The 141,956-nt window shown below is 49.6% G+C and overlaps 1 protein-coding gene across 3 annotated transcripts; it reads left to right on the top strand.

The window, feature by feature from the left end:
- The first annotated feature begins 27,508 nt into the window (after window positions 1-27,508).
- Window positions 27,509-107,367, top strand: CAPN8 (calpain 8). 3 transcript variants are annotated; one of them, XM_071207764.1, is made up of 22 exons: window positions 27,509-27,859; window positions 36,906-36,975; window positions 65,816-65,934; window positions 66,514-66,647; window positions 67,784-67,952; window positions 68,917-69,000; window positions 70,459-70,544; window positions 73,163-73,237; window positions 74,499-74,659; window positions 83,704-83,879; window positions 88,825-88,836; window positions 89,937-90,148; window positions 90,868-90,904; window positions 94,947-95,015; window positions 97,468-97,525; window positions 99,465-99,529; window positions 102,919-102,987; window positions 103,379-103,457; window positions 103,987-104,103; window positions 104,898-104,956; window positions 105,969-106,345; window positions 106,702-107,367. In XM_071207764.1, exons 1-21 carry the CDS (start codon window positions 27,623-27,625, stop codon window positions 105,990-105,992), a joined length of 2,112 nt encoding a protein of 703 aa, XP_071063865.1. In that variant the 5' UTR covers window positions 27,509-27,622; the 3' UTR covers window positions 105,993-106,345; window positions 106,702-107,367. The 3 variants fall into 3 exon arrangements, with proteins under 3 accessions (XP_071063865.1, XP_071063863.1, XP_071063864.1); XM_071207762.1 differs by lacking the exons at window positions 88,825-88,836; window positions 89,937-90,148; window positions 90,868-90,904; XM_071207763.1 differs by lacking the exons at window positions 88,825-88,836; window positions 89,937-90,148; window positions 90,868-90,904; window positions 106,702-107,367 and having other exon boundaries at window positions 105,969-106,397.
- Window positions 107,368-141,956: the final 34,589 nt, after the last annotated feature.

Raw genomic sequence — 141,956 nt, 5'->3', positions numbered from 1 at the left:
CTTCCCCCTTTCCATGTTTGTAATTCCCTTCTCCAACAAAAAGAAAATTGGTGTCCATCATTCTCACTCATTTACTTAATCCTGAAATACACAGAAAGTGGTTTCAGAATTGCCCTCCCATACTCCTGAGAAAATTAAATGTAGTAATCGTATTCGATGTGTGTTTACACACATCTTTTTGTCTTTACTGAGGGTATGTAGTCAAAATGCTATGGGCACTTTCTCTGGGACAAGTTCTTTTTTATCCTGCCCAGTAGATTCTTTCTGAGCCTGAATTCTGTTTGGAACAGGAGTGGTTCTGTTTATTCTACACCCCTCGCCTAGAGTTTTGCTAACTGTGAAGTTCCTTTCATATCAAATAGGTTCTAATTTATGCACAAAGTGGTGTCAAAGAAAATTGCACCAGACAATGTTAAGCAGGCAATGATGACTTAAGAGCTATTGCAATAGGGGAGTGAGACAAGAACCATGTCTGAACTCACCTCTGTTGAAACAAAAGAGCAGCAGGGTTTTTAAGGGCAAGGGCAGTGTGGTTGTTGGAAGCTGCATGTACTCCAGAAAAATATGTTCTTCGAGTTAATCCATTCTTGTGGGTGTGGCCTCATTGTAAGCAGGATATTTTGGTGGGTAGGCTCTTAACTTAAGATGTGGCCCTCATTCAGGGTAGGTCTTAATCCTCTTACTGGAGTCTTTTATGAGAGAGTGAAATTCAAACAAAAGAAGAGAAAGCTGTGGAAGCATGAAGCTGAAAGCAATGAAACCCAGAGGAGAAGGGGCCCCCCCCCCCCACCCCGCAGTCGCTGCCGTGTGCCTTGTCATGTGACAGACTCCAGGATCCCCAGCAGCCCGTCTTTGGGGAAAAAGCATTGCCTGAGGATGCCTTGAATTGGACATTTTTCTCAGCCTCAAAAACGGTAACTTTGTAAACTAGAAAATTCCCACTGCTAAAAGCCAACCCATTTTATGGTGTCTGCTTTCAGGGGCAAAGTAGGCTAAAACAGGTGTGCTAGTGGAAAAGTACTGGAGGATGTTAGAAGGCAAGGTCAATGGGATTTGTTGAGCTTGCAATTTAGGGCCATTTGGCTTTAAAAGCTTCTTTTTCCATTTTGCCTTTTTCCGTAATTAGGCTGCTTGGGTCACAAAAGGGCTGGGAGAAAGGGAGAGGGAGATAAGGATTGCCTTGAGTAGGAGTCTGAATAATTGTAAGGGTTTGGAGAGAAAGGGTGGTCAGGGAGATAAGGTAGGAAGAATTTGTTTAAAGTTAGTCAAGCTGGGGGAACATTAGAGCCAATTGGTCAGTGACTGTGTAAATAGACATACCAAGTGTACAGGTAACAGAATGTTAAAAAATGTGTTTCATCACCTCCCAGGCATTGTGCCTTTCAATTAACCAATTACTTACATTTTTACTACCCTTTTGATAATATCCTAACTACACATTAGTTCTTTCCACCCCACATGGAAAATGACAGTATTGGCACATTTTAATTAACTCCAAATTTTTCCTCTATTTAGAACTCTGAGAAATTGATATCCCACTAGAGGGTCTCAGATGATAAAAAGGAATGCCAGTTCTCTGGAGTTGGGCCTCTCCCATCCAGTTTTAAACAAGAGGTTGAATGCCATGCCTGTTTAGTTTTATGTATTGTGTTGAGAGTACTTCTGGTGATAAGGGAATTGTTTATGACTCGTATAAAGGACATCTTAATTTTTTTTCAGTTTTAATAGCTGGGCTGTGTGCTTTGTTCATGAGTGTCAGGAATAGGATTCTAATAGAGCCTGACACTGGGCAAAATTTGGAATTTGTCTTCAGGCCTTGGTCCCCATTTCATCATTCTTCCCCACGGTAATGGTATTCTCTCTGATTTCCATGCCATATAGTACACCAAGGACCTCTTCTCACACATTTAAAATCTCTTAGAAAGGGATCTGAGGTCCATCCATATTAAGGTATGAACAACAGAGAATAGGTTAATGTGTTGCTCCTCTCTTCTAGATGCCTGTGGGGACATCCAAGTTAGTGGAGCAATTATTGGTATCATAAGTATGATAAATATTAGTACTTTGCTAATATGACATCTTGACTGTTCCTTGTTTTTTTTCTGGCTTCTGCAATTCATTTATTTGGTCATCAAAATTTAGATTTTCAGGATGGTGACAGCAGAGTAGAATTCAAGCACAGGCTCTTCTGAGAGTGATGCTGTCCCGATAAAGATTTGGCCAATCCATGGGATGCTCTAGAACATATATGGCTCATCACGGCTGCTATTTTGAGCACAAATGTCTGGGTCCTTCTACTCCTGCCTCTGTCAGTCATTGGATATGGGCTGCCCCAATGGCAGAAAAAGTAACTAGCAGTTTCCAGCTCTTAGCTCCTTTCAGGTTTGTCTCAGCTGCGTACCACCTCACTCAAAGGCACAGCCTTCCCAGGGTCACGTCCATCTTGCTTTGTCTCCTGAACAACATATTAATCAACCAAATCCAGCTATATATATGCATCTATCTATCTATATATATATGGTAGATCCTTATTATTTGTGAATTCTGTATTTGCACATTTGTCTATTGACTAAAATTTTCTTGTAACCACAAAACAGTATTCACAGAACTTTCGTGATCATTCGTGGACATGCACAGAGCAGCAAGAAATTTGAGTTGCCTGATGCGCATGTTCCCAACTGAGATTGAACAAAGTGATACTCATCTTTTTCAGCTCTCATACTGAAAACAGGTGCCTTTTTGCAGTACATTTAGTGACACTTCTGTTGCATTTTTGTGTTCTTTAATTGGCGAGTTCACTGTTTAAAATGGTCCCCTGGTGTAGTGCTGAGGTGCTGTCTGTTGTTCTAAGCACAGGAAGGCTGTGATGTGCCTAATGGAGAAAATCTGTGTGTTGGATAAGCTTTGCTCAGGCATGAGTAATAGTGCTATTGGCTGTGAGTTCAGTGTTACTGAATCAACACCTTATTTAATGAGCTCCAATTTACCTGGCCCCCAATGCAATTTCTAATTAACTTGCTCAGATTTATGTTCAGAGCCTTTATTTAAATGTTGCTTTAAAATGTTCTGAAGGCAATGATACTGTTTCTAGATGGAGTTAAATGGGGACAATTTCTAAAAGGCTGATGAAACAAAAAACTTCCCAGAGAACCTTATACAAATTTAAGGCAGCAACGAAAGATATAAAGTGTCTTTTAACAGAAACACACATAAAACAAAGTTATGATTGGTTGTTTAACAACATGTTGTGAGCAGAGGGGAACAGATGTAGCTCAGTGGTGAGCACCTGCTTCTCATGTATGTGGACTGGGTTCAATCCATGATGCCGCCTTAAAAAAAAAAAAAAGGAAATGTCAGGAACCTAACTCTTTATTTGGCCTAGGGACAGCGGCTCAGCATGCACTTTTCAGTGTTTTCTGCAACTATGTAGAACATGATTATGTGTATGTGTGTGTGTATGTTTAGGATAGATAATACATTACAACTAGCAACTTGGGTCTGTTCCAAGAATAAAGTGTTGGTTTAACATTAGGGAATCAGAGAATCAATCATTGTAATTTATTACATTAACAGAAAAATATGTAAGGATACAGATATAGAAAGTTGGAAAATAAAATGATGGGAAAGACATACCAAAATAAACATTACCAGAAGGGAGCTGGTGTAGCTATGTTAACACTAGATGAAATAAACGGGAAGGCAAAAAGCATCATTAGAGAGAAAAGGGGGTGGTTTTGAGATGAAAAGGCTCCCATCATGAGGAACATTGAAAGGTGGGAAGATGGATGACCTTAAGGAAGGGGAGCAGCAGTATACTCCAGGAGGCTCAAAGCCTCTCCCAGAAACAGATGTGGCTCAAGGGATAAGGCTTCCGCCTACCATGTGGGAGGACCTGGGCTCGATCCCTGGGGCCTCCCAGTGAAAAAGAAAAGAAAGCGTGCCCGTGTGGTGAGCCAGTGCCCACGCATCGAGAGTGCCTGCATGGTGAGCAAGTGAGTCATGCAGCAAGATGATCAAGATGATGACACAACAAAAGAGACACGAAGGGAAGAGTCGAGATGAAGTGCAGCAGAAGCCAGGAACCAAGGTGGCGCAGCTAACAGGGACCCTCTCTCCACATCAGAGGTCCCAGGATCGAATCCCTGTGGATCCTAGAGGAGAAGACCAGAAAAAAAAAAAAAAGAGGAGTATATGCAGAAGATCACACAGCAAATGGATACAGACAGCAAAAACAGCAGGGCAGGAGAGCAGGTGGGGAAGGGGGTGGGCAGGGGTAGGGAATAAAATAATTAAATAAAACCTTAAAAAAAATAAGCCTCTTCAGACCTTTCCTGTCAGAAAGCAGAAGAAAAACATTTCATATGTTTAATTTCTTTAGGTAAGAGCTTTATTGTATGGTTAAAATAAAATGATCTAGGAGGCTGTGTGCAGAGATTCCTTTGTTGTAAGGACTAGAAACACAACTTAAACTAAGCACAAAACAAAAGTAAACACTTGAAAAGATCCTGGAATGTCATGAGAAAACCAAGGGTAAGAGTGTAGTTGTGGGGAAGTGGATGTGGCTTCCGTGGATGTGGCTCAAGTGACTGGGCATCCGTCTGCCATTGGGAGGGCCCCGTGTTGATCCCTGGGGCCTCCTGGTGAAGGTGTGCCCATGCGGTGAGCGATGCAGCAAGACGATGGGCAATAAAAGAGAGGCGAAGGGGAGAGTCAAGGTGAGACACGGCAGAAACTGCTAACTGAGGTGGCGCAAGCGACAGGGCACCTCTCTTCATATCAGAGGCCCCCAGGATCAAATCCCGGTGAATCCTAGAGGAGAAAGAGAAGACAAGACAAAAGGAGAAAGAGATACAGAAGATCACACAGAGAATGGACACAGACAGCAAAAACAGCCAGGTGGGTGCGTGTGTAGGTGGGAGGGGGAGAAAAAAAAAGAATATGGTTGTAGGGGAACCAGTGTAGCTCCGTAGTTGAGTACCTGCTTCCCATGTATAAGGTTCCAGGTTCAATCCCTGCTACCTCCTGAAAAGATAAAAAGGATACAGTTGTGCCTCAGAAACAATTGAAACAGGGACTCAAATTGCATTAGGATTCGCTCTCCCAACCTTGTTTTCTACTGAATGCTTGCTTCTTTTGCCTTGTGGCAGGAAATGCGGGAGGAAAAGTACCCAAGCTTTACCTCTCACAGCTTCACCATCAGATCCAAATCCAAGGTGTCTAAGGAAGGTACTCATTGGTACATCTTGAATCAGGAGTCTGCCCCTGAATGAACCAATTACAGTCAAAAAGGTGCCCACGGCACCAGGGCTATGGGACATGTGACATCAATTGTAGTAAATGGCCCATGTGCACTTGAATAGGAACTCTGCCGTCGGCAGGTGCTCTGTTCTATAAACACCAGTAAAGTCAAGCTCATCGATTGTGTTGGTCAAATCTTTTGTATCCCTATTGTTATTTTCATTTGCTTGTTCTATCAATTACTGAAAGGTTTGTATGAAAATCTCACAGTAAGATCACATATTTTCCCTTTCTGCACCACTGATTTTTACTTTATGTATTTTAAGTCTATTATTATAAGTACACAAATGTAAAATTATTATACATTCTGGATGAATTGATCTTTTTTTTTTTAAAAGATTTATTTTTATTTATTTCTTTCCTCTCCCCCCCTCCCCACCCCAGTTGTCTGTTCTCTGTGTCTATTCACTGCGTGTTCTTCTCTGTCCACTTCTGTTGTCAGCGGCACAGGAATCTGTATTTCTTTTTGTTGCGTCATCTTGCTGTGTCAGCTCTCTGTGTGTGTGGCACCATTCCTGGGCAGGCTGTACTTTCTTTCGCGCTGGACGGCTCTCCTTACGGGGCGCACTCCTTGCACGTGGGGCTCCCCTAGCGGGGAACACCCCTGTGTGGCAGGGCACTCCTTGCGTGCATCAGCACTGCACATGGGCCAGCTGCACACGGGTCAGGGAGGCCCGGGATTTGAACCACAGACCTCCCAGGTGGTAGGCGGATGCCCTAACCACTGGGCCAAGTCTGTTTCCCTGAATTGATCTTTTATTACTTTGAACTGTATCTCAGGCAATACTTTTTTTTTTTTTAAAGATTTATTTCATCATTTATTCCCCCCACCACCACCATTGTCTGCTCTCTGTTTCCATTCACTGTGTGTTCTTCTGTGTCCGCTTGCATTCTCGGCAGCATGGGGAATCTGTGTCTCTTTTTGCTACATCATCTTGCTGCATCAGCTCTCTGGGTGTGTGGTGCCACTCCTGGGCGGGCTGTGTTTTTTTTCATATGGGGTGGCTCAATGCAGGGCACACTCCTTGCGTGTGGGGCTCCCCTACATAGGGGACACCCCTGTGTAGCAAGCACTGCGTGTGGACCAGCCCACCACGTGGGTCAGGAGGCCCTGGGTTTGAACCCTGGACCTCCCATGTGGAAGGCGACACTCTATCCGTTGAGCCATATCCGCTTCCCCTCTAGCAATGCTTTTTGTCTCAACATGTTCTTCCCCCCACTCCCCGAGATGGCTCTCTTGTCTGTTTGCTCATTGTTTTTGGCTCATTGTTTTTTGCTTGTTGTTTGCACTCATTGTCTGCTTGTTGTTTTTGCTCATTGTCCGTTCTTGTTTCTGTTTTTCTTTAGGAGGCACAGAGAACCAAACTCAGGACCTCCCATTTGGGAGGCAGGCACTGAACTGCTTGAGCCACATCTGCTCCCAAAGTGTTCTTTTTGTGATATTAGCTTAGCTATACTAACTTCCTTGTGGTTGATGTTTATATGCATTTTTCTATTCGTTTACTTTTAACCTTTTTATATCCTTATATTTGAAGTTTATCATTTTGATTTTGGATTTTATTTTAAATAAAATTTTATTGAAGTATAGCATTCATACATGAATATACATAAATAATAGTGTATGGTAAAATTTGTGAATTTACAAAATAAACGTACATATCATCATACAAGGGTCCCATACATATCCCCACCACACCACCTTGCATTGTTTTGAAATACTTGTTACAAACTATGAAAGAACATCATCAAAATATTACTACTAATTATAGCCCAAATCTTACATTTGGTGTATTTTTCCCTCAACCCACCCAAGTAGGAACACTTTTTATTAGTAGTATATATTTGTTATCGTTCATGAGAAAACATTCTCATATTTATCCTGTTAACTACAGTCCGTCTTCCACCACTGGCTTCCCTGTGTTATACAGCCCATGTTTGGTACAGTCTATTCAAAGTGTACACTCAGTGGCTCTCATTTTCATCAGAGTTGTGCTGTCATCATCTTAGTCAATTTTCAGAACATTTTCATTACTCTAAAAGGAAATATCCTAAACCTCTTATACCCCCTTATTGTTCTCCCTTAGTATTTATATAATATCTCCTTGCCGTTGTGGCAAAATATTGCAATATTACTGTTAACGATCATCTGTAAGTTACCTTAAATGTAATTTTCCTGTGTATCTCTGTATTCTTAGCACTTAGTAAAAGAAGAGCATTCTTATATATTTATACTGTTAATCACAATATTAATCCACGACCAAAATTGCTGTTATACATTCCCTAGATTATTCTGTAGCTTCCTTTCAATTTACATTTATATCCACAGACTACCGCTTTCAGTCACTGTCACATTATAAATCAGCAGTGCTAGTTATTCACTATAATATGTTACTCTCAACTCTATTCATTTCCATACTTTTAAAATTAACCTTTTTAAAAAAAGATTTATTTATCTATCTATTTATTTATTTCTCCCCCTCCCTCCATTGTCTGCTCTCTGTGTCCATTCACTGTGTGTTCTTCTGTGTCTGCTTGTATTCTCATTAGGCAGCTCTGGGACCTTCCGGAGTGAGAGAGAGGTGATCATTTTCCTGTGCCACCTCTGCTCCCTGGTCTGCTGTGTCTCTTATTGTCTCTCCTCTGTGTCTCTTTGTTGCATCATCTTGCTGTGCCAGCTCTCTGTGTGAGCCAGCACTCCTGCGCAGGGCAGCACTCTGTGGGCCAGCTCGCCACAGAGGCCAACTTGCCTTCACCAGGAAACCCTGGGTATAGAACCCTGGACCTCCTATGTGGTAGATGGGAGTCCAATTGCTTGAGCCACATCTGCTTCTCTACAATTAACCTTAGTAATGCTGTGTACATTAAGCGTCAGCTCCCATTTTCAACCGACATTCTATTTCCTAGTAACCTATACTGTAGAGTTTACCTCCCTTAGTTTACTCATCGTATTTAGTTCATATTAGTGAGACCATACAATATTTGTCATTTTGTGTCTGGATGATTTCACTCAACATAATGTCCTCTAAGTTCATCCACATTGTCATATGCATTACATTTCTTCTTACAGCTGAATAGTATTCCATTGTATGTATACACCAGATTTGTTTATCCACTCATGGGTTGATGGACATGTAGGCTGGTTCCATATTTTAGCAATTGTGAATAATGCTGCTATGAACATTGGTGTGCAAAGGTCAGTTCACATCCTTGCTTTCAGGTTTTCTGAATATATTCCTAGAAATGAGATTGCTGGAGCATATGGCAGTTCTATGTTCAGCTTCTTGAAGTACTCTGTTTCTGAGTTCTCAGTTCAGTTCCATTGGTCAATCTGCCTTTATGCGAATACTGTGCTGTTTTTACCACTTGAGCTAAGTGATACGCTTAAAAGTCAGGAAGTGGGAGTCCTCCAAATTCATTCTTCTTTTAAAAGACATTTTTGGCTATTTGGGGCCCTTTACCTTTCCAAATAACTTTGATAATTGGCTTTTCTATTTCTATAAGAAAGGCTGTTAGAATTTTTATTGGGATTGCATTGAATCTCTAAATCAGTTTGAGTAGAATTGACATCTTAACAGTATTTAGTCTTCCAGTCCATGAACATGGAATGTCCTTGTATTTATTTAAGTCTTGTTCAGTGTCTTTTAGCATTGTTTTATAGTTTTCTGAATACAGGTCCTTTGTGTCCTTGGTTAAGTTTATTCCTAAATATTTGATTCTTTCAGTCTCTATGATAAATGGATTTTTTCCCTGATTTCCCCCTCAAATTGCTCATCAGTAGTGTATAGAAACACTACTGATTTCTGCATATTAATCTTGTATCCTATCACTTTGCTAAGCTCATTTATTCTAGTAGCTTTGCTGTGGATTTTTTAGGATTTTCTGGATATAGGATCATATCATCAACAAATAGTGAAAGTTTTACTTCTTTCTTTCCTATTTGGGTGACTTTAAAAAAAAAACATTTATTTATTTCTCTCACCTGTCCCCCACCCCCACCAGTTGTTTGCTCTCTGTGTCCATTTGCTGTGTGTTCTTCTGTGTCTGCTTGTATTTTTATCAGTGACACTGGGAAATTGTGTCTCTTTTGTTGTGTCATCTTGCTGTGTCAGCTCTGTGCGTGTGTGGTGCCACTCCTGGGCGGGCTGCACAGTTTTCGTGTGGGCGGCCTCCTTGTGCGTGGGGCTCCCCTACATGGGGACACTCCTGCGTGGCATGGCACTCCTTGTGCGCATCAGCCCTGCACATGGGCCAGTTCCACACAGGTCAGGAGGCCCTGGGTTTGAACCCTGGACCTCCCATGTGGTAGGCAGATGCTCTATCAGGTGAGCCAAATCTGCTTCCCTTAGGTGACTTTTATTTTTTATCTAGACTGATTGTATAATATTGCATAACAGTGGTCACAGTAGCCATCTTGTCTTGTTCTGATCTTAATGGGAAATTGTTCAGTCTTTCACCATTGAGTACAGTGCTAGCTGTAGGTTTTTCATATATGCTTTTTACCATGTTGAGAAATCTTCCTTTTATTCTTATCTTTTGGAGTATTTTTATCAAGAAAGGATGCTCTATTTTGTCAAATGCCTTTTCTGCATCAATTGAGAGGATTGTATGATTTTTCTTCTTCAATTTATTAATGTGGTTTATTACACTAATTGATTTTCTTGTGTTGAAAAACTATTGCATACCTAGAATAAAGCCCACTTAATCACGGTGTATAATTCTTTTAATGTGGCTTTGGACTTGGTTTGCACGTATTTTGTTTAGTATTTTTGCATCTGTATTCATTAGAGATTTGGTCTATGATTTTATTTTTTTGTAATATCTTTATCTGGTTTTGGTATTAGGTTGATGCTGGCTTCATAGATTGAGTTTAGTAGCATTCTTTCCTGTTCAGTATTTTGGCAGAGCTTGAGCAAGATTGGTATTAGATTGTCTTTGAATGATTGGTAGAATTTACCAGGGAGCCATCTGTTTCTGGACTTTTCATTTTGGGGAGGTTTTTATGACTGTTGCAATCTCTTTATTTGTAATTGGTTTGTTGAGGTCTTCTGTTTCTTTTACGCTCAGTGTAAGTTGTTCGTGTGCTTCCAGAAATTTGTCTGTTTCATCTACATTATCTATTTTTTTTTTTGTACAGTTGCTCATAGTATGCTGTTATGGTCACTCTTATTTCTGCAGGGCAAATGGTAATATACCCCCTCCCCCCCATTTCTGATTTTATTTGTGTCTTTTCTCTTGTTTTCTTTGTCAGTCTAGCTAAGAGTTTGCCGATTTTGTTCATCTTCTCAAAGAACCAACTTTTGGTTTTGTTGATTCTCTTTATTGTTCTTTTGTTCTCAGTTTCATTTATTTATGCACTGATCTTTTTTTTTTTTTTAAAGATTTATTTGTTTTTATTTAATTCCCCCCCCCCTCCCCCGGTTGTCTGTTCTTGGTGTCTATTTGCTGCGTCTTGTTTCTTTGTCTGCTTCTGTTGTCGTCAGCAGCACGGGAAGTGTGGGTGGCGCCATTCCTGGACAGGCTGCTCTTTCTTTTCACGCTGGGCGGCTTTCCTCACGGGCGCACTCCTTGCGCGTGGGGCTCCCCCACGCGGGGGACACCCTTGCGTGGCAGGGCACTCCTTGCGCGCATCAGCACTGCGCATGGCCATCTCCACACGGGTCAAGGAGGCCCGGGGTTTGAACCGCGGACCTCCCATGTGGTAGACGGACGCCCTAACCACTGGGCCAAAGTCCGTTTCCCTGCACTGATCTTTATTATTTCTTTCCTTTGGCTTGGTTTGGGATTAGTTTGCTGTTCTTTTTTTTAGTTCCTCCATATGTGCAATTAGGTTTTTGATTTTAGCTCTTTCTTCTTTTTTTTTTTTAATATTTATTTTATTTATTTCTCTCCCCTTCCCCTCCATTGTCTGTTCTCTGTGTCCATTCGCTGTGTGTTCTTCTGCATACTCTTGCATTATCAGGTGGCACTGGGAAACTGCATCTCTTTTTTGTTGTGTCATCTTGCTGTGTCAGCTCTCCATGTGTGCGTCAACACTCCTGGGGGGCTGCGCTTTTTTCACGTGGGGCGGCTCTCCTTGCAGGGTGCACTCCTTTCACACCCCCTACATGGGGATGCCCCTGCTTGCCACAGCACTCCTTGCACACAGCAGCCCTGCACGTGGGCCAGTTTACCACATGGGTCAGGAGGCCCTGGAGATCGAACCCTGGACCTTCCATATGGTAGATGGATACTCTATCAGTTGAGCCACTTTCGCTTCCCTCTTTCTTCTTTTTTAATCCACGCTTTGAGTACTATAAATTTCCCTATCAGCGCTGCCTTTGTTGTGTCTCATAGGTTTTGATATGCTATATTCTCATTTCCATTCATCCAAGATGCTTACTGCAATTTCTTCACTGATTCTCTGATTATTTAAGAATGTTTTGATTACTTTCCATGTATTTATGATTTCCCTTTTGATCTGTTGTTGATTTCCAGCTGCATTCTATTATGATCAGAGAAAATGTTTTATATGATTTCAGTCTTCTTAAATTTATTGAGACCTGTCTTGTGACCCAACATATGATCTATCCTGGAGAAGGATCCAAGAACACTTGAAAAGAAAGTATATCTTGTTGTTTTGGGGTGTAAGGCTCTATAAATTTCTGTTAGGACTAGTTCATTTAGCATATTATTCAAGCTCTCTGCTTATTTATCCTCTGTCCAGATGGTCTATCCAATGCTGAGAGTGTACTGGATCTCTACTTTTCCCTTCAGTTTTGCCAGTGTGTGCCTCATGTATCTTGGGGCACCCAGGTTAGGTGCATAAATGTTTATTATGGTTGTTTTTTCTTGGTGAATTGCTCCTTTTATTAATATATAATGACATTCTTCATCCCTTATAACAATTTTACATTTAAAATTGATTTTGTCCAATATAAGTATCACTACTACAGCTTTTTTTTTTTTTTTTTTTTTTTGGTATTTGCATGGAATATCTTTTTCCAACCTTTCACTATCAACCTGATTATGTTCTTTTGGTTCTTAGGTGAGTCTCTTTTGGACAGCATATAGATGGCTCATTTTTTTAATCCATTCTATCAGTCTATGTCTTTTGATTGGGGAATTCAACTCCTTAATATTCAATATTAATACTTTAAGTGCATTATTTATTTCGTCCGTTTTATCCTTTGGTTTTCCTTTGTCATATCTTTCTATTAGCTGTCTTTGTATCCTTTAATTTATCTTCCCTAATAATCTTCATTTCTGTACTCTTCTCTAAGTCTCTTGCCCTTATTTTTTCCTTCCAGGCTGCAGCACCTCTTAATTATCTCTTGTAATTTTGGTCTTTTGGTAACATATTCTGTCAGTTTTTGTTTGTCTGTGAAGACTTTGAACTCACCCTCATTTTAAAAAAAGATTTATTTATTTATTTTCCCCGTCCCTTTCTCCCATCCTGCTGTTTTTGCTGTCGTGTTGTCTTCTCTTCTCATTTTCTCTCCTCTAGAATTCACCAGGATTCAATCCTGGAGACCTCTGATGTGGAAAGAGGTTCCCTGTCAATTGTGCCACCTCAGTTCCTGGTTTCTGCTTGCTTCGCCTTGACTCTCCCCTTGTCTCTCTTTTGTTGCATCATCATCTTGCTACGTGACTCATTTGCGCAGGGCACTGGTTCACCATGTGGGCACTCGCACGGGCACTCAATGCGGGCACTGGCTCACCATGTGGGCACACTTTCTCTTTTTTTCACCAGGAGGTCCCAGAGATCGAACCCAGGTCCTCTCATAATGGTAGGCAGAAGCTCTATCACTTGAGCCACATCTGCTTCCCTCACCCTCATTTTTGAAGGACAACTTTGCTAGATACAGAATTCTTGACTGGCAGTTTCTCTTTCAGTACCTTAAATACATTTTACCACTTTCTTCTCGCCTCCATGGATTCTGATAAGAGGTTGATACTTAATCTTATTGTATGTGATGCTTTGCCTTTCTCTTCCTGCTTTCAGAATCCTCTCTCTCTGGTATTTGTCATTCTAAGTAGTAGGTGTCTTGGAGTGAGTCTCTTCAGATTTCTGTTTGGGATATGCTGTCCTTTTGGATATTGATACTTATGTCTTTCATAAGGGTTGGGAAGTTTTTAGTCATTATTTCCTCAAAAAAAATTTTTTTGCCCCTTTTCTGTTCTCTTCTCTTTCTGGGATACTGATAATGTGTATGTTTGCATATTTCATATTGCAATTCAGTTCCTTGAGACCCTGTTCCAGTTTTTCCATTCTTTTTCTTTCTGTTCTCCTGTCTTTCAAGGTCAGATATTCTGTCCTCGGTATCACTAATTCTGTCTTCAGTCAATTTAAATCTGCTGTTAAATGCCTGCAAAGTATTTTTTTTTTTAAATGAAATACCAGGGACTAAGGATTGAACCTGGGACCTTGTATGTGGGAAGCTGGCGTTCAACCACAGAACCACTTTGGCTTCCCTGAGTTTTTTTTTTCCCCCACTTATCTTTTTTGTTGTTGTTGTTTTCAAGAGGCACTGGGTACCAAACCCAGGACCTCCCATGTGGGAGGTGGGCACTCAACAGCTTGAGTTACATCCTTTTCTCTGTAATGTATTTTTAATCTCATCCATGTGTCTGTTATTCCCATAAGCTCTGTTACTTTTCTTTGCAGGCTTTCAAATTGTTCTTTATGCTCACCTATTGTCTTCTTAATATCCTGTATCTGTTTAGTCATATTGTCTTTTAACTCTTTGAATTGATTTAGGAGACTTGTGTGATTATCATTGATTAGTTGTCTTAAATCCTATATCTTGTCAGGATATTTGGTTTGTTCCTTTGGCTGGGCCATCTCTTCCTCTTTCCTAGTATGGCTTGTAATTCTTTGTTGATGTCTTGGCATCTGAATATGTTGGTGAATTTGCTCTGACAGCCAATTTCTCTCTCTTGTGTAGTGTTTATTTTTCATATCTCTTCTTTGATTTTTGGTTCAACTTATTCTGAGTCTTTAAAATTGCCTTAGGTTATCAAAGCCAGACCAGGGACTCACTAATGGGGTATGGTTTTCTCCCAGGGGTTCAGGTTAAGAGACACCTAAAAGCAGGTTTTCTCTTTGCAGTTTCCCAGTCAGCCAGCAGATGGCTCTCAGCAGAGAACTTTCCAAGGAGATGTTATTTCTTTGTCTTTTCTTTTTAAAAAAGATTTATTCATTTCCCTCCTTTCCCTTCCCCCCACCTTGCTGTTTTTGCTGTCTGTGTTGTCTACTCTTCTCATTTTCTCTCCTCTAGGATTCACAGGTATTCGATCCTGGAGACACCTGATGTAAAGAGAAGTTCCCTGTCAGTTGTGCCACATTCGTTTCTGGTTTCTGCTGTGCTCCACTTTGACTCTCCCCTTGTCTCTCTTTTGTGCCTCATCATCTTGCTGTGTGACTCACTCCCACAGGCACTGGCTCATCATGTGGGCACTTGCGCAGGCACTGGCTTGCTGTGCGGGCATGCTTTCTCTTTTCACCAGGAGGCCTCAGGGATTGAACCCAGGACCTCCCATATGCTGGTGGGAGCTCTATCACTTGAGCCACATCTGCTTCCCTAAGAAGGTGTCTTTTTCAACCCCAGTTTAACTGTGCTTCTGGTCTGGCCAGAGCCAAGATTCCTAGTGGCCTCTGCTAGCCAAATTCACTCTCTGCCCTCTACCACACCCTTCATCTACCCAGGGAGGAAGACATCTGTTCCCCTCTCACTTGGCTGCAGTGAGCCATGGGTTTAACAGGCTGCGTGCCTTGAGGGTGGAAGCTGGGTGCTGTCCCAACTGCCATGGGGCTCTCTCTCTCCCTCACCCTCGTGGGGCTTGTGCAGCACTGTCCTGGTCTGCTAGGACTGGTTTTTTGCCCTTCCTCCATTGTTTTTGTGAGCGAGCCCTGCCTGTCTGCCCTGACACCATCTTCCTGGAAGTCCTGGTTTTGGTTTTTTAAAATAGTCTGAGAATCTTATTTTTAATTGTTATTTAGATTTAATGTAATTACTGAAATGTCTGTATAAACTTATGGTCTTCTTTTTGCTCTCTTTTTCTCCCATTCTGTATTGTCTGTCCTCTTTTCTCTCCTTTTTTTCTTCCCTTTGAATGGAGTAAATGTTTTTTATTATTCCATTTTACCATTAGCTTCATTAGTTAAAACATTCTTTTACTGTTCCTTTAGTGGTTACCATAAAGATACAAAATATATATCTTTGTCTCATTAAAGTCTAATATAATTAATAGTTACACCACTTTCTGGACAATGCAAAGACCTTAGAGCACTTAAATTTCCTTTATCCCCTCCTAACTTATTTCATTGTAATTATGTATTGTCTCTACATTTAAAACTCCACACATTATTAGTGTTATTTTTTCCAATTTTCACTTAGACGTACATACATATTTACTACTTTCTTTGCTCTTTATTCCTTCTTACCTCTCTGACCTTTCATCTGGAATTGCTTTTCATTATTTGAAATATATGTTTTAGAGTTTCCTTTTCTGCTTGTGACAAACTCTCAGTTTTTGTTATCTGAAAATGTATTTAACTTGCTTCTTGAAGGGTATGTTTGCAGAGTATAGAATTCTAGGTGACGCTTATTTTTTCTCAGTGCATTGATGATTTCCTTCCACTGTTTTCTGGCTTTCTATTGTTGCTGTTGAAAAGGTCACTTGTCAATCTCTTATATTGTTGATGATGATATATTTTTTCATCTGGGACTTTTAAAAATTTTCATTTTGTCTCTATTTTTCTTCTTTTTATCAAGGTGTATTTTAATGTGGATTTCTTTTTATTTATCCTGATTGGACTTTATTGGGCTTCTTGAATCTGTGGTTTGATAACTTTCATTTACTCAGCCTTTGTTGCCTTCAGTATTCCCATTTTCTCTCTCCTCTTCTTCTGGGACTTCAATGATGCATTATTAGACTTTCTTAATGTACTCTTGATATCTCTTACTCTATCTTTTGTATTTTCTATTTTTTAAGATCTCTTTGTGCATCTGTCTGTTGCTTTATCTTCCAGTTCACTAAATTTTTCTTCTATTGAATCTAATCAGTCAAATGTGTCCAATGAGTTCTTAATTTAGATTATTAAAATTTTCTGTTTCAGAAGTTCTATTAGATTCTTTTTCAAATCAATGATAAAACTATTTGTAGTTTCCTTTTCATGCAGATATTTTCAAGTTTGCATTTTATTGGTTTAATCATAAGAATCATCAGTATTTTATGATCAGTAAATGAAAATTCCTAAAGCTTAAGCCCTTGTGGTCTGTTTTCTATTGTTACTTCTGGCTCTAGATAAATATTGCATTAAAAATTATTTATAGGAATAATGTGAGGCCTAGGATGATACCACCTTCCTCCAGAGAGGATTTTCAGTTGTTTCAGTCAGACTTCGGAATCTCGTCCTGGACTATCTCAATCCTCCTTCAGAGCTTGACATTCCCTGGACGGAGCACTGAGACCCCAGTTACAGTCTAGGTGATAATTGACTTCTGGTTTGTCTTTGCTTTGGGGAGGTGAATGTGCAGGTCCCTAATTTAATTTATTAATTTAATTTAATTTAATTTAATTTAATTTAATTGGGAGGGTGTCATTACCCTTGCCCAGGCCTTGAGCCACAATTATTTTTCCTTTCTTTTCACAAAGCTGCCAAAACTTCAGCTCAATTTCAAAACTACTTGTAGTCCTTCCTTCAGTGATAGCAAAAACAAATCCTCAAGGAAAAAGCAGCTTTGCATTTGGGACTTATCTCTTTGGGTTCTTGCCTTTCCTTAGATTTTTTTTTTTTTTTTAAAGATTTATTTTTATTTATTTCTGCCCCCCCCCCCCGTCTTGGTTGTCTGTTCTCTCTATTTGCTGCGTCGCCATCTTTGCCTGCTTCTGTTGTTGTCAGTGGCACAGGAATCTATGTTTCTTTTTGTTGCATCATCTTGTGTCAGCTCTCCTTGTGGGAGGCGCCATTCTTAGGCAGGCTGCACTTTCTTTCGCGCTGGGAGGCTCTCCTTATGGGGCGCACTCCTTGCGCATGGGGCTCCCCTGCTTGGGGGGACAGCCCTGCGTGGGGCGGCACTCCTTGCGCGCATTAGCGCTGCGCATGGGCCAGCTCCACACGGGTCAAGGAGGCCTGGGGTTTGAACCGCGGACCTCCCATGTGGTAGACGGACGCCCTAACCACTGGGCCAAGTCCGCTTCCCTTTTCCTTAGATTTTGATCTGGTTAGTCCTCAGTAACTTTTAAAGTTTTGAAGCTTTTAAAATTTAAAAACTTTCATTCAGAATTTTCCTTGCCTTTGGTGGGAGGGTTTTCCTGAGCTGTTGTTATTGCTGGAAGAGCTTTCTCACTTGTTTATTTTATTTCCTATCATCTTATTATGGAAAATTTAAAGCATACACAAAGAGAGGAGAAGAATTGCACTCATTCCTCAACTTTAAAAATCATCAACTTTCTCAAGTTCTTGTTTTATCTACTCACCTTGCATTTTTCCCTTGACTATTTTAAATGGAAGAGCAGACAAATATCATTTCATCTGAAAATACGACAGAGTTCGTATTTATCAGATAAGGATTAAAAATGTTTATGTAACTACAATAACTTTATGATACCCAACAAAATTAAAGAACAATTCTTTTTAATATATATGTTATTTTAAAGATTTATTTTATTTCTTTATTTCTCTTTACCCACTTGTTTCCTTAGGAGGTACTGGGAACTGAACTCAGGACCTCCGATGTGGGAGGGAGGCTTGAGCCACCTCTGCTCCCTGCTTTGTTGTAGCTCTCATTATATTTTCCTCCTGTCTCTTTTTGCATCACCTTGTTGCATCAGCTTGCCATGCCTGCCCATTGTATCAGCTCACTGTTGTCTTTAGGAGGCATTGGGAACTGAACTAGAGACCTCCCATCTGGTAGGTGGGAGCCCAATCACTTGCGCTACATCAGCTGCCCACAGTAATTTCTCAATAACAAATAATACCCAGTCTATGTTCAGTTTTTTCAGTTGTCTCCAGAATGACTTTTACAGTTTGTTCAAATTGGGTTCCAGAGAAGGCCCGTGCATTGCATTTGATCAACAGGTTTCTTCAATACCTTTAAATCCATATGACCCTTGTCCTCATCTCTTCTTTCTTCATGCCATTTATTTGTTGGAGAAAGTGGACCGTTTGTCTTGAGGATTTCCCACATTCTAGAGTTGGCTGGTTGTAGCCACAGTTGTCATTTTAATGTGAATCTCTGACTCCAGTGGTGCTTAACCAGGGGGGATTTTGCCACTTAGGGACATTTGGCAACATCTGGACCTTTTTTGTTGTTTCAACTAGAGAGATGCTACTGGCGTGTAGTACAGAGATGCCAGGGATGTTGCTGCACATCTCACAACACATCGCACAACCCAGCAACTGAGAATTACCTGGCTCAGACTGTCGGTAATGGGACGGAGGTAGCTCGAGTGGTTGGGCACCCACCTCCCACATGGGAGGTCCCGGGTTTGGTGCCCTGTGCCGCCTAAAGAATATGATCAGACACAAGGAGCAGACAACGAGAGGAAACAATTAGCAGACAGCTAATGCTAAAAAAATGTCAATAATGAAGGAGTTGAAAACCCCTGTTTGCCCTCACATTTTCTGTAAAATGGTAGTTAGCTTTAGGGGCTTGCTTAGATTCAGGTTCATTTTTGGGAAAGGGACAGATTTCTTCATAGATGGTGCTGTGCTGTGCCCCTATGTCATCATTTCAGAAGGCAGTACTATCCCATGTTTAGTGATGCTCAGACTGACAAGTGGGTTTAGGTATGTCAGCCTGACCCATTCATTATAAAGTTGCCCATTAGCCCTTTATCTAATGGTTTTAGAATCTATTGGTGATGTTGTCAGGATCCATTATTTCATTAAGGGTGTAAAACGGTGGTTCTTCTAATTCTATTACTGTTTCTCATATCTCCTGCAATTCCTCTGTAAAGAAAAACATCACTTCATCTACGATTTAATTACTTTAAGCACAGTTCACATAAAAAAGGCAGGATAAATGCATAATTCATTCCCTTTGTCAATTTTCAGAACATCCAAGTCATTTCAAAATAGGTTTAAAATGTTCTTTATTGTTGTTAAAAAGGTGCCCCCCCCCCAAACAGCTGGCCACCACTGAGGAGTGACACAGGAAAAGGGTGTTCCTACACAGTCAGTGTTTACCCAGCTCTTGGTGTTGAGCTTCACAGGGCCTCCTGGGATGAAACAGGGGTCTAGGGGGCAGCAGAGACCACCAGCTGCTGGGGCCAGGCCGCAGCAGCCGATCCCCCAGAGGACTGGTTACCCCAGCCAGCCCGGCTTGCGTTCTGACGGCCGCTGCCCAGGGTCTCGGCTGACCTGAAAACCACATCCCCTGATGGCTGCAGTGAGCACGGGGACGCTCCGGCACCCCTGCTGGGAAGAGAGGGAGGGTCTCACCTGTGCCTGGCAGCAGGGACCCCCAGCCCTGGGGGACTCTGCGACAGGAAAACAACCCCCAGCAGCTCAGCTCCGCGGGGTGCATTCTCTAGGCTTTAAAGTTTAAACATGGGGCTCTGGTATCTCGGAGAGAGCCACGGGCTTTCGGCTCAGACAAACCTGGGTTCCAGTCCCCGTTCTACTACTAGCTGTGTGATGAGGCTCAGTTTCCCCGCAGCAAAATGTGGTCAGTAACAGTGGCTGCCGCACAGGGCTACTGTCGCAGAGACGAGGCCCGAGGCCCGCCAGGGCACAGGGCAGGGAGGCGACAACCTGGGGGCCACACCTGTGTGTGCAGGCACCGTCCTGTGCACTCAGGAGCCCCTGGCCTTCCGAGGGGCGGGAGGCAGGGACAGGTGCCCCGGGGCAGAGCCCGCCTGCACCGCAGGTCCTCTGTGGATGAGGTGCAGAGCAGACCCCATAGCCAGGGCTCCTCCCCTGGACCCGGTCGGGCCCTGAGCGCCTTCCGGCCCTTCTGGCGGAGTTGCCTGCTCCCTAGAGAGCCCCAGCCCTTCCTGGGCCGCCTGGGCTGTCCTGGTTTAAGTCATCCCAGCAAACAAGGTTCCTGTCACTGGAGTCCCCACCGTCAGGCCCGCCTCGGGCTGCACCACGCCCTGTCCCTTGATGGTCCAGGAGTGTGGGGGACAAAGCTTGACCATGACGTGTGTACTTAGCTAGTTATAATTTTTTTAAAAATTTATTTTATTTCTCTAAACCCTCCCCTTTTTTTTTAGTTGTTATCAAATCAAACTTTATTGGTATAGATTTAAGATGGCAAATTTAACCCCATTTAAACACAAAACAAACATCTGAAAAATATACACAGAAATGAGAAGGGACAAAAATTGTTCACTAAAAACAAATCAATATGAAAGTAGGCAGTCATGGAAGAAGTGAGGGACATGAAAGATTTAAGACTCAAAAACTTAAATGGCACAGCTATACTTTATTTCGAAGAAACTTTTCAAAGTCATGCAGGGATGTCTGTTCCCTTGCATGAGGTGTCAGGGCTGTGTCCACCTCCCAGACACCACCACCGTGCTGAATGTGAGGGGCGCCGCGCACAGCGATGTTGGCTCTAAGAAAGTGTAGGAGACTTGGTTTCTTAATGCACAGCTTCAGTCTCTACATTTAAAGACAGAAAAAAAGAGTAGCGAGGTTTTTAGCTTTTGGAAGGCATAAACCTACTCCAAAGAAACTGAGCAATACTGTAAATAAATGAAAATATGAATAATCTTTCCTTCAGCATTTTAAATGCTAATATTCCTAATTATGCTTTAAGCAACAGAGCAGTCTTACATAGGACCATGATACCACTTTAGTTGTGACATCCTCTTGAGTCCAATCATACAGAGTTACAGAGAAAAGAATGGGATATTTTCAGTGTCGACCTTCTGAACTCTTTCAAAGCCATATATTATTACCAGTTTCAGATTAGAAAGATAGAAGCCACTAGAGCTTTCTAGATTTTAATTTCTGGTAAGGGAAACATAGCTATAACCCACATAAACACAAAGCTCTTTGGGATCTTCAATGTTTTTGGTAAAAGTGTAGTGTTTTGGAGACCAAGAAGTGAGGGTAAATCACAGAGGATGATCCACAACCTTGATTGGTCCATTTCTTTTTACAACCTCATGAGGAGCCATCCTCCCCCCCCTGCCCCCCCGCCAATGTTTGTGCTCCTGCTCTCTGTGTCTGCTTGCTGTGCGTTCATCTTTTTAGGAGACACTGGGAACTGAACCTGGGACCTCCCATGTGGTAGGTGGGTGCCCAGCTGCTTGTGCCACATCCTCTTCCTTTAGTTATTAATTATTAATTATCAAGTATAGATTGAGCATTGATGGTGTGACAGTTGCCAGCCCACAGGAGGGGGTTGAGATAAGAATGGGTAAAGACAGAGGGATGGGAAACACAGTCCCTACATTGAAAGAATTTTCAACTCTAATGGAGGGTGGGGAGAGGGGAAATGTACAACGACAGTAGTTGGTTGGGACACATGGGTTGGCCGTTACCTCTGGAAGAGCAGTGCCTGAACAGGAGTGCTGGCTAAGCGGGGAGAGAAGATGGCCATCATTCTACCGGTGGGAGCACGGAGGTGTGAAGAGGCATGGCGCGTTTGGGGGGTTTCTCACAGTTGTGTTTGGGGAGCACGGGGCAGATGGGGCTGTGACTGGCGATGGGCTGGGCAGGCCTAGAGGGTGAGGAGGGTCATGGGGATGAGCCAAGGCACAGGAACATCATCTTGAGGGCACTTGGCAGACGCTGAGGTGTTCTACGTGGACCTTAGCGTTCTGTTCTTTGTGCGTTTCTAAGGCACCCACATGTCCATTGGCGGGAGCTGGACTGCGCCCTGGGGGCCGCGCCAGCTCGCTTCCCAATGGGGCTCGGTGGGCCCGTCCCCACCAGGGACGAGGGTCTGGGGGCCGTGTGCCCCCAGGACGGGATGGAGCTGCCAGGAACGAGGGTCTGGGGGCCGTTGCCCCAGGACGGGATGGAGCTGCCAGGGACGAGGGTCTGGGGGCCGTTGCCCCAGGACGGGATGGAGCTGCCAGGGACGAGGGTCTGGGGGCCGTTGCCCCAGGACGGGATGGAGCTGCCGAGATGCAGAGAGGGTGCGGTCCACGCAGCCTGACCCACAAAGCCTGTGCTGCCTCGGGTCGGGTTCCAGGAGGCTCTGGCCCGAGCTCCGGAATCTCTGTGCACGTGTGGGGCATGCGGCATCTGGGGCCGAAGGGGTTCCATCTTCTCCGAGCGCCCACCGCGACCGTTCGGGTCCCAGCAGCCCTGCCCCTCTGACGCTCCTGACGTTGCCTTCTCCCCTGCCTGCCTCATGGGCGCCCCGGGAGAGGGCATTCTCCTGCCGCTTCCAGCGTCCTCTCCCAAGGCTGTGCTTACTCCAACAACAAGCTTTGCAGGCTGGACTTGTCTGCAAAGCATCTTGGACCTTAGGCCCAGCTAGGGCCCTTATCTTCCTTGCTCAGGGGTGATGTGCCCTGGCCGTTCCGGCCAAGGAGCCCCAGCTCGTGGCTAAGCTCAGCCGGCATGCAGAGAAGGGGCAGCGCTTGCTGGGCTGTCCGCGGAGAAGAGCTCCTGTTGGGTAGGTGCCACCTGGTGTGGGCCAGGCGCGTGTTTCTGGACAGCTTTGCCCGCCCCCACAGGGACCCTGAGGCTTCCCGGGAGGGACTGGCCTTGGCTCTAGGGCAGGAGGCAGGTGGACAGGGGCCGCCAGCACCACTGCTTCCTCCCGGGCCCGGCTGGAGAACCCGTGGATGGGGCGCTGTCAGCGCGGGGGGCCCAGCAGATGCTGCCCGACCCGGAGCCTCTCTCTGTGACGGGGCAGATGAGGGTGCTGGCCTGCCTGCCCTGGCCAGGAAGGTCTGTTTGTGCGGCCTCTGGGTGTGGACGAGTGAGGTGATTTAGGCAGGTGGGCCGGGAAGGCGATGTCTAGCCCTGCAGGAGTCCCGTGTGGAGGAAGAAAATGCCAGCCGCGCTTGCTCTGCACGTGGGTGGAGGAGGGGCTTGCTCACTTCACTCATCTGCAGCGGGTGTTTCGGGAGGAGTGGGAGGCGCACAGGGAAAGCGACCCCCTGAGCTGGGTCCTCTCAGTTAGCTCAGGGCCTGCCTGCAGGTATTGGCGCATTACAGATGGTGCAAATATCTAAAACCACTGTACTCTTTCTATCTGGTGGTTTGTATTAGTCAGCCAAAGGGGTGTTGATGCAAAACACCAGAAATTGGCTAGTTTTTATAAAGGGTGTTTATCTGGGGTAGGAGCTTTCAGATACCAGGCCATAAAGCATGTTACTTCCCTCACCAAAGTCTGTTTCCACATGTTGGAGCAAGATAGCTGCCGACGTCTGTGAGGGTTCAGGCTTCCTGGGCTCAGCTCCTGTTTTCTCCACAAGGTCAGCTGTAGACTTTGAGGCTCTCTAGGCTTTGCTTCTCTCCACAAGATCAGCTGGAGGCTATCAGGTGATCAGCTCTGTCCCCCTCCCTAGGGTTTCTGCCGTGTCTAAGGAGCCATCTCTATTCCTCCGTGTTCTTCTCCTGGCTCAGGTCCTTTCTTCCTGGGGCTTGCTTCTCTTTCCTCTGTGAGCTTACTTCCCAGGGCTCCAGCTTAAGGCTTCAGCATCAAGCTCCAACATCGACACTCCAACATCAAAAACCCCTAACACTGTCCTTTGCCATGCCTTTTATCTGTGAGTCCCCACCCACCAAGGGGCAGGGACTCAACACCCTAATGACGTGGCCCAATCAAAGCCCTAATCATAATCATGCCCAGGTACAGACCAGATTACAAACATAATCCAGTGCCTATTTTTGGAACTCATAACCATATCAAACTGCTACATGGCTGTTTATTCATTCAACAAGTATCCACTGAGTCCCTACTATGTGCCAGGAGCTTTCTATGCTCCAGGGATACAAAGATGAGCAAAAGAAACATGGAAAGTTGTCCGCGTGGACATCAGAGTCTGGTGCAGCAAGGGGCATCAATTAAATGGGCACAGAGACCAGCCTGGCAGGGCATCACAAGTTGCTACGAGAGCGTGTGAGAGGAAGTGGCTTAGCACGGCATCTGGAAAGCTGGGGCACCTGGGGTGTGAAGCAGGAGCTCACTGGGCCAGGGGCCGGGGCCTGGGGGCTGGGTGGGAACAGGGACAAGAACTAATTTCAGGCAGAGGGCACAGCAGTGCAATGCTTGGAGTGGGACAGAGCCTGATATTCCAGGAACTGAAAGAAAGCCAGGGAGCTGGAGAGCAGAGAGGGAGGGGAAGGCCGGGCGAGGCCAGCTGGAGAGGCCAGCCTGCACAGGCTCCTGTAGGCCTGGCAAAACCAAACCAAACAAGCAAAACCAAACCTCCCGATCTTATCTAAGAGCAGTGGCAGCCCCTGGAGGGTTTTAAGCTTGGGAGTGACACGGTCAGGCGTGCGGTTGAACTGTCAATGGACATTAGATAATTAGGCTGTGGCTTCAAAACCACAACTTCCTCTTCCCAGGCAGGGCTGCGGGACCCTCCTGCTGGGGGATTCTGTGTTCATGGAGGGAGGGTGGTGCAGGCCGGGGGGAGGACGGGGCCGTGCGCGCCAGGCCAGGGTCACCGTGTGGCTGTGAAGAGGTCGCTGGACGCTGGGTGAGCTTACCAGTGGATGAAGTTGAAGTGGGGGAATGGACTGCACGTGGCAATGAAGTGCCCTCTGAGGGCCGGGACGTATGTGGGCCAGTCCCGCTGCTGCCGGCCTGACTTTCTGGTGGATTCTGGGAAACCACACTTTATCCCACACCAGGTAAGCAGACCCTGGCTTGCCCGGACCTGCTCCCCTGCTGGTGTGTCCCGAGTGTGCTCTCCGCGCCTTCGGAGGTGGGAGCTGGAGGCCGCAGAGCTCAGCGGGCCTCAACCCCTCAGAGCTGGTCCTTGGCCCCCTGCATTGGCCTCATCTCTGGGATGATGGCTAAAGGCCCTCATCTGACCTCAGACCCCTGAATCAGCACTTGCTGGGGTGGGAGGAGGGGCCAGAGGAGGGTTGTGAGGGTCACAGCGTTTTAGGCAGCGCCAGGGACTCTTCACGCACTGGGTTAGTTTCCTGTGGCTTAGGGCAGCTCACCACGAACCTGGTAGCTTAAAACGAGAGCTTTATTCTCGGGCAGCTCTGGAGGCTGGAAGGCCGGCCAGTTCAGCTGGGCTGCGATCAGGAGGCCAGCGGGCCGGGCTCCCCCGGAGGCTTTAGGGGGCTTCTGCTCCTTGCTCCTCCACCTTTGGTGTCTGCTGGTGCTCCTTGGCTCGCAGCCGTGCCCCTCCACTGTCTGCTCCGTGGTTCCATCGCCCTTTCCTCTGCGTGGCTCCATCCTCCCTCTGTCTCCCACTTACAAAGACCCTTGTGACGGTATTTAGGGTCTACTGGGTTTATCCAGGATAATCTCTACCTTTCAAGAGCCTTCACTTTTTCATTTCATTTAATTATTTTACTTTAATTTTATATTTTATTTTATTATATTTTATTTCATATTTCATATTATATTTTATTTTAATATCACCAGGAAGTGGACCCAGGACCTTATAGATAGGAAGCAGGCACTCAACCACTGGACTAAATCTGCTCCCCGAGCCTTAACTTAATCACATTTGTGAAGACCCATTTTCCGAAGAAGGAATGTTTCTAGGTTCCAGGGATTAGGAGCTGATCTCTTTGGGGTGGGAGTGGGGTATTTTTCAGCCTACCGCACACACTCAAGTTTGGAAACACCGTTCCCTTACCATCCCGAGATGAGAGGTGACAGAGGAAATTGAAGCCCAGAGGGAAGTCACTAACCCAAGGCCACGGAGCCCGTAACGCCCTTGTTTTTATTTTTATTCTAACAGTGCTCTTTTTTATTTATTTATTTTTTGTCTTTATTTATTTTTTTAATGTTACGTTAAAAAAATATGAGGTCCCCATACACACCCCATCCCCCTCACCCCACTCCTCTCATAACAACAACCTCCTCCATCATCATGGGACATTCATTGCACTTGGTGAATACATCTCTGAGCACCGCTGCACCTTATGGTCAATGGTCCACATTATAGTTTACACTCTCCCCCAGTCCACCCATTGGGCCATGGCAGGACATACAGTGTCGAGTAACTGTCCCTGCAGTACCACCCAGGACAGCTCTAAGTCCTGAAAACACCCCCACATCACATTTCTTCGTCCCACTCCCCACCCTCAGCAGCTCCCATGGCCACTTTCTCCATCTCAGTGCTACATTTTCTTTGATTACTAAACACAATAGTTCATGAATAGAATATCAGCAAGTCCACTCTAATCCATACTCTGTTCCTCCATCTGTGGACCCTGGAATGGTTGTGTCCACTCCACATCTACATCAAGAGGGGGCTTAGATTCCACATGATACTGGGTGCAGTTCTGCTTGCAGCTGCAGGCACTCTTGGCTCCCTGGTGTGGTGGTTGACCTTCTTCACCTCCCTCTTAGCTGGCCTGGGTAAGTCCAATGAACCAGAGGGTAGGAGCTGCAGTTCTGTTGAGGCTCAGGGCCTGGCTATCACATGGACAGTCCAGAGATTGAGTCCCCTGGCTATTCTAAGATCGGAACCACGACTCCTGATTCCCAGGCCTTCTCTTCCTGGTTGTGGTTCTGAGGAATAGTGACGTCGACATGTGACACATATTCTGTGTCCTGTCTCATCACTCTTCCAAACCACCCCAGGAGGTAGGTCCTACTATTGTCTTCCATTTTACAGATGAGAAAATTATGGGGCAGTGACCTTAAATAACTTGCCCAAGGTGACAAGGCTAATTACTGGTGGCGTTGGATAGAAACCCAGGCGTTCAGATGCAGAGCCTCTGTGCCTAGGTTGAACAAACTGCAGGCAGCTCCGTGGGTCTGCTCCGTGAATCACCCCGCCGGTATTTTTGCCCTCCTAGCAAATATAGACGCAGGCTTCTCTGGAAGGAACGCAGACCCCTCCAGCCTCCTGCCCTCCTCCAGCTCGGAGCCAGTTCTCCATTTCCTTGTAAAAAATGTCCTGCAGGGCAGGCCGTCTGATCTCAGTCAGTGGGCAGGCTAGGAAGGAAGCCTCGTAAAGAGGAGGGCGAGGTCCTAATGGACCTCTTCCCCAAATGGCCCGGGATGGGCTCCTTAATGGTCTGCGGAAGGGTAGAAGGGAAAGGTGGGGTGGCTCCATTCGCACCTTGAGTACATATTTGTTTCGAGCTTGACTCACTTCCTTCTGGGGCAGGGCCTGGGCTGGGACGTTGCCCTGCTGCACCTGCCTTCCTGCTCCCCTCCCACAGGGCAGGTCTCGAGAGCTGGAAGCAGCTCTGCCCTCCATTCCACCCACGGGGGCCGCAGCCATGGCAGCACTGGCGGCCACGGTGTCCAAGCAGCGGGCAGCGGCGGGGGGCCTCGGCTCCAACCGGCAGGCTGTGAAATACTTGGGCCAGGACTTCGAGGCTCTGAGGCGACAGAGCCTGCACTCAGGGGTCCTTTTTAAGGACCCAGAGTTCCCAGCATGTCTGTCGGCCCTGGGCTATAAGGACCTTGGGCCGTACTCCCCCCAGACTCAGGGCGTCATCTGGAAACGGCCCACGGTAAGCCGGCGGCCGTGCTGTGGTGTGGCGTGGGGGCGAGCACCTGTGCTGGGCGGAAGGCACTGCTTGAGAAGCCCTGCGTCCTGAGCGCCGGAACCCGTATTTCAGAAAGCGTCCTCTCCACGCCTGCCTTTGAAAACTCCTTTCGCAGGTGGTATAGAGGGGAGAGGAGGCATGGGCTTGGGAATCCGGGTGCTGCCCTTTGCGCTGTGTGGCCACGGGCAGATCGTCTCTGGGAAGCTCAGTCTTCCTGTCTGTAGAAGGGTGCTGCAGGCACCTTATTTTCCAGGGTTGCTGTGAAGACTGGAGAAGCTGAGGGCGCAGTGCCCAGCACACAGAAGGCACAGCATGCTTGGTTAGTTATGAGGACCCGTCCCCTGGGCCAGCTGACGATGGAAGGAATCAGTGCTGGAGGCAATCAGTCCTGGAGCAAGTCACTACGATGCCATTGCTGCAGGGTACAGGGTCACTTGAGCCTCCTGAATTGTCCTTGTTCCGTCTGCGGCGGTGGGTGGAGAGGTTGGGGTGGTGGGTCTGTGAGTGCAGGTGGGGCTCCTGGAGGTTGAACTCAAGGGCGGGGGAGGGAGAACTGTGCCCTCCAAACCGGGTCCCTGAGCACAGCTCAGCTAATCTTGGGTCTGTCACCTACCACTGTGTGACCAGGTCGAACGACATGACCTCTGAGCTGCAGGGATCAGAATTCCCTCTGCACAGTGTGTGGTTGTGAGAACTGACCTACTCCGGCCAAGTCTTCCGTACAGGGTCTGGCACATGACAAAGTCTAAGTGGATACCCTCAGTTCCCTGGGCCAGAGCTCCTATTGTCTTTTAGGTCACAATGGGGAAATCAAGTCATGGGATTTGTTTTCTTGGTGGTAGTTGAAAAGGGAGAATAAGGAGAGAATAATTCTTTGGAAATGTTTAACATCCTCATTTAACTCCAGCTATCTCTACCTCTCTGTTTTCACCCTCTCCGTTTTGCCCAGAAGTTTCTACTGCTACAAAATAGCCCTTTTACCTGTGTCCATGCCCCATTTACCACCCCCTCAGAATCCCCGGGTGAGGCTGGGAATCACATGTTTGTCCTCTCAACCGCAGAGCTGATACCGCATTTCATTTCAGTAGCCTGAGCTGAGCCCGGTTTGGTGCTGGCCGTGGGCGGGGCACTGCTGGGAAGGTGGCTTGAGCGAAGCCGAGGTCTGGGCTCTCTGGGGACGGAGGTGTGACTAACGTGCCGGACAACTAGGGCGGATGAAGTAGGTGAAAAATGGGGTGTAGAGCAGGGCCGGGGAACCTGGGGTGCTACCATCGCTGGGTGGAGAGACGTGGTGGGGCAGGGAAGCTGGCAGGACTGAGGGGCTGAGGAAGAAATGGCTTCTCTTCGTGATCACAGTCAAGTCTCATTAACCGCTGCCTAGTTTTTGTCCTTCCTTTGAAATCCTTCAAGCTCTTCCCTACTCAACCACATTGGATTTTGAATCTGAACAAAATGTTATGGAGGTTCAGGGGAAGGAGCAAGTCCTTTTCCCCAGGTCTCAAAGTCCATGTAAATGTGGTAACGGCCCGATGTGCTGGTTCGTGCCAGCCAACAGCATGCCTGAGTAACGTGGAATGGAAAGACGCCACCTATTTGGAGTTTCTAGATGCTTGTTGAATAAATCGGTGTTTGTCAGTATTTAACCTCTCCATCCGCAATTCTCAGCCTAGGAAGAAGGCTCACCTGGCTCTTTCACACACCTGGCTCATATTCACACACTGCAAAGTACATTAGAGGGGAAGTGGATGTGGCTCAAGCACCTGGGCTCCCATCTACCATAAGGGAGGTCCAGGGTTCAATTCCCGGGGCCTCCTGGTGAAGGCACGCTGGCCCATGTGGTGAGCTGGCCAGTCAGGAGAGCTGGCACAGCAAGATGACACAACAAAAAGAGACTCAGAGGAAAGACAATAAGAGAAGTGGCAGACCAGGGAGCTGAGGTGGCACAAGAGATTGAGCGCCTCTGGAAGGTCCCAGGATCGGTTCCCAGTGCCACCTAAAGAGAAGACCAGCAGACACAGAAGAGCACACAGCAAATGGACACAGAGAGCAGACAACCGGGGGGTGGGATGGGATGGGATGTGGGGGTGGAGATAAACAAAAAGGAAAGGTACGTTAGAGGACACAGACTTATCCTCCAGGACCTTAGAGATTATTAAATAGGCTTCTTTGGTCAGTGAAGACACTGGTTTTATCTCTATCAGGGATATGCCTTGGAATCTGGAAACCAGCCTATTCCTAAATGCTTCATTTCTTTTCTCCAGAAGGCCCCCACGGGTGTGCAGGAAGGTTGGGGTGTCCAGAAATGTGCATTACAAGTGAGCTCGCTGCTGCAAGGGTGACTCCTCACTTGCTCAGGCTTCAGGGTACCTGCCCAGCTGTGGCTCCCACAATCCGGGTTTCCACAAAGGTGTTAATTTTTACGTGCCTTTGTGGGGAAAGGCAGATGAACAGATAGGTGTGTGTTTTTGCCCTTTGATAATAAAAAATCTTGGTGTTTTCCCAATCCAGCCTTTGGTTTCCTGTCCCTGCGGGGCATTTCTGCCGATCTTCAAACTGCTGAGTGAAAGGTTTGCTCGTGCCCTTGTCCAAAGCGTTGGAAGACAGGCTGGCCCAGGTGAAGCTCTCAGGTTCAAGGTGGGCTCTCCAGATGTGTTTTTGGCTCCTCGTTATGCTAGGGCCGTTTGTCCCACTGGTGTTGGGCAAAAACGACAACCCTATACACACAGAAAGGCTGAGCCGCGGGAGACGAGGGCGCGTCTCAGCAGCGGCTGCGCTGCCTCCTGCTTTCCCAGAGCCCGCGCCCAGCCCGGGCCCTGCAGCGGGGCATGCCGGGAGCGGCAGGCCCCACCGGGGCCAGTCAGTGACACTCTTCTCCAGAGGCCCCTTGTTTGGCAGTCGGGCAGGTTACTGATTTTAAGGAGCAATACAGAAATAGGAGGAGGTGGTGTCAGTGAACAGTAAGGACTGTGAAACGTCCAGCCCAAGTTAAGGGAAACCCGAGGGGTAGGACTGTGTGGAGAAAGTGGGGATAAGGATGATGGGGAGAGGCCTCAGTTTGGGGCTGCCATTTTTTCTGCTGCTACCTTTTGGATTAGTGAATTGGATATTTTTTGTTTGTTTGGTTTTTTATTTTTTTCACTTTATTTTCAAAGAAGCTTTAGGTTACAGAAAATTCACAGAAAATAGAGGAGATCCCCCTCCTCCCTGCTCACATTTTCCCCTATTAATAACATTTTCATGAGTATGGTACATTTGTAACAATTGATGAAAACATATTGAAGTAGTGCTGCTAACCATGGTTGATGGTTTACATTATGGATTACATTTTGGACCTTACACTTTCATAGGTTTGACAAAATGTCTAATGGCCTGTATCCATCACTGCAAGATCATGCAGAACAATTCCAGTGCCCTAAAAATGCCCTATGCTCCGTCTATTTTATTCTTCCTTCCCTTCCCCTGGAAACCCCTGGTAACCACTAAGGTTCAATTTTTGAAGAATAAGGTTCATAGATACATGCATTAATATTACAAGTGTGACATATTGGTCTGTTTTCTTTCATAAGGCACTGCCTATATTTTTGAGAGATCCTTGCCCCTCTAATTGAGAACATAGCAGGCCTCCCCAGGATGGGAGCTTAATGTTTTGTTTATTGTGTGGGTCTCCACCCAGTGTTGTAACACCCTGTGACAAGATCAGCACTTACATATTCCACAGAATCATGCCCCAGTGTGCCCTACCCCCATATCCCACCACCCCAACACCCAGCACCAGGAACCCTTCCCTGCCGTATTTGCCAAAAGAACATTCCCACCCTTGTAGTTTTAACCGCAGACCTGCACATCCCCAGATTCACCTGCTCCTTCCCCGACCCTCCCCACAGTTCCATAGACCCCACTACTCCCCTTCTAGCACCGTCAACCCCCCTCACATCCCTGCACCATTACCCCATCCACTGCCCGGCCACCCTCATGGGCTTTGCCTGTGTGGAACCTTGGCTCACCACCCTCTACTCCGTCTCCTGATAACCTAAATTCCAGACTCTCGTTCTGTGAGTCTGCTCAATTTGCTTAAGTCCTATCAGCAGGGTCATGTAATATTTGCCCTTCAGGGCCTGGCTTAGTTCATTTTAATTCAACAGTGATTTATTCAGTGCTAATCATGTGCAGGTGCTAGAGAGGAGGCTTTGGGGAGTTTCCGCCTAGCTGGGGAGAGACACAAGGGGACAGGTAGACAACTGACAGGCAGCGAGGCATTCAGAGCATGGGCTTGGCATCAAGCGTTTCAGGATTCTGGTCCCCTCCCTGCCATTTACTAGCCGAAGGACCCTGGGTAAGCTACTAACTGTTGTGGGAAACTGGCTTACCTGTTCCTTAGTGTAAATGTTACACCTGTTCTACTGTAGATGTTGCAGTTGTTAGATGTTGCAGTTGTTCCCTATTGTTGTAGATGATATTGCAGTTCTAATAGCAAACAGCTGCTTGGTAGTTTCCAATAAACACGAAGTGGAAACTAGGGTCGAGGCTCTCAGTTCCAGAAGCTGGGAGTCCCCTGGTCCCAGCTTTATCTCCTCTCTCGTGTCTCTCCTTCTGTTCTTCATTTCTGTAAGTTCTGCTTTGCCTTCCCTTTGAGCCGACCTATCGCTGAGTTGATCGCAGCCACTAACCTTCTGAGACTCAGTTTCCTCATCTATAAAATGGGAAGGGTACTATTCTTACCTCAGTGGATGCTTGGGAGGCTTGAATGAGAGGTGGCTGACCCGATGCCTGGCCTGTAATGGACGTCTACACCATGAGAGATTCAGTTATTTGCACAAGGCAGATTGTCCAGAGGGGAAACATGAGTCCGACCAAAATGCCTTGGAAATACAGGGGAAGGAACAGTTCAGTTTGATTGTGGAAGTGGAGCAGGCTAACTCCTGGACACACTAGAGCTGGGCTTGATGGAGGAAGGAGGAGAACTCGCCCCCCGACGGGGTTGGGTCGTGGATGTGTGTGCAGAGGATGGCAACGGTCTGTTGTAGGAGGAGAGGGAACATTGTGGAAACCTGGGAGAAGTGAAGCTGGAGACACCACCTGGGAGATCCCAGGGAGGCTTAGTGCTGGGCTAAGGGGGCACCGCTAATGACGAGGAGGATGACGGTGGCAGCACTACTGGGCTGCCTGAAGGTGCACGGGCAGGGCCCTGAAGCGCCGAGTCAAGACCGTCAGGTGTGGTCTGGTGACCTGGGAGAGTGGCGTTTCCAAGCGGTCATCACCCCTGAGAAGGTGAGGTTGTAATTCACTGCATGCCGTACTAGAACCTGTGTTTCCCTTATGTAGAGTCACCCGAGTTTGTCAAGAGGCTCGCAGTACAGGAATTTGTTTTTATGGAGTGATTAGAGATCCTTATCTGAGTAATAGTAAAACACTAATACTAAAAAGACGTGATTATTATTAAGGAAGAAAAACCAGAACCCAAGCCTGGGCAGGTGGGCGCCCTTGACTGCACAGGACCTGCCGCTTTTGAACCTCTTCTTCTTGGGCAACCAAGTTACTTTGTGTCTCTGATCTGAGTTCCAACAGAAAATTAGCAATGGAGAGAAGACTTTGGTCAAATTCTTCAGGCATAAGTCTAAGATGTAATCTCTTTGCAAAGTTGAAGACTTTCTGTTGACCCTGAAAGATTCATGTACCATATTACTACTGTGGGAAAATGCGGGAGATGTGGGGGGTGGGGCATCTGGGAATCCCCTATGTATATTCTCTGTAACATTTATGTAATCGAAGTATCTTTTTAAAAATAAAAAAGTGGAAAAAACACAAATATTGTTAGTCATGGCATGTCTTAGTTTTTTTGGGGGGATGGGTGAGGACTAGTTTTGAATTATACTAACAAATAGCATGAAGTGAAACGCGCGTTCCGCCTCCCTCTAAACCAGCCCGCACCATTCTGGACGCAGCGCTTCCTCTTTGAGGGGACCGCAGCTTTTGCCAGCCGCCCTGTCCAGAACTCTAGCAGAACTTGGTAAACCTATTAGATGTGAGTGGGCCATGGGTAGCTGGGTGTAGGGCACAGGGCAGTGATCTGGGGAGGGCCCGCTTATTCTGTAATTAGTAGCCGGGTGATGTCGCCAAGAGGCAGGGCTGGGCTTGTTACTGCTGTGTGAGGCTGGGTGAGCGGAGGTCGAGCCCCAGGCCTGGGGGAGCAGAGTGAGCACAGTGAGGGAGGCCGAGGCGGAGTGTTGAGAGCAGTGAGGAGACCACCAAGGGCAAGTGGGTCCCACAGCCAGGAAGGAGTTTGCAGGGGGTGGGGATAGCATTAGTATCCATTATCAAAGACCAGCAAGTAACAGAACAAGACAGACAAAACACTAAAAAGACTGAAATACAAAAACACACAAAAAAGATACAAAAACAAAAAAAGATAAATCAATTAACAAAACACGACAAAACAGTAAAAAAGATAAAAACCCAAAAAACACGAAAAAGGTAAAGATCAGTCAAGTAAAAAAAACAAAACACATAAAAAAGATTAAACCAAACACATAAAAAATAAAAAACCCAAAACACATAAGAGATAAAAAACAAAACATAAAAGATTAAAAAAGAATCAGTTAAGTAAAAAAAAAAAACATAAGATAAAAACCAAAAAGCACAAAAAAGATTAAAAAAAAACCCAAAAACAAAAAAGAAAAAAAAGATCAGCTAAGTTAGAGTGGAATAAAAAATACCTATCACTGTTAGCAAATTCAGAGAGCACTGGTGTGTTAGTTGAGAGCCGTTTTACTGGAGTTGTGGAGGCATGTGTCAGATTTCAGGGGACTGATGGATGAAGGGCAATGGGGAAGAGGAGAATATTTTAGGAGGGTTTTTAAAGGATGGAGACTCTTCCAAAGCCCTAAGCAATGTTTTCCTTTCCCTTCCTCCTCAAAGAAGCAATCTTTCCCTTATTTAAGAGTTTTTTAAATTAAAAAGTTTTTTCTTCTTTTTATTTATTAGTTTTTTAATCTCTGCACTTTTTATTAGCCAACACATGACTGTCTGGACACAGGGAGCTCCTGAGGATATTGGATTAGGAGTTGCAGCTGCCTGCTTGTAGCACTCCTACTTTGGTTAATGCCACACTTCTCTCTTTAAATTGTCATTAGATATGGCAAAAGGTTGAATCAAACAGAACTAAATGTCCATCACTATAACTTGTGGTTCTATCTATATGTGCTGATAGGAAAAGATGTACAAGACATGTGATTTAAAAAGGGATATATGTGTGTGTGTGTGTGTGTGTGTGTGCTTTTATATGCAAAGACGGTGTCTGGAAGGAGGAGAATACATAAGAAATGTTAATAGTGGGGAATTTGGTGGTGAAAGGGATTTTTTGGTCTTTTGCCCCATTATTTACTGTTGGAGTTGTTCCCATGTGCATGTATTTTCAGTAAAATTTTTATTTTATTTTTTACATTTTTATTTTCAGTAAAGAACAAGCTAAGGAAGAAATTTAAAACCTTTTTATTTTAGGAACATATACAAAACTCAAATTTTCCCTTTTAGCCTAACCACTTTCAAGTGTAAAACTCAGTTGTATTAATTACATTCACAATATTGCGCTACCATCAAAATTTTTATTTTAATACTTGAAAACAAACCCAGCCCAAAGGAGCTGTTTCTGCCCATGTAGGCAGGGGCCGGCAGCCTTAGACGGCATTATGGGGCTCCACTTGGGCGCCATCTCCTACAGCAGAATCCCAGAGCACAGTAGGTGCACTTGGTGCCTCTGTTCAGCCCCCTCCTTGCGGCCTGTTTTTTTTTTTTTCCTTTTAGGAGGTACTGGGGACTGAACCCAGGACCTCCCACATGAGAGGCAGGCACTCAGCCACTGAGCTACATCCACTGTCCCTGGTCCTTTTTGACCTACCATTCTTTCATCTCTCTGACGCGATATAGAAAACGGTTCTCGCTCTTTGTGAGTCCTTGACGTAGCCCAGTCCAGGATGCCTCTGATGAAGTACATGCTGACTTGCTTTTTTGTTCCTCGCGAGCCTTCCTCTTTCCCCTTAGTGTGTGCACGGTGGCCAGGCAGAGCCATCTGCCTCAGAGCCAGCCCGCAGACTGGCCTCCATTCTGCCCTTCTCATGGACACGGGCATCTCCTACTTCTGAGAAGCCTCTCAGCCACAATTCAGGACAGCTCTTACTTTTCTCACTTTGTGCGTGTAGTCTGCATTCCATTATTATGCCCTCGGCTTTCCTCTCTGATTTTCTTTTCATGAGTGTCATGGGCTCATGTGGAATGCAAACACCCTGAGGTGGAGAACCACGTGTTCTTTCTCCTCTATCATCATTTCATCATGCTTCTCCCTCCCCTGCCCACCGAGGTGCAAATAGTACCGCACATGGCACAGCTACTCAGTGAATCCTTGCTGGGTACACCTATGGGAGGGACGCCTGAAGAACGCCTCGTGTGTCCCCGTAGCTCTCGAGGGACTTAGACTGCTTGAGGCAGACGCCAGGGAGCAGTGGGTAAGAGGAGGAAGCTGAGTTCTCCTCTCCCAGTGTGGCGCTTCCTGCCACCTGGGTGTTTCCATCGGCAATGGGATCGATATCGTTGTCACGTATTTAATGACTGCCCGCAGGGTGAATTCACGGTGCTAGAGCTAAACCTTGTTCTCTTCTCGCTGTAAAGAGTGTTGTCTGTGTGGATGACATCACAGTGCAGCTTGTCATTACCCCAGCCTGTGCCTTCCTCTCCCCTGCCCCACCTTTCATACCCACGCACCTGCACTTAGGTATGGTAATCAAAACATGAGTGCCACCACCCCGGGCTCTAGCTGCTACTGCCCTGCCCCGTGGCTGGGTGGTGTGGGCAGGTCTCCCCACTTCCCTGCGCTCCAGAATCTCCCGCAGTAAAACGAGGCATGCGCAGGAGACGGTGTCCTTACTTCCCTCCAGGTCTGGAATTCTGCGACTCTAGTGTGTATTTACCTGTCACCATCGTGGGGCAGCTTGACTTGTCTGTTGCCTCTTACTTTCAGGAGCTGTGTCCCAGCCCTCAGTTTATCGTCGGCGGAGCTACGCGCACAGACATTTGTCAGGGTGGGCTAGGTGAGTAACGCCCGAGAGCCCTGTTTGTTTTGGGAGAGGGGGTGTGTGTGTGCGCAATGAGCAATAGCAGATTAAGCTGCTGGACTCGAGCAAATGAATTATGTACACGAGTATCTGCACGGGTTTGTGTTTTTGGAACTGCATACTTCCCCATGGGCCTCCAATGCTGGAACTCTCTTTTGCCTCCCTCAGTAAGTGGGTTTTCCGCAGGCACATTTAACCCCTCTAACATGGAGTAAGGAGCCAGGATTATGAGCACACAGTAGATAACCATGCTGGCCTTTTTAATGGTCATTACCTCCAGGCAGACGTAATGTACCCTGTGGAATGTCTGTGTCTGTATAATTATGGGCTGTCATAATAGATATTTCTATAATTAGTAAGAAACCAAGAGTCTTCTTTTTCTAGCCAGGCTTTCTTTCAGAGGCCCAGAATTCTGGAATCAAGAAACATCATTTCCCAACCTTGCATATTCCCTTCAAATCAGGTGGAGTTAAGTTTCAGAAATAATTCATTTTAGTTTGTTTGGCAAATTCTAGCTTCAATTGTCAGAAATTGAGCTTCTCCTAGATAGCAGATGTAGCTTGGTTGATCCCAGCAGCCCTCCTGATGCCAGGGCCGCACAGAGGGAATTTCTGCATCGAATTGGACGACACATTTTATGGGTCATCGTGGTCCTGAATTGAGTTTGCTGGGCTTCCAAACTGCTGCAAAACAGAGACCTGGATGGAGATGGAGGCAAAGAAGAAACAAATTCAACTTGGTGGAAAACAGCAAAACAAACCAAAAGCTCAGCCTCTGCACTGATCCAATGTTTTTTTTACATTTTTAGAGGAAGTCTCCCCTCTTTTCTTTGCTTGTTTTCCAGCCAGGAAAACCCTCTCTCCAGCTTGCTTGAAATCCTCAAGATTTTGAAAATCACATGGTACTTTAACTTACATGGCCCCAATTTTCTCTCCTTTAATGAATATAGCAAATATGCCGCAGCCAGAGCTCATGGGGTAAGGAGGATGGTTTGGGGTGTCGCAACCAGCCTGTGCCCTGTCAGCTGATGGCCTCGGCCTCCGTATCTTTGTGTGGGGCTCTGGGCATGGGGGCGCAATCTGGCCTTCTCTTTACCTGGATGAGCGAGTTGTGCCTTTTTACTTCAAGCTAGATGTTTAACCTAATTGCATGCATCTGTCGCTGCTCCTCGTTAGAGGTGTTTTAACTTTGGAAGAGGGATTTATTAAGTGCCTTTTAATTGATTGACTGGGGTGAATTTTCCTTTGAATGGTTTTAAGCAAGAAGAGAGTATTTCCACCAAGGGGACTGCGTGTTGCCATGGTGAGGGTGTGCTGCCCATTTAGACGAGGCCGGCGGGCAGGCAGTGAACCCAGCTCACTCAGAGTCCACCTGCCGGTGGCACAGGCGGGGCGGCTGCTGCGGGGACGCCTGCGCCCCCCGCCGGGCCTGCGGAGGAGGCCGAGCAGGGAGTGGAGAGCGGGTGGCTGTGGCCTGGGAGACGGGAGCCAAGCCTGGCCCTGAGAAGGGGGGAATCGTGTGGCTCAGAGGAGAGATTCCTCCCCAGCTTACAGGGTGGTGCTCAGAGAACAGGGCAGCGCTGCTGCAGCGCTTGCGCAATCCGGGTGTGGCCGGGATTCCTATTTGTTGCCTTTTTGGAGTCCTACAGAGCCCAGTGGGTCTGCCCTAGTTTTCTTCTCCTCCTCCTCCTTCTTCTAACAGTTGGTGCATTTGATGAAAATGATATTTTCTTCATGGAGTAATTGTTATTATTTATTATTATTATTACTTAAAATATTTATTTTATTATTTCTCCCCACCCCCTCGTTGTTGTAATTGCTGTGTCTGTTGTGTGCTGGTCTTCTTTCTAGGAGGCACCAGAAATTGAACCCAGGACCTCCCATGTGGGAGGGAGGCGCCTAATCACTTGAGCCACCACTGCTGCCTGCTTTGTTGTGTCTCTCATTATGTTTTTCTTCCTTGTGTCTCTTGTTGCATCATCTTGTTGCATCAGCTCACTGCACCAGCCTGTCATGACAGCTCGCTGTCCTGCTCTTCTTTAGGAGGCATTGGGAACTGAACCTGGGACCTCCCATGTGGTAAGCAGGAGCTCAATCGCTTGAGCCATACCTGCCTCCCTATTTTTTATTATTGTAACTGCACATGGTTAAAAAATTAAAATAACTAAGAAGTATACAGTGAACAGTCTCCTTTCCACCCCAACTCCATCTATACCATTGCTCACCACTCTGTAACCCCTTCATGTGCATGTGTGTATCCTTTCAGTGTTTCTTTTTGTCAATGCAAGCAAATCTACATTTTCCTATTTTTCCCCTTTCTCAAATGAAAGGTAGCCCACTGTAAACAGTGTTCAGCACCTTGCTTATTTCACTTAATATTATAAAATTCTTGAAGATCTTTCCATGTTAGTACACATAGAGTTTTGTCCTTTTCTTTTTCAAAATATCTTACTGTGGTGATACACACACACACGACATAAAATTTGCCATTCGAACCATTTTTAAATGTACTGTTCAGTGGCATTAATTCCATTCACAGCATTGTACAACCATCTTCATCCATTTCCAAAACGTTTTCATTGCCCCACACAGTTAACTCTATGCCCTCTAAGTAGTAACTTCCCATTACCCCAGCCCCAAGGCAGCCTCCAACCTACTTTGTGGCTCTCTGAATTTATCACAGCTGTTTCTCATAGGCTGAACCATCCACTAACACAAGCTCATCCAAGTTCATCCGTGTTGAAGCATGTGCCATAGCGCCATTCCTTTTTATGGCTGAACAGTATTCCATTGTATGGGTAGACCACAGTTGTTCTAGCCATTCATCTGCCAAAGGAACACTGGGCCCATTTCCCGAAGTTCTTCTGTGAACTTTGGTGTACAAATATCTGTTGAAGCCCCTGCTTTCAATTCTTTGAGACCTAGGAGTGGGATTGCTGGGTCATGTGGTAGTTCTATGTTTAACTTTTTTTTTTTAGGAGGTCCCGGAAATTGAGCCCAGGACCTTGTACGCAGGAAGCAGGTGCTCAACCACCGAGCTCCATCAGCTCCCCAATGTGAGTTGGCGTTTCTGTGGTTGTTTGCTTCAGGAGGTACTGGGGATCAATCCCAGGACCTCATACGTGGAAAGCAGGGACTCAACCATTTGAGCTACATTCGCTGTCCTCTGTGTATAACTTTTTGAGATACTGCAAACTGTTTTCCAAAACAGCTGCACCATTTTATGTTTCCTGTCCGCCCTGTGTCCCTGCCCCCCAGCAATGCCATCCTTTTTTAGCCACTGGAGAGTCCTGCAGTCCACCGTGTGGCTGTGCCACAGTTGACTTACCCAGTCTTCTGTAGATGAACACACATTATTTTCACTCTTTTGCTCTTATAGGAAACGTTGCCCTGAGTATCCTTGTCCTTGCATCCTATTAGCTGTGCGGCCTTACTAAGCCAACTGTGAGCCTCTTGGCTCCCGTTGGAATCTATGCTCATGTGCAGTCCTATTGGCTTTCTTTGGAGACAAAATTATTGGAAAATAAAGACTGGGGAACCTGTGTGCTAAGGACCCAGTGGCTCTAAACAATTCTTACTCCTTGGGTAGGTCAGTTTCTGTGGGAGGCAAGTATGGTTTGGCGTCTACACAAGTATTTAAATGGGGTATCTTTCAATGAAACTGCCCCCAAACAAAAGCCCTCCCCGTGTCCCCAGGCCAGGCTTCATTCATCCAGGCAGAGCAAGGAGGGGAGCTCCCCAGAGATCATGCCCCTTGCATTCCCAGCCTTTCTGTACCCCATCTTCTTGGGGAGCCTTTACTCACCAGGTCCAGCCAGGACCACACACGCTCAGTTTCCTACTACAGGGTGAGGAAACTCAGGGACACCTCATGTTGTGGTGCCTAAGAGGTAAGTGTGCACCTTCTGTTTGACCTCAGCTGGGAACGTGTGTGCTAGTTGGAAACTTGAATTTTTTACTGCTCTGTACGTGTCCATGAATGACTGCAAAAGTGCTGTGAGTATTGATTTGGGGGTGATAAGTACATTTTAGGGAGTGGGTAGGGAACTGCAGAAGCCTAGCTGGCCCTCTACTTGGTCCCGCACAATCTGTCTCTCCTGTACTGTGGCACATGCTCACCCCCCACCCCGGCCTGAGCCCTCTGTGGCCGCTGAAATGGAGCTTACCCTACACCGAAGCACCCATTTTTGGTTTTGTGTGCTCCACAAAGGGAGTCACACCTCTGCATCAACCAGGACTCCAACCCAACTAGCTTAAGGGAAAAAGGGGGCAATCTATTGGCTTATCTACTTAGTCCTTGAAAAGAGAGGATCAGTGTTGGCCTCCGGGAAGCCTGGTCCAGGGAGCTAACTGCTGCCGGGGCCTCCTGTTGGCTCATCTCTGCCGGTTGCTGTGGGTTGGCGTCCTTTTCCATCCCAGACAGGCTTCCTATGTTAGGAAGTATAACCACTTGTGGTTCCAGCCTTCATCCCCAGCATCGCACACCAGCTTTGATGTACAAATATCACAAGAGGACTCTGGTTCCTTGCTCACCCCCGAGCTAGTTGCTGCAGCCAGAGGGGTGAGGCCATGTGGGTGCGCCGTGTGGTTATACCGTGTGGGTACTCTGTGTGGGTGGGCTGTGTGCGTGGGCCATGTGGGTGTACCGTGTGTGTGGGCCCGTCCTGAGGCCATGTGGGTGGGCCATGTGGGTGGGCCACGTGGGTGCACCGTGTGGGCCCGTCCTGAGCCGTGGGTTTGTGGCGGCCTCCCCCCGCAACCACAGGGGACAGTCTCCTGCGCGCGGGGGCAGACAGAATAATAAATACAGCCCAACATGTAAAGGAAGGGGCCATCATTTCCGGGGCTGGCCCAGCCTGGCTGCGCCTTCCCCACTCTGTCTCAGCGGCTCTGGCCTTTCCCCTGCTCCTAACTTTAGCTGATTTTTCATTATTCACAGATTTCGTATTGTTGAATTCACCTACTTGCTAAAATTTATTTGTAACCCCAAAGTCAATACTTGCAGCACTTTCCTGGTCATCCGCTGACAGTGCAAAGCAGTGAACAATTTGAGTCGCCCCATATGCACGTTCCTAGATGAGGTCACACAAGGACGCTCTGTCTTCTTGTTTCAGCTCTCTTTCTGTAAACAAGTGTCCTTCTCATGGTATGTTTTTAAGATTTGTGTGCTTTTGTGTGTGTGTGATTTCACTGTTTAAAATGACCCCCGAGCATAGTGCTGAAGTGCTGTCTGGTGGTCCTTAAGTACAAGGAGGCTGTGAAGTGCCTTGCAGAGAAAATTCATGTGCTTGATGAGCTTTCTTCAGGCACGAGTTATAGTGCCGCTGGCCGTGAGTTCAATGTTAATGAGTCAAAAACGGATATTGGGAAATGGATGTGGCTCAAATGTTTGGACTCCTGTCTACCATATAGGAAGTCCAGGGTTCGATTCCTGGGGCCTCCTGGTGAGGGTAAGCTGACCCGGGCAGTGAGCTGGCTGGAGTGGAGACCTAGTGCAGCAAGATGGTGCAACAAAAAGAGATGCAGAGGAGAGACGATAAGAGACGCAGCAGACCAGGGAGCTGAGGTGGCGCAAGAGATTGAGCACCTCTCTCCCACTCTGGAAGGTCCCAGGATCGGTTCCCAGAGCCGCCTAAAGAGAAGACAAGCAGACACAGAAGAGCACACAGCGAATGGACAGAGAGCAGATGGTGAGCGCAAAACAATGACGGTAGGGGAGAAAGAAATAAAATCTAAAGAAAAAGAGCCCAACCCCTCCCGTGTATTGTCAGTTGTCTTTAAACAGGAACACACATAATACAAGGCTGTGTACTGATCTGTTGATGAAAATGTGGCCAGAGGCTCACTGGAACTTAAGCCTGTATTTCCTCTATGAGCAGTGGTTCAGTATTTGCTACTTTAGTGTTTGCGGCAACTTTATAGAATGTAATTACTGGAATACCAAGAATCCTCTTTCTGGGATCTCAGCAGTGTCTAACCCAGAATGTTGGCATGGAAAGAGCACATACAAGTAGACCTGGGTGTTCTCGGCCTGCCTGTGGACTCGGCACCTTAGTTTTCACACCTCTAAAGTGGGGGAATAATCAAACCCAGTGTGCAAGGCTGCTGCAGCGAGTAGAGAGTTGACACTTCTCCTTGTCATCGGGAAATTGGCACCACGAGGGCGGAAAAGGGCATTAATGACCCTGGGAGTCCCGGCTGCTCCCTGGGCTTCTGCATCTCCATGTGCCACGGGCCTGGTGCAGGGCAGGGCTCTGAGTGCTTGTGGGCCTTTCGGCCTGAGCCCCTGCCTGTGGCATTCGGAAATCACCTGAAATCAGCTGTGGTCTCAACCCGAGACTACGTTGTGTTTTCCTCTCTGCCTTGCTCTGTACCACTGTTGTCAATTAGGCACTGAGCATAAAAGTAGTCCCGTCCTGGAATTGTCTATGTGTCTTTTTTTTTTTTTTAAAGATGTTAAAAAAATTTATTTCTCTCCCCTTTTCCCCCCCGCTCCCCCGTCCCCCTTCCGAGGTGTCTGCTCTCTGTGTCCATTCACTGAGTGTTCTTCTGTGACTGCTTGTATTCTTGTCAGCAGCACCGGGAATCTGTGTCTCTTTTTGTTGTATAATCTTGCTGTGTCAGCTCTCCATGTGTGCGGCGCCATTCCTGGGCAGGCTGCACTTTATTTCATGCTGGGCGGCTCTCCTTGCGGGGCGCACTCCTTGCGCGTGGGGCTCCCCTACGCGGGGGACACCCCTGTGTGGCACGGCACTCCTTGTGCACATCAGCACTGCGCATGGGCCAGCTCCACACGGGTCAAGGAGGCCCGGGGTTTGAACCACGGACCTCCCATGTGGTAGGCGGATGCCCTGTCCATTGGGCCAAGTCCGCTTTCCTGTCTATGTGTCTTTATTCTCAGTGGATTTCAAAGTTTCACATAAGCCAGTCTACCCCCTTGTCCGTTGCTGGCTTGCTGACCTTGCGGGGTGGGAACTTGAAGGTGCTTGAAGGTGCTTGCTGCCCCTAGCAACAGACACACCATGGACAGAACTGGCCCAAGCCCCTGGTGGTGCCCTGGGTGACAGACAGGAGCACACAGAGAGCCACGTCTGATTGCTGGCTGGATCCCGTGGCCCCAGGGAGTCTCTGCTCCGAGGCCCCTCAGTGCCTGGCCCGGCTCTCACGGGTTTGGCGGGGCTGCCCCCTCTCCCTGCCGCGTAGGTGCCATTCAGGCCCAGCCTGGTTTCCTCCACAGGCAGGGAAACGCTGAGAAGTTGTATCATTTGTGCCTATGGTTGTGAAAATGCAACAGGACTTAAAATACCTTCAGATGCTTTAAAACAATAGATGACCTTGGTCTCTGGAAAATGAAATACGACACTCACTGTTTTCAGGAACAGGGAGCAGGAGACTTTCTTCTTTAATAGATGAAGAAAGGAGACTTCCAGAATTTAGACAGAAATTAGGAGGCATTGTAAATAACAAGTGTTACAATGTTTATCCATTTCTTTTAAACAATCTATTGTGATAACAAATACACTTTCTCCTTTTACCTGCTTTCAGGTAGACAACTCAAGGGTGTTACCTTCCCAGTGTTGCGCCACCAGCACCACAGTCCCTTGGTAAAACGTTTCCGTCACCCCAAACAGAAATTCTGGCCCATTATGTTTACCCCAAATTTTAACCTAAAATTTATTTTCTTATTTTATTTATGGTTTATTTTCCATAAGTGACAGGAGTAGCACGTGAGATGAGCTGTGCTCGCAGGCTTGGTAAGTGTTGGGCTGCCCTCTCTCTCCCCTGCCTTCTGGGTCTCACTCTCAGCCTCATCCTCTGTGTATGTGCTGGCTTGTCTCTTCCACCTCCCTTTCTCTACCGACCTGAGGTTTCAACCCACCTCTGTGGAGTCCATGTCTTTTTCATCTTTTTGTTGGATTTGTTGAATAGAGCGTTATATTCTGTATTCCTGATGTGAAAAGGGAATTACTGGGCTGTTTCCCCAGTCTCTAAAGACAAACAGAGAACAAACGGCAGTGCTCTACATTCATTTCTCCTGCATTTATGCGCCCCTCACATTGATTTTCCTCTGAGCCGGCGCCCCCCAGTGCGGGCCAGCAGGCGGGGGCTGTCAGCGTCCTTCAGAGGACTTTTCTAGACACCTTTTGATCTGTAGCCTCCTCCGAGGCTGGGCGAAGGGAATCAATTTACTAGGACAGAATGCTACCGTTAATGAGCGATCAGGGGAAGCCCGAGAGCTGAGGCCCAAGGCTGCTCGCTGACTCTGGGAGGGCAGGGTCAGACCTCCAGGAGACGGAAAACTGCACGGGGCTGTTCTGTTCGGCCCGCCATTGGGGGGGGGGTGCTTTGGCTGACGGGCCTTTTCCTGTCTGCGGGGTCCCCGCTCCCCCCTTGCCCCCCTTTCCCCCCTTTCCCGGTTGCTGTGCTCCGTGCCCTCCCGTTTGGTCTCACCATCACCACTGTCCTGAGGACCCTGTGGAAAGGGCCTGGGGCAGCCATTTACACTTTAATATGAGCTAGAGCTAACGGGTGACAGAGGATCTGCATCCTGACTACTATTTAGAGAATGTGAAAGCACTCATTCTGTTGCAGCTTTAGTTTCACTAACCCCTAACTGAAATGTATCATTTCCCTCTATTATGAATGCAGGCAATGAAGCACGGTAAGTAGAAATCACAAATTGCTTTCATATCATAGTACAGTGGTTGCAAACACCTTAAAATACCATTTCTATCACTACTTCAAAATCATGCTGTTTATGAAGCTCCTTTCTAAATCTTTTATGCAGGACATTAATAAAGAAGCACAATATTACAATTTCTAAAAATGCATTTTGATAATGGTTTAATACGGCTCCCTTTCTAATTCTCTTTTTCATTTTCTGCACTGAGAAACATTATGCTGAGAGCGGGTCCTAGGCTTCAGCATCCTGCTGAAGGGCCCACACACAGCGAAGGTCAAGGAGCCTGCGCTTCAGGCGCGTCAGCCTTGCTCTGGCGGGGGAGGGCTCTCTTTTTCGGCAAGGGAGCCTTGTCAGCGCTCTCCAGTGTGACCAACTCTGAGGAGTCCTGACTAAGAAGAGCAAAAGTACAGGCAACCTGAGACCCCAGGGAGGTGCCCCCTTACCCCGGAGGCTGTTGAACCTTAATTGGGGGGTGCTGGTGGTCCACGCCAGGGGGCACCCCTCGGGCGCCACCTTGGAGGAGCGGCCTGAGGTTTGGTCTGAAAACCGAGTCCCGGGGGCGGCTGATGCCTGCTCGGCTGCTGGAATACCTCTGTCACGCGTGCGTAGTACGAGTGGTTTTAACACACGCCATGGACCCCCAGGACCAAGGAGCTCGGGCCACACCGAGAGGCTGCTCCACCCACTGCCACCAGGCTTTTGCTCCCCCTTCGGAGACCCCAGCCCAGGGCTCAGAGACGATCTCTCCACCCAAGACTGGGTGCCTGGTTCTTGGGTCCCTGCCCCTCTCTGTGTTAGGACCCCGCCGCCCCTCGCTTGGCCGTCACGTTCAACTGGCGGCAGAGCAGGGGCGTAACCGAGACCCCGCGCTGGCTGCGGCCTGTGCGGTTCATCTACCCCCGGGGAGGAGCGTCCGGGTCCCGGGCTAAGGGGGGCCTGCATGTGCCGACTCCTGGGCCCCCGCTGAGGTGGAGGCAGGCTGGCTGGGCAGGGGGCTGACGGGCCGGCTGGGGCAGGCCTCTAGGTCCCAAGCAGCACCGTCGGGCCCTGGGCTGTGGCCCGGAGGCCCGGCCTCGGTTCTTCTGCCAGCGGACTCCCAATTCAAGGGACAGACGCATGGGCCCCCTTCCCCTCCCAGAAGGGCTGGGGCCAGGCAGACGCAGCCCCTCGTCGGGGAGCAGGCACAGGTGCTCCCCGTCCTGGGAGGCGTGCTGACCTGGGAGCTGAAGCACGCAGGGCTCCTGGCGCCCAGTGTCTGACGCCCCTCCCTCCCAGGGCTTCCCCTGGCCCCAGCCACTCCCACTGCCCTCCTGCCCCACCTTGCTTGCTCTCGCTGACCCTGGGCCGCACGACCTTCGCCAGCACGGAACCCGGCTGGGGCACCCTGTGCGAGGCTGCCTCTTCTCCTGCCGGCACCTCCTGAGAACTGCATTTGGGTTTTCAGGAATTGCATGAGGCCGCTCAGCCCACTACCCGTGCCTGCTGCCTGGGGCTGGGACCCGCTCCATTTGCACCTTGGTGTCCCTTCTCACTCCAGGGCCCCTCTGGAAGTCCCACAGGTGGCGGCGAGGCCCAGGGGTTTGCGCCCCGACCTCATGACCCAGCCTTGGTCCCGGCCCTCGACTCCGGCCTCTGGCACTCCCCCCCAGACCCTCTGGCCTTCAGCTTTGTAGAGGGCTACAGACCTGGGGACACCCCGTGCACCTTGGAATCTCTCCACATACCTGTTCAGGTCCAAGGCCTATTTCTCCATCACTCTCCAGAGCCAGGGTTCTCCCCTTTAGACGCGGGATCGGGCTGTCGGCCTCTCTCCTGGGCCCGGCCTCGCCTCATCTCCTCAAAGCCCATTCATCTAATTTGTTCTCTTCGTCCCCTTGGGCCCAGCACCTGCCTTCTCCCCTGGTAGCTGGAGTTGGAGAGATTAACTCCAGGGGTCCACAACTCAAATGCTTAAAGAAGCTGCATAAATGAGGGAAATTGGCCAGGGGTGTTCTGTAGAGAGTGGTGGGGACTGTGGCAAACGAAAGAGCATGGCCTGTGTGAGTGGGAAGCTGGATCAAGGTGACTTACCCTCACTGTCTTACAGTAAAATAGCTTGACCCGACTTCCTTTCTCACCCTTTACCCTACCTCAGGTTTCTTTATGGTGTTTACCACTTTCTGGCACATATATTTCCTTATTGTTTGTCTTTCCCATTAAACGCCATAAGAGTCAGGGTTTTTTTTTTGTACTTTTTTTTCCCACTGTTGTATCCTTATGGCCTAGAATAGTACTTGACACACAGTGTAAATACTCAATAAATATTTATAGCCTGAACGTGTATAGGAACTTTGGCCAGATTTTGCAGTTTTTAAGAGAAGCTTGAAATCTATTTTTATGTGAAACTTCTCACATCATATATATATAATTTAAATCACTATGCAGGTCAGCGTTGTACAAGCTGAACAAAACCGACTGGCAAGTCAGTTGTGATGGCTCGTCGCTGTTCGTCTACGCCGGGCCCTGCTGGGCTGAGCCCTGTCCCCGGCCCCGGGAACTCTCTGACATGCCAGGGGACTTCAGCCCTGCCGATTGTCCTCACTTTTGGCTTTGGAGACATGCTGGGTGTTTTTGTAGATGAGCCCCAGGCACATCTGCATTGGTTTCTGCTTAAATTTGCTCTCCCTGCAGTTGCCCCACTCACCATCGTGGCAGGGTCCCCTCCACCACGACCCCTGAGAGCTTTGCTTCCTCCCTGTCTCTTTTTTTAAAGATTTATTTTATATATCTCCCCCACTCTCCCCGTTGTCTGCTCTCTGTGCCCATTCGCTGTGCGTTCCTCTTTGTCCACTTGCATTCTTGTCGGCGGCACCGGGAAACCGCATCTCTTTTTGTTGCATCATCTTGCTGTGTCAGCTCTTTGTGTGTGGTGCCACTCTTGGGCAGGCTGTGCTTTTTTCGTGTGGGGCGGCTCTCCTTGCAGGACGCACTCCTTGTCTGTGGGGCTCCCCTGTGTGGGGACATCCGTGCATGGCTGGCACTCGTTGCATGCATCAGCACTGCCCATGGGCCAGCTCCACACTGGGTTTGAACCCTGGACCTCGCATGTGGTAGGTGGATGCTCTATCAGTTGAGCCACATCCGCTTCCCCTCCCTGTCTCTTTTGCTTCTTTGCTCTTAGGTACCACACACATTATTTCCCCAGCCTAAGGAACCCTGGTTTCCTGTCCCTAGCCCCCACCCGGGCTCTTGGGAGTGGACTCGCCTGAATGCCCCTTGTCTTCCTGGCATTCTGGAGGTGGAAGGGCCAGCCTTACCTTACCATGCAGATGCTCCATTGCCCTGGGCTTAGGCCTGGATCCCCTCTAAGGGCCCTCTCCTATATTTGGAGACCTCGGGACCCTACCAATAATCTGGGAACACCGAACAAGCTGCCGCCAGTTTTGGAAGGGGGTAATTTTAGCAAATTGTCCCAGGCAGCGGCTGGCACAAACAGCGACGTACCACTTGTTACTTCATGACGGGGTTTTCAGCTGGGACTGGAGCTAACTACTGACTCTTCAAGCTCATCTTTATTTCTTTCTTCAGTGGACCTGGGTTCCAGCATTTTGCCTCACTTTTCAGTCAAAAGGACATTATAATTAAACTCTGTAAGGGAGCTGCTTTCCCTCAAAACTCTGGTATTTACATTAAGCACCAAACATATTTACTTAGTGATTTTTCCCCCTTGGGTGAAACAATGCCATTTTTATAATCTACTAAGAAATTTTCCCTTCTTTAAATAGCATTAAAGGTCTGATTTAAACTGGGGGGAGAAAAGGCAGGAAGTTCAGAAGCAGTTTCACACCATTGAGCTTTATTCCTTCAACAATAGCAGAAATTAGATGAGAATTGGCCTGGCAGTCTTCATGAGCAGCCAGAGGAAACTCTGACATAATCTGAATGAGTTCTCTCGGCCGTGAAGAGATTTCTTTCTCTTTCCTTCCCCACTGATAGCTTAGAAGGGAAAGCAAGACGGCCTCTGATTCGAGGCCGACCCCTGACCTTTCCCCTCTTCCCTTCTCTTCAGCCTTTTTCTGAGGTACATTAACTCTCTGGGGTGCTCTGTAGTTCCTGGAAGCTGAAGGCCTCCTGGCCTGGCATTGCACTCAGCCAAACGTGGAGCTGAGGCGTAGCCTCCCTCCATGCCGAGCTGCCCACTCTGCTGGCACGCCTGAGAGGCGCCTTCGGTGTCGCCATGGGAACCAGGGAGTGGAGAGGCAAGCCAACCTGGGGGGGCCCAGGAGCGGATTGTGTAGTGAGCCTCATTATTTGTAGTCCAGCTGAAAGGAGTTATTTTGAGGATATAAAAATTATAGTTGCCTATAAATGAGTCACACTGCCATGGCTCAGAAAAGTACCAAGAAGGTTTGGGGTGAATCTTTGAGACTCTAGTGGTGATGCTCCCCCAGGGTGAGCCTGCACCCTGCTGGGGACACGGCATCTGGGCGCTCCAGAGCTTCTGGACATCTGTGATGCCAGGACCGATGTACTCTGGGATCTTGCTTCTAGAACAATGGTACCTTGCTGTAATGCAAACAAACGAGAAGGCTGTTCCCATTAAGGCGTGCTAAATTCTTAATTTACAAATACACCGGGAGGTGGGGTTCGTGGCATTGGATGGTGGTGGAGCAGCTAGGGTTGGTGGTGGGAAGCTTGTAAGAGTGAAGGGACAGAATCAGGAGGAACTCATTCATCCAACAGGTGTTCATTAAGTGTCTTCTTTTGCCAAGCATTGCAGACTTTGGGAAACATGAGAGAAAGCAGACGCTGCTTCTCCTCGACTGGTAAGGAGGAAAGGGAAATGCCTTCTAGGCAGAGGAAAAAAGAGGAGCAACTCTTCCATCTAAAAGAGCGGGGCGTTGGGGCCACCTGCTTTGGGGGACGGGGGAGTGCCAAAGGTGAGGGTGGAGAGGTGGCCGTGGTCGGATCGTGCAGGGTCTTGATGCTGTTTTAAGAATTTTGGACTTTATTCCTAGGGGTAGTGGGAAATCATGGAAGATTTTAAGCCGTGGTGCTCCATGATGTGGAGAATGGAAATACCAGGCAAGAGACAATTACAACCCAAGAAACTCTCATCCTTTGAAAATAACTGGTATAAGAAGAAGGCTGCCAAAAGTAAAATGGAGGTCCACTCTTGTTAGGAAACAGTTCTTTAAAAAGGTTTTAGTGTATTACTTTGAAAAACTAAAGAAAAATTTTGAACATTTCAAGGTTTCACAATATTTATGGAAGAATGCAGCTTTGAGCTAAATCTTGGAACCAGTAATGAATCCATTGTTGACTTTTTGAGGTGTGTGCGTTTACTGAAAACATTACAGGACAGCAGGATGCAGTACCCTCCACTTCTGTTTGACTTTCGAAACAGAATCGTGAAAACCTTCAAAGACTTCATCAGCTTTCCCGAGGGCTCTCTCACTCCTTTGATGCTCGCACTGCTCTCTTTTGAAGTGCCACTCTTGCCGCCATCCCGGTTAGCTTTCTCTTCCTCTACTGTAACTGCTTTAACTGCGCCAGGCTCGCCTTTGTCAATGGCTGGGAAGTAGCTGTTCAGTATCACTTTCATCAGCTTCATGAAATCCTGCGTGTTTAGCAAAATAGTGTCACTTCGCATTGTGTGCGCATGTGCGACTGGCATGCTTGGTAGGGGTAGAGTTTAGTGGTGAGGACCATTTGACTGCAAACACAGGTATTTTCATGTTGTAACAGTTTACTTCTTTCTGCGCCCTCCTTAGTTGCAGTTTCTGGACAATGAATATTTGGAGGAAGAGGGTCCCTTATAGCCCCAAGGGGGGAGAAGGCAACGGTAAGCTGTTAGAGAAGAGGTATTTGAGAGTTATTTAGAAATAAAATGAGAAGGATTTGGGAAGCAATCGGATATAGGGTGAGCAAGGGAAAAAGGAATCAAAATAACTCCCAGGTTTCTTGCTTGAGAAACTTAAAACTAACGGTGCTGCTGCCTGAGAGAGTAAAGTCTGGGCGAGAGGCAGGTGGTTGTAGGCAGGACGGCGAGTACTGCTTCCAGGAGTGAACACCTCCAGCTTCCGGGCATAAGCTTCAGTTCTGTTTTCTTAAAGGTGGTAGACTCTCAAATGTTTGCTTGTTTGGGCTCCCCTGTGTTTTGGGTTAATAGTGTAGGGTGACGAGAGCTGAGAGTAAGGAAGTAAAGTGAGGGTTTACTATGTGGCAGGCACTAAGCTCCGCACTTAACACGTACGATCTCACTTTTATCTTCCTAACAACCCCAGGAAGCCGCAACTATTTTGTATTATTGCAGTGTAGGTAGATGCTGTCACATGCGTTAGGGGGACGGTGAACCACGTGCTGGCTGGGGCGCCGAGGGCAAGCAGAAAGTAGGCTGAGGGAAGGCGGAAAAGCTATGCGTGATTTGAGGGAAAGCAGGACAGTTCCAGAAATTCCTTGTTCCTCTTGCCCAAAGGACTAGGCCTTATATTTCAAGTGGTGATAATGCTGCCTGTGTCAGCTCTGAGAGGCCGTGCAGAGTGTGGGAAAGGACAGGCTGTAAGCTTGCTGGGCTCGTCCTGCTCGGTCACTGGTTGTCTGACTTGGAAAATCATTTAACGGCTCAGAGCCTCAGCTTTCCTTGTCAGAAAAATGGGAATTAGATACTTGCTTTCGCTGATGCAAAGAGTTAACTCTAGAAAGGGACTTAAGCCCCTGGGCAGCACACTAGCAAGGCTTGGCTCCTGTGGTATGATTTCACAGGAACTCTCTTGGGGGTGAAGGGCTGAGCCCAGAAGGAACATTTCCCCCCGTTTTGTAGGAACTCACCCTGTTCCATTGGATTAACCTACTTCAGAATTTAGCAGGATTTATTGTGGGCAGTTCCCAGACGTGCAAGGTCCATTAATCTCCCGTACATTTACGAGCTCAAAGAAGGAACAGGGCCTGGGGCTTGAAATCTGCCCGAGCAGGTGGGTGGTGGAGGGGGCAGATTCAGGCGAGCTGGCGGTGCGGGGGCTTGGGTGGGCTCCTGTGCGTGCGCTGTGCCCCCTGAGGCCTTTCCTTGGCTCAGTGTTGTCAAGTGAGGGAGGGTGAGGAGACCACCTTCGCAGAGCATCAGGCGCCGGCAGAACCCCCACCTGATGTCCCAGAGGCCACTCAAGGTCCTGTTTTGCCCTGGGAAGACCACATGGAATTGTCTTTTGTCAGCACGGAAGTCGTTGCCCACTGGGGGAGTAAAATTTTTTCTGTTTTAAAACGTTTTTTGTCTTTTTTTGTGTGGGAGACTTTCAAAGCTCCTCCCCGGCGAGCTCCTCTAGCAGTCTCTGGATTTGGCACTTAGCACATTTCTGACATCAGAAACTACTACTTACAGCCTGATTGTGCAAAGGAAATGTGCCTTTTCCCTTTCAACAATGGCTTTGATCTTCCTCAAGCGCCTGGCTATGGAAGTGGGGAACTAAATTTAGTCCAGTTCAGTTTAAAGCTTTGTCTAATCCGGGGGTTCTTCACCTTTTTGTTCCATGGACCCCTTTGGCAGTCAGGTGAACCACGGACCCCTTCCTGAGTCCACACTAGCCTGCGTGTTATTTAATGAATCTGTCACACCTGCACCGTCACGTCCCCACAAGAACGATGTTTTCTTGAATTTCGATTCTCGTCGACGGACCCCTTGCTAAGAAACCCTGTGATCAATACTCTGAACAGTCCCCTGAGGCCCAGCTCCGTTCCCTTTGGACAGCACCCTGCTCTTGCAGGTCCTTCCCTCCCCCTCCCCTTTCCAAGATGGCGCAGGGTGCTTCGGGCGGGGATGGGCTGGCAGGCCCGGCCACGAAGGTCCTGGCGTGTATGTTGGCTGTGTGTGTCTGCTGAGGTGTGGTCGGCTTGGTCCCCACCCTGGGCTTTCTAAGGTCTGCTGACAGCATCCTGGTGACTTCTTTATTTTTTTAGGAGGTACCAGGGATTGAACTCAGGACCTTGTATATGGGAAGCAGGTGCTCAACCACTGAGCTACGTCTGCTTCCCAATTTGTTTTGTTTTTAGGAGGTACTGGGGGTCAAACCTGGGACCTTGTACATGGGAAGCAGGTGCTCAACCACTTGCGCTACATCCACTCCCTGATCCTGGTGGCTTTTTACCAATTTTGTTGAGGCCACAGGGCAAACAAGGGGGTTTCTGGAGAGCCAGCTAGGCATCTCTGTCCAGCCATACCTCACCACCTCCTTAACTCTGCTCAGGATGCCCCCTGTTGGCATAAGGCTGCTCTTACCAGTCGCTTTCTCTCAGAGGGCCGGGGGGGGAGCCAGCCAAGAGCCCTCCATCCCCTGTGCACAGCTCGACTCATACAAGGCGCCTCCTTCCTGCTCTGGGGTTCGCAAGCACACACCAACCTCCTTCCTTTCTCTCTCTTCTCTGAAGCTGTATTGGCAAGTGGAGTGTGGAGAAAGGTAAGCCGGCTTACCTCTAGGGAAACAAGGATCAAGAAGTACTCTAAAAATATTATGCCTGCTGTGACAATGCACCCAAGTGTATTTTTAAATCTTTTATGCTTTTCCATCTTGATATCCTATCTCCCCTATATGTGTGTATATATACGCCCATATATATATTCCCCCCCAAACTTTCCCGTTTAAAAATAAGTCCTTCTTGTTTAGTAGCAAATGATCCTGTACAAGAGACTGTGAGGTACAAAGCCAGTTTACAGATTAGAAAATTGAGGATCGGAGAAGTTATGGAATTATGGAATTGCTGACGGTCACTCAGCAGACAGTTGGGAACCTGAGGATTTGCACACAGGTCATCTGCCCCCAAACCTGTGCTGCCTCTTCCAAGCTCGCCGGCTCCTCGAGGGCAGAACGGTGTCTCCTGCATCCCTTGTCCCAGTGTCCAACGAACTGTCCTGCACCTGGCAATGCTTGGTGAGTGCTGGTGTGTGCTGGTGATGTAAGGAGCAATTTCCTAATCCTGCAGGGAAAGAACCTCCCAGGGTGTGTTTTTTGAGAGAAGGTGGTATGCGATGGGGGAGATTTCCTAAAGGATTCTAAGAGGACAGGAATTTAACCGCAGGTGTCCACTCAGGATGAAGGGGTGGGGGCCCAGGTGATTCATTTGCTCTGGGACGCGGCCCGCCCTCCAGGCCGGGTGTCACAGGTGCTGCTTGCTCTCTGCTGGGGACGGGGCTCGGAGGAGCAAGACCCCAGTGACCCGAGGAGAGCAGAAGCCCGTGGCAGAGCTAGCTCCAGGTGTCACCAGGGCTCCAGGCCCCTGTGCTCCAGGGCTGCACTGCAGGAGGGGGCAGAGGTGTGTCTATGGGGCCGTTGGGTGGTCACGGAGAAGGGCAGGGTGCAGGGTGGGCACCATTCCACCCTACATCTCCCAGGTTCAGAAATGCCTTGCTTTATCTCTGCTTGCAGGGGATGCAGGTTGACATCTGGAAGATTTGGAGGGAATCACGAATGGCGTGATTATATGGCTCGAAGGGCCTCAGAGGTCAATAGGTCACCTCCAAAATCTAGGCAGGCCTGAATCTGGTCATGTTCTATCAGGGGTGTTCAGAGCGGCCAGTGCTGGGAGCTGGGGTGAGAAAAGAGTGTACTTCCTGCTATGGGTGGCAGCCTTGAGGAGCAGGTCAGAGGCTTCCTCTGGATGTTATAATTTCCTTTAGTCAGATAAAGAAGGGGGAAGCAAAAAGTGGGTCCCAGAAAACTCCAGTAGTGACAGGCTAGAGCTATCATCGTCATCAGGATCAATGACATTTATAATGCTAAGCCACTGTCCAGAAATGGAGGCTCATGGGAGTCCATTTGGTCCAACCTCCCTCGGGGGCAGGAAGCCTTTTCTCAACCCCTGGTTTTACCAGGGTAAAGCTGGTTCTAACCGGGTGTTCTGACTCAGCAGCACTCACCGGGCCGGGTTTGACCCGTCTCTGGAGACACTTTGGGCTGTCATAGTGGGCAGCACTAGAGGGCAGGCCCAGGATTCTGGTAAACCTCCAGCACCCAGGCCAGCCCCACAGCAAGAGTTATCTGGCCCAAATGTCAATAGTTCTGAGGTTCAAAAACCCTGTGCTAGCTAGACATATTCTTTATTAAGGAGCTTTATAAGGAGCCCCATTAACCAAATAGCTCAACATTCTAAATCTGGTTCTACTCTTATAAAGCATTAATATGTGTCATTTTACCTCTCCTTATTTGAGATATCAACTGCAGAATGAGCTAAATCATAAGCCCTAGTTGGTAATCAAGGTATGAACTTTTCAAATAAGTTCTGACAAGATCGTGGGAAAGTGATTTCATTCAGTTAGCATTTTATGCTGGATTCTGTGAAAAGTGTGAGGCCCTGGGTTTGCTGTGAGGACTGTCAGTCTAGCCAGAGATAGGATTTGTCAGCAAAGCAGTTGTCAAAAGCATGTCTGTGTGTGTATGTGTGTGTTGCCTATTTAATGTAGTCAAACGGCAAGAGTGAAATGCTGAGGCCTTGGGAAGGCGGCTCCGCGTGAGGGAGGGAAGCAGGCGGCGGATGTTGAGGCGGTGCTGGGCAGAGTTAGAGTAACGGCGGGGCGTAAGAAACACGCGTATGGAAGAGCAGGCGCAGATGCCTCAGCCGCGATAGAATACTGAAGATGGGTGTTTCAAAACCAAGTGTGTATCAGAAGGGTCAAAATCCCTTACTGCATCCAGATGTGCAATCAGCCCAGCATTCTTTATTTTTCTCCTCTGTTCTCAGCTTGCTCAGGAGCTCCAGTGCCATCGGCAGTGAATGGGAGGTAAATGTAAACCAGTTCAGTTTCAGTCTCGGCCTAGTTCAGGTTCTCATCTCCTCTGGATAAAGAGACCTCGTTCTGGTACGCCTGTCCGGTGGTTTCTTCTGCAAGATTTTTTCCTTCCCGTTCCTGAAGAGGGAACCTGGATATGAGAAAGTCTGATAGGCCCCTCGGGAAATGTGGGAAGGGGCCCTCATCTTTTTGCTGGCTCCGTCTCCAGGGCCCTTCCCTGGCTGACTCAGCGCTGGCTGGCACTGCAGCTACGACACCTCGTATCTCCCACTCAGTTCCTGGTCCACACAGTCTACTCACGGCTTCTGAAACGGGACTGACCTGCCCTTTTCCTCCTGCCCTCGGTTCGGTCACCATGTGGTGGCTGAGGGAGACCTCGGGGTGCTCTTTTCCACCTCCTCTCATCTGCCTAAGTACTCCATGTTGCATTTTTATTCTGCTCCCAGAGCCCAAGGGACTTCCTCTTTAAACGATCTGGGTATTGTGGTGGCTCCAGCCATTTTTCAGCCTCGAGGTAGGGGCAGGGCAATTGTAGGGTGTTATGAGTTGGATTGTGTCCCCCCAAAAGATACGTCCAAGTCCCAACTCCTGGTATCTGTGCCTTTGAACTTATTTGGAACTAGGAGCATTGGAGCTAAGATGAGGTCACCCAGGCGCAGAGGGAAAATGCCATGTGAGGAAGGAGGCAGGGATGAGTTATGCTGCCGCAGGCCAAGGAATGCCTGGGACTACCAGCAGCCAGGAGAGAAAAGAAGAAAATCAGTTATTTTAATAAACATGCATTATATATATAACATGAATTAGGAGTCGGAAGAACAGCGCTCAGAACTTCCCATGAGGTCAGTGTCCAGTGACTCTAGCTCCCTGCTTGGTCCAAATTCTGCTCAATCTCAAGAGTCCATGAGGGAAGCGGTTGTGGCTCAACTGATAGAGCATCTACCTACCATATAGGAGGTCCAGGGTTCAAACCCAGGGCCTCCTGACCCGTGTGGTGAGCTGGCCCACATGCAAAGCTACTGCGCGCAAGGAGTGCTGTGCCACACAGGGGTGTCCCCCACTTCGGGGTGCCCCACATGCATGGAGTGCACCCCACAAGGAGAGCCACCCCATGTGAAAAAAGGCAACCTGCCCAGGAGTGGCGCCACATACATGGAGAGCTAACGCGGCAAGATGACGCAACAAAAAAAGTGACAGTTTCCTGGTGCCGCGTGACAATTATGCAAGCGGACACAGAACACACAGTGAATGAACACAGAGCAGACAACAGGGGAGATGAGGGGAGAAATAAATTTTTTAAAAATCTTAAAAAAAGAAAGACTCTGAGTGTTTTTATGTAATATTTATGTAATCTAAAGCTTCTTTAAAAATAAATAAAAATTATATTTAAAAAAAAGTTCATGAGTGGCCCCAGTGGAGTACCATCATTATCCCAAGGGGGAGAAAAGGTAACAGCTATAATTTATTTTTTAGTGACATAACCTAAAGGTTTATTTTATTTTTTTCATATAGTAAATAAACTTTATCTGTTCTTTTAAGATGATGATACTAACAGTCACAGTCTGCATACAATACAGTTTTGTTTTGGCTGTTTACAATTTACAGTTGTATTTTTTTCCTCTGAAAAATATAAGTACAAAAGCTAAATAAACAATTAGGTGCTACCATTTGAAGTTATCAGATGTCATGGCTTAAAGAATTAGTCTTTAGCAAATATCCAACAAGTCAATCTGGATAAAATAACCAATTAAATTCTCTAATTTATCAGAAAAGTCCACAAAGTTTCACCTCAAAATGTATTGCACTAGTCTTTTTAAAAATATCACCCTGAAAATAAATAGGAGAGGCAAACATTTCTTTAAGACGGACAAAGAATGGAAGATGGAAACATTAGTAAAGTCGATAAACCAGGTTAAGTTATTCAAAATATCTTTGAAACAACATAAAATCTTCCCAACAGAAAATTGAAGAAAAGAGAGAAAAAAAAAGGTCACCATTTCTCCACCAATATAATCTAATTTAAAGGCAGTCTGCAATATATCTAGGGGCCAGTGTCGAATTTTTCTTGGTCTTTTAGCTACATGAGGGCCCCTGAACAACAGTTTCATTCTCAAAGAATAATGGCTGTGGACAGTTTTCCAAGCAGCCGGCTCACCCAACATCACCTTCCCGTGTCTTCAAGATGAAGATCAAAGCCATGACACCAGGCGAGCATCTTCTCTTTCTAAAATCTTCTGAATCTGATCATCAGGGGACTTGAGTACAGTGGCTATAACCTTTGCCATGGTCTTAGTTTCACAACCCATCATATGCTCAAAAGCAATTTTCACAAATACTCAAACTCGGTAGGTTCTCCAAAGTGTGATGTAAGTTGCCACCTTTCTAAGGTGTCCCTACAGTTGTTGCATATACATTCTCATATTTCTTCAAATGGTCTTCTAAATTGTGAATCTCTTCTCTGAATTCTTGCTCTTTCAACTTTGAATCACTGATAAGAGTTGTCTTCTGTGCTAGTTGTGTCTGTAGCTCCTTAATTGTTATTTTATCATTGCTAGGGTTTTCCTCCTGTTGTAGTCTGCTGATATTCTTTTGCTGCTCCTCAAGTTGGGCCTGCAGGTCCATTACTTTTGCAGTCATTTCTTCTTCATAGCATCAAGGATTTATTCATATCTTTTGGCAATTCTTTTTAGATCATTTTCTTTCTCTGCCTTTTTTTAATGTAACTGATTTGTCTCTTCCTGATGGCTTCCCAGAATTTCAGACCCCACTTCCTCGGCTTTATTGATTTTTTTTTTATAGGATTTCTTGTTCCTAGTTATCTTCATTAAACCCAAAACTGTCAACTATCCATTTCCCTCCTGCCAAGAATCCACTTGACTTTTTTCAATAAATCCTTTTTAAGAAATGTCACAATGGTGGTGCAGGAGTCTCCTGTTTTGACCATGGGAACTTAATGTATTTGTCAGTAAAAAAGGGGTGTGATGCAAAGTACCAGAAATCTGTTGGCTTTAATAAAGGGTATTTATTTGAGGTAAAAACTTGCAGTTACAGGCCCTACATAATGAGTTCAACTGAAGGTTGGTATCTCACCCAAAGTCAATTACCATGTGTTGGAGCAAGATGGTGCGTGATGTCTGCAAGGGTTCAGACTTCCTCTTTCTTCTTAAGGCTCTGTGGCCTCAGCTCCTTTTGATCTCAGCTGTAGGCTGGCATAAGGCTCATCTCTCTTCCCAGTGCTCATTTCTTTCCAGGCTCAGCTGCTCTGATCTCTTCACAAGGTCAGCTGAAAGCCATCAGGCAAATGGCTCAACTCTCCCTGGGGCTCTAGCGTCAAAACCAAGTTCTCTCCTCTGCTGTGTCTTTTTCTGTGTCTTCTCTGTGTCTACTTATGTGTAAGAGTCTGTTTCTTCTACCCACAAAGGGGTGGAGACTCAACCTTGCATGCCCTAATGACATGGTCAAATCAAATCCTTAATCTTAACATAATTTAATCAAAGGCATCTCAGCTGAATCCAATACACTCAAAGGGTATCACACTTAGAGGATACCAGTTTGCAAACATAATCAAATATCTGTTTTGGAATTCATAAATAATATCAAACTGTCACACTCCATGCTCTGAATTCCAAAAAGATATTAAAATATTCCAAAAAACTTTAAATCAGTAACAATGCTAAGTACAAAACCTTATCACAATCAGTTTAAAGAAACGGTTTGTCTTGGGGCAAATTCCTGTCTGGCTGGTCTCCTGAAACTTACAAAGCAGTTTATCTGCTTCCAGTGTACAAAGGCACAAAGGATAAATGTTTGCATTACCATAAGAAAAATTTGGGAGGGGAACACAAATCACAAAACCTGCAGGGCATGCTTCATTAGATTTCAAAGTCTCAGAGTCATTCTCAAGATGATGGTTTCTCCTCCCTGGGACCTTATGGGGACCCATCCTTTCCACATGCTTGCCCGATGGCCATTTTCTCGGTTCCACCTTCATCCATACCTCACCCTCCATGAAGGTGATGGCCACACCTCCCCTGACCCTTGGGGAATATGCTCCATCCTCTCTGTAGCCTGAGGCAGCACAGCTCTCCCTGAACAGCAGGCTGGAGCATCCACCCTCTTCAATTGCCAGTGCAAACTCACCCTCTCTGTACATATGGGGGGTTCTTCTCTTGGCCCAAAGAGATATCTTAATTCCATATCTTAGCTTCTGTGGTGTTCCTCTTAAAGCCATTTTCCCTTCCATATCTCCTGTCAATGTCCCTTTTAGGCCAGTATGACAATGGTTTTGTTCCTACAGTGCTCTCAAAAAGCTTGTTGGTTTAGCATGCAAGAAGCAGGGATCCAAGCCATCAGACAGTAAGACTTTCCACAAGTCTTTCCTGGATAATTTGTAATCCTTATTTACAAGTTCCATATTCAGTCAATTCCTCATATGAAGCACTATCATCTGGGGGCTTGATTTCCAGAGGACAGGAATTTCTGGAATCAGTTTCTGTTTTCTTTGTGCCCAACAATTCAGTTATCAGCTTATCCCTTTCCTCCAACATTTTAATATAAGCTACAAGGAGAAGTCAGGCTGCGTTTCCCACGTAAAGCTGGAAATCTCCTTGGTTATGTATGTATTTCAACTATGCTCTTATTACTAACTTTTTCTTTTTTTTTTTAACTCCTTTTGTGGAATTTTTTTTAGAGCCAATTTATGGAACCGAACAAACCATTCTGTAGTCATTGTATCAGTTAGGAAAATATTTGACTGCCAGTAACAGAAAACCCAGATATGGCAGCCTAACCAACTAGGAGGCTAATTTTTCTTTTGTAATAGGAAGTCTGGAGGTAGGTAGTTCAGGGCTCATGCAGCTTTCAATAATGTCCTCAGAGACCCACAGTCACATTGTCTTTCTGCTTCACTCTCCTAAGTGTCTGCCTTTCACCTTGTGCTCATTGCCTTGGGCCTGCAAGATGATTCTGGACCTCCAGGCATGATGTGGACTTTCGAGGTGCACAGGGCAAAGGGCAGAAAAGATTCTTCCAGCCAAGGCCATCCCATTTTATCAGGGAATCAAAAAGTCTGCCTTCAGCCCCACCGGTCATAAAGCTCATACCTTAGAACCCCCATGAGCTTTAAGAGTTCTCCCCTAGCTGGGTGGTGGGTGGAGAGGAGGGACTTGTCTAACGAAGTATTTTCCCAACTCTTCCTCCCTCCTTATTCACCAAACTTGAATCCAAAATGTCTGGCTGCTTTTGGAAATTAAAATTATGCTCAAAGATCAAGTCTTTGTTCCCACATGAACATGCCACAGTCTTTGAGGTAAGTCCTAAAGACAAGTTCCTGAAATGTTTTGAGCAACAGAGTAAATGTCCAGCCTCCCAGGAGGACCCTTTGGAGGGGAAAACACTCACGTGGATATGTTTGATAGAAAAACACCTCGTTATTATAATCCATTTGCACCTTATATAGTAACTGGAGAGGATCCAAAAGTGTACATACCCCCCACATCTCCCCTTTGTGCTTGCTGCGAGAGATGGGTAGATCCTGTGAAATGTCAGGAGTGAGTAGATGAAGGGGAAATTAAACTCTTTTCCAGCTGGGCAGGCTCGTGTGATGACGGCCACTGAGGAACATTTTGTTGCCGTGCGTTGAATCATAATGACAGGGAAGTGTTCTGAGACTGGGAGCTGGGATCCGAGTCCTGAGATCTGCTGGGAGTAGCCCAGGCTGGGAGTCACGATCTTGTGTTTCAGTCCCTGGCGTGCTCCTGAACTGACGGTTACCCCTGCCCTGGGCTCCTCCTGCATCTCCTGACCCTGGTCTGTGTCTGCGGGGAGCCAGGGCCACACCCGGCCATGAGGGCCTTTGGCCGCACTGATCTCTTTGAGAAGCCACCTGCATCAGAGACCGTTGAGGGCCGTCAGCCTGTCCACTCCCCAGGGCCCTGACTCCCCCTCTGTCTGAGAACCTCGGACAGCCAAGGACCCTGAGGTTGGTGGAGGTGGACATCCAGGTTCAAGTGCATATCCCCGTTGGACTCCACTTCTCCAAAGACCCGTGAGGTCCAGGGGTGAATATATGCGAGGCGCTCTTGGGTATTTGCAGAAGAACGAAATAAGATTCGTTGATCCATTTAATGTTTTATTCATTTTTATTCAGACATTCACTGAGCCCCTACTATGTGTCAACCACGTGCAGGGGATACCGAGATGAATGAATCAAATCCTTCCTGTGCAGATCAGAGAGTAATGGGGGACAGAGACAAACAGGTGCGATCACGTGGTCCAGGAGAGTCTGTGGCACTCTGAGGAGGGAGGGTCTGGGGATGGTGATGCGGGTCAGAAGGAGGAGCAAGAAAAACCCGAGCAAGGAGTTGATGCGTGATTGGACGTTTGAGTCCACCCTGGGTGATAACTGCGATCTGAGGCAGCTTTTGATAAAGGCACAAGAAAAGTATCAGCAAGGTCTTTAGGAAACACAAAGAAAAAGGGGGTGGGTGTATCAGGGGAGGCCTCATGGAGAAGGGGTATGATTCACCAGGTGAGGCTGATGCAAGGACTTTGCAAGTGGAGGGAACAAATGAGCAAAAGCATGGAAGTCAAAAAAACCAGGGAAAGTGTCGTCCATAGCCGAGTTTAAGGAGAGTATTAGGTTCATGGTGAGGAGTACAATGGTGAAAAGACTGAAGAGGTGGAGTAGAGCTTTACTGTGAAGGGCCTGGGCCTCCACTGGAAATCTTTATTTTGTACTTAGGCAGTGGAGAGAGTTGAATGTTTTTGAGCAGAGGAATGGCACGGTCACAGGAGTTAACGGGAAGGAAGTGGACTGGGAGGCGCTGGGTGGGAGGAGGAAACAGGGTTCTTTTATCCACTCTTTGGAAGTTGACATACTGCGCACCGGGGTCTTCTCTGATGGGAAACAACATCGCCCAGAACTGTCCTTGCCGCCTCCATCTCCCTTGGCTACCCGATCCAGTGTCGCCTTTGAGTGCTGGTGCTGTGACGAGGGTTGGTCGGCAAGGTGCAGCCCGGGGAAAAAGAGAGGTGGGAAGCAGGGTGTGCATGTGCACACACCTGTGTGTGTTTGAGAGAGCCTGGGGAAAGGTTTGGGTAAGGAATTAATTTTGAACCAAATCATAAGCCTCTGTGCTGAGAAAGAAAAGGGCAGACAGAGCAAAAGGCTATCTGGGACCACCTGGTGCTAGAGCTGTTCTGAGTGATAATAGATCCCAAGATGAGGGTTAATAGGTCACAGTTTACTTACTGCTTTCAAGACTGATAAAACCAAGGCGTGTCCACACCATGCGATATGTATGCAACTTCGGCCATCGTGGTAAAAGAACAACAGAATTAGACAAGCTCCTCAGAAGAGTGTCTAAAACGTTGAAGGGGCTGCCATCTGAAGATACACTGAGAAGATTCAGATTTTTCATATGAGATGAAAGCTAAGCAGCACAGGCAGAACTTTAGAGCCATTTGAACTGAATGAATTGTAAGAACAGGGACTTTTCACCACGTCCTAGACTCCTAGTGCTAGGGCTTTGCAGTGAAGCTGGAAAGAGGTAGCTATGAACCAGCAAGAGGAAATATGCTTTCACAAACTGAGGAGCACACTTAGGCGTTTTGAGACCTCCGGGGCTGGTGTAGAATCAGCATATAAATAGATATGAGAAAAGTTTACATCAATTCACAGAAGATGGATCCAAAGTAGGTGTTAAGGTAAGCAAGGGGTGTTTGGGATCTGTGGTGGTTTGGGTCTCTATGTACCCCAGAGAAACATGTTTTTAAACTTAATCCAGGGAAGTGGTTGTGGCTCAATTGATAGAGCTTCTGTCTACCATATGGAGGGTCCAGGGTTCGATACCAAGGGCCTCCTGACCCATGTAGAGCTGGCCCACGCACAATGCTGCCTGCACACAAGGAGTGCCGTGCCACGCAGGGGTGCCCCCTGCATAGGGGTGTCCCATATGCAAGGAGTACATCCCGCAAGGAGAGCTGCCCCACATGAGAAAAAGGTGCAGCCCGCCCATGAGTGGCGCTGCACACACAGAGACCTGATGCAGCAAGCCGATGCAACAACAACAACAAAAAAGTGACACAGTTTCCCAGTGCTGCATGACAAGAAGGCAAGCGGACACAGAAGAAAACACAGCGAATGGACACAGAGGAAGGGGACAGAAATAAATAAAAATAAATCTTAAAAAAAAAAACTTAATTCACTCCTGTAGGAAGGACCTTTTGATGAGGTTACTTCATTTAAGGTGTGACCCACCTTATTCAGGATGGGTCTTAATCCTGTTACTGGAGTCTTTCATAAGAGGAATGAAATTCAGACAAAGAGAAAGCAGGAGGGAGGGGCCAGAAGCTGAACATCAGCGGAACCCGGGAGAGAAGGGAGAGGCCAGGCGGGCCATGTGCCTTGCCATGTGACAGCAGAGCCCAAGGCCAAGGACCCCTGGCAGCCAGCCCCAGAGTCTTTGGAAAGAAAGCATCACCTTGACGATGTTTTGACTTGGGCTTTCTCTTAACCTCAAAATCATGAGCAAATAAATTCCCATTGTTTAAGCCAAACCATCCCATGATACTCTCTTGAGCATCCAAGGAAACTGAAACAGGATCCATGTGTGACCTTTTGAGGTTGTCGTCAAGCCAGACAGGGATGCCTTCCAAGGAAGTTCCCCTCGTTGGCATGGTCTGGGAGGTCCCGACCCTCACAGAAATAATTTGTCTGTTTTCTTCTGCAGGTATTTGAATCTCCACAGTGACCATGACCAAATCCTAGGGTTCTTAACCTCTCTTGACTTTTGTTTCTTCTGCCCCCAAATCTGATGAGTAATGCTAATATCTCAAGAGTGCAGTAAGCAATGAGGTATCAAGGTTGGAATGGCAAACTCTGAGGCAGGAGAGGGCAGCCCTCTAAACAGACCCTGCAGAGCCAACTCTCCATTATCCACGGTCCCTGGGGACAAGGAACACACATGCGGGTGCACACACGTGACTTCCCCACATCCAGCCATCCTGTGGTGGCCAAAACACTCTAGTGTTTCCCCCAACTAAATGCTTACCAGAGCTGCTAATAAGGGACAAAGGGGACTGATTTTTGTTTCTTTTGCTTTTTTCCCATTTTCTGCTCCACGGGTTGAGTGCCTGGAGGATGTGATATGATTGGGTGGGGCGGGGGAGGCAAGGGAAGAGCTGAGAATTTCCTATCTGAGTAAACAACTCCCGGGAGGCCTCAGGAGCTAAGGCTCCATGCCCATTTCAGACACTGCCCTGACTTGTAAAGGAGTGGTGTGACATGGCTTCTGGACCCAGCGGGACACTGAGGGTCAGATGAAGATGGGAGCCTGCAGGCTGGCCTGACCAGCATGTGTCTCCCATGATGCCGCACAGGTGACTGCTGGCTGCTGGCGGCCATCGCCTCCCTCACTTTGAATGAAGAGCTGCTCTACCGGGTGGTTCCCAGGGACCAGAGCTTCCAGAAGAACTACGCGGGCATCTTTCACTTTCAGGTATCGTGCCTTGCTCATGACCCCTGACACTTCTTCCAACTTAAAGCAGCAGTTCTCCAATGTAGTCCTATACCGACAGCTTCAGCATCACCCGGGAACTTGTTAAAAGGTTTGGTCCCACCGCAGACCAAAATAGAAACTTTGCTGGTGAGGCCAAGTAACCTATGTTTTTCCAGTCCACCCAGATGACTCTGAGGCACACTTCAGTCTGAGAGCCACTGAGCTATCGCTGTAATGGATCCATCCAATCATATCCACATCCACCTGCTTCCCCATCTACCTCCAGGCCACGTGGCCTTGAGGAAAACCCTTGGGCTGAGGATCAGGAGGTGTGGGTCCCAGTGACCACGCTGCTGCTTCTGCATGAAGCTGGCCACGTTTACTTACTTGGACTAGATGTTCCCTCCTTATCTGGTATCTTCTGTGTGCCTGACTCCTCTTCTAACGCAGCGTGGCGTTTGTGGAAGGCCCCAGACATCAGCGTAGATAACCACGGAGTCCTTCCGAAGGCCCCTGAAGAGACTCACTCTGCCCATCAGCTTGTTCCCATGAACAGGCGCTGTCTTTTCATGTCCCCAGTTCTGGCAGTATGGAGAGTGGGTGGAGGTGGTCATTGATGACAGGCTGCCCACCAAGAATGGGAGGCTGCTCTTCCTCCACTCTGAAGAGGGCACTGAGTTCTGGAGCGCGCTGCTGGAGAAAGCCTACGCCAAGTAAGTGGGGGTAGTTATGAGCTCAGAAAACCCTGGAGTCTCCCGGAAGGATCTCAGTCCCCTGCGCATGTCCCATACTTAGGGTGTTATGCCTAAGCCTTTCCAGCACCTGGGACCCCCATGTGATGGAGAGAAAGCATCCCTCCGTAATTAAAGTAATTAAAGAAATGAAAATTTGGGCCAGGAGTTAAAAACCTTAGCTCCGTCCCATGATAATTGTGAATCAGGGGCAAGCCACTGAGCCTCTGTGTTAGCTTTTTCCTCTTTCATACCTCAAGGTAAGTTCTTTGGTCAGCGTTAAGATTTAGAAAAATGATGAACGATAATAAAACAAATGTGCTGAGATACAATAATCGTTTCCCAGCTGATAAAACAAATGCTGTGCAATGGGTTGGCTTAATGACAGTAATTTATTGGCTCAGGTACTCAGAGCCCAGAAGGCTTGCTTCTCCTGCTTTGGTGTCTTCTGGCCGGCCATCTTGCGGTTCCAGACTTTTCTGTCCCACGGCAACGCCCTCTGCAGAGGCTCTTCCTTCCTCTCTGGCTTCTCTTGACTCCCAGCTCCTGGCCGCTCCTTGTGGCTCCTCTTCTTCAATTTCCCTTGCTCGTAAGGACTTCAGCCCACCCTCGTTCCATGTGGGCACACTTAACTAATCACATCTTCAAGGGTCCTGTTCACAAGCGGGCTCACACCCACAGGACCTCGGGGGTTGGGGCCTGAACGTGCCTTCTTTGGGGACACAATTCAGTCCCAGCAGACAGCAAACGCAGCAGTCTCCACTTCCTTCAGGAGCGCTTCCCCTTCTCACTTACTGCTGCTCTTCTGCCACCCCGTCCAGCTCTACTCCCAAAGCCCGCCCCAGCTGGGTACCTTGCGGGAGGTCCCCTGGACCCCTACCCACATCCCAACCCCTAGAAACCAAGCACCCTTGGTCAGCTCTGCAGAGCTGTGCTGTGCTCTTGGAAGGAGTGGGTGGCTGGGTGGGAGGCAGGCTGAGATCTGCCCTTCCTACAGTTCTGAACTGGCAGGGGACCCCCTTTACCCTCCAGCCCAACACTGTCCTGGGCACTGCGCTGTCCCCACTCTTGAGGGCTTGCTCATGGCTGTGGGTGGTACATGACTTCTTTTCCATCAGGCTCAATGGTTCTTACGAAGCCCTCACTGGAGGCTCCACGATGGAGGGCTTTGAAGATTTCACGGGTGGCATCTCTGAGTTTTATGACTTGAAGAAGCCCCCGGCCGGCCTGTACCAGATCACCCAGAAGGCCCTCCGCGCGGGCTCCCTGCTGGGCTGCTCCATCGATGTGAGCCACGGGCCAAAGGGGCGGGAAGGGCCAGGAGAGGGGTCGGGAGGCTCTGAGGCTTCGAAGCGTCCCCACACCTAGGAGCTCGTTAGGACCTACGAGGTGGGCTAACATCATCTGCGGAGCTCCAATCCCCCCAGCTGTTATAGCCCCTCTTAGTTCCACTGCTATTACCCTAAGAACGAAGCCCTTGATCCCCGGGTCCTAAGACCCTACCTCTCTGCACCCTTTTTGCTAAGAGATCCTGGGATTTTGGACAGCAGAAGTGCTGCTTGACAGTACTTGATGGCCTTTGCGCTCCGGGAAGAAAAGGGGGCTGGTTCTGAAAGCAGAGCTCATGACCTGCCGGCGGGCTGGCCCCAGGAGTCTGAGCGTGGGCCGGAGACCAGAGCCTGGAGGCTGCCAGCCCGGCCGGGCGTGGGCAGTCCCTCCTGCTGCTCTCCCTTCCTTTCCTCTTCTTGGTGATCTTGGCCATGAGCACAATGCAGGGAGAGCCTCCCCTTTTCCACTGTATAAAGATCCCAGCAGGCTGTGTGTGTGATGGAGAGGCGATGGGCATGGGGGGGGGGGGGGTCCGGGTGCTCAGGAAGGGCGTTTGGAGGGCGTTTTAGTGAAAACGCTGGAGAACCCGGGTGCGCCCAGAGCAGTCATCACAGATACCTAGCCTTCTTCAGACAGCGGGGGACGGGGGCACTCGTGGAGAATAAATGACTTCAGCTATCCTGGTGGCACGGTCCAGGCTGCTAAGTCATCTTCCGGGCTGGGCAGCCACAGCACTGGGCTCAGAGCTACAGGCCTGATTAGAGAAGGGCCGAACAGCAGCGGCTGTTTCCCTGCAGCCGTTGCCGCACTTGCACCCCCCGCCCCAGCCCTGCCCTGGTGCTGCCCTGTGGTGGCTTATAATGTCCTAGAAGGCATTCAGGGCAGGGCCTAACGAGGTCAGGGGACTTTATTCTCAATCCAGGTCTCCAGGGCAGCTGAAACAGAAGCGGTCACCAGCTGGAAGCTGGTTAAGGGCCACGCGTACTCTGTCACTGGGGTTGAAGAGGTAAGAGCGGATGGGAGGAGGCAGTGTGTCCTAACAGCGCCGTAAGGCCACGGTGTCCCGGAGGGGTGGTTGCGGCCGGGAGGCTCGGCGCTGGCTGGTCAGCTGCCCTGCCCTCTGCTGGTACCCCTGATCCCGCGGCTGTGCCGTCAGCTCCTGCTCCTCACAAGGCCCCTCTGACTTACTCGTGCGGTGAAGGCCCGCTCTGTGCTCTGTGGGTTTCAGTTAAGTGCAGGGGCTCTTCTCTGGGCTGTGGCCAGGAGCAGGAAGAAGGTTCTGGAGGAAAGCAGGAGAGATTGCCAGTTAGATTCTGTTTGTGTAGAGAAAGCAGTGGAAACCCATAGGATCCCCGAAGGGAGAAAAGATAGCAGTAGCTGCCCTGCCTTTCAAGGTGGGGTGTAATAATGGGGAGGAATTCAGATAGTCCGCGTTCTCCCACACAGGGAGAAAGCATGGGCTATCTTTTTCATTACTTTTATGTATTATATTCTGCCTGGTTGCAGAAAGACCTCGATGTGGTTTATAATAAAAGGTATAGACACAATAAAGCCTTTCAACTAAGGTAAAGTACGTAAGACATTCTAGATTTACAGGCAGTGCTACAACTGAGAAATGAATTTAGCTTGAATTTCCTGATGGCCAAGGCAAAAAGGGAAATACGATGGGGGTCTCAGGTCTTGTTACTAATTGAAACAGCTTGAATGCTCATTACATATGCCTGTGTTTCACGAGTATGCTCTTTAATCAAGTCAATTCCACAAATATGATGGAAGATACAAAGGAAAGTAAGGCACAGAAGACTAACAGTTCATTGTGTCTGTGTGTGTCTTTGTGTGTGTGAAGATTCAAACTTGCACACCAAGTGTGGGGACTCACAGGGAGTGAGCATTATACAGTAGCGGAAGGCAGCATGTGGGCTTATGAGAACGGGCTTTGGAAACCCTGGCTGGGTCTCATCTTCTATTTTTCACTTGCTAACTAGGTAATCTTGGATCACTTAACTTCAAGTCTCAGTTTTGAGCTGTGAAATGAACGTAATGATGGTACCTATCTTATAGGATTGATGCAAAGTTTAAATGAGGCGATAATGTATTTGCCATTCTTAGCACAGTGCCTCGTCCACAGTACGTGCTCAATAAATGCTAGCTGTGTGCTATTAGTGTTTATTTGAACGACATTCATTACCATTAGGTCCCATATAGTAAAAACTGAGTCAATTTTAGTCAGCTATAAAATCTACGTTAAAACAGATATAAACTTGGTTTTTAGCGAGATCCACTTTTCATTCATTTGAACAGTGATCAATAGGGCACTTGGTAAAGGCAAATCATGCTTTAAGAGGAAGTAGAAGCGTAGTTGTTTAGAGACGCTGAAACTTCCTGCAGCTCCTTTCTGCTGCGGACGTAAACGCGGGGCGGCGAGTCGGTGCCCCGCTTGCCTTTGTGCATGTGTCACGTGCAGGTGGAGTTCCGCGGCCGAGCAGAGAGGCTGATCAGGCTCCGGAATCCATGGGGCGAAGTGGAGTGGACGGGAGCCTGGAGCGACGAGTAGGTGCCCCCTTCCTGTTCCCCCCTCCCCCTGTCCTCTCTCCTAGGAAAGATGCAAACATCCGACGGTGATGAGCCCGGCATCCGCGTGCGCTCCAGCAGCACTTGCTGTCCACGAAACACGCTGTTCAGTAACGAGCATTAAAGGGTGCCTGCCGGGCGGGAAGAGCCACACGGAACCCCTTAGCCCAGCCTTGTCCTGCCGTCTGCCTCGCCGTGGGGGGCCGGGGCTTTGCTCTGGAGGACCTGCCTGTCCCCCCGCACACCGCGGGCACCTGAAGGTCGAGTCGGCCCCCCACCACCGCATTCTCTCCACCCACTAACGCTGGGCACGCTGGCAAAGGCCAGAGGCCGCAGCACCCGAGGAGACGACCCTTGGCCAGAGGTGCCCGGGCCCAGGAGCAGCGGCGCTCCCTCCATGGGCTCCCCCGGCCCCGGTGCTCTCCCCTGACCACAGCGGTGATCCCAGAGAGGCTCTTTTCAGGCAGGGCAGAGGGAGGCTGTCGGGGGCCAGGCCTGCCGGGGGCCGCCTGGCGCGGGTCTGGGGTCCCACCTGGCGCGGAGCTGGGGGTCCCGCCTGGCGCAGAGCTGGGGTCCCTCCTGGCACAGGTCTGGGCAGGGCGTGGTGGCAGCGCAGGGGACTGGCCCGGAGCCGGGGGAGCACCTGGACTTTGCGGGCGCCGGAGGCCCAGAGCCCGCAGAGCCGATGCTGGTCAGGCAGTCAGCCCCGCCATGTGGCCTGGAGCCTGGGGGAGCCCGCAGGGCTGTCACACTCGGCAGCGCCGCTTAGGCTTCAGAAGGGACGTGACTGTGCTTGGTCAGTGTCATCACACTCTAACTGCTGGTGTGTGTCGTGGAGAGAGGCCATGGGGCGGCCCCAGCATTAAAGATTGTCCACTCCACCGCCTAAGATCGAGCAGAGCCCCCAACCTCCATTCCACCAACGACCCAGAAAGGATGATGTGGTTGAGTGAAACTGAACCCCAAGTCTTATCCTCTCTGACCAATAGCTGTTGCCCAAGTTGCTGGAAGGACTTGCTCGATTTCTCTGCTTTCCCTGATACCCCCCAGTCTCTAACGGGCTGGGAGGGGGTACCTAGCCTGGATGGCAGGGGCTGGGGAGTGTCCTGAAGGAGCATCCCTAAGCTCAGCCCAATGTCTGCCAAGTTTTTGTTAGTTTTTATTGAGTGTCAGGAAACCAGCTGGAAGATTTAGGTTAACTCTAGAGTTCTTCAACTTGTCCCTTAAGCTTTGTTACAACAAGCACGTGCTGAGATTCTCTTCTGCTCAAATTAGTGTTTCAATAAATTAAAGAGATCCCAGGGACTCTACCATGTGACCCCCAGCACTTAGAGGCCAGCGGCAAGTGCGCGGGGGGCTCGTGGGCGTCCCCCCTTCATCATAGGAGGGGAGGTGTTCCGATATTGCTGGAGGCGTTCAGGGAAGGGCTTGCGCTCTAGATGGGTCTCAGCACTTCTAACTTAGACATCGCGGACATAGTTCAGGAAAACCCAACTCTGCAAAGGTCAGGGAGCTGGAGACGGCCTTTGAACAAAGCGTGTGGGTGTTGCCTGGGAAAGGCCATCTGCAGGAGGCCTGGCGGGTGACGGGCCCGTAAAACCGGGCCTAGTTGTCGATTTGCAGGCTCAGAAAGTGGGCCGTATCCACGTTCCCAGGTGATCACACCCTCTCACCAGGTGCTCCGCCGGGTTGGTGAAGGTCAGGACGCCAATTTACTGCAGTCCAGCAGGGCACAGCCCTTTCTTGCCATAGGAACCCTGGTGTCTCCCGTCTTGGACATCCCGCTTCCCTCTGCCAGGGCCAGGCCGTCGTAATTAGAAACGTGAAACTTGCCTAGAGAGAGAAAATTAGAGCGCATGCACAGAAGTGTTCCTGCTGCCCCTCGCCCTCTAGAGCCCTTGTCCCCATCTGCGCCCCCGCCCCACGCTGCGCAGACCCCCATGCTGTGCATTCCACACACCGCCTCCCTTCTGCCTTACAACTTTCTTTTTTTTAATGTGGTCAAGTAAACATGATAAGTTACCATTTTAACCATTTTTAAGTGTACAGTTCAGTTATTAAGTACATTTACAACGATGGGCAGCCATACCACTCTCTCATTCCCAAACAGGAACTCTGGACCCATTAAGTGATTACCCCCCATTCCCCCCTCCCCTGGCCCCTGGTAACCTCTAGTCTACTTTCTGTCTCTATGAATTTGCTTATTCTAGAGGTTTTGTGTAAGGGGAATCATACGATACTTGTCCTTCTGTGTCTGACTTAGTTCACTCAACATGATGTCCTAAGGTTCATCCGTGTTGTTGCATGTATCGGAACTTCATTCTTTTTTGCAGCGGGATGATGTGCTATTGTGCATATATACCACGTTTTGTTTATCCTTTCCTCAGTCGACGGACGCTCAGGTTGCTTCTGCCTTGCTGTGTGAACACAGCTATGCACATTGGTGTACAGGTGTCCAGTGGTGGAGTCCTTGCTTCGCCTCGCTGTGTTTGGCCCTAAGGGGGGAATTCAGCTGCGGGAACAGCTTGCCTTGTACCAGAACCCTTCAGGGTGGCCACCTGTGCTTTGTTTTACTTTGTCGTTGTTCTGTTTCCCAGTGCACCGGAGTGGAACTTCATAGACCCCAGACGGAAGGAAGAGCTGGACAGGAAAGCCGAAGATGGAGAGTTCTGGTGAGCGGGTTGTCTGCTGGAGAGCCGTCCCATTGCCCGTTGCTAGTGGTCCGTCCACCTTCTGACATGCGGCTGTGTGTCCCTCAGTGTTCAGTGCTGCCACATGGTTCCTGGCCGGGGCCTTCATTTCTCTCCCCATTTTTTTTTCCTAGTATAATTCTACCTCTACACCAGGATGTCTGAAGCATGGAAACCTAGATATCAGCCCTCAGTGTGATTAGCTTTCAACCCGTCTTCCTCAGTTTCTGTATCTTTCAATGAAATAAGAGCAAAACTTCTACTCTAAGATTTAGCTGACCATCAACATATGGTAACTCCCTTCGCCAGTGGGCTGAGGAAGATAAGAAGGGCTCCCTTCTTTGAAAATGAAGCCCAATATATTGCCAGGTTCCATTAATAGTAAAATGAAATATAGTGATGGGTTTAAAGGTTAGATATAGAATACAAATGGATTTAGAAAAATTAAGGTAAAAATAAATTGGGTATCAAAAAATTTAAAAATGCAAAAGCTTTGTTTTTGATGTTTTGCCTTCCATCACTGCAGTAAGGGTTGCCCTATATGCACATTGGCAGGGCAACTTCTTCCATCTCTTCCTCAGTGTCTACGTCCTTTTTCTTTTTCTTTTTCTTTTTCTAATTATTAAGCTTGTCTTCACAAAAGTTTTAGGTCATGGTAATTCATATATACAATATACGGTACTCCCACATATTCAACATCAGACTCACCAAGTGCAATGACTGTCCCATGATGATGGAGGAGGTTGTTGTTATGGGGAGAGTGGGGTGAGGGGGGTGGGGGGTTATATGGGTACCTCATATTTTTTGAATGCAACATTAAAAAAAATAAAGACCAAAAAAAAAAAAAGAAGGGCTCCCTTGATACAGTGCGCCCGTCAGGAGGTGGTCGTATTTTTATGGTGGACATCACTAACAATTAAGTAGGAAGGAATCTCTTGTGAGCTTAGCTCTAATGCAACCTGAAGGCAGATTACCTCCTGGGATCTCTTCCAGTTTGCGGTGTAGACTCTTGGCATGGTTGGTTAGAGATGGGAGGGGGCTCTCTCATAAGAATTGAAAAGCTAGCAGTAGTGAGGAACTTGGTCAGTAGTCCCTGAGGTTTGTGCCAGTGGGCTCCAGAAAGGTTTTGAGGTGGCCCTGAGCCCCCAAGCCACTGGCACAGAGCATCCCTCCACCAGTGGGCATGTGCTTGATGACCTGTCCTGCCCAGCTCTTAACTGAGAGCCTTGTCCTCTGTCCCCAGGATGTCTTTTTCAGATTTCTTGAGGCAGTTCTCTCGCCTGGAGATCTGCAACCTGTCCCCAGACTCTCTGACCAGCGAGGAAGTGCACAAGTGGAACTTGGCTTTGTTCAACTGCCGCTGGACCCGGGGCTCCACCGCTGGGGGCTGCCAGAACTACCCAGGTGAGGAGAAGCCTGCCTGGCCCCCGCTCCTTCCAGCCTGTCGGGGAGCTGAGTGTCTTTATATGGTAATCTTTGGATAGTGTCTTTGGACTTTTTGCCCTGGCTCCCGGGCATCCCGTGTTGGCCCTGCTTCTCCCCTGGGCTTGGAAGCCAGGATAGCAACGGTGGGCAGTGGCTCTGCAGCTTCTTCCCTGAGCCCGATCTCCGATAATGCCATTCTTCAGCTTTTATGTGGTCAAACTGTCCCTGCTTCATGCACCTGCTCCTGCCCCAGCCTCTGCAGGCACTAACAATGTGCTTTCCACCCTTCTAAGGCCTTCTTATATTGGGCTTTCACCCTCCCCACCCACCCTGGCTGGAGACACCCATCCCAGGAGACACCCATCCCACCGAGCTCTGGGCAGAGTGTCCCGTGGGTGTAGAGGAACACGGGTATAAGGTCTGCTCTTTCAGAGACTGCATCTCTTCGAGCAGCTGTTTTCTGTTCTTGCGCCCGAGTCGGTAGCAGAGGGGCATGGCAGTGGATCAGGATGGTGCACACAGAGCTGCGTCCAACCGCAGTGCACTGCCATCGGCATCCTCGGAGGTGGGTCCCCGGTGGGGGTGGTCTGGTGCAAACAGCTGCCTCTGCACTAACCTGAGCCCGCATCTGTTAAAGGCGGGAAAGCCTTCTCAGCCTACAAAGATCACTAATATGTATATACAGGCTCCTCCTAGGCTGAATCAGCTGAGGCAGCATGTGACGAAGACATTCTCAAAAATGGCCCCTCATGTCTAAGGAGAAAAGAAGGAAAGCAAAACCTGCTCTCTCCGCTTTTCACCTTGCCGGTTCCCACACCTCTGCCCGGGTTTGACGTGGACGTGCTGATTCACTTAGCCTGCAAGCACATGGGCAGGCACCAGCATTCTTTTCTGGAGAGGGAGCTCATCCCAGAGCTAGACTCAATGGTTCTGGAAGAGGCGTTGGAATCAAATCCCACATGGGCACATCCTGGAGCCCTGACAAAGTTTCTCCTCCTTCATCCCCCATCCGACCATTTCCATCAGCAGAAGACAGGAATGCCGAGCAGAGTACCGGGAGCCAAGCTCATTCCTGTCACTGTTGCTTAGCTTACCAGCATGGGACCCTGGCAATGCCACTGTCCTTTTCTGAGTTTCAGTTTCCTAATCCTCAATATGGGGTAATAAGGCCCATTTTCCAATCTAACTGGGTCACGATAAGCATTGTAACACAAAATATGTGGGAAGGTGCTCTGTAAACTGTGTGGTGTTATACAAGTGGGAAGCATTATTTTAATGACCCATTCTCTTTCTCAGATTCTGTTAAGGAACAAACAAACAAAATGTAGGTATTGCAGTAATGTTGCATTTGGGGAGAATTAAAATATGCTCACCATTAGCAAGCTCTTAGAAATGTGTAGGAAATTTGCATGGATCATTTTGGGGGCTCAGAACTGTAGGAGGTGCTCAAGGTATCTGCATGCACCAAATCTCTATCCCATCCATGCTGCCAAGTAGCTGTCAGGAAGAGATAGATTGTTCTTGCCCCTTGGTAATAACATAAGTATAGAAAATTACAGAATTTTCTCTGTCTTCTCTGGAATCTACAGGTATTTGGTTTTAAAATCCACACAAATGTGCTCTAAATAAAAAATCTGCAAGTGGAGACTCAGGGAAAGTGGAATTGAATAAATAATCTTTTTGTTGAGAAGCAATCATAGAGGACTGTGGGAAAATGGTGGATTCAGTCCTTCCACCAGAACAGCTATTAAATAGGCAGGAACTGTCTGAATCAACTATTTCAAAACCCTGGAGTCCAGTAGAACATTGTGTGGCTTCCAGGGAAGAGAAAGGAGGAAGAGGCTGGCAAATAACAGTCAGTCCCAACAAACTGCTCTCTCCTCATGGCAGGAACCAGTGTCCCTCGCCCACGCTCGCAGCAGGCTGCTGTGGGGTCTGCCCGGGGTGTAACCTGCTGGTGCTGGAAGGGAACATAAAAATGCACTTCCCTAAGGTCTGGAGCGGGCATGGCATGGTCGCTGGTCATGGCTTTTGGTTAGTGACTTTGGATGGCTCAGGCCTGGGTCTGAGGGTGGCCATTGTTCCACACCACCCAGGACGAAGTTGGTGGAAGAAACTTAAAGATGTACACTTCCTCAGGCCTGGGGAGGGCTGTCAAGGGGCTGCGTGTTTGATTTTGGGCAGATCATGAAAGTCCAGCTTTGGGGAGCTGTGGAGAACCTCCTGGCGTGTTTTCTGTCCCTCCTTCGCCCTCTCTAGGGCAGTTTGGAGGTGACTGGCTCACACTTTGTGGGTCCCTGGCTTTTTTTCTGGCTGGGAATGACTGATTGGAAACTCTTCTCAGGGTGTCCTCCACTGTCCTCCCACCCCACTGTCCATCCCAGAATTTGCCCTCTAGGAATAATCAGCTTGAGACACAAAAACAGTATAAGAAACAATTGAGGAAAGCCTGGAGCAAAGGATTACCTGCTTTTAATCTAGTAGTGGAACACCCAGGAGAGGGAGAAGGTTTGCATCTTAGGAAGTAGAGGGAGCGTTCAAACCCCTTTAAAAGGGAACTCCTAAGCCATTAGCAAGCAAAAATCCCCAAAACCCAGGACAAGACATAGACCCAGAAAGGCAGGGTGGGCCCTGCATTGGCCTTGGACAAACCTTCCTGATAGGAGGACTGAAATTTAAGAAAATCTCTGTCATATCACCAGCCAGTTATATGCTTAAGAAACAGACATTGTAGGTAATAAATACTAGAGTCAGCATTTAAAAATATTGAAATGTGCAGTGTGCAAAATAAAACTTACAATACAAACAAAGAAACAGGAAATGATGGCTCATCCAAAGGAATAGGATAAGCATCTAGAAAACAACAGTGAAGAAGACCGGATTGTGGACATACTGGACAAAGACTTAAAGAAAAAAAAAGTTCTTCCACATGCTCAATGAGATAAAGGAAAATACAGGGGAAGAAGTAAATGAAATCAGCACAACAATGACTGAGCAATGTAGAGAATCTCAATAGAAAATTTAAAAAAGAGCCAAACAGAACTGTTGGAGTTGAAGGCCACAATAACTGAAATGATATGAAATCCTGGGAAGATTTCACCTGCAGATTGGAGCAGAAGAAAGAATCAATGAGCTTGAAGACAAGACAACTGAAATGAGTCAAGCTGAGGAGCAGTAAGCAAAAAGAATTGTAAAACGTGAGAACAGCTTAAGAGACCTCAGGGACGTGATCAAGTGTACCAATATATGCATTATGGGAGTCCCAGATGGAGAAGAAAGGGGAAGAAGAAGTAGTCAATGAAATAATGACAGAAAACTTCCCAAACTTAGCAAGAGTCATGAATATGCACATCCAAGAAATCCAAAGAACAGGATAAACTTGAAGAAAAATATGTCCCATCATGTACTGATCAAGTTGCTGAAAGCAAAGGGGAAAGAGTTCTGAAAGCTGCAAGATAAAAGAAACATGCTTTGTAGAAGGGAGTTCCAGTCAGATAAAGTGCTGATTTCTTATCAGAAACCATGGAGATCAGAAATACTTAACATGCTAAAAAACAACAATTATCAACAAAGTGTTTTGCACTGCTGAGATTTTCCTTCAAAAATTAGGGAGATATTCAGACATAACCACATAAACAAAAGCTGAGGGAGTTCATCACCACTATACTTGCTCTACAAGGAATGCTAAAGGGAATTCTTCAGACTGAAAAAAAAAGGACCTTAGACAGTGGTTCAAAGTGGCATAAAGAAATAAAGACCTCCAGTATAGGTAGCAATTTGGGTAATTGTAAATGCCAGTACTATTGTATTGTATTTTTTGCTATGTAAGTCCACTTCTTATTTCCTACAGGTGCTAAAATGCAAGTGCATAAAAAGTAATGATAAATATATGATTTTATGCATACAATGAACAAAGATATAATTTGTAACAAGTATAAAAAAGGTAAGGATGAAGCTAGAAATCAATAACAGAAGGAGAAATGAAAAATACACAAATACGTGGAAATTAAACAATGTACTTTGAAATAGCCAATGGGTTAAAGAGGAAATCACAAGGAAAATTAGGATATATTTTTCAGTGAATGAAAATGAAAATACAACATACCAAATTTATGGGATGCTGCAAAGGCAGTGCTGGTTGAGAGGGTAATTTATAGCTCTAAATGCACATATTAAAAAAGAAGAAAGATTTAAAATCAGGGACCTAACCTCAAAGCTGAAAGAACTATTAATAGAAAAAGAAGAGCACACTAAACTCAAAACAAACAGAAGGAAGGAAATGAAGATTAGAGTGAAAATTAATGAAATAGAGAATAAAATCCAATAGAGAAACTCAGTAAAACCAAAAGTTGATACTTTGAAAAGATCAATAAATTTGACAAACCTTTATCTAAACTGACAAATGAAAAAGAGAGAGGACACAAATGACTAAAATAAGAAATGAAAAGGAGAACATTACTACTGACCCCACTGAAATAAAAAGGACTATCTAAGGATACCATGAACAACTCTATGCCAATAAATTTGATAACCTAGATGAAATAGACATATTCCTAGAAACACACAAACTGCCTATACTGACTCAAGAAGAAATAAAAAAGCTCAACAAACCAATAAGTAGTAAAGAGATTGAATCAGTAATCCAAATCTCCTAACAAAGAAAAGCCCAGGACCATATGGCTTTACAGAGGAATTTTACCAAACATTCCAAGAATTAACACCAATCCTGTTCAAATTCTTCCAAAAAAATTGAATAGGAGGGAATACTCCCTAATTCATTCTACAAGGCCAATATAGCAACCTCATACCAAAGGTACAGAAAGATTTCACAAGAAAAGAAAATTACAGACTGATTTCTCTTATAAATACAGATATCCTCAGCAAAATAATAACAAACCAAATCCACAGCATATTAAAAGCATTATACACCATGATTAAGTAGGATTTATAAAGTATTCAAGGGTGGTTCAAAACAAGAACATCAACTAATATAATACATCACATTAACTGAATGGAGGGAAGAACTACATGATTATCTTAAATGCCAGAAAAAGCATTTGACAAAATCCAGCACTCTTTCTTAATATAAAAACACTTTGAAATCTAGGAATAGAAGGAAACTACAGCTAACATTATACTCAAAGATGAAAGACTGAAAGCTTTCCCCCTTAGTTACGTAACAAAACAAGGATGCCCACTGTCACCCTGTTATTCAACACTGTACTGGATATTCTAGTGAGAGCAGTTAGGCAAGAAATAGAAATAAAAGGCATCCATTTGGGAGTGGACGTAGCTCAAGAGTTGAGTGCCTGCTTCCCATGAAAGCTGCAAGAAGAAAGAAACGTGCTTTGTAGAAGGGAGTTCCAGTTAGATAAAGTGCTGATTTCTTATCAGAAACCATGGAGACCGGAAATACTTAACGTGCTAAGTTCAACGTCCTGGGTTCAATTCCTGGGTCCCTGGTACCTCCTAAAAACAAAAACAAATGAATGAAAAACAAACAACTCTCATTGGGGAGCAGATGTAGCTCAATGTTTGAGCACCTACTTTCCATGTAGGAGAACTGGGTTCAATCCTTAGTACCTCCTAAAAAATAAAAGGCATGCAAACTGGAAAGGAAGAAGTAAAACTCTCCCTATTTGCTGGTGATATGATAGGATATACAGAAATCACAACAAAGCTCCTAGAGCTAATAAATGAATTCAGAAAATGGTAGGGTACAATATCAACACCCCCAAACCTGTCCATACACTAGCAATGAGCAATCTGAAGAAGAAATTAAGAAAAAACTCCGTTTACAATAACAACTAAAAGAATCAAATATCTAAGAATAAATGTAACTAAAAACATAAAGGATTTTTATACAGAAAACTTTAAAACATTGCTAAAAGAAATCAAAGAACATCTAAATAAATGGTAGGACATTCTATGTTCATAGATTGGAAGATTAAATATTGTTAAGATGGAAATTCTACCAAAAGTGATTTACAGATTCAAAACAATCTCAATCAAAATTCCAACAACCTTCTTTGCGGAAATGGAAAAGCCAGTCTTAAAATTTATATGGAAAGTTAAGGGGCCCTGAATAGCCAAAGCTATCTTGAAAAAAAAAAAAGTTGGAGCATTCACACTTCACAATTTTAAAACTTATTACAAAGCCACAGTAATCAAAATAGCACCCAAATTTCAAAACCACAGTAATCAAAATTACACCCAAATTTCAAGCAACAGAAATAAAAATAGATGAAACAAATCTCACCAAATTCAAACCTTTTGTATCTCAAGGGACTTTATCATGAATGCAAAACAACAGCCTACTCAATGGGAGGACATATTTGCAAATTATGTGTCTGTGATAAGGGCTTAATATCCAACTCAACAATAAAAGACAACCCAATTAAAAAATGGGCATAAGACTTGAATATACATCTCTCCAAAGATATACAAATGGCCAGACACATGAAAAAAGGTTCAATATTACTAGCTATCAGGGAAATGCAAATCAAAACTCCAATGAGATACCATTCTATACCCTTTAGAATGACTGTTATTTAAAAAATGGAAAATTATAAATGTTGGAGAGAATGTGGAGAAATAGGAACATTCATTCCTTGCTGGTGGGGATATAAAATGGTACAGCTGCTATGAAAGACTGTTCCTCAGGAAGCTAAGTATAGAATTACCATAAGCCCTGGCAATCCCACTACTAGATATATACTCCAGGGAATTGAAAGCAGGGACGTAAACAGATATTTGCACACTGATGTTCATAGCAGTATTATTCACAATTGCCAAAAGATGGAAGTAACTCAAGTGTCCATCAACTGATGAATGAATAAACAAAATGTGGTGTATACATACAGTGTAATATTATTCATCCATAAAAAGGAATGAAGTCCTGATACATGTGACAACGTGGATGAACCTTGAGGACATTATGTTGCGTGAAATAAGCCAGACACAAAAGAACAAATATTGTATATCAATCATTTGAAATAATTAGAATAAGCAAACTCGTAGAGTTAGAATTTAGAATATAGGTTACCAGGGGTTAGGATAGTGGTAGAGAATGGTGAGTTAAGTTACTATACTTAAAATGTATAGTGTTTCAATTTGAGAGGATGGAAAAGTTTTGGTAATGGATGGTGGTGATAGTAGCAGTACATTGTGAACTAATAGCACTGATTATATATTTGAATGTGGTTAAAAGGGGGAAATTTTAGGTTGTATATGTGGCACTAGAATAAATTTTTTAAAATATCCATGAAACTACACAACATGGTGAACCCCAATTAAAACATGGGATATAGTTAATAGTACAATTATAAAAATGTGCTTTCAACAATAGTAACAAATGTTCCACACCGATGCAAGGTGTTAATAATAGGGTGGAGTGACAGTTTGTAAATCATGTCCTTAGGGCTAATCCATTCCTGTGGGTGTGGGGCCCTTTGATTGGTTGGACTCAGTTGGTGGGACTTTGATTGGATGGCTTTAGTGAGGCATGACCCAGCGTGGGTCTTGGTCCTCTTGCTGGAGTCCTTTATAAATGGAGGACCGAAAGGAGGCAAACAGGAAAATAGCGGCAGAGGCACTGAGAGAAGGCCACTCGAATCCTCAGCACGCAGAGGCACAGAAAGGGGCCCCCAAGAGGCCAGGCCACGGAGCAGCTTGAGGCTGAAGAGACGAGCCCAGAGGAGAGGGGAGGGACGAGCGGACCAGCACTGCCCTCTGCCGTGTGCCTGAGCTGCCCCTGCTGCAGCTTGGCGAGACAGCGTCTGATTGCGCCTTGATCTGGACACTTCCCAGCCTCAGCACTGTCAGCTTTTAACCTAATAAATTCCCATTAGGAGAGCCAACATATTTCTGGCATATTGCTGTGGCAGCCATTAGCATCTAAAGCAGGTGGTGTATAGGAATCCTGTATCTCACGTAGGATTATTCTGTAAACCCACATCTGTAATTAAAAAAAGAAGAAATCTTATTCAGTGGCTCTCGGTCACCACCTGTGAACACATTGTTATTTCACCAAGTCAGACCCTTACTTAGAGGGTGTGAGAAGCCCCTCATCCCCACACTTTCTCTTGCCAGGGCACATGATTACTGAAATCTCTGAGGTCTTCTTTAGTGTGGAGATGCCTGCCAGGTGCATCTTCTCCAACCATACTCTGCTGCCTGGTCTGTCAGAGAGTTGCTGTGTGTCTTGGATAATCCATTTGACCTCTCTGTGTCTTGGTTTGCATTGTCACCATTTTGAGAATTTTTTTTTAAATACTCCTAGGTGGAGGGGCAAGAATGCTTCCTAATTGCCGATTATTATTCCTCACTCCTTATTAGACGACTTACTCCTGAAGTGAGTGTGTCCCATCAGTGGATGCAGCACTGAAGTGACTGAGCGAGGCTCCTGGGCTGATGGATAGAGGAGTGGCTTGGGCTTCTTGGGGTGTGCTCTGAAGCTGACCTCTCAGGGAACATGTGTGCCAATCCGGCCAGATTTTCCAGGCAGGAAGGGCGGTTGTCTTTCTAGTTGTCGCGTGGAAGCCTCCTTGCTAGCTGTCTCCTCTAGGGCTTGGTCTTCGCCTGTCTCAATGCATACCTTGTACCCAGAGACTTCCCTTCACCCAGGAGGTAGGTTTGTCTTCGCAGACCAGGAAGCTGAGGACAAGGAGGTGGTGACAGTTTCTCCCCGCAGACTACTGAATGGGGTTCAGTATAGCCCTGGGATCATGACACACTGACTCTTCCCAGCCCAGCCTCCCTGGATGCCCGCTCGATCAGATGGACAAGTGCAAACATTTCAAATGCTATAGGGTGTTTCTGTCTGTGTGTGGGCTGGGGTGGAGGGAGGTAGGGGGCAGAGCTCACCCCTTATAAAGAACAGTTTCTGGAGCCTGCTTACTGGGTATGGTTTGTCTAGAGTCCTGCTTTCATTAGGATGACCAAGGTTCTTTCCTTGCATTTTATTTTCTCATCTCCTCACCACCCCCTTGTGGGGGAACCACCATGACCCGGGTGACTTCCAGCCACATACTGGACCAATCCCCAGTTCAGGATCCATTTGGATGAGGTGGACGATGACCAAGAGGAGAGCGTCGGTGAACCCTGCTGTACGGTCCTTCTGGGTCTGATGCAGAAAAATCGCAGGCGCCAGAAGAGGCTAGGACAGGGCATGCTCAGTATCGGCTACGCCATCTACCAGGTACTCCAGGGCTGGGCTCCTCGTTACTGCACACTTGATTCTTTGGTAATAGGAGTGCATCTTTCCTATTGTGTGAATACTTACAATTGGGCATTCTCCTGTGCTCTACTAAATACCTCTCCCAGTGCTTTACTGAAGACCAGATTTCACAGAGATTAATCCTATGGCTTAATCTCTGTCTACTATTAATGTTGTGTCTCTGGATGAGGGAACACAAACTTTGCAGTGGTCTTGGGCTGCAATCCTCAGCCGAATATGCCATTTGCACCCCTCTATGGATTTAACAGCTGGAGATACGTTAAATCAAGATCTTCAGGTCTGGACAAGCCTGGCCAGGAACAAATTGAAATCCACTTCCTTATACAGGCAAAGATTCCTTGTAACACATTCCAGAGGGATTCACAGTGGTTGCTTTTGTACAATTTTGTTAAAAATGAATTTCTTGGGAAAAAATACAATTCTAATCAGGAAGGCCAATGCTTGAAGCAGAGTTGCCCAGAGGACCAAATTGTCAGTGTAAATGAATGCACAGAAAAGAATTGTGATTACAAACCAGTAAGGAACAGAGGGATTGTCAGGCACTTACCACCCCAGTCCCTTTCTTTTCCTATTCTGAAACTTACGGCTTTAGAGTTTATATTGCATGTGTATGTATGTGTGTGTAGTTTCGGTAGGAATAATTGGAGTTGGAAAATAATTGTTACTTGATGGCAGGACAAAAGAATTGCAAATAAATAAGCTTCAACTTGACTCCAGCTTAGCTCTTCCATCCCACCTAGAATGTAAACAGCACAAAACCAAATTCTGTGCTTACAGGACAAAACCCTGAGAGAGCTCTTTTTTTTTCTTTGTTTTTAGCAAAATTTTAGGTTACATAAATGTAAATGTTACATAAAAAATATAGGGTATTCCCCTATACCCTACCCCATCCCCCTCCCACACTTTCCCCCATTAACAACATCCTTCATTTGTGTGGTACATTTATTGTAATTGATGAACACGTATTGAAACATTGCTACTAACCATGGTCTATGGTTTACACTTTGCACTGCACAATTTTATAGGTTTTGATAAAATGTTTAATGACCTGTATCCATCATTTCAATGTCACGTAGAACAATTCCAATGTCCCCCAAAATGCCGCTTGTTATACCTGTTCTTCCCTCTTCCTCTACTCAGAACCTCTGGGGACCACTGTCTTTATATCAATGTTAAAAGTTCTTCCATTACTAGAATAATAAACCTACTTTAGTCCGTAGTTTCTTACCCACCTTAGGTTGGTTTGTTCCTCAATCTTCAGGATTTGCGGCATGGGGATGCCCACTCTGCTTTTGATTGAGAGGGGACTTAGATCTCATGGGGCAGGTGGATAGAACTGTCTCGTCTGCAGTTGTAGGAACTTCCTGTTTTTTGGGATGGCTGTTGTGCAACATAATCCTTTTGTTTGTTCTGAGGAATTTGAGAGTAGGTGTTGGCTGAAACTCTGCTGAGATTCAGGGCTCAGCCGGCACATGAAGTCAGAAGATTTAAGTCTCTGGGACATTTATTTAGTGGGTATATTGCTAATATAGGTTTAAATAAAAGAGGCAGAAAAAACATTATGTAGGAAAATTATAAATGAGTCTAACTCTGATATATTGGAGGGATAGGTTATCATATATTCCAAGGTAAGGCCCACAAATCGGGTGTGGATTTCCTGGGGTTGTCTGCCCTGCCTATAATGTCTTGATGTCTCTAGGGCCCTCAGGAGCATCCCTACTTGAGGCACTGTTTACCGTGGCAGTCAGTGAGATCCTCCTGAGACATTCATAAGTGTAACCTCTGAATGACCTCCCAACTTCCTTTGAAATCTATTAGCCATAAAAACTCATTTGTAGTTAATATTTCCCTCTTTTGGTCAAAGTCTTTTTGTAAATGCATCACTAATTGGCACTTGGTAATAATCCCTCGGTGCCAGGGAGGCTCATCTCTGGGAGTCATGTCCCGTGCTGGAGTGGAGGTAGTGTGTTTATTTGCTTACTTTGGATTAGAGAGAGACCACATTTGAGCAATAAGGAGGCTTTCAGGAGGTAACTCTTAGGCAATATGTAATACTAGGCTAAATTTCAATTTCACGAAAGCAAGGTTCTTAAGTACACATGTCAATATCAAGGGCCTGGTGTATTTGTCTGTCATCCTTCCCTAGGCACTGCCCAGAGGGATTCTAGGGATTCTTGCCACTCTATTAGAGAATGTAACTGGACTCCCCAGGATGGGAATTCAATATTCCATTAGTTATTGTGTGAGTCTCCACCCACCAAAACAGTACCCTATGACCACAGGAACACATTCATATTCCATAGATGCATGCCCTAGGTGCACTCCTCCCCACACATCCCCCCACCTCTGACACCCTGCACCAGTGATCCCCTTCTGCCACAGTTGCAGCCCTCCTGCAACCCAAAACCTCCCCCCACAACAAAGCAAAAAATAAAAAAATAAATTAAAAATTAAAGTTTTTTTTTTTCATTGTGCCTTTCATTACTGTAAGATCTGTTACCAGTTGTGTATATGATACTTTCTTCTGTATGTTCCCCAGGGTCTTTTTTTTTCCCACTTCATTTTCCAAGAAGCTTTAGGTTATAGAAAAATCACATAGAAAATATAGGGGATTCCCATATACTGCCCCCCCCCTCCATCATCCCCTACCAATAACATCCTACATGAATATGGTACATTTGCTACAATTGATGAACACATATCAAAGCATTGCTACTAACCATGGTCAATGGTTTACATTATGGTTTACATTTTGTACCGTACACTTTTATAGGTTGAGAGAGCTCTTAGTGTATGTGTAACAATTCAACAAACTTTAGTGAGCATCTGCTCTGTGAGATGCCGTGCTGACAGCTGGGGAGACGGAGAAGAATTTCACATGGTCACTACCCTTAAGGAGCTCACAATCTGAGTGGGAAATCAGAACCACGACTCATTAAACTAGCTCAACGAATTCACACAACTCAACTGACTACAGTGCAGGTCAGATTGTGCTGTGATGGCAACCAGCCCCGTGGGCTGCAGCCTCCTCAGAGGAGGTCAGCTTCGTGAAGGGACTCCCCATTTCACAGGTGAAGGGGGAGCATTCCAGCCAGGGGGACCATGTGCTGCTTGAGAGCTTGTAAGGGGTATTTTTGGAGAGTGGACAATAAGTGGGCATGGCTAAAAGGTAGACCAGCAGGTTCATTATCCATTGGCCTACTTTATGTAACCAGATCAGCAAAGCATTCTTTCAAAGAGACCTGGGCTAACACGCTGACATGGCTTGGCTTGGCATGGCATTCACTCTTAAGAAATAATGTATAAAACGTGCCAGTTTTTCACATCCCCAAGTTAGAGCTGCTTATAAAATTCATGTGGGACTGCAGTCCCTGGTTCATGGCCAGAGACACGTGACTTAGAGCGCGGTGTCTGTGCCCGTCGAGCTAGGTTGGGTGGTGTGCATGGCATGACAGGCAGGCCTGCACCCTCAGCCCTGTGTCGGCAACTCTGGCTTTAACTGTCTGCAGACTGGGGTCAGGTTTGGGTTTGCACAGCTGATGCAGATTGAGATGTGGCCAGGAGCCCCCCAGGGCTAAAGAGCCCTCCCCCTCCTGTTACATGCCTGCAGTGGCAGGCTCATGCCGGGCAGGCCTGTCGTTTGCATTCAGGATCCTGCGTTTCACAGGCGCCCGTCCCCTCCCATCCATCAGTGAGCGTGAGCGAAGGCTCGCTGTCCTGCCTTCTGCTCTGGATTTGTGCCATCCACAGGTTCCGCCTGCCTGTCTCAGCTCCTGCCCAGGGGCAGGTTCAGAGCATATTCGTGGGGGTTGTGGGGGGCGTTTGGTAGGAAGGCAGCCAAGGTAGTTGTCTCCCACTGGCAGTACTGGATGGCGGCGCGGCCGTGCCTGTCGGCAGCTCCCAACCGAAGGTGGTGAAAGCTTTTTAGGCGGCAGCGGGGTGGAAGATCCCTGCGAGGGTGTGTGGACGGGTGATTTGATTGTGAGCCCACAATTAGAGGCCTGACAGCAGCCCTGGACCTTTCTGCCTCTGCCGCCAATTACAAACAGGGGCTCCAGAGGTGAGGAGGCCGCTGATCTGGGCTGCCCGGCCTTATTCATGTTTATTTCAGGCCCCGCCTCCTCTTCAGGCCACAAGAGCTCACGGGGCAGGAGCCAGCAAGGGAAGAGGACAAAATGGGGATTGCATATTCTTCTCTAGCAGGCTAGGGACCCTGGTGACCCGGGCACTCTGTGAATATGAGAATTCATCCCTTGTGGGATTCAACATTTTCAGTTGCTGGTAATTGAGGTATCCTTGTGAAGACAGAACTCTCCAGCTCACGTAACCAAACCAAGGGAAAGAGGGGTGCTGAGACACGGGGCCTCTTCACTCTCCTCTCCAGTGCCAAGGCCCTCTCCCAGCCTGGCTTTCTTCACGACCACCCCAACAGCACCAGTGTAAAGAAAGGGCTTCCCTTCATCCCAACCCCAAAGTCCAAGAGCAGTCTCTAGTGGGCTGATGGAACTGTGAGCTTGTCCTGAGACCAGTCACCATAGCCAAGGGTGGGTAGCTTCTGGCTCAGCAAGATGGGATTAACCCTGCCAAGTAGTCGGCCTGGGAGGGGAGGCCTGTAAGAAAATGTTAGCTTTTGCCTCAGCTCCACGGCTCTTTCTTGTCCCCAGAGAATTTGGGATCCTGGCAGATTACACAACTAGAAAACAAAGTAAAAAAGTGGGACCTCTTTATTTTTTTCATCAGATGTCCCAGGGTTCAGGACTCTACAGCTAGCCTTGGCATAGAAATGCTGACTCATCTCCCTTTGGCGAAGACTCTTCCCCGGGGCCCGGGCGCACGGTCTGTCTGGGAGATGTGGGGAGGCATGCAAAGGCTCTCAGGTGAGCTGCTCTTTTCTTCTGCCCTGCAGGTTCCCAAAGAGGTATGTGAGAGCTGAGAGAGATGGTCCTCCCTGGTAAGAAAGCACGTGACTGCTTCGTGCTTCCCACGGGCGGAGGCTGTTCTCCCACCGCAGACTCCCAGGTGGTCCCAGGAGCTGACCGCCTGAGACGGTGGTAAAGACCATCCCGAGCTGACCTGCCTCACTGGTCACCTTTGCCCCTTGGGGACCTGGGGGTCTGGCCTGTGCAAGATGATACGGCACATCTCAGTTTCCTAGTGTTCTGACCCACAGAACTAAAGGCCCTCATCTCTGCTCGGAAAAGGAAGGACTGCCTTTCTCCTTTTCTCTTTTAGTTCTCCCTGCTTGTCCTTTTTTGTTTTTTTAATATTTATTTGTTTCTCTTCCCTTCCCCCCATTGTCTGCTCTCTCTGTCCATTCACTGTGTATTCTTCTGCATCTGCTTGCATTATCCAGTGGCACTCTCTTTTTTTGTTGTGTCATCTTGCTGTGTCAGCTCTCTGTGTGTGTGGCGCCATTCTTAGGCAGGTTGCCCTTTCCTACGCGCTGGGCGGCTCTCCTTATGGGGCGCACTCCTTGTGCGTGGGGCTCCCCTACGCGGGGGACACCCCTGCGTGGCAGGGCACTCCTTGTGCGCATCAGCACTGCGCATGGGCTAGCTCCGCACAGGTGAAGGAGGCCCGGGGTTTGAACCCTGAACCTCCCATGTGGTAGGCAGGCGCCCTAACCACTGGGCCAAGTCCGCTTCCCCACCCCTGGGTTCTTGAAGGCACTGGGTCTGCCCCTTGCCCACCCGTCTGAATTGGAGCTTGCTTCTCCATCTCAGCTCTCCTGAGCACTTTCTCTTGCCAGGTCTGCCTCCTTTTGTGTCGACAGGGATGGCAGGAGTGACATTTAGCTCCGTGACACTTGGGCCTCGGCCGGGACCTCACTGGCCACGCCCCCAGCGTCCTGCCCAGAGTGTAAAATGTCCAGGGGGGGTCCCCAAGCTGCGGGGCTCCCCTTGCGCCCAGGTCCGCAGGGCCCAGCGGGGCCATCGCTGTGGCGTTCATGGTCGGCCCGAGCGCCCTGCCCTCCTCTTCCAGAATCTAAGGAGGCTTTGCTTCTGTTGCTCTGTGCAGCTGGAGCGTCGGCCTGATGCGCCCCTGGGCCGGGACTTCTTCCGGAGTCACCAGCCCTCAGCCCGCTCGGGCGCCTACGTCAACCTGCGGGAGGTCTCGGGCCGGGCGCGGCTGCCCCCCGGGGAGTACCTGGTGGTGCCGTCCACCTTCGAGCCCTTCAAGGATGGCGAGTTCTGCTTGAGAGTGTTCTCCGAGAAGAAGGCCGAGGCCGTGTGCGTGCCCCTTCCTGAGGCGGGGGCGGGCTTGCTGGGGCCCGGGAAGCGAGGGCGCAGGGGCGAGCCTCCAGCTGCGTGTGTGCCCCCTGCACCGCCCAGGAGACACCCGCAGGCCGCGAGGCCTTCGCGCTGCGCCCTCCTGCCGCCTCGGTTTGCTCAACGGAACGCGAGGGCAGTTACGCACCACAGAAGGCCCTGGCTAGCGGGCGGGCTCCAGGGGTGGCCTGGCTCAGACGGGCACGGGAGGCCCACGGGGCAGGGCTCAGAGGACTGCACCACCCCCTCTCCGAGGTGTACACACACGTGCACGGACGTGCCTGTGAGCCCGCAGCCTCGCTCCTCCCAGGCCATTCTCACGAGGCTCCATGTAGCTGAGCTCCCAGAGGAGGTGCAGGGCAATGGCTGGGGCGGTCTGGGAAGAGAATCCCTAGGAAGAGCGGTCCACCCGGGCAAAAGTTCTAGAATCCATGAAAGGCCGGCTGAACCCGGCAGCGCTCATCTCCGGTGAAAGCTCAGGTGGCGTGAGGGGAGGAGAGGTGAAGGTGAGGGGTCCTAGTGGAAGATTCCCACGACCAGTCTGCTGTTAGTGGGAAGAGAAGGCCTTGGGTGCGGAAGCCAATCCCTTAGAGAGTCAGAGCTTCCTAAAGAACCCAGTCGTCAGCTGGACTTTCTCCTTACTCGTGTTCCATTTCTCTCTTTCCTTCTTTGTGTTTCAGAGAAATTGGGGATGTTGTAGCTGGAAACCCACATGAGGTATGTAATCTTTTCGTCTGCTGGACTCTGACATTATTCCCCAGCAGTCATTTGTGGTTTCTTGCTGATACATAAAAGTGCTTTATTTATTAAGGATAGGAACTTCCTTTTGTTGTTGTTGTAGGAGGAACCGGGGATTGAACCCGGGACCTTGTACATGGGAAGCAGGCACTCCACCACTGAGCTGCACCTGCTCCCCAGATAGTAACGTTTTATTCGTCAGGGCTACCTGTTTTCTAGGGCCTGGCTCTTCCTGATGCAGACGAGATGGAAGCACTGGAACCCAGGCTTTGGAATGCCTCCCTAGCCCCTGGGGGGGGGGTGTCTCAGGGCCACCCACGTCCACTCAGTGAGAGCCACGGACTCACAGTGCCCTCGAGCAGGGCTGTGCTCAGTCCTAGGGTGGAAGAGGAGGCAGTGGGACGCAGACCCGGGCCCTGCCCTCAAGGGGATTTCTAGACGTTGGGTCTTTTCAGAGACACATGATAGAAGCAGATAAAAAAGAGGAGGGAAGCCTCATGCCAGGAGTGGACGGAAACACCCCGGGGCCCGCGATACAGCCCTCAGGGGCCCCGGTCTGGAACGGCCCGTGGAGGCGGTGGGCTCAGAGTGGACTTTGGCGGAGGAACGTGCAGGGCTTCGTGTGCCTGCCCTGCCCTCCTGAGCCCTCCTCGGCCCCGTGCCCTCCCTTTCCTGAGCGGCGTGTGCCGATCGTGTGGCGAGGGCCCCGGGGTGCGGCTGGGCCATCGTCCCGAGGGCTCCGTTCCATCCACCTGGAGGGGCCGGGGTCCCTGATGCAGATGCCACGCAGCGTCCACTCCCGCCCCCCCCAGCTGCTGAGCTCGTCTTTGGCTGAATGGGGGAGGGGAGGCATAGTCTATTACTTGGAATTTGCCCAGTTTGTAAGCTCCTATTTCTGCAGATACACGAGAAAGGCCAAACAAGGACCTCTCTACCCTGGCAGTTCATGCTGTGAATTTGTCAGGTGGCGTTTGTGCCCATGGGCGGTTCTTTCTCATCTGGGTAACCCTGTCCATGAACAGATGTGACCTCCCCGGGACACGGTGCGCGGTGGTTGACCCGGTGGTCAGCAGTGACCCTACCCCAGCGCCTCCGGGCGCTGGCCCCGGAGGCCCTTTCCTGGCTTGTGGCTTTTGGTGATCTCAGCTGCCATCCCCGCCCCAGGTGCAGTGACCGGCGCAGCACCCCACAGCTCCCAGGCAGACACACCTTTCACAGGTGTCCCAGGTATCCCAGTAAAGCCACTCTGCCACTGTAGACAGTGTGGACTCTGCATCCACAGCTCAGGGGTGGGTTCCTCCCTTGCCCCCTTGTTTTTTGTTAAATCAACTGAAAACTGGCTCTAAGTCCCCTTTGCGCCAGCGTGCTAGGAGTGATGGCGCTCAGTTACATCAGGATCCCCGTCTCTGGCTCCTCGGTTCTTGGGATTTTCTGGAACACTGAGGCAGCAGGAAGGCTTTTCTGGTCACGGGCCCACGCTGACTAGCCCTGAGGTGCCCCCATCTCAGCGGACAGGTCCCTTCGCGTGCGATGGCTCTTGGGCTTCTGTACTAGGCCTTGAATCTTCCGTGGGCAAGGGGCCCCCAGCCTGGGTCCCACCTCGGGCTGTGGCATGTGGACTGCCACCCTCCTGGTCTAGGGAGACTCTGCCTTTTCTCTCTAGGGCACCCCTTCCCCACCGACCCCTCCCTCTCCCAACACACATGAGGCCACCCAGCATTACGTCTTCAGGGGACTCGGGCTTCACAAGAGCCAGGAAGAGCCACTGCCTCCAAGAACTGCTTTTACTGCTCCAGAAATGTCCACATCATGGAGACTGCAAGGGCCAGCCCCCTGCTTGGACAGGGCATGGGAAAAAGCACAGGGCACACAAATGCGTGCCTGGAATTTAGATGTGTTCCCTACGAACAGGGTTGCAAGGGTGCCATCGCCATGTGATATGAGAGCAGCAGATAATGTCTTATTTTTACCATGCTGACTTACCGTGTGCAGCGCCTTTTCACAGACACTCTCAGGAGGACAGAGACCTTTGCTATAATAAGGTCCTTGAGAACGAGGACCACCTCTTGTTCACCACTGTATCTCAGACATGGAACAGTTACCATCAGGGGCCAGGGGATCGGTAGATCTTTCTTAGAATGAATGAATGAGTGAATTAATAAATATGAAGTCCTGTACTTCATATAAAGGCATCTTCCTCACTCCCTGCTCTCCGAAAATTACCCTATGTCCAGGGATACCCCTTGTGGTAGAGTGCCTGCTACCTACGAGTGTTAGCCAATATCCATATACTGTTTTGTTTTTGTTTTTGTTTTTTTAATGTGTGACTTTATACTTCTTTTTCAGGAATAATAGAGTATTACTCTGTGTCCAGAATTTATGGACTTCCTACCGATTTCTTATAGTTTATTGTATTACATTAACACAATAATGTAATTTCTTTTCTACAAAACTACTTTAAAATGGTATGTGTGATGAGATGTGTTTATCATTTTTCTTCTAAAAATCTAGATGTGTTGTTGAATTTGTTCTTCTTACATGTAAACAAATAAACGTTAGGCATTAATAGCCCCACATTATAGCTGAGAAAACAACCTGGAGGGGTCAAGTGTGATAGGACGCAGAGGGTCTGGGCTGCTCACTGGGCCGGAGGGTGGTGGCGAAATGCAACAGGCTAGGGTTCGATTCCCGGCTCCGCTATGTACTGGCTGTGTGGTCTCAGCCTGTTACTTAGCATTTTCAAGCCTCAGTTCCTCCAACTGTGCAATGTGGATTAGGACTGATCCCATAGGGTGGTTGCAGCTATTGAATGGAGTAATGGATGTGAGGGTCCCGACAGGTCGTCAGTGCACAGTAAAGAGAAGAACTAGTATTACTACTCTTGTGTTAGTTGAGTATCATCAGGCCATACTGGACCTGTTGAGCTTTCTGAGTCACAGTACTAAGAGAAATTGACCCGGCCCTCTGGGAACTCTTCTCCCATCTGGGCAGCACGTGATTTTCCCCACTGTCTGGTGGTGATCTCTGAACCGGCCATTCTATTCTGAAGAGAGCCCATTGTCATATCAGAAAATCTTTGGACAGAGTGGTTTGTAAAGTGGTTTGTCATTTTCAAAAGACTCTGACACACATTAGCTCTTATTTGATTTTTAAAAAGTGACCCATGAAGCAGGCCTTGTTAACTTAATATTAGAGCTGAGGGAATGGCTGTGCAGAGCCCGCAGCGCTCTCCAGTAAGCCGCCAGCCTGGTATTTGAACCCTGACTTTTGGCTCCTGGTTCAGCTATTTCTACTAGGCCTTGTTCTTAACTACTTTTTAATCCTGCTGCTCTTTGAGAATCTGATAAAAGCTAAGAGAAATGCATATAAACACTACCCAAAATTTTCATGTGATTTTTGGAGTTCAAAGATACAGATCAAGATTCCCCGCCGTCAGTGTCACTGCCTTTCTTGGCAGGTGATTCATCCAAGCCCCCAAAGCCGAGGGTTGGTGGGGAGCCCTCAGACGGCAGCTTCGAGGCCCCAGGGCTGCATCTTTGTCCATTTCTGCTGTTGTCAGCGACACGGGAATCTGTGTCTCTTTTTGTTGCTTCATCTTGCTGGGTCAGCTCTCCGTGTGTGCGGCACCATTCCTGGGCAGGCTGCACATTCTTTCGCGCTGGGCGGCTCTCCTTATGGGGCGCACTCCTTGCATGTGGGGCTCCCCTATGCAGGGGACACTCCTGCGTGGCAGGGCACTCCTTGTGCGCATCAGCGCTGCGCATGGGCCAGCTGCACACGGGTCAAGGAGGCCTGGGGTTTGAACTGTGGACCTCCCATGTGGTAGGCGGACGCCCTAACCACTGGGCCAAGTCCACTTCCTGCATGTCTCCTTTGTTGATCTCCGTGTGCCCCTACAGAGCCCCTGCCTGGCCCTCACGAGGTGTTCAAAAACAGGGAACGAGTGGAGGAGCCTTAAACCTCCGTCTTTCCGCCCCCTCACCTCATCCTGTTTTCACTTTGCCCTTATGTTTCATTTTAGCCCCATCCCTGGGAAGTGGATCAAGACGGTGGCCAGTTCCAGAGCCTGTTTGAGCAGCTTGCGGAGAAGGTGAGTGGTGGGCAGGTGCCCTTCCCAGATGGGCACGGAACTGCTCGAGAATGCCTACTGCAGGAGTGAAGAGTCCGGCTGTGAATTTGGGATCCCCCACCCGCCCCTGCTCCCACCTCTTCTCTTCAATTCCGGGGACCTTTCCTGTGCTGCTGGGAATATTAATGCAGTCCCGGGGCCACTCCTCTCGTGCCTCGAGGAAGCAGCGACTGGAACTCCGGGTCCTGCCAGCAGCCTTTCTGCGTGGGGTTTGGCCCTGTCAGGGCAGGGCCTCTGACCAAGGAGCCGGAGCAGCGAAACCTTCTAAATCAATGTCCTCCAGAGGCGGGAGCCGCTCGGCCTCAGGGGAAGTCTGCTCAGCTAACCTGGCCCAGGCTTGGGCTGCGGGGATGGATGCAGCCCGCTCACTTTCCTGGCCCCTCTCTCCCGCCCTCGGAGAGCCCAACGGCACTGGACTCCCGAGAGGCCCGAGCACGACTCTGGGGTGCATCGCATCCGGGGAAGGAGCCGTGAGCACCTTCTGCCCCTTTTCTCCCCTCCTCCGACCTGCTGGGGTTCATTTTGATTCCACACCTGTGGAGGCCGTGAAGCAAGTTAGAGCAGACCTGGATTAGAAACGTCACAGCTAGTCCCATAAATAAAGGCATTGCTCTTTGGTGGATAAGGTGTGCCAAAGAGCCCCAAAAGGAGGAAACAATGCTTTTTGCCTCTCAGGGACACTCAGGCAGAGCTGTGGATGGAATAGAAGAAAATGCATCAGAATACTTTGCAGAAAATGGGCTGGGGAACGCCATTCCTTTGCGTGGCTAGTGAAGCCGTGCACGGTGGTGTCCATTTACGTTTTAGATGGAGGCTCAGACCAGCATTTGTGCTAACTAAATAGCGTTCTGAGCTGCCAAGGGGCCTTATTCTGCCGCAAACCTCAAGAAGGATAAAAAAATAAAAACTAGATTCGGTCAGTCCTTCACATACCGTATCTTACTCTCCTGCGTGGGGCAGTATCTTCACTCTCCCAGCCCTGAGAGTGGCCAGCACAGAGAAGTTCAGGACCGGGCTGAGGTCACAGGCCTCCTCGGGGAGGGGACCGAGGTTCAAGCGTGGGCTCTTGGCACCCCAGCTCTTTGCTGGTTTGCTAATGGGGGGTGGCATTCTTGGTAATTGCATGATTGGGGCCAGCTGCCCTCAAAGGACAGGGCTGCTTTGTGCAGCTCTTCTCTCCTCTAAAGCTCTTGTTTCCAACAGATTCACGAGGGCCTGGTGGGTGGAGGATAGAGAATGGACACAGTGGGTACCCTGGGTACACACGGTAAAACCCCATTCAAGAGGGGAAGTGACTTTGCTAAGGTCACGCAGCAAGGTAGGGCTGAGTCAACACTGGAAACCAGGTGTAGGGCCAGCGTGACTGAACTCACCTGCCTTGGCTCAGGAACAGAGCTTCCCTCTGGCTCAGTGTTTACCCCAGGTGCATGTGGGATATCCCATTCCCCTAAATTACTAGTTCACGAAATAGCAACTCCCAACAGGTGTGGGGCAGTGGAAAAAGAAGGCGCTTTGGGTTTCGATCCTGGCTCAGCCACATGGCAACTGTGAACCCCAACCATAAAAATGACACATTACATCAAATATGTCTATGGCGTGTAGCAGCACACAACATCACTGCTTCCTTCACTCAAAAATAGATGCAGATCGTTTTGAGGATTAGAGATAGTTCACCAAGGGTGGCTAGCTCCTTCTATTGCTTCTTTTTTTTTTTTTTTAAGATTTTATTTATTTATTCCTCCCCCCTCCCTTGTCTGCTCTCTGTGTCCATTCACTGTGTGTTCTTCTGTGTCTGCTTGTATTCTCATTAGGCAGCTCCAGGAACCGATCCTGGGACCTTCTGGAGTGGGAGAGGTGATCCTTCTTTCGCACCTCAGCTCCCTGGGTTTGCTAAGTCTCTTATTCTCTCTCCTGTGTTTCTTTTTGTTGTGTCATCTTGCTGCGAAGGCTCTCCACGTTGGCTGGCACTCCTGTGCAGGGTGGCATCCCCTGTGGGCCAGCACTCCATGTGGACCAGCTCACTGCACGGGCCAGCTCACCTTTACCAGGAGGCCCTGGGAATCGAACCCTGGACCTCCTGTATGGTAGACGGGAGCCCAAGTGCTTGAGCCACGTCCTCTTCCCCTGTTACTGCTTCTTGCCAAATTGTGTCCTCTGTTTAAGCAAGCCCCCTGAAAGGGGTCAGGACCTGGCGCGGCAGCCTCAGCAGGGGTAGACGTGCTCCTGCCGTCAGCACACCCCTGTGGCCAGGCTGATGGGGACCCAGGGGAACTGGGAATTCGAGTTCTCTGGTGCCACAGGCTTGTCAAATCAGTGTCCCTGGACCTGGTGCCTGCCACGGAGAGGCTGCACGTTCACTCGATGTCTTGAAACGCTCGCCGGGGCCTGATGGGACTTACCTTCCTCTTCCTAGGATTCCGAGATCAGTGCGGGGGAGCTCAAGAAGGTTCTGAATGAGGTGTTTTCCAAACGTAAGTTCCCGCTTGGGGGCCTTTCGCGAAGTCTGGGGGAGCCTGAGGGAGATGCTGGGGTCCGGGCGGGAGCAGGCATTGGGCCACAGGAGTCAACGAGCCAGGAGGCCCACGGGAAAGGGGCCTTCGACCTTGGGCCAGCTGAGAGAGCGCGGGGCAGGAGAGGCTGGGGGGTGGTGCTAGGGGGTGGACAGGGTGGTGCCGGCCACAGCCCAGACTTGCCCTTCCCTGAAGGAATGCAGCCCCAGTGGCATGCGTGCTTTTGTTGTTGTTCTGTTTTGTTTTTTTGAGGTTCCAGAACTGGGGATCCAACCTGGGATCTCTTATGTGGGAAGCCGGTGCTCAACCACTGAGCCACATCGGCTCTGCCAAGTTGGTTTTTTTGGTTTGTTTTTTTTTTTGCTTGTTGTTTTTGTGTGTTTTTTTTCCAGGAGGCACTGGGAACCAAACCTAGAACCTCCTGTGTGGGAGGCGGGTGCTCAGCCACTTGAGCCACATCCACTCCCTCCCAGCGGTGTTTAGTGAAAGCATACGCTGAACCCCGGGAGGAAAGCAGCAGAGGTGGGAGGGACTAACATGAATTTTTTTTCCACAAAATTGATACTGTGGAAAGCTGTGTGCGGATGGGGGTCCAGTTTTGTAGTGCACCCTGTGGGGGAAGCAGTGTGCAGAGGATGCCTCTGCCTCCATCCTGGGACTCAGCCCTCCTCCATCTTGTCACCAGACTTTAGCAAGTCCCGAGGGTGGCCAGGGATTACCTGCGCCCAGGAAGAAATCTGTGCTTGTCCCTGGCTGGGCCTGAGCCCAGGTGGGCTGGCACGGAGCTGCTCTCTCGGCCCAGGGCGGGGAGAGAGCAGGCCTTCAGCTGGTGGGTGGTGGGGCCAGGCGCAAGGATGCAGGAAGGGGGGCTCCGCAGCACCGTGGCACCCTCTGGGACAGGGGTGAGCCGGGCTCAGGGCCCAGGCGCTGGCCAGGATGGGCCTCCCCACCCCTCTCCTGGGAAGGGAGCAGGAGCAGAGCAGAGATACAAGGAGGCCTGCAGCATCTCCTGCTCCTGCCTGGGCTCAAGGTGCGGGGCAGGTCAAGGTGGAGGGCGGCATAGCTGTCCCCCCTTGGTCCTCTCGTCTGTAGAATGGGGTGATGATAGCGTCTGCGCGCGGGCTTGTTTTGAGGAGCACGATGCCTTGGTCAGCACCTGGCTGATGGAGAGACGGCTCCTCACAGCCTCAGCAGGTGCCCAACTCTGTGCTGAGAACTTGGCTTACACCGGCTTGCTTCGTCCCCCCAGGCTGCGGGGCAAGGGGTCGCCCTTCCTCCCAGCTGGTGGAGGAGGGCACTAAAGCTCAGCCATGTCCGTGTGCTGGCGCCGGGCCTGTGGGCAGCAGAGCTGGGCTCTGGGCCGGCCCCTGGCGGAGCTCCTCCAGCCTGCCTGCAGCCGCCCAGGCCCCGGGCGGCCTCAGGGGGCATGGGCAGCCGAGCCCACCCAGCACTCGCCTGGAGACCGCTGATAAAACTAAATAGAGAAAGTCCTGGGGCCCCTCAGAGCCAAAAAGTCCTCTTTGAACTCCTGCTTGAGTTTCCTCTTGATCTTTTGAAACTCAAAATCCCCTCGAAGGCAGCTGACCCAGATAGTCCATCAAGCCCTGGTTCATTACATTTGACCCAGTGTGAAAGAAAGCCCCGGCTCAAACCCACTCCTATAAGGCGACAAATGAACCCTCCCATCACCGGGATGTGTGTCTATCAAAAGCATTTGCCTCCCTTCTGGCTGCACTAAGGCTTTGGTGTCCCAAACATCGTCTGCGCGCCCCACTCCGATCTGTCTTCTGATGCTCCTTGGGCTCCGTACTCCGGCTGGCGGCTTTGGTGGCCTCCTACCACGGAGGCGATGTCCCGATTTCAGTGGTCCTGATTCCTACCCCCTTTTCTGTTTGAATAGGAACAGACATAAAATTCGATGGATTTGACATCAACACTTGTAGGGACATGATCAGCCTGCTGGATGTATCCTTTAACTGTCACATTATTTTTACTTTTTTCCCTATTCCTAATGATTCCTCAAGCTTTTCTGGTGAGAAAGAAGGGAAGGATGAGAAGGGAAATGGGCATTTATTGAGCATATGTCAGATATCTTTCTTGAAGCGTTGAGATGATGTCCAGTTTGCAGGTGCGGGGATGGGGTTGTGCGGCCACTCCGTTAGTTAATTGTGGAGTTCCTCCCACTGTAGTCCACCCCACCCCCCTCCCGCACGTGCCCCATCACTATCTGGGATTTCGTCTCAGAATCAGATGGCCACTACCAGTAGTTCAGAATTGTCACATGGGTAAAACCTCTTTCTTCCCGTTCATCAAATTTCACCTTCACTTTTTTTTTTTAAATTTATTTTATTTATTTCTATCGCCTCCCCACCCTCCACCCCAGTTGTCTGTTCTCTGTGTCTATTTGCTGCATCTTTGTCTGCTTCTGTTGTTGTCAGTGGAACGGGAATCTGTGTCTCTTTTTGTTGCGTCATCTTGTTGTGTCAGCTCTCGTGTGTGTGGCGCCATTCCTGGGCAGGCTGCACTTTCTTTCGTGCTGGGCAGCTCTCCTTACAGGGCGTACTCCTTGCACATGGGGCTCCCCCCCTACTTGGCAGGGCACTCCTTGCACTCATCAGCACTGCTCATGGGCCAGCTGCACACGGGTCAAGGAGGCCCGGGGTTTGAACTGCGGACCTGCCATGTGGTAGACGGACGCCCTAACCACTGAGCCAAGTCTGCTTCCCATTCACCCTCACTTCATAGTGAAGAATGTGCAGGTGTTTGGGGGAGGCGTGGAGAAGGTTCGGGCATGCAAGGTGGAGGGAAGAGTTAAATGAAGGCCCAGGGGAGGTCCAGCCGGCCAGTCATCATAGTGGTGATCGTGGAGGCGATTTCTCTACAGCTCAGAGCCTGGTAGGGTTGTCCTCATTCTTAGGGCCTCTTCCTTGATGAGATGCACTGACCTAAGTGCAGGATTGCCCTGATTTTCCTTGTGTGTGTGGTCAGGAAGAGAGGGCCTAGAGAACCAGCCTTCTGCTTGGGTGGTGGGGAAGGGAGAGATGGGTCTGTCCCATGGTCCCAGAGTTCGAGGTGGCCACCCCTGTAGGAGGTCCCTGGAGCCCTTCCATGGAGTCATGTGGCTAACCATTTAATTGACAGGCCACGGAGAACTCAAGTGTTGACTCATGTGGCTCCAAATAGATCCCGTTCTCATCAAACCTTGCCTGTTGGCTTCAATTTTGATTTGAGAGTTGCCTTGTAATCACCTTCTCCCTCTTCCCAATCCTCTTTGTATTTCTCACAGCTCTAAGAGGGCTGAGACCCTGCATTCTTCAGGAATTTTCCACAGTTTAGATGGTGGAGGGCAGCGGTTCTGAGCTGGGTGTGCAGCAGAGCAGCCCGTGGAGGTTTTTGCTTGGTTGTTTTTAATGTTTTATTGAGATAAAATTCACGTGCCATACAGCTTACCCATTTAAAGTACACCATCCAGGGAAACGGACTTGGCCCAGTGGTGAGGGCGTCCATCTACCACATGGGAGGTCCACGGTTCAAACCCCGGGCCTCCTTGACCCGTGTGGAGCTGGCCCATGCGCAGTGCTGATGCGCACAAGGAGTGCCCTGCCACGCAGGGGTGTCCCCGCGTAGGGGAGCCCCACACAAGGAGTGCGCCCGGAAGGAGAGCCACCCAGCGCGAAAGAAAGTGCAGCCTGCCCAGGAATGGCGCCGCCCACACTTCCTGTGCCGCTGACGACAACAGAAGTGGACAAAAGAAACGATGCAGCAAATAGACACAGAGAACAGACAACGGGGGGAGGGGGGGAATTAAATAAATAAATAAATCTTTAAAAAAATAAAAAAATAAAGTACACCATCCAGTGGATTTTAGCGTACTCACAGACCTGTGCACTCATCAGCACACGGTTGCAGAACAGAGTCATCTCCCCCCAAAGTAACCACATGCCTTCATTTCCTCCTGCCCTGGGACGCTGCTAACCTGCCTTTTGTCTACAGATTTGCCTGTTCTGGACAGTTTATATTCCATTTGGAGTTATACAGTATAGAGACCCTGTGACTGTCTTCTCTCCCTTAGTGTAGGTTTCAAGTGCTGTGGCACGTATCAGTACCTCATGGCCCACAAAGTCTGAAAAACGCAGTTGCCCGAGTCTCACTCCTGGAGCTCCTGCTCCACAAGGTTTGGGATGGGCCCGGGTCTCCACCGGCAATTCCAGTGTAGCAGTGGGGCGAGGCCCACTGGTGTTGGAGGTCAGAGGCCTTGGAGCAGGTGGGTTCAAAGTCTGGCTCCACCACTTGTTGGGGGAAGTCCCTTAAGGCTCGGAATCTCAGTTTCTTTTCCTGGAAAATGGGGCTAACAAAATCCACCCTGTGTGGTCATTATGCGATGAAATGAGAGGCTTTAGGGCATTAGCCCCTTTTAAATCCTGCTGCTCTGAGCTGTGTTGGTGGAATTACCAGTGAGGCGTCCAAGCCTGGGTGCTTTCAGCACTCGGCCGTCGCGGATCCCAGAACACAGGTTCATTAAGGGGTGGGCTTTACACCTTTAGATGTGAACATGACTTTTTATCTGTCTCACTGAAGGAGGGGGGAGTCTTTCCACATTTTCATGTCTGCTAAAACACACTGGCATCTATTGTTTAGCAGTGACTAGAGAGAAAAGAGCAGAGTTTCAAAGTGGTTTAACTTGGTGAGGGTAAGGACAGTTCAAATCAAATCCTCCTCACCTAGCACAGTGCTCAGTAGATAGTCATGGGAGGAATGTAACTGGACAGGGAGAATTCCACGTCACCCCTCACCTGTTTTGGCTGTGAGCAGCCTCTGAGCGGGTATGCTTTGGAACCCTTCCCCAGTGACCCGGGGAGCAGGGCTGGGAGCCACAGCTCTCCTTTCCAGTGTGTGACGAGCTCAAGTAGAGGCTTAGAACACTGGCCCAGACGCGCCCGATGACGTTTCTGATAACGCTGTTTGGCCTCCACCCAACTCTTAATTATTTGAATAATCAATCACAGAGATCACATAGTTCATAGTTCAACCTTTACAATACCCGTGGGTGATTAGGGTGCTAGATGTAATTAATGGTATCGCTATGAGCTATTCCGGCCCCTGACTTGCTCTTTGTTCCTAGCTCCGTCCTGGCGGCCTCAAAGGAGGACCTTAGTCAGTGCTTGACTTTGTAAGCTTTATTTGAATTTGTTTCCCATCAACTCTTAACCTCCATCACCCCCGCTGCCCTGCTTACTCACTGCAGGCATGGAGGGCTCATGAAGGCACTTATTATGCGAGATCGTAAGAGAAGAAACCTAGAAGGCACGTTGAGTTAACTCGGGCTCTGTCGCGTTGGTCTTTAACATGCCCAGGGCAGTGGGACTGGCACCTTGGAGTTGGAGGAATTCAAGACGCTCTGGCTGAAGATTTGGAAGTACCTGGTAACCGCCCTCCGTCTAGCTCCAGCTTCTCTCCTCGGTTCTGTTTCCAGGCCCTCGCCCTTCCCGACATCCATTCCTGGTCTCTTTTGGACCCTACTCCAACCAGATCCTTAACCGTAGTCAAAACCACTAAAAAACCTGGACACTTTGTTTAGGATGGAGTCAGAAGGCAGGGAAGGGTCTGGTGCCGCCTCCTTCGCTGAAAGCCCCCATCATTCAGAGGGGGTTTTGCCAGCACCGGCCGTGGTTCTGCCCCAGCTTTTAGAGTTGTGCTAAGTACTTCCCGGGAGGAGTCGATGACGCCGCCTCCTCAGGTGGTCGGCTGGGGGGCGGTGGTCTGGCAGGGACTGCCGATGGCTGTTTTCTGCATGGAATTTCCCTTCTGCTTCAGGAGATCTACCGGGAAGTTGATTATAACCACTCGGGGACAATCGATGCCCACGACATGAGGACAGCCCTCAAGAAGGCAGGTGAGGACACAGCACCCTGACGAGGCTCCGGGCCCAGGGGTGCGTGCTGTAAATCGCTCGGCGACGCTCCCCGGCAGCCCTCGGGGTCGTCACCTTAGGTTTGAATGTCAACGTGACCACCAAGATGGAGTTGCCTCCGTGCCCAGAACAGGGGAGGCTGGAGTTTGTTTAGAACAACACGTTAGGCTTTTCCCACTAGCGCTGCAGCTTCTGGGAAGGGGACGGCAATCAGAGGGGCCAGCTGCGAAGAAGGGCAGGGGACTGGCCAGAGCGGCCGTGCTTGCCTTCAGGCTTCCCCTGGCTCGGGGATGTGGCCCACGGCAAGTCAGTGCCGAGGTGAACGGGCCTGTGCACAGGACCCTCTTCAGGCCGGTCTCCGAGAAGGCCAGCTGGTCGACCAGACGCCTGCTGGGCCCTGGGGAGGCTGGGGCTGCAGAGCTCCACGGAACTGAGGGGGCCGGGCAGTGTCGGCCGTGGAGCCTTGGCTGCAGACGGCCGTGGTTGCTCACGCCCTCCTCCCGCTCCTCAGGCTTCAGCCTCGACCCCCAGGGGCAGCAGACCATCGCCCTGCGGTACGCGGGCAGCACGCTCCGCGTCGGCTTCGACAGCTTCGTTGCCTGTGCCGTCCGCCTCGAGAGCCTCTTCAGTGAGTCCCTCCCGTCAGCCCCGGCCATTGGTTCCGCGGTGCTGGGTGTGAGGGGCAGGGCCTTTGGGAGGTCGGAGGATCCAGGAGACCAGGTGGAGGCTCCCATTGCTGTGGCCCCCGTGGTAAGGGGAGCGGAAGCCGGGGGCTGAGGCAGTCCCGCCTGCCGACCCCAGGGCAGGGACTGCCTCTCCTTGGAGAGCGGCCGTCCGGGTGGCCCTGCACCTGCCCTGTGCTTTCCTCACCTGCCGGCCGCGTGCCCGGCCCTGTCCTTCAGCGGCCTCTAGTGTCTGCCCCCGTGCTCGCCTCCACGGGGAGCAAACGAGAGGCCCCCTCGGGCCTGCTCCCAGCCTGGGCTCCCGCTGCCTGACCTGGGGCTGATGTGCGCTTATCCCGCTGAGGGAGGAGGGGTGACCCTTCCCCTGCTGGGTGGGAAGAGGCAAGCTCCAAAGGGAAGTGGCCAGGCAGCCAGGACAGAGCTCAGGGACTGGGCGGTGACAAACCAGCGACCACAGGCCCCACACATTCCACCTGGAGCTTCTGAGGGTGGAGATGCCAGAGGACCGTCTCTGCTGACCACGGGACGGCTGTCCACTCGGGCGGGAACATCGGCTGCCTACAAAGCTCAGCCTGGGCTCCCGATCTGGGTCAGGTCTTCAGAGGTCGCAGGGGCTGGGGAGGAGCTGGGGGAGGCAGGGGCTGGGCCGGGTGCGTGGTGGAAGCACAGGGGCAGCTCTCTGGCTGTTCCAAAGGTCGGGACAGCCCGGTCCAAGTTCATCCTTTCTCTGTCGTTTTAGAAATGTTCTCACTTCTGGACAAGGACCAGAATGGCAATGTCCACCTCTCCCTGGCTGAGGTAGGCGGCCCGAGTTTTGATGCGCTGGTCACTGAGGGCCTGGGGCAGTGCAGGCGCTGAGCGGTGCTTATCCCCGTGGACCTCTCCAGTCCCACGGCCTGCCTGTCCCGCGGTGGGGCCTGGGGTAGGAAGGTGGTAGCCTGCTAGGCAGTCTTCCAACGTGTTTATTTATTGCTATTATTTAAAAGATAAAGCTACAGCTACATTTCAGTCTAGACCCTGTTTATGTGGATGAAATTGGGGCTAGTGGGTACGATTCAAAGTGTCGACTGCCAGGACCATGTGTCAGGTTGACATGTAGGCTATCAGAAACAAAAATTAAATTGCAGCGAGGTGAGATGAAGATAAGAAATAAATGAGGGCTTTTACTGTGTACACAGCCACCTAACATTCCATACAGAAAATATGACACCACTTCCACTGAGCAGGGCTGCAGCCCCCAAAGCAGAGACCCCTGGAAATGCCCAGGGGCCACGGTCAGGAAGGAGGCAGCTGCTCCTGCCTGCCTCTGCAGCAGTGCAGCGAGAGGACAGGTTTGGGTCTGTCTGGGACCAACCACTCACTTTTCTTCTCTAAAATGGGGATGAACTTGGCCTCCTGCCTGGGGTCTAGGGAAGGCCTGACTGGAAACACACCTGTGGGTTCCTGCAGACACCCAGGTGATGGTGCTGAACCTAAAATCAAATGCACATGTATGTGCACATATGCAAATCATCTGTGTAATTTATGTGTGTGTAATTATTACTATTTGCAGTCATATGTATTTCCTGCATACAAGAAGTGACTTAGGAACGTCTAGGAAAGCATCCGCCCCCGTGTGTGGCAGTCCCCGTGGGGTCTGGAGCTCTGTCTACGTCCCGTTTCTCTAGAGCTCTGCTCTAGGAGCTGGTGACTTTGCAGAGGTTCTCCCTGTTTCCCATCACGGGAGAGCGATGTGGGCAGAGCTGAGGCCTGCACGAGCAGGAGCGCGCAGCCCGTGCCCAGGCGAGCTCCCCTGGCCTCTCTTCCACAGTGGCTGTGCTGCGTGCTGGTGTGACCCGGAGCCCGAGGCCGTGACGCCCCCTGCCAGCCGGCGACTTTCACCCCCCACCCAGGCGGGCTGGGAAATTTTGTCCTAAGGGGCTTTGCTCTGTTGGTCTGTCTTCCTTGCCCATCTCTGTTCTGAGAACCTGCCTGCCCCCTGGAGCGTCGGGTAAGCCCTGTGTCTTAGCGCCTCTGTCCCAGCCGCCGCCTGGGCCAGCGGGAGAGGGAGCCATTAAAGTCGTGGGCCACAGCTTCTGCCTTTCTCCAGCGCCGTGCACCGGGGACCGCCGCCGGCTGTGTGTGCTTGGGGAGAGAAGGTGTTCTGGGGAAATGAGACGGCCCGAAGCTGCTGAAAGAATGGGAAGAGTGGGTTCATTTCTTGGGGAGAGGGCTCACTACCACACAGCTGCTTCCGGGACCCCGCCTACAGGGCAGGGGGTGGGTTGCAGCCCTCCCTGGGGAGGAGGGGGGAGGGCGGGACGGGCTGGGGGGTGGGACTGGGGGGGACAGGCCTGGCAGCACCTGCAGAGTCCAAAGGTACGCTCTTGCTGAAGGGAATTCTTACCTGACAAATAGCTGGAGGGGAAATGCAGTTCAGGGTATCTGGCTCAGAGCTGCCGTCTGGTCTTCCCTGGTAAGAACATCGGTGCCCAGTGTCCTGATGGGTGGTGGGCTAGAGCTCGTTCCCCAGGCCACAGCTCTTCACCGGTTTTATTCCACAGGCCCCTGTGCCAGGCAGGTGAAAACCATGGACTCCTTCTCAGAAGGTCGCAGCAGATAGTTTTATGACACTCAATGTCGGTGTGTCTTTAAATTAAATTTTAAGATCACTCAGAATTACGTTTTACAACTTTCCCATAATTTCAATACCCGATCGCCTAACTCGGTTCAACATCTGTTCAAACGGTCATTTCAGCAAACGTGTAGAAATTTGGGTTTTCCCACAGCGTCACAAAACCACCCCCGCCATCCTTACCAACCTTTTGGCTGGCAGTTATCCACTGCACGCAGAACACACCACATCAAAATAAAAATCAGGGAAACGGACTTTGGCCCAGTGGTTAGGGCGTCCGTCTACCACATGGGAGGTCCGCGGTTCAAGCCCCCGGGCCTCCTTGACCCGTGTGGAGCTGGCCATGTGCAGTGCTGATGCGCGCAAGGAGTGCCGTGCCACGCAGGGGTGTCCCCCGCGTAGGGGAGCCCCACGCACAAGGAGTGCGCCCCGTAAGGAGAGCCACCCAGCGCGAAGGAGGGAGCAGCCTGCCCAGGAATGGCGCCGCCCACACTTCCCATGCCGCTGACGACAACAGAAGCGGACAGAGAAACAAGACGCAGCAAAAAGACACAGAAAACAGACAACCGGGGGAGGAGAGGGGAATTAAATAAATAAAAAATAAATCTTTAAAAAATAAATAAATAAATAAAAAAATAAAAATCATACCAAGTCCACACTGTATTGTGTGGCAATACGTCACATCCGCACCAACATGTCCCAACAAAAGTAACGTATTTTTGAGTTTTTAGTTCAAGCTCACGAGCCCCTCAAGGTCCGTGGACCCCTGGTTAAGAACCCCACCCGCAGGCAGGCTTGGGGAATGGAGTAGAAAGGAGGCTGCGCTCCTGGGGAGAACAGGCGTGCCCCACGTGGCCCTGATTAACCTTCTCCTGCAGACGTGGACCCAGACATGCGTCTTAGAGGAGCGCAGCTCTGCGTAGGGCGCCAGGCCTGCCCGTGTCAGCGCTGCCTGAGATCCTAAACCCAGGGAAGGAGGGGAGCGTCCTCCCTGCAGGGAGGAGGTGCCCACTTTGGGATTGCACCTACTTGCAAGAAGGGATGGGGGTGCCTGGAGTCTCACTTCTCAGGCAGGGTCCAGGTCATCTGATAGGAGAGGCAGCCGTCTTTGTTTTGATAGCCCGTGGGACGGGAAGAAACTTGGTCCCTCCTGTCCAGTCGGGGCGTGGGAGGCCCAGGGCTCCCATCGGCAGGACTCAGCAGGTGCACCTCTGTCCAGCCACCCCCGGAGACGCCCCCTGACCCGCCCCTTTCAGGGTGCGGCTGGGGTTCAGTGCTCACAGAGGGGGCCACTACCTGGGTACAAATCCCCTCCCCCTCCTCCTCCATCCCCCAGCCTTTTAAAAATGTAGTAGTTGTAGTGGTTAGGCTAATGTGTCAACTGGGTCAGGTAATGGTGCCCAGTTGTTCGGTCAGGCAAGCAGTGGGCTAATTGTAATACAAGGACATTTATGGGCTTTAGTCACCAGTGAGTTTACTGCATAGGTGGCTGATTACATGTACATCCATCAGCAGTGAGTGACGCTTTAGCCCATCAGCTGAATGCCTTAAAAAGAGAAGTGATTCAGCACTGAGTGAGAGTTTCCCAGCTCGCCTTTGGACAGCCAGCGTCTCCCGGAGACTCATCAAGAACCTTCACTGGACTCTCTTTGGAGCCCCTGGTTGCAGCCTGCCTGTGGAACCTGGACTTGTGCATCCCCATGGCCACGTGAGAGACTTGTGCAAAATCGTTTACTATCGATTGATATCTCCTGTTGACTCTGTTTCCCTAGAGAACCCTGACTAAGAGAGTAGTACAAGCCAATTCTCCCTTGCATCTCAACAGTTGTGACGGCCTAAATTTAAAGGGCTGTGTTATAATCAAGTTGCAGTGAAGGCCTACGGACTTCAGCTACTGTAGAGGACAAGCTGGTAACCCAGAGAATGCAGTGCCCATTACAAAACGGCATTGGCTTTTTGGGGGTCTCAGGTTCCAGGTAAGGATTTTCCTGGGGACTCCTTACCAAGACAGCCTGTGAGGCAGCTTATAGATCCCAACACGTAGACGTTTTCCTTTCAAAGACTTACGATTTGCGTTATGCTCCCTCCTCCTCCCCAGGGGAAGGCAGTGGCAGTTAACTGCTGGTGGTGGTGGCTTCTGCCCTAGCCCTGGGGAGCTTTCCACTGGAATCCTCAGCAACCTTCCTGCAGCCACAGCAGTTTCATTGGAGTGCCGTGTTTGCTGGTCTGTCTGGGGTGGTCCCTGGATGCAGAAGTAGAAAGCTGCTTGTTCCCCCGTGCCTGACCATGCCTGGCTCACAGCAGACCCTCAGTGAATGGCAAGCATGTCCGATCCTTTGCAAACCAGGAGGCTTTTGCAGAGCACCCACTTGGTTTTTCCAGCAGAACGGATGGGTTTGCCCTGGTTGTGCACAGACAGACGGACTTCCAGGCAGCAGAAGCCGCAGTGGGGAGTCTGCGGATGTAGGGATGTGCTAAGGCCGGGCCTCTGTGGGGTGTGAAGGGCCGTGGGAGTCTGAGGCAACAGAGCTCACCTGTGGGGCGGGGCCTGGTCCCCCTTCCAGGTCCCCCACCCCACCGCGCTAGCAGCAGAGGAAGCGGCTGCCTGCTGTGGGCTGAGGCCAGCGGGTCTTTGGTTTGTGCGGAGAGTCCCCCGGGAGCTCCTGGACACCCCCCCCCCCCACCTTCTGCCAGGAGAATCCAAAGCCGCTCACCGACCTTGGAGAGATGGCTGTGGAGATAGATCTAGGGCACTCCCCAGGCCCGTCCTCCAGAGCCTCAGAGCGGGTTCCGGCCACCTCCTGAGGGCATGGTGTGCTGTCTTACTAGTAAACGTGGGGAGCACTTGCCCCCGGCCTCCGCCCGGCCTCCAGACTCAGCTGGGACCCAGAACACGGAAGCCGACACTCGGGTGAGAGGTTTGGGGCTGTCCTGAACGTGCTGGGCAGTGCCTCTGCAGCAGCCAGCGAGTCCCCTGGTCCTGCCGAGAGCACAGCCTGATGAGCGCTCGCCCCCCACCCGCCCAGGCTCCCGATGCTGGCGCATGTCACAGAAGCAGCTCCGCGGGTCTAGTGGACCAGGCAGGGTGCCCTCGGCCAGAGACCCTTCCTGGCCAGGGTCACTCCTCGCGGCTCGTCACAGCTGGCAGAGGGGCTCCGCCACTACTCTGGGTGGTTGCGCTCAGGCTCCCCTGCTCCTCTCCAATGCAGCTCTTGCCCTGAGTCGGGTGTGGGTGCACGGAACAACGCCTGCCCTTCTTCAGTCTGCTCTGCTCTCCGGCTCAACTAGGCTGACCTCAGCCACTTTCTTCTCACCTCAAGCTTCCCCCTGCCCAGCTCCTCGGACGCCCAGATACTTTCCAGCTGCAGGTGCGCCCTCTCCTCGGATGCCAGCCTCTGGCTCTGACTCCAGGATGCCGTCTTCCACGTGCCAGCCCTCGGCCTCTCTGCTCTTCTCCCCTGGGGAGCCCCAGCCACCCACTAACCCTTTTCTTGGACTTGTGGCTATGACTGGCCTTGGGAGTTCACATAGTTGACAGAAGAGAACCAAGACATCCACTGAGCTCCCGGATGGTTAATTTCATCTGTTGGCTTGGCTAGGTCACAGTGTCCAGTTGTTGGGGCATCAAGTACTGGCTCGGTTGTAACTGGAGGTGTTTTGTGGATTTAAATTATTAGTCAGTCAGAGAAGGAGGGCCCCCCATGGGGAAAGGATGCCGATTTGGAGTTTGCAAGCTGTAAAGACAGACTTTGACTCATTGTGATTTGGGAGGTCTGTGCTTGGCTGATTGAGCATAGGACTTTATGGGGGATGGAAATAGGACAGAGGACATTGTCCCAACCACGACGGTGCGTAAGGTCTGGTGAAAACCGATCATGCTTCTCCCATCTCCCTGTGATGCTCTTGGGAGCATCATGGCGGAGAGCCTTTAATTAAATGAAACTTTCATTTCTCTTTTTGAGAAAAATTATAGTATGAAAAAAATTTTCATGTAGATAAAAATAGAAATATTTCTACTGGAACCCTATATATTATCAATTAGATTGAATAATTTTTATTATTTTGCCTTATTTTTGCAGAAGAATTTTAAAGTAAATCACAGCAATCATGACATTATACCCTATGTTATACATCTCAACAAAAGAACATTTTATTATACAGGCACAAAGCTATTATCCAACTTAACAAAATTAACAATATTTCTTGAATAACATCTAATAAACCAATCTAGGGAAGTGGATTTGGCTCAACAGATAGGGCGTCCATCTACCATATGGGAGGTCCAGGGTTCAAAACCCGGGCCTCCTTGACCCATGTGGAGTTGGCCCATGTGCAGTGCTGATGCATGCAAGGAGTGCCGTGCCACACAGGGGTGTCCCCCGCGTGGGGCTGCCCAGGGCAAAAGAAAGTGCAGCCTGCCCAAGAATGGCGCCACACACACAGAGAGCTGACATAGCAAGATGATGCAACAAAAAGAGACACAGATTCCCGTGCCGCTGATAAGGATAGAAGTGGTCACAGAAGAACACACAGCAAGTGGACACAGAGAGAAGACGACTGGGGGAGGGGGCAAGAGGAGAGAAATAAAAGTCTTTTTTAAAAATCTAATAACCAATCTATATTCAAATTTTCTTGATTGACTTCAAAATGTATTTTTACAGTTGGTTTGTTGGAATGGGGATTCAGACAAGATCCTCATTTGCACCTTTTAATCCAGAGCAATCGTCCCCCTTTACATGTCCTTGAAGGATTAACGAATAATTGGACTTTTGAAAAAAGAATGCTGGCAATGCGAATTTGCTCTACATATTTTTTAGTCTAATTAAATCTCATGCAGAGCTTCCATTCCTTCCAGGCTTCCTCCCTCTCCCCAGGGCCACACAGAAATCTGGATGGTGCGATGGCCTTGGGAGTTGGGCAACCAGTGTCTAATTTGTCCTCCAGCATGGCCGCCCCTGGGGGTCTCGCTCCTGAAGCCCGCCTGCTGGCCTGGGAGGCGGTACCCCTGCTTCTGGGTCGTGCTGATTCCAGGGCCGCTGGGCTGGGGGCTCCTCCAGGGCCCGAACCCTGCCTGGGGGAGGAAGCCAGTCCCTGCAGGGCGCAGCCCCTTCCCCTCTAGGAATCTCTCTGGAATCTTTCCTGCCCTCCTTGCTCCCTCCAGGAGCCTGGCCGTCAGAGGAGAAGAGCCCTCCAGCGGCCTCTGGCTGTCACCGTGTCCCCTGGGAGCAGCAGCACACTTGGCGGCCTGCTCACGGAGCAGACGCAGCCCGAGGCAGCAGTGGATTATCCTGCTTCCTGGGGAGGCCCGGGCAGGGGCGCAGGGTGTGCTTCACAACTCTCCAAAAGGACAGGGCTCCTGGGCTGCCGTTTCACTGCCCTCGTGTATTGTCTAAATGTCAATCACCTGCAGCCGGTTTCTGCGGGTCACCTCGACTGTCATCTCACTGCCAGCTTCTCTGTGGCTCAGCTTTCTCCACGTTACAGTGGGATAACGTGCCTACTTTACAGGATTGTTGTAAAGATGAATGAAATCATGCAGAAGAGCACACGGAAGAGTGCCGATTTCCCAAGGACACGTGCCATTAATGATCAGCAATTATTATTGTGTGGCGTTTTTTGGTAGTTGTTACTGCTAGACGCCGCATTTGGCTCCCGTTTGTGTATTTGGAGTCTTGCCAGCCAGGCTTCCCTTTGGTCCTGATCAGTTTTAGTTCTAAAATAGAGGCTCCTGAGGTTTATCAGTATTCTTAGAGTGGATGGCTCACCAAGCGCTCCATTTTCTTTCTTTCTTTTTTTAGGAGGTGCTGGAGATTGAACCCAGAACCTTGTACATGGGAAGCAGGCGCTCAACCACTGAGCTACATCTGCTCCCCAATGCAAGTTAGTTCTTTTGTTTGTTTCTCTTTTAGGAGATATGGGGGCTTGAACCCAGGACCTCGTACATGGGAAGCAGTTGCTCAACCACTGAGCTATATCTGCTCCCCAGTGAGAGTTAGTTTTTTTGTTTGTCTTTTAGGAGGTACTGGGGATTGAACCCAGGACCTCGAACATGAGAAGCAGGCGCTCAGCCACTGAGCTACATCCACTCCCCCCAAGAATTCCTTGTAATCAGCGTGGGCAGGGCTGTGCATCTCCCCAAGCCCTCCACTTGAGGCCCTGATGCCGCCGCACGCAGGGGAGGACCACTGCCAAAAGTGAGTCTGCATGGAAGGCAGTGGCTGTTAGTAAAAACGGAAGAGCAGATGGGAAAACGCTGGGATGCGAGAAGGTCCTGCAGTCCTGCCGTCTTGGGGGCCTCCGGTTTAGGCTTGTTGAGTTGAATTCAGCTCAACCAAGAGCAGAGGATTAGGAGATAAGAGACCTAATCTGGTGATGAAATTCAAGCCAAAATTACCTTCTGGTCAAAGCGTCTTGCTTGTCCTGAAATGGACTGCTAGGGAGCCTGTTTCAGAACATCATAGACGTTACTGAGTGGATGGCAGCGTGCTGTCACCTGGATGCTCCCTTGGCCCCCGGGCCCCTCCTGGGGACCTGACACCGAATCACTCGCTGTCCTGAGGTTTAGCCTCATGGGGTGATCTCTCAATAAACATTTCTTAAGCACCAACTGGGTGTCAGATCAGTGCTTGTCCTGGGGGTTGTAGAGAGGGGATGCGAAAGGAATGCCAGGTTCCTGCTTTGAGAAGTTACTGACTAGTATGGGAGACAGACCCTTAGACAAGTAACAGGAACTTAAAACAGGGTGAGTGAGTGCCGTTGGAAAGCCAGGATGACGGCGGGTCAGTGCTATCTCAGGAAACAGCACGCGCCAGAGAGGCTGGGCTTTGCGAGACGTGTCGGACGTCGACGGGGAACTTCATTCATTCATTCATTCCATATTTATTAAGCATCAGCTATATTCTGGGTATTGTGCAAGATGCTGGTAAATGAGAAGGACAGTATTCCAGATGGAGGGAACAGCCTGAGAGAAGGGAGGGGGATGGAGAAAGAGGCTGTGTGGGGAAGCCTGGGCTCAGCTAGAGGACCCCGTGCAGAGCTGTGAGGCTGTCGTCAGAGCCCTGCTTTCCGGGGAAACCCGAGGAGGGGCGACCCTGCGGGCGGCGTGGGCCAGCGAGCTGGCAGCGTCTTCTGCTCCGCGGGCCTGCCTGTGCGGAGCAGCACAGCGGTTTTCCTTCCTAGAGCAGAGGGAAACAGTTCCATCTGCTCCCCAAAGGGGCCACGAGCCTGCACCCCCAGGTCCTGCTGCTTGGGAATGTCCACCCCATCCGTTTCCTGGGCTCGAAGGACCCAGAGGGCTCTCTGGACAGGCGAGAGACCCCTTTCCTGGCTGCTGCCCAGAGGGAGGCCAAGGCACCTGGCCGCGGGCCAGCGTGTCCCCTCTGGAGCCCTCCCTGCTCTGAGGGTGAAGCAGCGGGAGGGACGGCATCCTTCAGGGCAGCGTTCTGGCTGATGCTTGGGAATGTCCCCTGAGCTGAAAAGCCACCAGCTGCAGGGCTGCTGGAGCTCAGGAGGCCTCCCGCTCCCACCTGCATCCTTGGAACATTTACTGCTAATTAATTTCTGAATTACACAACAATGCACTTGCTAATGACACAGGGGAAGCACTAGCAGCTATAAGGGGTCGTTAGCTACTGCACAAGTGAGTCTAACAGATACTTCCCCAGAAATGAGCGGGCAGAGGGGGGTGGAGGAGGAGGAGGGAGCCGGCGAGAAGATGAGAAGAGCCCCAGGTCCGGCTGACAGGCCTCCTGTTGGGGAGCGCTGTCCCCTGGAGCTGCGTGGTGAAGTGGGGACCGCAGCACCTGCTGTCTCCAGGCTGAGATGGGAAGTGCCCCCTTGGGAACCCTGCCAACTGTGCAAACACCAACACAGAAATGTAAATAATGACGTGCAGATGCGACGCAGACATGGCTACAGCCCAGTATTGTGAGGAGAGACACTCACCAGGGACTGGCCACATTTCAATGTTGGAAAGTTCCATTTTGCCATGTGGTGATCAAAGCTGGGAGACTCTAGTTTTCTTTACCCTTTTTGCTGTTTTTTTTTTTTTAGTGTTTATACCCCAGGCTGGACAGCACATAAAGGAGTGGCCTGCCTATCATGATGGAACATCTGGATTCTCAGCGGTTCCGTGGCTTATCAGACATCATCGAGCACCTGCACTGAGCTGGGAGGTGTCACAGGCAGTAGGGCTGCAATATGAATAAGGCGTGATACCTTTGGTGTGTCACCCCAGCCCAAAGAAAGAGACAGGGGTTAAAACAAGTGGTTACACTATGAGGCGATGGGGTGGAGACAAGGACAGGCGGCCCTGGGGAACAGAGGAGGGTGTCAACTAGGAGTTCCTGGATCTTGAGGCCCAGGGAGCTCCCCCCGCCCGGCCTCAGCCGCCCTCGGCTCAGGGGCAGGTGGACACCCTGGCGGCAGGCGGCAGCAGACCTGGCTGATGGCTGCACCCGTCAAAGCCCAGTAAGGAGACAAACCACACCAGTTATGTGAACAGAAAGAATATCACGTGATGAACTGTTAATTAGGTGTGAAATATAGCTGTTGAATGGAGTATTAAGTATTATTAATTTATTATATATTAATATAAAAATATAATAAATATTCTATTAAGTATTAAGATATTATGGAGGTAGCAACTTCAGGAAGCTACTGCAGGGCTGAGTGGACAAAGAGATGCTGGAATTGAAAACTTGGACCCTTAGAGGAGTGACGCTGTTGAGCGGCGAGGAGCCGTGTCTGGGGCGAGGGCGGTGAGCGTGCGGTGAGCAGGCTGCCTCTCCACTGTGGGAGAAGCTGCAGGGTGGGCGCAAACACACTGCAGGAGGGAATTGCTCCTCCAGCGTGGAAATGCCAGGAAGCCCAGGGAGGGAACAAGCCTCTCCCTTCCTCCAGCCTCTCCCAGCCTTTCTCCCTCGCCCCTATCGGCAGAGTCTAATACGGAGCCAGTGGTCAAAGCGGAAGGTAGTGAGCAGAATCCAGCCCCAGCATTACGGCAGAGCACAGAAGGCTGGGTTGAGAGCTGCAGGACAGCAGCTGAGTAACTGGCACCCAGGCGATGTGACATCAGGGGGTCTGCCGCTGGCCCGCTGCCAAGGTTCGGGCCAGCAGGTTCGGGCACGGGAGGTTTACCTGGATGCTTTGGCAAAGGTGAGGGGACTCCAGTCTTGGGGGGAAATCAAGGCTTGGGTTTTCAAACTGGAAACCAGGTGCTGGAACTTGGGTCTAAGTCAGAGGTGGTTATTTGCAAGGGCAAATCAAGAGGAGAGCTGCGTGCGTGGTCAGAGCTGGAGAAGCAGGAAGCCTGCTCTGAAGCTGACCTGTGAGCTACGGGCCCAGGGGCTGCATTGCTTCAGATTTGGGGGCTGGATAGAGCCCAGAGGCTAGAGTGGATGGACCCAGTGGGGGAGGCTGGCAGGGAACCTGACAGTTAGCACAGCAGACTCAGATTCAGAAGGTAGTGCCATAAGCTGGTGAGTCACTCATTCAACATCGATTTACTGAACACCTACTAATGCTGGACGCTTTTTTTTTTTCAACCCTGGGGACACAACAGTGAACAAAGACAACATCCCTGTCTTCAATGTTCTAGTTGAGGGAAACAGACAATAAGCAAATAAGGGAAGCAGATGTGGCTCAAGCAGCTGGGCTCCTGTCTACCACACAGGAGTCCCACACAGAGTGCTGCCCCACACAGGAGAGCTGGCCCACGCGGAGAGCTGGTACAACAAGATGACAGAACAAAGAGACACAGAGGAGAGACAGTAAGAGACATAGCAGACCAGGTGGCGCAAGAGATTGAGCCCCTCTCTCCCACCCATAAGGTCTCAGGATTGGTTCCCAGAGCCACCTAAAGAGAAGACAAGAAGACACAGAAGAACACACAGTGAATGGACACAGAGAGCAGACGGCAAGGGGGCTGGGGTGGGGAGAGAAATCAATAAATCTTTAAAAAAACAAAAACAATTATCTGGCATATGGAGAGAAGTCAAGGAGCAAGGGCGTAGCTAATAAGAGGGTCTGCAGAGGTCCCTTCGAGAATAAGCCCTTGGAGTACTGACCTGAGAAATGTGGGGGAGCAAGCAGCGTAGCCGAGGAAACAAAAGAACACGGACGGGACAAGTGTGAGGAACAGCAAGGAGGCCTGTGGGCACTGGAGCACGGAGAGGAGAGAAGGCCATGGCAGGCCGTTTTTAGGCCATTGTAGTGGGTAATTTGGATTTTACTGTGAGTGAGCTGGGAAGTGGTTGGAGGGTTTGAGCTAAAGAATGACAAGATATCCCACCTGTATTATATTTTATTTTTTAACAGCTTTATTGAGCTAAAGTCCACATAGCGTACAATTCACCCATTTAAAGTATCCAAGGCAAGCGCTTTTACTATATTCACCGCGATGGGCCACCATCACCGTAGCTGGTCCCAGAACATCTTCATCACCCAAACCTGACCTGCATCTTAACAGATCATTCGGCCTATTGAGCTGAGAATGGACAGAAGAGGGGCCGGCGGAGCCAGGAGCCTGCTGGAGGCTGGGGCCAAAGCTGGCTGGAGGCAGAGGGCTTGGACAGCCGGGGGACCCGGCAGGGGTGGGGAGGAGCGGCTGGACTCTGCCCATCTTTAGAAAGGAGAGTTGATAGGCTCACGAGCAGAAGGGAGGAGTCAAGGATGGTCATGGTATTTTTGACTGAGGCAACTGAAGGATGGAGCTATATTAACTAAGCTTAAAAAAATAGTTTAAGTGGAGAGCAGCAAGATGGCGGCAGAGTAAGGAGCTCCTAGAGTCAGTTCCTACTACAGGGCAGTTAGAAAACACCCAGCGCTCTCTGGAGCAGCTGAAGCACCTGTTTGGGGGCTTCAGGGGACCAGAAGGGCATCCTGCAACATCCTTGAAAGAGTGGAAGGAGGAGATGTCCATCTGCAAAGAAGACTCCTGAGTAGAGGCTCCACGCCCGGAGGCCGGTGCTCATCCTCCACTGGAGGCACAAGCCGCCTCGGGAGCTGTTCCACGGCTGGAATTGGAAGCTCCACTTTCCCAGAAACAGGAGAGGAAGAGACGGTTGGGCACCAACTTCAAAGCTATGATGAGGAAATTCAGGGGCTGAAGTGTAATCCTGAGAACAGCTAAAGTTTGAGCCTTCCAAGTCAGAAAGAGGCTGGGAGGTGCCATCTTAACTCTGCACCTGGCACGAGGGGCAGCGGGGCGGACTGAGGATCCCAGTGCTGGTGGGGACCGGCTTCTTTCCACCCAGGTCAGACAGCAACTCTAGCCTGGGCCCCAGTGCCACCTCCAGCAGGGAGGAAGCTGCAGGGAACTGCACCAGCCTCTCCAGGAAATTACTGTCCAAGCCGCAGAGGCCAGTGATTGTCCTACTCTAGTGGCACGAGCCGCCCCAGGAGCTGCTCTGTGACGGGAATCGGAAGCTCCATTTCCCAGAAACACGGGAGGAGGAGACGGCTGGCAGCTGATTTCAGCTACTGATTTGTAAACTCGTATGGCTAAGATACAACCCTGGGAACAGCTGGGGTGTGAATTTGTCCAAGTTGGAAAGAGGCCGGAGGCGGCTATTTTGACTGCCCCCAAATATCACAGTGATGGTAGGAACCAGTTTCTTTCATCTAGATCAGCCTGTAGCCTTAGCCTAGGCTTCAGTCCCACCTCTGGCAGGGAGGAGGCTGGCTAGCTCAGCCCCAGTCTTTCCAGGTAACTGAGGGAACCTTTGGCTGGCACAGACTTAATAATTAAAAGACTACTGGGGCAACTGCAGTCATCTTGGACCCGCACTGCATAGATTGCTGCCCACACCTGCAGCTCCATCCCTGCCCCAGGCAGGGGAGAAAGGGGCATGAAGCTTCATCAGTCTCTCTGGGCAGTTACAGTTTAAGCCTGCACGACTTGGATTCTTCCACACAACTGTGACTCTGTCCCTATATCTGGGAAAGGAGAAAGTTGGGAGAAGATTCATCCATCCCTGGGGCAATGAGGGCAGCTTGAGGCTCTATAGTTTATAGCACCAATTACACAACCAGCAAAGGAGAAAGGGCAGGGAGCCCTAAACTAAAGAGAAAAACTGCACCCAGAATAAATACTCTAGTAAGCCAGATGCCAAGACACCAACGAAAAATTACAGTCCACACCAAGAAAGAGGAAGATAGGGCCCAGTTAAAGGAACAAGATAAGCCTCCAGATGACATAAAGGAGTTGAGACAACTAATCATAGATGTCCAAACAAATCTCCTTAATAAATCCAATGACATGGCTAAAGAGATTAAGGATATTAAGAAGACACTGGATGAGCACAAAGAAGAATTTGAAAGCATGCATAGAAAAATAGCAGATCTTATGGGAATGAAAGGCGCAATAAATTAAATTTTAAAAACTTTGGAATCATATAATAGCAAATTTGAGGAGGCAGAAGAAAGGATTGATGAGCTTGAAAAAATGGCCTCTGAAAGTGAACACAAAAGAACAGATGAAGAAAGAACGGAAAAAATTGAACAAGGTCTCAGGGAACTAAAGTTCAGTCAGACATGTGCAAACATATGTGTCATAGGTGTCCCAGAAGGAGAGGCGAAGGGAAAAGGGACAGAAGGAATATTTGAAGAAATAATGGTAGAAAATTTCCCAGCCCTATTGAAGGACATAGATATTTGTGTCCAAGAAGCACAATGTACTCCCATCAGAAAAAATCTGAATAGACCAACTCTGAGACACATACTTATCAGAATGTCAAATGCCAAAAACAGAGAATTCTGAGAACAGCTAGAGAAAAGCAATGCATAACATATAAAGGATACCCAATAAGATTAAGTACTGATTTCTCACCAGAAATCATGGAGGCAAGAAGACAGTGGTTTGATAGATTTAAAATACTACAAGAGAAAACTTTCCAGCCAAGAATCTTATATCAGCATTACTGTTTTTCAAATATCAGGGTGAGATTAGAATATTCATAGATAAACAGAAACTGAGAAAATTTCTTAGCAAGAGCCCAGATTTTTAGAAAATACTAAAGGGTATGCTGGAGCCTGAAAAGAAAAGACAGGAGAGAGAGGCCTGGAAGAGAATCTAGAGATGAAGAGTATATCAATAAAAGTAACTAAAATAGTCAAAACAGTGGTAAAAATAAAATATGACAGATAAAACTCAAGTAGTCAGGAATAAACTTAATCAACAATGTAAAGAACTTATAGGGAAACGGACTTTGGCCCAGTGGTTAGGGCGTCCGTCTACCATATGGGAGGTCCGCGGTTCAAACCCCGGGCCTCCTTGACCCGTGTGGAGCTGGCCATGCGCAGTGCTGATGCGCGCAAGAAGTGCCGTGCCACGCAAGGGTGTCCCCCGCGTGGGGGAGCCCCCACGCGCAAGGAGTGCGCCCGTGAGGAAAGCCGCCCAGCGTGAAAAGAGCAGCCTGCCCAGGAATGGCGCCGCCCACACTTCCCGTGCCGCTGAGGGACAACAGAAGCGGACAAAGAAACAAGACGCAGCAAATGGACACCAAGAACAGACAACCAGGGGAGGGGGGGAAATTAAATAAATAAATAAATCAAAAAAAAAAAAAAAAAAAAAAAAAAAGAACTTATATTCAGAAAACTGCAACCCAATGTTAAAAGAAATTTTAAAAGTCCTAAATAACTGGAAGAACATTCCATGCTCATGGATTGGAAGACTAAATATCATTAAGATGTCAATTCTACTCAAACTAATATACAAATTCAAAGCAATCCTGATAAAAATTCCACCAGCATTTAAAAAATTGAAAACACAATTATCAAATTTATGTAGAAGGGTAAGGGGCCCTGAATAACCAGAAACATTATAAAAGGAAAAATGAACCCTCATCTCCAGGCTTTAAATCATACTACCAAGCTATAGTGGTAAAAACAGCATGATACAGGCATAAAGACAGACACATAGACCAATGGAATCAAATTGATGATTCAGAAACAGACCTTCACATGTAGGTCAAGTGATTTTTGACAAGCCTGTCAAACCCAGACAGCTCAGGCAGAACAGTCCATTCAACAAAGAGGTGCTCAAAGAACTGGATATCCATAGCCAAAAGAAGGAAAGAGGGCCTCTATCTTACACCTTATCCAAAAATTCACTCAAAATGGATCAAAAACCTAAAAATAAAAGCAAGAACCATAAAAATTCTAGAAGAAATTGTAGGAAAATATCTTCAAGACCTGGTGGTAGGTGGTGGATTCTTAATGGAGATAAGAGGAGGACTGAGTGGACTACTGATGTTTAATGTATGTAGAAGTTTTAATTAGCTTTACTGTGAAAGTGTGGAAATGTATAGAATGGATGGTAACAAGTAGTGAGTAATAGCTAGTTTATAAATGGGATGTGGCTGAAAATGGTAGTCTAAGGATATAAATGTCAATTGACAGAATGCTGGAGAATAATCTAGGAACTGAATAGCACAGTCAACGAAGAGGTGCATGAGAATTGTGGTTAATGGTACAGATGCAAGAGTGTCCTTTGTGAGCTAGAGCAAATGTACATCACTACTGCAGGGTGTTGGGAACGCATGGGAAAAATACAACTGGAATGACCTATGGACTGTGGTTAGCAGTGATAATATAATATTCTTGCATCTATGCCAAAGAGGTACTGTGTTGATAATGGGGCAGTATGGAAAATGTGAGCCAAATGTACACTATGGACGTGGTAATAATCAGATGATATTATCTTACCTGTAACAGATGTTCCAGCACAGTGTGGTGTGTTGATAGAGGGGTGTTGCTTGGGAATTCTGCACATGTGCGTGATTGTTTTGTAAGTTTACAACTTCGGTCATAAAAAATATATTTAAAAAATAATAATAGGGTGGGTTGGGGGAAAAACACACCAAATGTAAGATAAGGACTATAATTAGTAGTAAGATTTTGACAAAATTCCTTCATAATTTGTAACAAACATCTCACAACAATGCAAGGTATTGGTGGAGGGTTGATGTTGGGACCCCGTATGATGTTATGCATGTTTGCTTTGTAAGTTCACAACTTTTACTATACACTTAATTGTTTATGTATGTTCATATATAAATAACATAAAGATAATAATAGGGAGGGTTGGGGGGAAATACTTTGGTTAGTAATAATATTTTGACAATGCTCTTTAATCATTACTTAAAAAGGTTTAACAACAATATAAGTTGTTGGTGGTGGGGTAAGTTATGAGAGTCCTGTACGATGTTATATATGTTTGTTTTGTAAATTCACAACTATTACTATATACTTATTGTTTATGTATGTTTGTGTGTGGGTGATATATTTCAATAAATTAATTTAAAGAAATAGTTCAAGCATCCTCGATCATAAAGTTATGAAAAATATTTCATTTTAATTCATTAAGAGAAGATTAATCTGAAGACTGCACAGTCATAATAACCTGAAGTGCAGAAACCATTCTTCTGAATAATTTAGAATATTTGCATGTGTTCTTTTCAGCACCCCCATGGCGCACACAGGGATAGAAATTCTCGTCTCCCAGATAGGCACTGGGAGCTGAAGTGCTCTCTCTGGGCTCCGTTTCATGACTACACAGCCATCCCTGCCTCCCTTGAAGAGGGGTTTTGTTTTTCCCTCCAGCTACCCAGGGTGGCCTCCGTCTCCTGGCTACTGAGGACTCGTGCGCTGTCCCCTTCATCTGCTCTGCACATCTCCTCTCATATTTCTCTTCTCTCCTTCTCTGGCTCGTCAACAACCAGATCCCATCTCATGGCCAGCCCAGATTTCTCTGACTTGGACTTGAATTTCCAGCTGCTTCCTGGGGATCTCCAAAAGATTGTTTCTAGGATATCTGTGTCCCTAGGGTATCTGAAATTCTCCATGTCCCCAACTGAACTCATCATTCTCCCTTTTTACCTGGTTCTTTCCCCTCCTAGATCTTGATGCCATTCAATGTCATCGCCCAGGCATTCTAGCCGCAGAAGTCTATTGTCTTCAACCTCTCCCTCTTCCTCGCCGTCACAGCTGACCATCTCTGCACCTGGTCAGTTCTCATTGTACTCTCGGCTAGTTTCCCCCGTTTCCCTCCCCCTGCCTGAATTCAGGCTATTACTCTGCCTCTCTTGGCCCGCTGGTGCACAGAAACCCCCTAATCAAGTCTTCTCCTTCCCCGTGCTTGCCTCTGATTCTGTACCCCGCATCTGGAGTTACTTCCTAAAGCACAGGTGGACCGCTCTGCCTTGAAACTTTCATTGGCGCTCTGCTGCCAACAGAATGAACATCAGATTCCTTTGCTTAGTGCCCAAGGCCCTCCGTGGACGGGCCCCAGACCATCTTTCCCAACTCTTCTCGGTTTCATTCCTGTGTTGTAAGCACCCTGGGGGACCTGGGATTAATGAAAGGCACTAGGCGTTCACACCTCTCTATGCTCCTCCCACCCGTGTGTCCCCTTGTCCTCCTCCTTACAAACGCCCCGTGCACACTGCCATCGCCCTCCTCCACGCCCCCTGAGCCAGGGAAGAGGAGGGCTTCTTGTCTTCTTTCCAGCGTGCCCCACGCCCAGCTCACGTCCTCTTCAGCCCCAGCCTCCTGTTCTGGTAGAAGGAAAAGAAGGGGCCCTGGAGCAGAGAGCAGGGCCTGCGGGGCCCGGATTCCACCACCGGCGGCCCATCCGCCTGCCAGTCCAATCCAGAAAGGCGGCTTGCTGCCTTGTCTCTCACGACCCCTAAGAAGGAGTGCTTCTGAAGTCTGTGACGGGCGGGCCCCTGCGTGCAGGTACCCGAAGTTCCCTGTGTTGAGCCAAGGCTCTGCGAGGCAAGGCTCATGCCGACGGAAGCTGCGTCTCTACCACCTCTGACCGTGCCTTCGGCTCTCGAGAGGAGAGGAGTGACACGCACGTGGTCTGACGCGCACGTGGTCCCTGCTGCCCGGTGTCCCTCCTAGTCTCTCCTTTCTTGTAGCTCTTGGGCACCCTCCCCAGGTGTCTTCTGCCAGCAGGGCTGGCCCTGGTGCTCCCCGGGCGCGAGGCGACAGTGCCGGCTATTGTTCCCCCAGCCAGGGGAGGGGCTGCTCCCCCTGCCGCGCTCCCCACAGGGGTGTTTTCAGTGCTCTCCACCCCCCCTCTTATCCCCATCACACCCCCAGGCCCAGCAGCCCGAGATCAGGGCCCGCCTTCTCCAGGCGTGTGCCTGGGACCACTCAGGAGGCGGCAGTCCCAGCCTCAGCCCTCACCTGCCCCTTTAGCGCATCTGCTCATGGCCTCTGGGCTTCCCAAGGGTCAGTTCCTTGGAGAGGACTCGGAGCCCATTGCAGAGGCTTCGCAGCGATCCCGGGGCTTCTCGTCCAGAGAAGACGCTGCATTTCAGCCCAGGCCTCGGCAGCTGCACCCGTAACCGCTGGCTGGGACAAATGTGAACGTGGGCTGTCGCTGATCTCAGAGAAGCTACCTCACGCCGCTCGGCCTCAGTGTCCCCCAAGGCTGCAGCTGAGGACCTTGGGTTCTGGACTTTTGTTCTACTTCTGGATGGGCTGTCGTGGAGGGCGCATCCCGCTCCAGGGCTGCTGTAACCGGAGGCCACACGCTGGGTGGCTCTGTCCTCCCTCAGTCTGGAGATGAGGGGTCTGAAACCAAGGCGTCAGCAGGGCTGGGCGCCCCTGAACCCTGAGGGAGGCTTCCTTCCTCTTCCAGCACCTGGCGGCCGCCAGCAGCCCTCGGGGGCAAGGCTGTGGACACATCCCTCCTGTCCTTGCCTCTGGCTTCTCTTGACACGGCTTCCTCTCTCGGGGTCTGTGTGCCTCCAGCGCTCTCCCTCTTCTTACAAGGCCCCCAGGCATTGGATTCAGGTCCACCCTCATCCACTATGACCTCATCTGAACTGGGTTCCATCTGCAGAGGCTCCATTTCCAAATAAGGCCACATCCAAAGGTACCTGGGGGTGGCACTTGACGCATCTCGGGAGACGCAGTTCAACCAAGAGCAGAGGGCTCTGCCCGGCGACTCCTCGCAGCCGCCCCTGGGTCCCGCTGGGCATGGGGGCACTGGCGACCTTTCTGCACAGAGACTCCCTCCCCTGGCTGCGCACAGCAAGGCTTGGTCCTGCGCCCCTGCCCTGCCCCGCCAGGCCCCTGGCAGCCCCTTGCACTTTGAATGTGTTGAGGTCGATCGTTAAGTCTGAATCCAGTGCCACACTGAGTCTCTCGAGCCCAACATGCAAATTTATGGAAAGCTATATGCAAATAAGGCGGTCGCCCAGCAAGCATGCTGTGGGGGGAAAGCCCTGACGCCAGGGGACCCAGGCTCCCGCTGAGCTCGGCTCTGGCCTGCTCCACGACTTTGCCAGGCCTCAGCTTCCTCGTCCGTGAGCAGCGGGAGCCGGGCCTGGGGCCCGCGGGCTTACTTTCCAGCTCTTTAAGCCCAAGGCTCTGTGCTGGGGAAAATTATTAAAGCGCCGTGGAGGGGCAGCTCCTGCAGTGGAGCTCGAGGCTGTGACCCCTGTCCTAGGGCGTTCTTAGGGAAAGGGGAAGGCACAGAAACTTGGACACCTAGGGCCCAGGGTCCCTTCCCGTCCAGTGTCCACGTTCTCACCCCTGTTGGCCGTTTCTCCACCCACCGAGGTGCAGGAGAACAAGAGCTCACAGTGGCTGGTTTTTCTGCATGCCAAAATTTCTGTGAAACGTTTCCTGCGTGATCTCATTATGTCATCTTCTTTAATCGCTGTTTAATCAATGAGGCCCTGTGGTTAAGAACAAGGGGTGTGGAGACAAATTATCCCGCTTCAAAGCCCTGCTCGGTCAGTCAGCAGCTGCGTGGCCTTCGGCCAGTCAGTTCCCGTTGATTCTCATTATTATCTCTGGATTCTGTATTTGGGGTTCTTGGTCCTTCACGGACATGCCTAGAGCCGTGAAACTTTGAGTGCCCACTCCCAGCAGCGGTCCAGCAAGGCAAAGCCCTGCCTTCTCGTTTCAGCTCTCATGCTGTAAACAGTGTTTACAGGTTGCTTTAAAATGTTCTGAAGGCAGTGATACTGTTTCTGGAGGGAGTTAAAGAGAAACAGTCTCTAAAAGGCTTTTGAATAAAGAACTTCCTCGGGAATCGAACTTAAGGAGGAAGCAAAAGACATAAGGTTCCTTATAGAAATGTGCATAAATCGAGGCTGTGTACTGATCTCTGAGGAAATGTGTGCAGAGGCTCACTGGACCTAACCCTGTATTCCCTCTAAGGAGAATGGTTCATCTTAGCTAAGTCAGTGTTCCAGTGACTTTATAAAACACAGCTAACCTGTGAGTGACTTGACTGTAAGTGGGTCTTTCGTTGAGAAGTTTTTTAAATCTGCAAATGGGGGTAATTATTATCCCCACCTCGTGGAGCTGAGCTTGGGATTGGATGAGCTGGTCTGTGTGAAGCGGTTAGAACAGTGCTCAGCACATGGTAAAGATGCAGTTAAAATTTAGCTGTCGCTATTACAAACGGTAATTCTCCCAGCACTCCTGCGAGGTAGGTAGCTTTGTTATCCCCACTGAAGGTAGAGGAAATTGAGACTTAGAGAGATTAAGTACCGTGCCCATAGGAGGTGGCCTGAGTGGGACGTAAGCCAGTGGCTGGCCGGCCTCCCGGCGCCCCTGGAGCTGCAGGCACGCCCTCTCCAGCGGGTCCCACCTGAGCACCCGGCCGGGAGGACGCCTTCCTCCCTCTCTGCTCTCAGGGCCTGCTCTCCAGCGGGTCCCACCTGAGCACCCGGCCGGGAGGACGCCTTCCTCCCTCTCTGCTCTCAGGGCCTGCTCTCCAGCGGGTCCCACCTGAGCACCCGGCCGGGAGGACGCCTTCCTCCCTCTCTGCTCTCAGGGCCTGCTCTCCAGCGGGTCCCACCTGAGCACCCGGCCGGGAGGACGCCTTCCTCCCTCTCTGCTCTCAGGGCCTGCTCTCCAGCGGGTCCCACCTGAGCACCCGGCCGGGAGGACGCCTTCCTCCCTCTCTGCTCTCAGGGCCTGCTCTCCAGCGGGTCCCACCTGAGCACCCGGCCGGGAGGACGCCTTCCTCCCTCTCTGCTCTCAGGGCCTGCTCTCCAGCGGGTCCCACCTGAGCACCCGGCGGGGAGGACGCCTTCCTCCCTCTCTGCTCTCAGGGCCTGCTCTCCAGCGGGTCCCACCTGAGCACCCGGCCGGGAGGACGCCTTCCTCCCTCTCTGCTCTCAGGGCCTGCTCTCCAGCGGGTCCCACCTGAGCACCCGGCCGGGAGGACGCCTTCCTCCCTCTCTGCTCTCAGGGCCTGCTCTCCAGCGGGTCCCACCTGAGCACCCGGCCGGGAGGACGCCTTCCTCCCTCTCTGCTCTCAGGGCCTGCTCTCCAGCGGGTCCCACCTGAGCACCCGGCGGGGAGGACGCCTTCCTCCCTCTCCGCTCTCAGGGCCTGCTCTCCAGCCCGTCCCACCTGAGCACCCGGCCGGGAGGACGCCTTCCTCCCTCTCCGCTCTCAGGGCCTGCTCTCTGGCTGCCCTCCCAGACCCTCCCACTGAGAGGACAGCAGAAAATGCGTGAATTCACCCTGTTTCCCCAGGAAACCCAAGGGCGAGGCAAAGGGCACAGCCAGCCCGGGGGGAGGCGGACGCCCCTGTGAGGTGCCGAGTGCTGTGAAAGGCCACCAGACAGGACTCCAGGCCGTCCGGGGGGCGCGCGCCCAGGTCCCCAGGCGCGGGAGGGGGCCGGGGCACCCTGCGCCTCACCAACGCTCTGGGTGGTCCACAGGCCTCGCGGGTCCTGCCGACGCGGTAATCGGCGGGAGCGGAAGGCCGACCGGGCCGGGGCCTGCCCGGGGGCAGCACGACTGGTTTAAAACGACGGGCTGAGTGGCAGGGGTGACGGGCCAGCGGCCGCTGCCCAGAGGACAAGCCCGTCAGCCTCGCGGCGCCCGGGGTGGGGCAGGGACGCGGGACCCACGGGAGCGGGCGGCGTGAAGCGCTCCCTGTCCTCCTCAGCCCGGGGCCTCTCGCCCGAGCCGGAGGCCGCCCGCCTCTGCGTCTTCCCAAGACAGCGGCCGGAGGCGCCCACCGCCCCCACGCCACGCCCCCCCGCAGCGGCCAGGGGTCCTCGATGGTCAGGGCGGCCCTGCGGCGGCTGCGGGCGGAGCTTCCCGCCCTGAACACGTGCCTGCAGCCGAGCCCCTGGGCGCCGGCTGGGGAAGGAGCCGCCTGCTCCGGCAGATGCACGTGTAAACCCCGCCCGCGTGACCTTGGACAGAGAACGCCTCCTCTGGATCCGTGTCCTCATCTGTGAACCAAAACCGTCAGACCAGCTTCCTGGAACTGCTCAGGCTCTCTTACTCTTACTGGCGGCAGGAGCTCAGAGACAAAACCATGGCCCACTCAGAGCCAAGACTTGATGTAGCATATTTTTGCACCTTAGTTTTGGTTTATGTTGCCATTACTTTTCTCTCTTCTTTTGCCTCTGCTTTTATTTTATTTTATTTTTTAAAAAAGATTTATTTATTTATTTAATTCCCCCCCTCCCCTGGTTGTCTGTTCTCTGTGTCTATTTGCTGCGTCTTGTTTCTTTGTCCGCTTCTGTTGTCGTCAGCGGCACGGGAAGTGTGGGCGGCGCCATTCCTGGGCAGGCTGCTCTTTCTTTCGCGCTGGGCGGCTCTCCTTACGGGGTGCACTCCTTGCACGTGGGGCTCCCCCACGGGGGGGACACCCTGCGTGGCACGGCACTCCTTGCGCGCATCAGCACTGCGCATGGGCCAGCTCCACACGGGTCAAGGAGGCCCGGGGTTTGGACCTCCCATGTGGTAGACGGACGCCTTAACCGCTGGGCCAAGTCTGCTTCCCTGCCTCTGCTTTTAATTCATGGTTGTTGTTTTTTTTAAGATTTATTTTATTTCTCCCCACCCCCTCATTGTTTGCATCTGCTGTGTCTGTTTGTTGTGCGCTGGCCTTCTTTTTAGGAGGCACCAGGAACCAAACCCGGGACCTCTGACATGGGAGGGAGGCAACTAATTACTTGAGCCACCTCTGCTCCCTGCTTTGTGGCATCTCTCATTATGTTTTCCTCGTGTCTCTTGTTGCATCGTCTTGTTGCGTCCGCTTGCTGGGCCTGCCTGTCGTGCCAGCCCACTGTCTTGCTCGTCTTCTTTCAGAGGCCCTGGGAGCCGAATCCAGGACCTCCCCTGTGGTAGGCAGGAGCTCAGTTGTTAGGTCACTTCAGGAGGGCATGGCCCAGGGCGTGTCTGAATCCTTACTGGGCTCTCTCTGAATGGGTATGCAGAGAGGGACAAGGACAATGAAGCACAGGATCTCAGAAAGGAATCCACAGAAGCAGAGAGAGAAGGCCATAGCGCAAGACGCTGAAATCAACACAGCCTGGGAGAGAGAAGGCCACAGCAGGAGCAGCCAGAGGCTGGAAGCAAGGCCGCCAGGGGAGGAGGCGGAGGCCGCCGGTGCAGCGTCGTGCCAGGCGCCCAGCGCCGCGGGCTGCCGTGTCTTCCAGGAGAGAGCGCCGCCTGATGCGCGATTTGGACATTTCTCTCGGCTGTGAAACCGTACGCCTCTACGTCAATCGCCCCCTTGTAAAGGCCAGCCCATTTCTGGGGTATTGCTGTGCAAGCCTTTAGCCAACTTAAACAGATAGAAAATATTTTCTCAATCTCACCAGAAGTTTAATTTCTCAGCCCTGGGAGGCTGATACACAGGAAGTGTTAGAAGCCACAAAAATGGAAACTATTAGGCAAAATTCCAGAAAAAGTCAGAATATGTGGTGGTTAAAATTCCGGCTGAGTCAGACAATCTGCGAGGCCCCAGTTACTGGCTGGGCGGCCGTGAACGAGCTACTGAGCCTCACCCAGCCTCGGCGTCTCCGTCTGCGAAACGTGGCCAGCGGCGCTCCTGCTTTCCAGAGCTGCTGGGGGAGGAGGTGATGCAGGGCAGCGCTGGGCCCCGGGGCCGGCCCAGCGGCGACCGACGTTAGCGCTCACCACGACGGGTGGCTGGATGCCGCGTACCCGGAAACACGGGCCCTCGCCCTCGATCCGTTCCTGCGGGCGTGGGCTGTGGATGGACCTGCTGAGGCGACTTCAGCACCAGCCAAACCAGGATATGCCCGTCCTGCGACTGGAGACTCCCGGGGAGGGCCACGGAGACGCCACGGGCAGCCAGAAGTCAATGGAGTGGGGACGCCGAGAGGTGGCCACGAGCGCGGCCGGGTCCCCGACACCGGGGACGGGCACCACCGGTCCCGGCTCCCGCGCACCCGCCTTCTGGGAGAAGGTATCACCTTGCCGAGTCCTTGGTTGGACTTCTCCTAGCCTCGAAACCGTGAGCCGGTAAATTCCCACTTTCTAAGCCAGCCGTGGCATGGTATTTGTGTTGGCAGCCAGGAAACTAAAACAACTATTAAAAGCAAAACTTACATTTAGAAAATTTAGGAATTTTTTTCATTCTTTAAAATACGTTTTCTCTACCTTCTTGACGTTTGAAGTCTCTTAGTCTAGAAAACAGAATGACTTTCCTTGTTATGGTAATGTTGGTGATGTCTACTCCTGGACTTGTTTCTCATAAATGGATGAAAACTAAAAGATGCTAGATTACTTCAGATTTCAGTTGCTTACTACTCCATTTGAAACAAAAGTTTAAGACATTTTGAAGTGAATTCCATTATATTTTAAAATATTGTGTGAATAGGGACTCATTAACATCAAATTCACCAAATACGATCATTTCAAATGCAAACAAGTTGGACACAATGTATTTTTCTATCTCCCAACACCTATAAATGATTTAAGACATACCTTGCATGAGCAGCAGTGGGACCAAAAGGGCCTGGGTATGTCGGGTGAGCTGCTGGGTGGGAGCTTCACAGCAGCCTTTTAAAAAATTTTTTTATTATTATTTTTTCTTTCACAGCAGCTGTTTTTTAAAAGATTTATTTTATTTATTTGTTTATTTCTCCCGACCCCCTCATTGTTTGCACTCGATGTGTCTTTTTTTTAGGTGACACCAGGAACTGAACCTGGGACTTCTGATGTGGAAGAGAGGCTCCTAATCACTTGAGCCACCTCCGTTCCCTACTTGGTTGAGTCCCTCATTATGTTTCTTCTTCTTGTGTTTTTCGCTGTGTCATCTTTTTGTGTCATCTTGCCACGCCTGTCCGCTGCATCGCCTCGCCATCCTGCTCGTCTGTTCTAGGAGGCACGGAAACTCTGCTCCCCGCTTGTTGTGTCTTTCATCACGTCCTTCCTCTTGCGTCTCTGGTTGCATCATCCTGCTGCGGCAGCTTACCGTGCCTGCCCACCACACCAGCTCGCTGTCTTCTTTAGGAGGCACCGGGAACCAAGCCACGGACCTCCCCTGTGGTAGGCGGGAGCTCAATTGCCTGAGCCACATCCGCATCCCTACAGTAGCCTTTTTTCAATTTAATTTTTTAATTTCTATTTTTAACTTTTCTTTTGTCCATAGCAGCATTTTTAAAAAATCTCTTATTATTATTTTTTCTTTCACAGCAGCCTTTTTAAAATTTTGCTTTTTTATTTCTCTTTTTGATTTATTTCTCTTCACAGCAGCCTTTTGCTCCAGGTACGTGGCAAGGGGAAGGAGGAAGGGGCTCGGGGTTGCTGTGGGTGGTGGAGGGGAAGGGGGCCCAGGGAGGGCGAGGCCACAGGGGAGCCCCCGGCCAGAGCACGGCCTGTGGGCAGGCGGCTGCTTCAGGGAGGTCCTGCTTTGAGTGGCAGGGGCGCGGGCGCAGGGGCGTGGAGGGGAGAGGCTGACCTCCCGCGTCTTCTGGAGCAGGTGCTCCGCAGGGGGGAGGGCCAGGCTGGGGGGGGGAGAGCTGTGGTGAGAACCTGCGACGCTGCCCAGACTTCCAGACACAACTGGGTGAGACCGAAAGGGCCCGGAGACCCCCTGAGTGGAAACTGATCAGACGGCAGCGAAATACCGGTTTCCTTTAACTCTGACCATAGCATCAACTAGGTGGCTGAAGACCGAGTCAGCTCCGGCTACCGATAATATTATTATTATTTTGCCCAAATAGCTGAACTTTGCTCTGTCCAAAAATTCTAAGAGGAAAAACGTACCTTTTCCTCCCTGACTTCAGGGTTATCCCAGGTCTGGAATCTCTAGGTGTTAGCCTCCGGTCTTTTTGGTTTGCCCTAGTTGCGGTCTTCTTTGTGCTTTCACCCACTCTGCCGTTCGCACGCGGTGCTCGCTGGTGGGCATTCTCAATCGGCGGCGCTCCCGGGGACGTCAGCTGCACCCAGGGTCTGAGCAGATGCGCTGCTGTTGAGTCCCCTGGAAACCGCCACTCCCTTCCCCGATCTCCATCCGCCCAGCTCACCCTCAGCGGCAGCTCGCGTCGCACAGGGGGCAAGGATTGCAAACCCCCCCCCAAAGATGTATTTTTCTCGTTATAAAAGCAATTTTTGATACTGCAGATACTTTGGATAAGCAAACAAGGTAAACAATCTTAAAACACCCTTAAGCACCGTCTCTCCATGTGCATTTGGATATGTTTCACTTAATGTACTGTTTGTATAGTTTTGTATCCTGCCTTTTAAACTTACTGTATCTGCATGCTTAGCCGGAACACCCTGTTCCTTCAAAACACACTTTTTAAGGTATGCCATAGCATTCGATCCTTCAGAACAGCTACACTCAGTCTCTTTTCATTTGTTTCAATGATAAATAATGCTATGATAAATAGCTCTGTAGTTAAACCTTGCTCTGCCATCCACGGCTGTGTGACCCTGGCAAGTTACTTATTCCTTCTGAGTAAGTAAGTACTTATTCCTTTTCGTGTGAAACGCGAGGAAGGGCAATCGCAGCGCCTCCTCAGGGCACGGCGTAATGCGGCGCCTGGCACCCAGTAAAAGCTCAACAAATGTTTTGGCTGTTATTTGCGATTTCTTCCTTAGGAACAATCCCTAAAAGTGGGCCTGCTGGGTCAAAGGATATAAATATTTGAAAGACTTTGACACAAAGTATGCACAATTTTTAAATGTCCAGAACCGTACGTGCAGGTCCTTGTTCTCCAGGCTGGCTGGTGACACGAATCCCCGGGCACACTGAACGCCGACTGCAAAGCCCGCAGCGCACACAGCAGCAGATGCAGCTCCAAGGAGCGGGGGCATCACAGCCGGCCAGCGGCACGGGTGCAGTTTGGGGAGGGGCACGCTCTTTGTGGTCAGAGGGTATTTCTGAAAAGGGACATTTCAGGTCGCCCCAGAAGCCCGTGGCCCTCCCGCTGAGCCCAGACTTAAAGGATGAGGAGGACTCGGCCCTGCCGGGGGTGGGAGAAAGACAGCTGCAGGAGGAGTAAAGCGCGCAGGGCAAGTCTGCGGCAGGGCAAGGTGCGTGTGTAGAGCCGGACGAGGCACCCTTTGCTGCCAGAGGGCAGCGGGGAGGAAAGATGCGACATCAGAGTCAGGGGCAGGGGCCAGCCCGGGGGGCGGTGGGCCCGAGCGAGGGGTTTGGGTCGATTCTAAGTGGGCCTCCCCTGGATGGCTGGAGTATGAAAATACACCTCACGCAGTCCACAGCGCGAGAAGGCCCGTTTGCCCGGCGCACTCCTTCTCTCGCTTCCCCTGGTAAAGGGTCCCCTCTCGGGGCTTAGCGCCGCGTCTTTCCGGGTTGGGTCATTTGGTCCCTTAGCAGCAGTTCAGGGAAGCAGATCCCTCGCCTTGTGGTGAGGTGCTTCGTCTATGTCCTCCACGGAGGGGCAACTAGCATGGGTGGGCAGTGGCCAGGGAGAGCCAGAGGGGGGTCGTCTAGGAGCCCGAGCAGGCGCTCAGGTATGCCTGCAGGCAGCCCACCCCTCCCCCTGCGCCGCCGGACCCACGGAGGCCTCTCGCGAGACCGCAGTCTCTTATTACACGGGGCCCCCATTCCTTCCTCGGAAAACCGTGGACACTGCCGCTCTCGCTACGGAGTCCCCTTCAAGGCAGTGACCAGTCGTGTCTCCAGAAGACCAGGGCGAGGGTCACTGCACCGGGCCACGGCCTCACTCGGCGGCTGGCCCTGGCGCTGGCTCGGGAGGGACTGGCTCTGCTTCCTCTGCTCTTCCACGTCTCTTCGCCGTTAGGGAGCGTTTTATCGGATCTGGGCTGTGTAATGCAGCCAGCACAGAAACTTCCTCCACGGCCGTTGGTCCACTGGGATGCGGGGCCCACACTGGCCAGGTGGAGTCCCAGCCTCCGCTTTGTGGAGCCTTAGTCCGTCTTTTGGCAGAAATATTCCACCTCCGTGAACCTGGACCCCGGACCATGCAGAACCTTTGAAGGAAAGAAAGCTAAAGCCCTGCAAGTGAGTCCACATGGTAAAGAATTCAGCCTTGTCCCCAAAGGGGTTTTGACCTCAGCCTCTGGAAGGTAATCGCAAAGTCTCGGGGACGTCGTGCCTTTGCTTGGGGGTGGAGGGAGAGTCGGGTCATGCCAGCTTGTCTAACACTCTGGTTTAGGGTGGGGGCTGGTGGCACCTGGGTCACACGATACCACTCGACCTCCTGAGGAGGCTGAGATCAGCCACGGGGGCAGCTGGCTCTTCCTCGGTAGCGGAGCTCCAGTGAAGGCTCTGGACGCCCAGGCTCAGGCGAGCTTCCCTGGTTGGCAGGACTCCGTGTGTGTTGTCACACGTGGATTCTGGAAGAGTGACGCTTTCCACGGCCACTGCAAGCGGACAACGGAGGCTCCGTGTCTGGAACTTCTGGACATTGCCTGCACACCTCTGTCCTTGGCTTATTTTAATCTGTGTCCATTCTCGGTAATAAAATCTAACTAAGAGTATAACAACTTTCAGAGTCCTCAGTGAACTAGCATCATGGAGGGTAGTTTTAGGAGCCCCCCAAATTTGCAATTGGTGTCAGAAGTGATGGTGGTCTTGTGTGAACTGTGTGCCCTCAAAATGAACAGCCGGCTGTCTCGAGCAGAGTCGCCAGGTGCAATAGCAAGAGGCCGGCCTCCACTTCTGTCTCTTGGCTCCTTGACTCATGTACTCCAGCTGCAGGGGCCCAGCTCTGTATAGCAGTTATTGGTTCAAGTATACGCAATTTCTGGAAGGCTTGGTTTAGCCTTCCACATGACTTTTTTTTTTTTAACCCCGTCTGCTGTTTTTTGCTGCATCCTTTTGCTGTGTGGTCTTCGGTGTCTGGTTCTCTTTGTCTTCTCTTCTTTTTCTCATCTAGGCTTTACCGAGATTCGATCCTGGGGGCCTCCGATGTGGGAGAAAGGCAACCTGTCACTTGCACCACCTCGGTTCTGGGTTTCTGTCGTGTCTTGCCTTGACTCCTCCCTGCATCTCTCTTTTTTTGCATCGTTGTCTTGCTGTGTCACTTGCTGTGCTGGCGTGTCTTTACCAGGAGGCCCCGAGGATTGACCCAAGGTCCTTCCACATGGTAGACAGAAACCCAGTCACTCGAGCCACATTCACGTCCCTCAACATGACGTTCTCCCATTGTTCCAGACCAGCTTTTCTGGTGACAAAGGACCAGTGAATCCTATGGTCAGGAGCCTCTTGTCTTATCTCTTTTGCTGTAAAATGTCTTTATTAGGAGGTAAGTCTGATTTAAAGAGCTTTGTAACCGTGCCGAGCTGACAAGGGTGACCTGTGATGACTCTGTAAAGCCCACTTGGCTAGCATGGACTACATTTCCCTGTGAGTGCAGGTAAGATGGGCCACAAGAGACATTTGCGCGAGAGATTTGGAGGGTAGAAGGAGAACAGCAGCCACCTTGTACCTCGCATGTCCTGTGGCTTCTCTGCTGGTGCACTTCTTGGTGTGAAGCAGTCGCTGGGTCTGCATCCGCTCCACAGGTTTCCGTGTGAGCCCGTGGGTTCTAGCTTGTACCTACAGGTTCCAGCTTGTTCTTGTTCTCACGTACTTAACACTCATCTTCCCTCCTACAGTCATGTAAGGGCAAATCCATGAAACAAATTCATGAAGTTTTTCTTTGCCCCCATTGTTCCATTCTTTCACAATAACGTGCTTTGGTGTCGATTTAATTTTGTCCATTATTCTAGGCATGCACTCAGGCCTTTCAACTGGAAGCTCATATCCTTCATACTTCAGTTCTGGGAACTATTTTTAAATTACATCATTGATTATGTTATCTTTCCCATTTTTCCTTCTCTCTCCCTCTCTGTGTTGAATGGAGTCTTCTGAGGATTCTGTGGTGTTAGTAGGGTTAGTTCCAGTTTTCCTTACTGCTGCCTGTGGCTTAGGATTCAGCTTTCCGAAGTCTGCTAAGTTAGTCATCACTTATCCCTCTGATTTCCTGCTTCCAATTTCTTTTGTCACTTAAATTCTTTGCTGTCGTTTTAGTGGGGCTTAGGGATGAAATACTAGATGAACCCATTCAATCTACTATCTTTACCCAGAAATCTACCTCCTCTTTTTTCTGAATCAGTGAGTTAAATCATTTAGGCAATTTTTCATTTCTAAATTTTTAACTTTATTGGAACAAAATTGTTCATGTATTTTTTCTTGATGTTTGAATCTCTGCTGTATTGACAGTTATATCCTGATTTCATTCACATTAAATTTGATGTGACCCTTCTCTCTGTCTCTTTTTTGTCTAATCTTGTCAGTTTTGTCTATTTTCTTATTAGTGTTTCAGAGAACCAGCTTGGGCCTGCCCGGCTTCTCTCGTTCTAAAATGGCTGTCCCCATTTTAGAACACGCTTGGCCCATTTCCAAGCCTGGGTGTTTGACTCTTTCTGTTTGTTGTAAGCTCAGAGCTAGTATACTAAAGTTGTCATACTAAAGGATTGTGCAATAACATTTATACAATCATAGTCTCTTTCCGAAATATTTTTACATGGAGAGTAGAGCTGTCCCAAATCGTTCTGTCAGAGATGGAGGGTAGTGTGTGCATGTGGGTGGGTGGCGGGGTAGTTTGACCTTGAGCTGTCCCCTTAAATGGCATCTAACTAATACCAACACTGTGCAACTGGGAGAAGGCATCCCCCCTTTTAAGACTCTGTAAGTGCCCAGTGAGCAAAGAACTATCAACCACTGATAAGACTGCAGAATTAATGGCTGTGTTTTATTATCTCACTTGTTTCTCCCAGAAAACTGTAAGCTGTAATCAGAAGAATCAGTGTCACCATAAATACCCCACATTAGAGTTGTTTTATTATTTTAAGTGGGTTTTACTGCTGGTGATTTTTAAAACACAGATACACATCTCCTGTGGGGCGATGAGGAACGGGGCCAGGGTCTCTGCTGACATTTAATTCTCAGTATACTGCAGGTGTTTTCTCCGAGAGATGTTCTTTCCTGGCATGGATTTCTGTGTCTGCCTCTAGCGATAATTTTTTTTCCAGCATCGATAGCGTTTTATATATATGACAATCACTTACAAGGAGAGTAATTTACGTGGCACTTTGCAAAGTGCTTTAAAAATACAGTCACTGTGTAGCTCTTCCCGACAACTCCCTGGTGAGGAGAGTCACGTCTACACGTCAGGCTCTGGAGGATTCAGAGGCAGATGCGTCTCGCGTAGGCCCCGTAAGAAGCTGGAGCTGGAATCCGGCTGCCGCCCCGGGGCCGCCCGTAGGCCCTGGACAGCTCCATTTGTGCTGGCAGGTTCCTCCGCAGGAGGCATTTTCAATTCAAATGGGGACACTGACAGGGGACAGAAAGAAGAGGCTGGCAGGGGAGCTGGTGCCTGGCCAGGGCACAGTGCTCAGGGCAGGGCCCTCGAGAGCCCAGGAGCTCTCAGGCAGAATTGCTCATCCTTGTGAACGCTGATTCCCCGAGGGCACTCTGCAGGGATGGCCCATGGGGGCAACGTTCCCCATTCAGGTGGTCACTGACGATACTGCCCTTTGGTGGCATAATTGGGACATGGATGGGTCCTGTCCAGGCACCTCTGGGTAGGCAGAGGGACAGTGTCCCTGGTCCCTGAGGGTCAGAACTGCTCCTGACAGGTGGCTGAGCCTGGAAGTGGGCGCAGCAGCCGCCATGCGGGCAAGCCCACTGTGGGAGGTTTGGAAGGAAGAGGCCAAAGAGATGAATCCCTGACCCACAGCAACCGCTGCCGTCTCCGCTGAGGCTTTGTGACACAGCCTCCATGGAGGGGCAAAGGAGATGGCTCTACGCTAAATGAGGAGGGCAGGGTGCAGCTCCGTGTCCTCAGTGCTCAGCTCCATTGTTTTAGTTCCTCGGCTACTAAAACAAATACCAGGCAAGGGGCTGGCTTAACAACAGTGTAGTAGTCAGCCAAAGGGGTGCTGATGCAAAAACCCAGAAATAGGTTGGTTTTTATGAAGGGTATTTTTTGGGGGTAGGAGCTTACAGATACCAGGCCATAAAGCACAAGTTACTTTCCTCACCAAAGTCTATTTGGAGCAAGATGGCTGCCGATGTCTGTGAGGGTTCAGGCTTCCTGGGTTCCTCCCTTCCAGGGTCTTGCTTCTCTCTGCATTCAGGGTTCCTCTCTTCCCAGGGTTTGCTTCTTTTCCCTCTGTGTGCTTACTTCCCCAGGCTCCAACTTAAGACTTCAGCATCAAACTCCAACATTAAGAACCCCCAACTCTGTCCTTTGCTATGCCCTAATGACGTGGCCCAAGCAAAGCCCTAATCATAACTTAATCACGCCCAGTAGTAGACCAGATTACAAACATAATCCAATATCTACTTTTGGAATTCATGACCATGCCAAACTGTTACAGACAGGAACCTACTGCCTCATGGTTTTGAGGCCAGGAGAAGTCCATAGTGGAGGAGTCAGCAAGGCGACGCTTTCTCCCGAGGACTGTGGTGTCCTGGGCTGGCTGCTGGTGGCCCTCGGTCTGTGGCTTTTCTGTCACCTGGTGACACACAGGTGACGTCTTCTCCGTCTCCTCTGGGTTCTGCTGACTTCCTGCCCCTGGCTTTTTCACCTTGGTGCTCTCTCTGTGGCCTTCTCCATAGGGCCTCCAGGGACAGGCCTGAGACCGTCCTGGTTCAGGTGGGCCACACCTTGGCTGAAGTAACGCCACCAAAAGTCAACATTTACAATAGATTCGTATCCATAGGAGTGGACTGAGATTAAGGACATGTTTTCAGGTGTACAAAATGCCAAGCCAGCACACCCCGCATCCAGACCCTGGTGGACACCACAGCCCCAGGCCACAATGAGGACTCCTCGGTGTGGATCCTCTGCCCCCCTCGCCCCACAGCCGGCAGGGTCAGAGTGCATTGGAAAGAAAGATGAGTGCCCATGCTGTGACGATGTCCAGGCTTCTTTTGCCTCCAGGAGCCCCAAAGTGAGTGGGGAGGGGTCAGGGGGTTTGCTGATGGCCCCAGAGACTTCACAACCCACGAAGCACTGCCCCGACATGCCTTGTCTCATCTGATGCTCACAGCAGCCCTGTGCAGTAAACGTTATTAACTCCCTTTTATAGATGAAGAAACCAATATTCCAAGGGGTTATTTGACTTGTCCAAGATTATACAGCTAATTAAGAGTGGAGAGTTGGCTCATTAGCTTCTCCAATGAGCCAAAGTACCCGTGCCTCTGTGTCCTCAGGTGTAAAATGAGTACCTCCTGTTTCTTCTGGCTCAGGCTGTCCCTGGTCTTCTGGGCTACGTCCAACGTTCATCTCAGAATCCCCTGTGGAGAAGTCTGTTCCTGGTCTCCTCAACTTGACACGATCCTTGATGAATTCTCTAACATTTCTCTGGTGTCCTGGAGAAGCTACCAGGAAGCTGAGTGTGTACAAAGCATGCTGGTAAGAGGCCATGGGGCCACGGAGATAAATGAGATTTTTGTCACAACTGCAAGTCAAGGAGGCTATGACATTTTAGTGAGTCCCCATCCTCTGGCAGGCGTCTTGAGGGAAAAGGGTCCCTGAGGGGATGGCCATCCCCAACAGTCTGCATTAGTTCTCCTCTCAATTACTGTTCTCTTCTCCTCTACAGGGCCCTGTGGGAAGTTCAGTTTTAACTCAACAGTACTCACCCTCAGTTTCCCCAGGAAAGTGAACCAAGCAAGGCCCTTTAATTTCCAGATCTGAAGGCAAGCCCCTTGAGGCCAAGTTTGGGGCAGGCACTCTCATCTCTGTGAAGACAACTTTGCACCTTTCAGTAGCTTTTATCTTTCAGGGATCTCCAGGTTTCCAGAGATGTCAACATGCCACTGCCAGGACAACAACGTAATGACAAAATCAGGAAATTGCTCCTTTTCTTGTTTCTTAGGCCTGCCTTCCTCAGGTACTTCCTGGACAGGTGATAGGAAAATGTGACTGGTTCTTGGTGCTTGTGGGAGGCTACTGTGCAGAAGTTGGAAATACCCTTTAGGAAACTGAGATGAATTAAGTGGCCACAGTGACTGTTTATTTCTTAGCAATTTACTGAGGACCTACCACTCAGCACCTACTGGAGATACTGCTGATGGGCACACCTGCTGTGTGCAGAGCATTAGGCTGTGGCTTCAGGAGAGAGCAAAGTCCTAGTGTGCAGAGGTTCTTGGTTGCTAAACCAGCCACCTGCCCCAACCTCCTTCTTTCTTCCTAGTTGAGCATACCACATGTGGTAGAGGCTGAAGTTGGCAGCTATCCCTTTCCTCACAACTGGGAAGTACACAAGGGATCCAAATTTGATTAAAGAATGAGCAGTGGAGGTCAACTAGTGCACTTCTGGGAAGAATTTTCTCTGATAAAAAGGGAACATGAAGAAAGGTTGTCCCTCCCTCCTCCTGATGCAGGTGCGTGAAGATGAATGATTGACAGCCCTGGTGCCATGTTGAGGGGCCAAGGCAGACACTGAGAATGGCAAAGTGGAGAGGTAGACTGCAGTAGTAGGTCCTTCTTTTTTTTTTAAATTTTAAGATTATTTCTCTCCCTTCCCCCTCCCCTGCCCATTGTCTGCTCTCTTGTGTCCATTTGCTGTGTGTTCTTCTGTGTCCGCTTGCATTGTCAGCAGCACTGGGAATCTGTGTCTCTATTTGTTGCATCATCTTGCTGCGTCAGCTCTCCGTGTGTGTGGCGCCACTCCTGGGCAGGCTCTGCTTTTTTGCACGGGGCGACTCTCCTTGCGGGATGCACTCCTTGCATGTGGGGCCCCCCTACATGGGGGGGCGTCCCTGCATGGCATGGCACTCTTTGTGGGCATTAGCACTGCATGTGAGTCAGCTCACCACACAGGCCAGGAGGCCCTGCGTTCGAACCCTGGACCTCCTATATGGTAGGCGGATGCTCTATCAGTTGGGCCACATCCACTTCCCTGCAATAGGTCCTTGATAACTCCATTTCACTGTGGAATTAACCAACTCCAGAATTTCCTATATCCAAATTTCCTAATGTGTGAGTTAAAAAATGCCTAATTATTTAAGTCATTTCAGTTGGGATATTCTATTACTTGCAGCTAAAAGCATCTAACTGATACACGTAGAAAACAGAGACTTCCTCTTAAAAGAGATTAGCATCCAGAGGAGACAGGACATGCACACACCAGATACCTGGAAAGCAATTACCAACCTAAGCGGTACCCAGGCACCCATAATGTACATATGGGCTTTTTTGGTATATAAAAAAGACGCATTTGAAGAAACATTTTGTAATGCAAATTACAACTCTGCATTGAGTTCATAAATGTTTTTAAGACATTTTTCCCTCTGTTAATAATTGGTGTTTAACTAATAATAGCTCTTAACACCTTGGAGTTTCTTTCTTCTGTTTTGACAAGTGGTAAATATCTGGAAGTCCCTATCATTAAAATGAATTATTTTGTAAACAAGGAATCCTTTTTACCAAATGAAAAGTCATCCTCTCATTTATCGCTTTGGTAATTTTGTATTTTGGACATGGAGGGCTAGGGGAGGCGCACCTGTGGCCCCCCTGAACATCAGGCCCTGGGATCACATACACCCCTGCCTAGGTGTGCCTGGGTGGAACATGGCGCGACGCGCGTAGCCTGCGTTATTCCCCTGGTTTTTTATAGCCTAGCTGTTTCTAGGGGTAATGGGGTGTGAGAATGGTTCTTGTGGTTGAGCTGAGCCACACATAGATCATTCCAGGGAGGACTGAGGCCGTTTGCAGGGCTCCCCACGGAGCTGTCCAAAATCCACTCATCTGAGTCCCAAACCCCTTATCCTCAGCGAGGCCATCAGAGGCTTGGGACGTGAAGATGGGGAAAGCGGGTTTTCAGAGAGCATCCTGGTGAGCCGGGTGGGGGGATTCCGATCCCCTCCACGCGACCCCTGCCCAGGGGGCCTGGAAGCCTGTTCGCAGCCCCCGGGTAGCAGAGCCCGGGCATGGCTGAACG

The sequence above is a fragment of the Dasypus novemcinctus genome, chromosome 13 (assembly GCF_030445035.2).
Source record: "Dasypus novemcinctus isolate mDasNov1 chromosome 13, mDasNov1.1.hap2, whole genome shotgun sequence".
Classification (NCBI taxonomy): domain Eukaryota; kingdom Metazoa; phylum Chordata; class Mammalia; order Cingulata; family Dasypodidae; genus Dasypus; species Dasypus novemcinctus.
Note: the sequence above shows the minus strand (reverse complement) of the source record. Positions and strands in the feature narration are given on the sequence as shown.

Coding starts and splice junctions, on each gene's coding strand:
- CAPN8 (XM_071207764.1), top strand. CDS start 27,623: ATGGCAGCACTGGCGGCCACGGTGTCCAAGCAGCGGGCAGCGGCGGGG. Junction 27,860..36,905: donor TCATCTGGAAACGGCCCACG/GTAAGCCGGCGG, acceptor TCTTACTTTCAG/GAGCTGTGTCCCAGCCCTCA. Junction 66,648..67,783: donor CTGGAGAAAGCCTACGCCAA/GTAAGTGGGGGT, acceptor CTTTTCCATCAG/GCTCAATGGTTCTTACGAAG.